The sequence below is a fragment of the Procambarus clarkii genome, chromosome 11, assembly GCF_040958095.1.
Source record: "Procambarus clarkii isolate CNS0578487 chromosome 11, FALCON_Pclarkii_2.0, whole genome shotgun sequence".
Classification (NCBI taxonomy): Eukaryota; Metazoa; Arthropoda; class Malacostraca; order Decapoda; family Cambaridae; genus Procambarus; species Procambarus clarkii.
This window is the reverse complement of record NC_091160.1, coordinates 50864547-51008725: the sequence shown is the minus strand read 5'-3', so window position 1 is coordinate 51008725 and position 144179 is coordinate 50864547. Positions and strand designations below refer to the sequence as shown.

The following is a 144179-nucleotide window of genomic DNA, read 5'->3' as shown; positions in this document are numbered from 1 at the left end:
GTGTGTGTGTGTGTGTGTGTGTACTCACCTAGTTGTACTCACCTAGTTGTGTCTGCAGGATCGAGCATTGACTCTTGGATCCCGCCTTTCGAGCATCGGTTGTTTACAGCAATGACTCTTGTCCCATTTCCCTATCATACCTGGTTTTAAAATTATGAATAGTATTTGCTTCCACAACCTGTTCCTGAAGTGCATTCCATTTCCCCACTACTCTCACGCTAAAAGATAACTTCCTAACATCTCTGTGACTCATCTGAGTTTCAAGCTTCCATCCATGTCCTCTCGTTCTGTTACTATTCCGTGTGAACATTTCGTCTATGTCCACTCTGTCAATCCCTCTGAGTATCTTATACGTTCCTATCATGTCCCCCCTCTCCCTTCTTCTTTCTAGTGTCGTAAGGCACAGTTGCCTCAGGCGCTCCTCATACCCCATCCCTCGTAGCTCTGGGACGAGTCTCGTTGCAAACCTCTGAACCTTTTCCAGTTTCATTATATGCTTCTTCAGATGGGGACTCCATGATGAGGCGGCATACTCTAAGACTGGCCTTACGTAGGCAGTGTAAAGCGCCCTAAATGACTCCTTACTTAGGTGTTCTAACTTTTGCCAGTGTAGAGTACGCTGCTGTCGTTATCCTATTAATATGTGCCTCAGGAGATAGATTAGGTGTTACGTCCACCCCCAGGTCTCTTTCACGCGTCGTTACAGGTAGGCTGTTCCCCTTCATTGTGTACTGTCCCTTTGGTCTCCTATCTCCTAGTCCCATTTCCATAACTTTACATTTGCTCGTGTTGAATTCTAGTAGCCATTTCTCTGATTATCTCTGCAATCTGTTCATGTCCTCTTGGAGGATCCTGCAATCCTCATCTGTCACAACTCTTCTCATCAACTTTGCATCATCCGCAAACATCGACATGTAGGACTCTACGCCTGTAAACATGTCGTTAACATATACAAGAAATAGAATTGGTCCCAGCACCGATCCTTGTGGTACTCAACTTGTTACTGTTCGCCAGTCCGACTTCTCGCCCCTTACTGTAACTCTTTGGCTCCTTCCTGTTAGGTAGTTCCTTATCCATGCTAGGACCTTTCCCCCCACCCCCGCCTGCCTCTCGAGCTTGAGCAGCAGTCTCATGTGCGGTACTGTATCAAAGGCTTTTTGGCAGTCCAGAAATATGCAGTCTGCCCAAACATCTCTGTCCTGTCTTATCCTCGTTGTTTTATCATAGAATTCCAGAAGGTTTGTTAGGCACGATTTCCCTGTCCAGAACCCATGTTGATGTTTGTTCACAAACCCAATGTTCTCCAGGTGTGCAACCAGTCGTAGCCTAATTATTCTTTCCAGTATTTTACAGGGGATGCTTGTCAGTGATACAGGTCTATAGTTAAGTGCCTCCTCCCTATCGCCTTTCTTGAAGATCGGCACGACATTTGCCTTCTTCCAGCAACTGGGCAATTCTCCTGACATAAGTGACTCATTAAAGATCATTGCCAGAGGCACGCTGTGTGTGTGTGTGTGTGTGTGTGTAGGACGGCTGACCCTCCGCCTGTCGTAACACCCGTTACAAGGTGCCCCGAGTTTAGCGGGGTGTAGGGTGCTGGCTCCGGCCTAACAAGACAGGGGCTCCATAGAATGCAAGGTGCAACAAGGTGAATCAAGGAATATATATATATATATATACATATATATATATATATATATATATATATATATATATATATATATATATATATATATATATATATATATATGTCGTACCTAGTAGCCAGAACGTCGTACTCGGCCTACTATGCAAGGCCCGATTTGCCTAATAAGCCAAGTTTTCCTGAATTAATATATTTTCTCTAATTTTTTTCTTATGAAATGATAAAGCTACCCATTACATTATGCATGAGGTCAATTTTTTTTTATTGGAGTTAAAATTAACGTAGATATATGGCCGAACCTAACCTAACCTAACCTATCTCTATAAGTTAGATTAGGTTAGGTAGCCGAAAAAGTTAGGTTAGGTTAGCTTAGGTAGGTTAGGTAGTCGAAAAACAATTAATTCATGAAAACTTGGCTTATTAGGCAAATCGGGCCTTGCATAGTAGGCTGAGAAGTGCATTCTGGCTACTAGGTACGATATATATCTACGATATATATATATATATATATATATATATATATATATATATATATATGATATGTACGATATATATATATAATATATATATATATATATATATATATATATATATATATATATATATATATATTGGTGTATACTGGCAGCAGGTTTTCTTTCAAACATGTTTCATTGAATATGACCGCATATTCTGTATTTATTATTTTCTGGTTTAGGGCTTCTATCCCTCTAACTATTTTCTTAGCATCAGGGCTTAATTGGAATAGGAGTTCTCCAAAACTCATTTTCGTACTTTTAAGGTGAAGAAAAGAAGTGATTTACTATAGAGTGTATTACACTTATTTGTATAATTTGCACGACGTTTCGAACCTCCATGGTTCATTCTCAAGTGAACAGATCTTACAATACTAGTTGATTTTATACCCGCATTAGGTCAGGTGATAATACAATGAAGGTGAAAACACGGGGGGATACATAAGGGATAAACATAGGGGCTGCAGAAGGCTTATTGGCCCATACGAGGCATCTCCTATCTAAACACAAAGATTAATCCAGTGTAATTGGCCTGTTATGTTGGACATTGTCTTCTGTGTTGGCATCGATATGTTCTTGTCTTGTCCTTACTCTCATGGTGGGTAGAGTAAATAGTTCCGTGATTTGGGTGTTCATGGTAGGTCGCTCTATTCTTATGTGAATTGCCTCAAGAATTTGTAATCTTCTTGAATCTTGGGTTTTGTCTATTATGCAAGTATTCTTGTTCAACATTTCTCTTGTTAGAGTAATGTCATGGGCTTGTCTCATGTGATTCCTAGGGGCACCAGATTGAAGATAGCATGTCAAACGCCTCGTCAGCTTGGTCGACGTCATACCTATGTACTTACATTGAAGGTTACATCCTTCGTGGGGGCAAGTGTACATGTATACAACGCTTGACTGCTGTAGAGGGTTCTCCGTCGGCTTCGGGCTGTTTTTGATAAGGAGTTCGGAAGTCTTCTTGGTTTTGTAGAATATTATCAGGTTTATGTTTTGGTTAGGAGTAGTGCTTTTTACTCCTTTACGGATGTTACGGCCCTCTCGGGACGCAACGGGGTTCTTACTCTGATGTAGTTAGAGGAAGATATATATCCGGCCCCAAGCCAGTAGAGGCTATCAAGGGATGCGATCCGTGACGCAAGTAACTTAAAGGGAGTAGGGAAAGAAAGGTAAGAACTTAATATAATATAATATAACCTTCACCATTTAAATATATAAAAGTAAAACGTACACAAGGGGGAAGGGTATTAACACTTTACAAAGGGGATCAACACTGTAGTCTTCTGCTGGAGACTATGGATCCTCGAAGCTAGGTGCTGAGTCCGCGGTGCTTTCTTCGTGGCCTCAAGACGTGTCCTCGGAGAACGCCGAGCCTACCCTGGCCACAGGTCAGCCACAACACAGGTCCACTGGGGGCACCGTCGTGGAGGCCGTCAACCACACGTCCAGCAGGTCTGCTGGCAGGTACTGAGCCACCAAGGCTGGTACGGCCACTCCACGAGCGATAAAAGGGGTACGCCCTAGACAGGAGTCTCGTGTGATATCACCAATCACCCTCCTGTCCTCAATACCCCAGTGGATTATCGTCTCCAACCGTCGGTCCCGGGTAAATCCTTCCACTGCCACTCCACTGGCAGGCTTAACACACCACAGTGTTCTTCCGGGGGGACGACGTCACGACAGCTGCAGCAAACTTCACTGTATGGAGACTGGCTGCCTCGGGTAGACTGACTACACCTAAATACATGTCTCCTTGTGGACTGATGAAAGGGGCTTCCTTTGTACATGCTTCGAGAAGACTTTTCAAGTGTGGCTCAGGTATGTCTAATTTGGGGGTGCTCTCGTCTCTGTATACTCTGTCCAGTATCATTCCTATGGTTGTGTCGACTGGGACGTTGGTAAAAAGGGATTCAACGTCCAGGGAAGCGATGATTCCATCGGGCTGGGTAGATTTGATCAATTCTAGGAAATCTGCTGATGATTGTAGACTAAACTTACTTGGAGTGTATGGAGTTAGGAGTTCATTGAGTTTCTTTGCCAGGTGATAAGTTGGGGTTGGTATTTGGCTGATTATAGGGCGTAGTGGGTTACCTGGTTTATGCGTCTTAACATTGCCGTAGGCATATCCTAAGCCATAGTCGCCTTGAAGTTTATTGAAATGCACACTACCTTTCTTTGCGTTGATTGCTGTAATTGTTTTGTTTACTTTCCGCTTAAGGTCTTCTACGGGGTTCCTCGTGATTCGTTGAAATTTGGAGTCGTCACTTAGGATGTCGCTAATTTTGTTCATGTATTCATGGGTAGGAATCAATACATATGCTGCTGTTTTGTCGGCTTTTCTTATTGTTACGTCTTTCAGATTTTTTAGTTGTTTCGCTGCTTCTTTGAGTCGTGGGGTTAAGATTGTAGATGAATATGTTCCTCGTTTTTTCCCTGCTTCTGCAAGTAGTTCAGCTTGAAGTGTGTCAGTGGTGATGACTTTTTTGTTGTCTTCTAGCTTATGGATATCGTCCAGAAGCATTTCGATTTCCAGGCGTTTTTGATGCATCTTTGGTTTAGATAAGAATTGACAATTTAGACCAAGATTTAAGAGGTCTCGTTGGTCCTGGGTAAGATCATAAGAAGTCAGGTTAAAGTAGCCATCTTTAGGACGAGGGATTTTTAGCTGTCCACCGTTTAGGGATGTTAACTTACGGAGTGTCTTTGTTTCTACAAGAGTTTTATGTTGTTGTTTCAGGTTAAATAGTTCACTGTTGATGGTTTGCTTGAGTTGGATAGGGATGTCGTACTGGGTCCATTTGTTTAACAGATGCTCCGCCTGCTCTATAAAGGTTTGGAGGGCTTCCTTCTTCTTGTTTAGTTGATGCCGAATGAGCTCTTGCCTATACCTATAGGTAAACTCTGTATTGCGGACTGCTGGGTCATGTGGGTTTATATTGGTGTATACTGGCAGCAGGTTTTCTTTCAAACATGTTTCATTGAATATGACCGCATATTCTGTATATATATATATATATATATATATATATATATATATATATATATATATATATATATATATATATATATATATATATATATATATATATATTGGTAGCAGTCTTTCCTGTAGACATATATTATTAAATATGACCGAAAAAGTAAGATTAATAATTCTAACACGAATTTTCTCAATATTTCTTATATTTCTTTTCACTGTTGATGGTAACTGAAAAATAAATTCTTCAAAATTCATTTTTATTTCTAGTCTGACGCAACACTTGAACGCGTTTCGTAAAACTTATTACATTTTCAAAGACTTTAGTTTACGCACACTTAACTATAACTGAACAGACTTTAAACAGCTTCGATTTTATACCTGCATTTGGGTGAGGTGATATGTTAAAACAGTTTTGGATGAGATGAAAACAAACTTTCAACACAAGACAGAACACGAAACAATGGGCATAATATTTTGTTAGTTAAAGGGAAGAATGGAAGTAACTTCAAAGGGCATATTGGCCCATATTTCTTGATGCTTCTATATTGGTGCGGAGTCTTGAAGAGGGTAGAATATAGTTGTGCATTAATTGGCTGTTGATTGCTGGTGTTGACTTCATAATGTGTAGTGCCTCACAGATATCAAGCCGCTTGCTATCGCTGTATCTATCGATGATTTCCGTGTTTTTTGTTAAGACTTCTCTGGTGATGGTCTGGTTGTGGGAAGAGATTATATGTTCCTTAATGGAGCCCTGTTGCTTATGCATCGTTAATCGCCTGGAAAGAGATGTTGTTGTCTTGCCTATATACTGAATTCTTTGAGGCTTACAGTCCCCAAGTGGGCATTTGAAGGCATAGACGACATTGGTTTCTTTTAAAGCTTTCTGCTTTGTGTCTGGAGAGTTTCTCATGAGTAGGTTGGCCGTTTTCTTGGTTTTAAAGTAAATCGTCAATTGTATCTTCTGATTTTTGTCTGTAGGAATAACGTTTCTATTAACATTATCTTTCAGGACCCTTTCCTCCGTTTTATTAGCTGTGGAAAAGAAGTTCATGTAAAATAGTCTAATACTGGGTACAGGGGTTGTGTTAGTTGTCTCTTCAGAGGTTGCATGGCGTTTCACCTTCCTTCTTATGATGTCTTCAACGAAACCATTGGAGAAGCCGTTGTTGACTAGGACCTGCCTTACCCTATAGAGTTCTTCATCGACTTGCTTCCATCCTGAGCTGTGGCTGAGAGCACAGTCGACATAAGCGTTAACGACACTCCTCTTGTTCCTGTCTGGGCAGTCACTGTTGGCACTGCGGCACATTCCTATGTTTGTTTCCTTAGTGTAGACTGCAATGTGGAAACCTCTTTCATCTCCATTTCTTTATTTTTCATCTCCACTTCTTTATCTTTTAATTCTCGTTCTAATTCTAACTTCTTCCACTCTATCTCGCGATTGATCTCTAGGGCACGCATTTTGACTGTTAGGAAGCTGATATTAAGCTCACCTGCATCACTGTCAATGTCACTGCCCTTATCTTCCTTTTCTGTGGAAGCTATTTCCTCACCTTCCCTTGTACTAGGAGTCTCGCCTTCCTGTTTCTCTTCTGCCTTCAGGTGCCGGTGAACCTTGGACAAGATCTCCACACGGGAATCACTGGCACGGATCTTGATCTCCAGGTAGGCGCTCACTAGTACAAGTTCCGGTTTGCTCAGATACTTTAATCTGGCAAGACAGTCCACTCTGTTCAGAAAAGCCTGAACATCGTCCAGATCATCGATGGTAGCTTTTTCTGCCATTGTCACAGATGGAACACTCTACTAGCACTTAACACACCGCTTACACGTTAGCACTTAACGCACTGAGCACTGTTCTACGTCAATATGGCCCTTTATCGCACCAAACACTGCACTTGCCAATATTGCACGTAATCACTTCGGGCACCGCACTACCCAATATTACACTGAGTCCAAGCGAACACTTCGCTCTACAATATTGCACTGAATCACTAAGCACCGCACTAGTCAATATTGCACTTAACCGCTTAATCACAGCGAGCACCGCACTGCACAATATCGCACTTAGTCACTCTTGAGCACCGCACAGGACGTATAACGTCACAATCGTCACACACAGGGGGAAGTATATACAGGGATTACGCCACTTCACCACCCCTGTCAAACATACTTAACAAGGGGACGGATCCCGCTGGGGATGCCAATTATGTTACGGCCCTCTCGGGACGCAACGGGGTTCTTACTCTGATGTAGTTAGAGGAAGATATATATCCGGCCCCAAGCCAGTAGAGGCTATCAAGGGATGCGATCCGTGACGCAAGTAACTTAAAGGGAGTAGGGAAAGAAAGGTAAGAACTTAATATAATATAATATAACCTTCACCATTTAAATATATAAAAGTAAAACGTACACAAGGGGGAAGGGTATTAACACTTTACAAAGGGGATCAACACTGTAGTCTTCTGCTGGAGACTATGGATCCTCGAAGCTAGGTGCTGAGTCCGCGGTGCTTTCTTCGTGGCCTCAAGACGTGTCCTCGGAGAACGCCGAGCCTACCCTGGCCACAGGTCAGCCACAACACAGGTCCACTGGGGGCACCGTCGTGGAGGCCGTCAACCACACGTCCAGCAGGTCTGCTGGCAGGTACTGAGCCACCAAGGCTGGTACGGCCACTCCACGAGCGATAAAAGGGGTACGCCCTAGACAGGAGTCTCGTGTGATATCACCAATCACCCTCCTGTCCTCAATACCCCAGTGGATTATCGTCTCCAACCGTCGGTCCCGGGTAAATCCTTCCACTGCCACTCCACTGGCAGGCTTAACACACCACAGTGTTCTTCCGGGGGGACGACGTCACGACAGCTGCAGCAAACTTCACTGTATGGAGACTGGCTGCCTCGGGTAGACTGACTACACCTAAATACATGTCTCCTTGTGGACTGATGAAAGGGGCTTCCTTTGTACATGCTTCGAGAAGACTTTTCAAGTGTGGCTCAGGTATGTCTAATTTGGGGGTGCTCTCGTCTCTGTATACTCTGTCCAGTATCATTCCTATGGTTGTGTCGACTGGGACGTTGGTAAAAAGGGATTCAACGTCCAGGGAAGCGATGATTCCATCGGGCTGGGTAGATTTGATCAATTCTAGGAAATCTGCTGATGATTGTAGACTAAACTTACTTGGAGTGTATGGAGTTAGGAGTTCATTGAGTTTCTTTGCCAGGTGATAAGTTGGGGTTGGTATTTGGCTGATTATAGGGCGTAGTGGGTTACCTGGTTTATGCGTCTTAACATTGCCGTAGGCATATCCTAAGCCATAGTCGCCTTGAAGTTTATTGAAATGCACACTACCTTTCTTTGCGTTGATTGCTGTAATTGTTTTGTTTACTTTCCGCTTAAGGTCTTCTACGGGGTTCCTCGTGATTCGTTGAAATTTGGAGTCGTCACTTAGGATGTCGCTAATTTTGTTCATGTATTCATGGGTAGGAATCAATACATATGCTGCTGTTTTGTCGGCTTTTCTTATTGTTACGTCTTTCAGATTTTTTAGTTGTTTCGCTGCTTCTTTGAGTCGTGGGGTTAAGATTGTAGATGAATATGTTCCTCGTTTTTTCCCTGCTTCTGCAAGTAGTTCAGCTTGAAGTGTGTCAGTGGTGATGACTTTTTTGTTGTCTTCTAGCTTATGGATATCGTCCAGAAGCATTTCGATTTCCAGGCGTTTTTGATGCATCTTTGGTTTAGATAAGAATTGACAATTTAGACCAAGATTTAAGAGGTCTCGTTGGTCCTGGGTAAGATCATAAGAAGTCAGGTTAAAGTAGCCATCTTTAGGACGAGGGATTTTTAGCTGTCCACCGTTTAGGGATGTTAACTTACGGAGTGTCTTTGTTTCTACAAGAGTTTTATGTTGTTGTTTCAGGTTAAATAGTTCACTGTTGATGGTTTGCTTGAGTTGGATAGGGATGTCGTACTGGGTCCATTTGTTTAACAGATGCTCCGCCTGCTCTATAAAGGTTTGGAGGGCTTCCTTCTTCTTGTTTAGTTGATGCCGAATGAGCTCTTGCCTATACCTATAGGTAAACTCTGTATTGCGGACTGCTGGGTCATGTGGGTTTATATTGGTGTATACTGGCAGCAGGTTTTCTTTCAAACATGTTTCATTGAATATGACCGCATATTCTGTATATACGCATATTCTGTATATATATATATATATATATATATATATATATATATATATATATATATATATATATATATATATATATATATATATATATATATATATATATATATTGGTAGCAGTCTTTCCTGTAGACATATATTATTAAATATGACCGAAAAAGTAAGATTAATAATTCTAACACGAATTTTCTCAATATTTCTTATATTTCTTTTCACTGTTGATGGTAACTGAAAAATAAATTCTTCAAAATTCATTTTTATTTCTAGTCTGACGCAACACTTGAACGCGTTTCGTAAAACTTATTACATTTTCAAAGACTTTAGTTTACGCACACTTAACTATAACTGAACAGACTTTAAACAGCTTCGATTTTATACCTGCATTTGGGTGAGGTGATATGTTAAAACAGTTTTGGATGAGATGAAAACAAACTTTCAACACAAGACAGAACACGAAACAATGGGCATAATATTTTGTAAGTTAAAGGGAAGAATGGAAGTAACTTCAAAGGGCATATTGGCCCATATTTCTTGATGCTTCTATATTGGTGCGGAGTCTTGAAGAGGGTAGAATATAGTTGTGCATTAATTGGCTGTTGATTGCTGGTGTTGACTTCATAATGTGTAGTGCCTCACAGATATCAAGCCGCTTGCTATCGCTGTATCTATCGATGATTTCCGTGTTTTTTGTTAAGACTTCTCTGGTGATGGTCTGGTTGTGGGAAGAGATTATATGTTCCTTAATGGAGCCCTGTTGCTTATGCATCGTTAATCGCCTGGAAAGAGATGTTGTTGTCTTGCCTATATACTGAATTCTTTGAGGCTTACAGTCCCCAAGTGGGCATTTGAAGGCATAGACGACATTGGTTTCTTTTAAAGCTTTCTGCTTTGTGTCTGGAGAGTTTCTCATGAGTAGGTTGGCCGTTTTCTTGGTTTTAAAGTAAATCGTCAATTGTATCTTCTGATTTTTGTCTGTAGGAATAACGTTTCTATTAACATTATCTTTCAGGACCCTTTCCTCCGTTTTATTAGCTGTGGAAAAGAAGTTCATGTAAAATAGTCTAATACTGGGTACAGGGGTTGTGTTAGTTGTCTCTTCAGAGGTTGCATGGCGTTTCACCTTCCTTCTTATGATGTCTTCAACGAAACCATTGGAGAAGCCGTTGTTGACTAGGACCTGCCTTACCCTATAGAGTTCTTCATCGACTTGCTTCCATCCTGAGCTGTGGCTGAGAGCACAGTCGACATAAGCGTTAACGACACTCCTCTTGTTCCTGTCTGGGCAGTCACTGTTGGCACTGCGGCACATTCCTATGTTTGTTTCCTTAGTGTAGACTGCAATGTGGAAACCTCCACTCCTTTCCATGACTGTTACATCTAGAAAGGGCAGCTTCCCATCCTTCTCCATCTCGTAAGTGAAACGCAAGACAGAATTCCGCTCAAATGCCTCCTTCAGCTCCTGCATATGTCTGACATCAGGTATCTGTGTAAAAATGTCGTCAACGTACCTGCAGTATATGGCCGGTTTTAAGTTCATGTCGACTAAGACTTTTTGTTCGATGGTACCCATGTAGAAGTTCGCAAACAGGACACCTAGGGGAGATCCCATGGCGACCCCATCTACTTGCTTATACATGTGCCCATCTGGGCTCAAGAAGGGTGCCTCTTTAGTACAAGCTTAGAGTAGTTTCCTTAGTATGTTTTCTGGTATGTCAAGAGGAGTACAGGCCGGATCACGATACACTCTGTCCACTATCATCCTATCATTTGTATTCCTGATACAAATACAACTGCGGAATACAAACCTGGATACGCGTATGGAAATGTCAAGACACACAAGCCTGGAAACCCACTTCGGCCAATCATCAGCCAGATACCCACACCCACGTACAGACTGGCGAAGCGACTCAATGGCTTGCTGACTCCTTATGTCCCTTGCGCCTTCAGCCTGAAGTTTTCAAAGGTATTTGTTGAGCTACTGCGGGGAACACGGGCAACAGGGACAAGAGCCTCGTTGGACGTAGAATCACTGTTTACCAACGTACCTGTGGATGAAACAATCGGGATGATAGCGGAAAGAGTGTATCGTGATCCGGCCTGTACTCCACTTCACGTTTGGGAAGGCATCAGATGAGGGCGTGTGGAATGGTGGGGGATGACGAGGGGATGGAAGTGAGAGATGGTAGGGAGGACAAGGGGACAAAGGAGAGGGTAATGGTGGGGAAGGACGAGGGGAAGGGGGAGTTTGTGATGGTGGGAACGAGAGGATGGGGGATTGGAGAATAGTCGGGGAGGAACAAGGGACAGTGGAGTGGGGCATGGTGGGAAGGAAGAGGGGATGGTGGAGTGAGGAATGGTGGGGAGGCAGAGGAGACGGGTGAGAGGGAAATTGTGGGGAGGATTGGAGGACAGGGAAGGTTGCTGTGGCTCAGCAACGTGTGGCTGGGTACTGCTAGTATATGTGTATATATATGTATATATATATATATATATATATATATATATATATATATATATATATATATATATATATATATATATATATATATATATATATATATATATATATTGCATGTAACCAATGTTGTAACCCATTTTGTGTAATGAAATTTTAAATAAAGTTAGATATATATACACACACACACTCTAAAAGAATAGGGGTGATAGGGGAATATATATATATATATATATATATATATATATATATATATATATATATAGATATATATATATATATATATATAAATATATATATATATATATATATATATATATATATATATATATATATATATATATATATATATATAAAAGTTTGTGAGGGTACCACCTCTGGTGCCAATGTGGGGACCCATAGCCTCGGAGAAGAAAATGAAAAGTATTCAGAGGAGACCTTGTGGTTTTCTCACTGAACACTAATATTATCTTCTCCTACCACCCCCACTATATATATATATATATATATATATATATATATATATATATATATATATATATATATATATATATGCGAACAAGCCTGAATGGTCCCCAGGACTATATGCGACTGAAAACTCACACCCCAGAAGTGACTCGAACCCATACTCCCAGGAGCAACGCAACTGGTAACTACAGGGCGCCTTAATTCGCTTGACCATCACGGCCGGACAAAAGGAAGTGGTAGCCGAAGCTATTTGAACCACTTCCCCGCCGGCAACTCGGATGGTAATCTTGGGCATAGCATTTCACCAAATCACCTCATTCTTTGGGGCACACGTGAGGAACACAAATGCGAACAAGCCTGAATGGTCCCCAGGACTATATGCGACTGAAAACTCACACCCCAGAAGTGACTCGAACCCATACTCCCAGGAGCAACGCAACTGGTAACTACAGGGCGCCTTAATTCGCTTGACCATCACGGCCGGACAAAAGGAAGTGGTAGCCGAAGCTATTTGAACCACTTCCCCGCCGGCAACTCGGATGGTAATCTTGGGCATAGCATTTCACCAAATCACCTCATTCTTTGGGGCACACGTGAGGAACACAAATGCGAACAAGCCTGAATGGTCCCCAGGACTATATGCGACTGAAAACTCACACCCCAGAAGTGACTCGAACCCATACTCCCAGGAGCAACGCAACTGGTAACTACAGGGCGCCTTAATCCGCTTGACCATCACAGCCGGTCAAAAGGAAGTGGTAGCCGAAGCTATTTGAACCACTTCCCCGCCGGCAACTTGGATGGTAATCATGGGCATAGCATTTCACCAAATCACCTCATTCTTTGGGGCACATGTGAGGAACACAAATGCGAACAAGCCTGAATGGTCCCCAGGACTATATGCGACTGAAAACTCACACCCCAGAAGTGACTCGAACCCATACTCCCAGGAGCAACGCAACTGGTAACTACAGGGCGCCTTAATCTGCTTGACCATCACGGCCGGACAAACGGAAGTGGTAGCTGAAGCTATTTGAACCCTTTCCCCGCCGGCAACTCGGATGGTAATCTTGGGCATAGCATTTCACCAAATCACCTCATTCTTTGGGGCACACGTGAGGAACACAAATGCGAACAAGCCTGAATGGTCCCCAGGACTATATGCGACTGAAAACTCACACCCCAGAAGTGACTCGAACCCATACTCCCAGGAGCAACGCAACTGGTAACTACAGGGCGCCTTAATCCGCTTGACCATCATGGCCGGACAAAAGGAAGTGGTAGCCGAAGCTATTTGAACCACTTCCCCGCCGGCAACTCGGATGGTAATCTTGGGCATAGCATTTCACCAAATCACCTCATTCTTTGGGGCGGATTAAGGCGCCCTGTAGTTACCAGTTGCGTTGCTCCTGGGAGTATGGGTTCGAGTCACTTCTGGGGTGTGAGTTTTCAGTCGCATATAGTCCTGGGGACCATTCAGGCTTGTTCGCATTTGTGTTCCTCACGTGTGCCCCAAAGAATGAGGTGATTTGGTGAAATGCTATGCCCAAGATTACCATCCGAGTTGCCGGCGGGGAAGTGGTTCAAATAGCTTCGGCTACCACTTCCTTTTGTCCGGCCGTGATGGTCAAGCGGATTAAGGCGCCCTGTAGTTACCAGTTGCGTTGCTTCTGGGAGTATGGGTTCGAGTCACTTCTTGGGTGTGAGTTTTCAGTCATATATATATATATATATATATATATATATATATATATATATATATATATATATATATATATATATATATATATATATATATATATATATATATATATATATGCCCCACGCTATTTCTTGCACGCAATTAATATCACGTGGTTACAATAATGCAAGCAACTGCGCGTAATTTTTTGCAAAGATAAATCCTTTCGTTTGGTAAACTGGTCATTTTACCATTATAACTCGTACCTGACCGAGGAGTCAATAGATTATAATTATGTATAAGTTAGATTTTGAAATACATCACTGTCAAGTTAGTGGTGTTGCCCCACTAAGCTCAAAGACCAAATAAGAGCCCCACTAAGAATACTTACCAGGATATATAGAGCACCCTCACCTTGGTTAGAGAAAGCACAGAGCATAGGCACGCTCTGAGGTACTTATGTACCTCATAACATAAGAGGTACTCAACGTACCTCTTTATTATGAGGTACGTTGAGTACCTCATAATAAAGTAGTAGATTTGTTGCAATTAAATCACAATGGTGTCGTATATCAATGAAAATTCTTTTGAGGCAAAGGCAGGTGTCAGGGAATCACCAGAACGCTGGTACAAGTCACTCCGCTGCTTCAAAATGATTTTAAAGTACACTTTGGTTAAAAGATATATTACTTACAGGGAGAAACGTCATTTACAAAATCTACTCTCGTCTACACTGTTTCTTCACATTAACACCCTTACCTAATTAAATAAAAAAAAAATTGTAAACCAAATAATGCCTGATTCGGTGCAAATTGCCTTCCAGACTATTAAATGCTACCTGTTCTGATGACTAGTATGAAATTTATAGTGGTCTCGTTCAAACGAGAGACGTGTAATATGTCTTCAGTGTGAAACAACTGATAATCCCCTTCATTTTCATGCTATTCAATTTCTTCCCGGTTTTCTGCATACCTTCATGTTTCTGTTAATGCAATAATGTCTGCTGTTTCTGAGAAAACCCAGTACACTTAATTTATCTATATTTCATCAACTCGTACTATTTATATAATATTAGTGCTGTAATGGTATGCTGCTTGTGGCCTCATTGGCTTCCACTTTAGTCTTGAGAGTTGACATTTCCTAAAGTACTCTTATTTTTACCAAAATATTAATTAAAAACAAATATCCTTATCTAGATCTTTTTTTACAACAGTCACCCTTCCGTATTAGGCTCAGATCACTATCATCTACCAGTTGAAGTCCTTAGAAATGGCTCACTGTACTGCATTAGATAAGCCTGTTAGCCTCTTGTAGATAGCACCAAGTCCCTTACATATCACATATCTGACATAAAAGTTATCCCATTGGTCATTAATAGATATCATATTGGCTTTGCAACAGAAATTCATTCTGCAGTTAATACCTATTGTCTTGGACACCCATTTATGGCCAACATAACGATTTATGGCCAACATAACGATTTATGGCCAACATAGCGATTTATAGCCAACATAACGATTTATGGCCAACATAACGATTTATAGCCAACATAACGATTTATAGGCAACATAACGATTTATAGCCAACATAACGATTTATGGCCAACATAGCGATTTATGGCCAACATAACGATTTATAGCCAACATAACGATTTATGGCCAACATAACGATTTATGGCCAACATAACGATTTATAGCCAACATAACGATTTATGGCCAACATAGCGATTTATGGCCAACATACACATTTATTACTGGGATTCCTATACGGTACGCAGTTCTTCATTCTTAAGTTCTCTTGTGTCTTGCATTTCCGCTTGCACTAAGGCAGGTAGTTGACTTGTTTATATTACCTCTCAAGGTGATGTTTATTGTCAGCTCTAACGATGCTGTTCTTCCTACTCTCAAGATGTTATCCATTTTCTTGGGGCCTGAAGGCATGGTGTCGACACTGCTTTCTGTGAGGGTATAGGCACGGTGCAAAATGAATAGGCACGGTGCAAAGGGTATGAGCACGGTGCAAAGGGTATGGGCAAGTGATTGTATGGGCCCGGGGCAAAAGGTATGGGCACGTGAGGGTATGGGCACGGTGCAAAAGGTATGAGCAAGTGAGGGTGTGGACTCAGTTCAGAGGGTATCGTTAATGCTATCGTTAATTGTGATATCTACGTGACAGAGATTCTAATGCTGAACAGGTGCAATGTCTGATGTGTCGAACCAGTAATGCGTTTTATACCTTAAAAGCTTACATTCCATTTTTATATAATTGAATGCATTTTTTATGGAAATTTCATCGGCTGTTCCATCACTGGGAATTTCGAGAGCTAAGCTTTGGGCGTCAGCGTTAATGTTGGTAACGACATGTTCTATTTGTCTAGTGAAATATATTGATAACGTAACATTAATGTGTTCCAATATATTTCCATATCTACCAGTACAATCATGACTATTTCAGCACTCGTACAGTTCCTGTAACACCATTTGCAGCAATGGATCATATTTTATTGTGGTTGTTTATTTAACCACATAGTTTGATCACTAGAGCAGTAAAGAGGATAGTAAAGAAAATTTAGTGTAATCTGACTGTCTGGCTATGTCTGAGACGCATTTACTAGGAGTTTTTTCAATCAAGTGTTGCTCAGAAATCTCTCACTGGCAAGCTTACCCGACCGTGGCCATCGTGGTGTTGTCTTGAAGATGCACTCATATAATGCTTCAGCTGGCAGCAGTATATATACATACTAATATATACACACACACACACACACACACACATATATATATATATATATATATATATATATATATATATATATATATATATATATATATATATATATATATAGGGGTACCACCTCTGGTGCAGTGTAGGGACCCATAGCCTCGGAGAAGAAAATAAAGAGTACTCAGAGAAGACCTTGTGGATTCTCACTGAACACTGATATTTTCCTCTCCTACCACCCCTATTTTTTTGGTATGTGTGTATATTTATCTAACTTTGTTTTAAAATGTCATTACACAAAAAAAGTTACAATATTGATTACATGAAGGGTAAAAGGCTGCTTGTCACAAGTTGAATAGCTTCTCCAGCTCCTCAGATGGCGGGCAGGAACCATGGATGCAGTGAGCAATTCCTCTCTGGATTGCCACACTGAGGCGCTGAAAAAGAAAACTGGCAGCTCTAGGGTATCTAGTTGTTTCGATTAGCTTAGACCCCAACTCCTTCAAAAAGCTAGTAGCACTTTTACCCCAGGCACCAAGTGTCTCTGAGGCAATCGGGACAAAATTGTAGTGGTGCTCAAGGTCTCTGTATTTACGTGACTTGGCCGCTTCCCGGTGATTGGCAGCTCCTCCTGCTTGTGTAGCACTGAAGTCAACATAGGTATTGGCTAAAGTTGAAACGCAAAGGTAGTCCCACACCAACTGTCTACCATTCATCCAGGGGTTCACCGTGATTCCGTCTGGGCGACCGACAGGCTCATCATAGTTACAGGACATTAGGTAACGGGGCTCTCTCTCTGCTGGACAACCGGCTGTGGTAAGGCTTCTCTTAATAAAGCCAATGACCTCGCCGTGTCTTGCATGCCATCCTCCTGTCCTTTGGCAGAGAAGGCCATGCCGTCCGTACCTGTCGGCCTCTGCCTCGCTGCAAATACACCTGTTATTGGTGTGGAGATATTATATATATATATATATATATATATATATATATATATATATATATTTATATATATATATATATATATATAATACCTTTCTTTTTATGACGTCTTCAACATAACCGTTAGAGAAGCCATTGTTGACTAAGACCTGCCTTACCCTACAGAGTTCTTTATCGACTTGCTTCCATCCTGAGCTGTGACTGAGAACCCGGTCGACGTAAGCGTTGACAACACTCCACTTGTACCTGTTTGGCCAGTCACAATTGGCATTGAGGCACATTCCTATGTTTGTTTCCTTAGTGTAGACTACAGTGTGGAAGTCTCCGTTCCTTTCCGTAACTGTTACATCTAGAAGGGGCAGCTTCCCATCATTCTCCATCTCGTAAGTGAAACTTAACAAAGAATTCTGCTTGAATGCTTCCTTCAGCTGCTGCAGACGTCTGACATCAGACGTCAGCAGTCGTCTGATGTCAGTCCCTATTAGACTGTTAGACAGGAACTTCTTTTCGACGGCTCAATAAACGGAAGAAAGGGTCCTGAGAGATAATATTGTAACGAACGTTATCCGTACAGACAAAATTCAGAAAATACAATTAACTATTTACTACAAAAACAAAAAAACGGCCAGGGTATGATAACTATGTAACAATGGTTGCCAGCGTATGATAACTATGTAACCATGATTGAGAGGGTATGATAACTGTAACCCATGGTTGCCAGGGTATGATAACTATGTAAGCATGATTGCCAGAGTATGATAACTATGTAACCATGATTGCCAGAGTATGATAACTATGTATGATTCCAGCAAGCATACCCCACCAGGTATGATAACAGCAAGCATACACCACGAGGTATGATTTCAGCAAGCATATCCCACGAGGTATGATACCAGCAAGCATACCCCGCCAGGTATGATATCAGTAAGCATACACCACGAGGTATGATGCCAGCAAGCATACACCACCAGGTATGATACCACCAAACATACACCACCAAGTATTTATGATACCAAGTGTGAGAGTTTTGAGTTGAGAATTTGTGGAATAAATTGAAATTGGTATAAGGAATTTTAGCTCGGAAAATTTCTAAGAATTTTCTTTATTCTTTAACCTTTATTCCTGTCGTGATATTCAACTAGGTCGCCTGAGGAAGGACTTGCTTAACTAACACACCAGTGTAGTAACCAGCTCATTCCTCACTTTGGGACCATGTATGAACAATTGACTAGGCGCGAGCAAACGCCGAGACCCCAATGAAAATTGAAATCCCCCCCACTTAGGCCGCCGACCTTCGCCAATCGCCGAAGCGAATCTAACGAGTAGGTCACGGGCTCTCACAACAATAATTTATTGTTGTGTGGTGCCGTATATTTGGTCCAAAGCTCAGAAAATTAGTCTCAATTTTATTAGTCGAGTGTGAAGAACATTTGCATAACAATAATAATGTGTGGGGGTGTAACGAAAAGACAGTGTTAACCATAACAACTTAGTTTATTCAATAAAGTACTAACTACTACAACAAAACAAAAAAAGAAATGTCAATGACGTTACTCGAAATCCTTCCTGTGACACTATCAATGACAGCTAGGCACCAGCCCCTCGGACTGCATAATGAACTAACTCGAACATAAACGTGACCACAGAGGAATCAACAAGAAACCAGAACTAACAGATCTATAATCACAATTACAACAAATGACACAGTAGGTTCTGAAATACGTCTTCAGTAACCTCCTAACTGTTGTACGCCTCAGTGCAGTCTACACCTGCAACAGCGGTTGCAATGCAATCAAATCAGTAGTCTTTCAATGACAACAATAACTAATGGGTTCACTGGCAACTCCAGCACCCTTCCTCAAATTAATCCTTACGTTAACACTCCGTCCCACGGACGATCAACAATCAATAACAATTGATTTACGGTAATAACAAGGTAACATTTTACGTTAAATTAATAACTCTTACAACTGTCACTAGTAACGCGGAAATTACACAACACTCTACCCGTCGAGCATTCAGTGAGAAAATCCCATTAATCCCTGTACTACCAGACAGCTGATTAATCTCTTTACTGGTTACGTTAATTTACGTTAATCGGTTACTAATCACTCTGCGATGGTAAACTCTGATTTACAATGTCCAAAGTGCTAAGAGAACGGTAATCACTCGTGATTACCTTTAGAGTAATTAATTACTATCCTCAAGATCAATAATTAAACAATTAAGATACGCAACCTTTCACACTGGCTCAGCAATTTACATTAAGGTATGAATTCCGTCTAAGCCTTCCATACTCAGACCAATTCAGGCGACTAATAACAGTAATTAGCCCCACGTTTACGTTATTCTAAAATGACGCTACTCCTCCCACGAGTCAATCAAGTACCGGTACTTCTGGGCAGATAACGACGTTACGTTAATGGAACAATGTAGTCTTCGTGTGAGTCGATCAAGCAAGGATCGAGATTAATTACTTTGACTTCCTGAAACACGTCAATTACCCGGCCCACTGACCGTTAATTACGACAGACAATACTCTAATTCTTATCTGGCTGATGGCTAGGCTCCTCGAGACTACCGTAGCTGCTTGCAGGAAAGTAAATTAACCCAAACGTATTCTACGTTACTCAAATTGTCAAAGAACAAATTCTCGTAAAGCAATGGGCGTTCCCTTGGTTACGTTATATTAATTGCCTCGCAATCACCTCACTGAATACTGGACTTCGATGTCCTACCAGATAACCAGGAGAATATATTTGTACCCAAGTACTCGTCTACAGCCGAGTTCACCCACGACAATGACAAATCACACTAACAAATCACAGTGATTTACGTTACAATCCGGTTGCAATGACAATACTGCAGAACCTAGTAAAACAACCTACAGGACATGAACCCTCTAGAACACTGCCCCACAATGGCTTTACTGAACTGCAATCACATACGGTGATTGCTCAACACTAGCAACAATCACCATCAAATAACAACCCCTTGCAATAACACACACGGCAAGTACTCTAATTTCCAAATATTAGAATACTGCACACACTTACTTACTTACTGTAGCAAATGACCCCAGTGCTCTCAATAACCCCCTAGAACACAGGTCAATATATTGCAATCACCACACAGTAAATAACACAATAACACTGGGCACCGTGACACTACGATTATATATATATATATATATATATATATATATATATATATATATATATATATATATATATATATATATATATATATATATATATATAATTACTGCTGACACATGTAGCCTACAGCTATCAAACGTTATTGGGAACACTAAGGAGAATCTCACACTCCTTAAATCACATGGGTGAGTGATTTATCGATCACGCATGTCGATAAACACTCGAGAGTTACGTTACTCGACAGAGCGGGGGCGGTCTCTCTAGACGGCCTCGTCACTCACCAAAACTCACCAAAATTACGTTAATTAATACTGCAACCACAATATATATTTATATAAATGACACTTGTCACGGCCCTGGGAACAATACAAGAAATTTAAGCCACACTGTGGTACACTCCACAATAATCATTGCCAGGAATCACTGGCGTTACACATACCTGAGCGCTCAGCGTTGGAATTCCACACCTGTAAGACCACACATGGAAATGATATCACTCCGTCTCACGGACGATCAAAAATGATTACCACAATGAAATAAAAGAATTATTACATGGACATCCTCTCAGTCCTTGGCTAATCTATGTATATTCTGTTCCCGCGTGTACCCACACACACACACTGTACGTCTGTGTACACCAGACTTAAGTCCCTCTGGACTGACAAGATGACAACACAGGTGACTAATCTCCTCGCCCACACTCCACTCCACCTGAACAGGTGCTGTGTGACAATGTTACGGAACACTTGACCTCGAATTCAAGCTTTAGAGACTACTAATCACCAGAAATACACACATAGGTACTTACTCATTCACACTGCCGGTTTTACACCTTCCCGTACCTCAGGCACCCCGCTTTAGGTGGCTGGCTCGCTCCAGGTGGCGTAAGCGGTAGTAGTATTTATTCGAAAAGATTGGCGTACACTCGAACCCCTCCCACTCAACACGGCTGAGTTCGCACCCTCGACTCCCCGTTGAAGTGAAGCGTTCATACCCAGGTGATGCGCACAACGATAGCGTCTCACACCAACATTTGGAAATTTGCCTTAACACTGACACGAATTTCCCCGTTCCCATCGACTGCTACAGAGCACTAGCAAGTCTAATCAACACTGGTATGGGATCTACGAGTCTGTTGCTGCTCGTATGCACATTTCCCCCGATCCCAGATCACTGTACCTCTACCCCATGCATACAATAATGTCTTAAACCCCTCCAAGCGACGACTTCGGCCGGATTCTGTGACGACCAATGTCGTAGGTGAAGCAGGAAGCATCAGCAGTTGAGTAGTCCAGCCACCACGATGCCCTATACTTCAATTTGGCCGAATTGAGTACAGAGAGCGTCTTGACAAGGTGGCGGCTGAGTTCAGAATGACGCTACACCGGCTACTCCCCTCGTCCTTCTCGAAATAACCAATGAGAGGAAGGCATACAGCGGCCTACCCCTCTCATCCAATCAGCGACGGTGTAGCATAGCCCCTAGGGCAGCTCCAAGATGGCCGACCGACATGGCGGCTCAAGATGTTTACTAAGATGGCGGCTGGTTTCCATGACAACGACTCAAGTAGCTCCACTCAAGTAGCTAGCGAGCGCGGGAGCCCACATGTCACCCACGCCTGCGGCCTAGCCGTTCGCCGGCAAAGTTGTCTGGCTCCATGCCATACAATGAGATGATGCTATCAGCTCTAGCACTGTCCACAGACATGCCACCCCGGCCAGGGTAACATTTATGGACTGCTGATGACTGGGGCTCTCACATGAGCCCAAACACTAGATGTTTCGGTTGCTGGTTACCAAACTTAAGTCCGCCCACTTAACAAGTGCACTTAACAAGTGTACTGGCTCCCACAGGCATAAGAGCACTATTGTAAGTGAGCTGGTGAACCACCTCCTCACACCAAGAGAGCTTTTCTTAACCAGAATGTTATACAACTGTGTATTAAGTGACAAAGAAAAGCTTAGAAGTCCCCCACGTCTCGGAAGAGAAGGGAAAGTCTCTGGCTTCCAATTTCTGGAACCCTTCCATTGAGGAGAAAGGCGGGTATGGAAGGGGGATTAAATACTATTATAAGGATCGGGGAGAGAGGAGAGAAGTGCTGGAGTAAATAGGAGAGGAGAAGTGTGTTGTGGTGAATTACCATGGGAGAGGAAGAGGCAAAAATTACGAAAAGGAACAGAGGCGAGCAGGAGGGAAACATTTAATGTGGGGAAAATGTATGAGAGATGGAAGAGGAGAGAGGAGAGAGAAGAGGAGAGAGGGGAGAGAGAGAGAGAGGAGAGGAGAGGAGAGGAGAGAGAGAGGCAGTCGTTGGTAAGAAAAGGGAGATGGAGAAGTTGTCAGAGTGGAGAGGGATGCTGAGAGACTATAGCAGTAAAGAGGGTATGAAGTAGGGGTGATGCAGGAGGGAGATGGAGCCTGGTTGATAATGGAGGGAAGTGGAACAAGGTGGGTGTGAGGAGGAGGAAGGGGGGGGGGGAATGACCGCCAGGAGAGGTAAGTGGAGATTGTAGGAAAGGAAGTAGGACAGAGGGGAAGAGGGAGAGCCTGAATGATGGGAGAGGGAAAGGATGGGTAATGGGGAAGGAGGGCAAGAAGGGATAAGCGAGGTAGTTGATTAGGCGATGTGATTGGGGAGGGAAGAATGAGGAAGAGAGCGAGAGAGAGAGGAAATGGGAGGGAGAAAGGGAAGGAGGGAGGGAGAGAGGGAGGGAGGCAGGGAAGGAGGGAGGGAGAGAGGGAGGGAGACAGGGAAGGAGGGAGAGAGAGAGGGAGGGAGGCAGGGAAGGAGGGAGAGAGGGAGACAGGAAGGGAGGAAGACAGGGAGGGAGACAGGAAGGGAGGGAGACAGGGAAGGAGGGAGGGAGAGAGGTAGGGAGGGAGACAGGGAGGAAGGGAGACAGGGAGCGAGGGAGAAAGGGAGGGAGACATAGAGGGAGAGAGAGAGGTAGGGAGGGAGACAGGGAGGGAGACAGGGAGAGAGAGAGGTAGGGAGGGAGACAGGGAGGGAGACAGGGAGGGAGACAGGGAGAGAGACAGGGAGGTTAAGGGAGACAGGGAGGTTAAGGGAGACAGGAAGGGAGGGAGACAGGTAGGGAGACAGGGAGAGAGACAGGGAGGTTAAGGGAGACAGGGAGGGAGGGAGAGAGGGAGGGAGACAGGGAGGGAGTTAGAGGTAAGGTTTTTGTATTTCAGAAAACTTAAGAAAATATATTTTAAGTTGTTAGGAGACAAATAGACAATGAAGGCGGAAGGTGGGAGATATGCATTGTTAAGGCCGGCCAGAACTGTCCTCAGCTGGTGGCGGGGGTGGCGGTGTGGTGGTACGGTGGCGTCCTCAGCTGGTGGCGGGGGTGGCGGTGTGGTGGTACGGTGGCGTCCTCAGCTGGTGGGGGGGTGGCGGTGTGGTGGTACGGTGGCGTCCTCAGCTGGTGGCGGGGGAGGGGGGTGGTGGTACGGTGGCGTCCTCAGCTGGTGGCGGGGGGGGGGGGGTGGTACGGTGGCGTCCTCAGCTGGTGGCGGGGGTGGCGGTGTGGTGGTACGGTGGCGTCCTCAGCTGGTGGCGGGGGGGGGGGGGTGGTGGTACGGTGGCGTCCTCAGCTGGTGGCGGTGTGGTGGTACGGTGGCGTCCTCAGCTGGTGGCGGGGGTGGCGGTGTGGTGGTACGGTGGCGTCCTCAGATGGTGGCGGGGGTGGCAGTGTGGTGGTACGGTGGCGTCCTCAGCTGGTGGCGGGGGGGGGAGGTGGTACGGTGGCGTCCTCAGCTGGTGGCGGTGTGGTGGTACGGTGGCGTCCTCAGCTGGTGGCGGGGGTGGCGGTGTGGTGGTACGGTGGCGTCCTCAGCTGGTGGCGGGGGTGGCGGTGTGGTGGTACGGTGGCGTCCTCAGCTGGTGGCGGGGGTGGCAGTGTGGTGGTACGGTGGCGTCCTCAGCTGGTGGAGGGGGTGGCGGTGTGGTGGTACGGTGGCGTCCTCAGCTGGTGGCGGGGGTGGCGGTGTGGTGGTACGGTGGCGTCCTCAGCTGGTGGCGGGGGTGGCGGTGTGGTGGTACGGTGGCGTCCTCAGCTGGTGGCGGTGTGGTGGTACGGTGGCGTCCTCAGCTGGTGGCGGGGGGGGGATGGTACGGTGGCGTCCTCAGCTGGTGGCGGGGGTGGCGGTGTGGTGGTACGGTGGCGTCCTCAGCTGGTGGCGGGGGTGGCGGTGTGGTGGTACGGTGGCGTCCTCAGCTGGTGGCGGGGGTGGCGGTGTGGTGGTATGGTGGCGTCCTCAGCTGGTGGCGGGCGTGGCGGTGTGGTGGTACGGTGGCGTCCTCAGCTGGTGGCGGGGGGGGGTGGTACGGTGGCGTCCTCAGCTGGTGGCGGGGGTGGCGGTGTGGTGGTACGGTGGCGTCCTCAGCTGGTGGCGGGGGTGGCGGTGTGGTGGTACGGTGGCGTCCTCAGCTGGTGGCGGGGGTGGCGGTGTGGTGGTACGGTGGCGTCCTCAGCTGGTGGCGGGGGGGGGGGTGGTGGTACGGTGGCGTCCTCAGCTGGTGGCGGGGGTGGCGGTGTGGTGGTACGGTGGCGTCCTCAGCTGGTGGCGGGGGTGGCGGTGTGGTGGTACGGTGGCGTCCTCAGCTGGTGGCGGGGGTGGCGGAATGGTGGTACGGTGGCGTCCTCAGCTGGTGGCGGGCGTGGCGGTGTGGTGGTACGGTGGCGTCCTCAGCTGGTGGCGGGGGGGGGGGGGTGGTACGGTGGCGTCCTCAGCTGGTGGCGGGGGTGGCGGTGTGGTGGTACGGTGGCGTCCTCAGCTGGTGGCGGGGGTGGCGGTGTGGTGGTACGGTGGCGTCCTCAGCTGGTGGCGGGGGTGGCGGTGTGGTGGTACGGTGGCGTCCTCAGCTGGTGGCGGGGGGGGGGTGGTGGTACGGTGGCGTCCTCAGCTGGTGGCGGGGGTGGCGGTGTGGTGGTACGGTGGCGTCCTCAGCTGGTGGCAGGGGTGGCGGTGTGGTGGTACGGTGGCGTCCTCAGCTGGTGGCGGGGGGGGGGGTGGTGGTACGGTGGCGTCCTCAGCTGGTGGCGGGGGTGGCGGTGTGGTGGTACCGTGGCGTCCTCAGCTGGTGGCGGGGGTGGCGGTGTGGTGGTACGGTGGCGTCCTCAGCTGGTGACGGGGGTGGCGGTGTGGTGGTACGGTGGCGTCCTCAGCTGGTGACGGGGGTGGCGGTGTGGTGGTACGGTGGCGTCCTCAGCTGGTGGCGGGGGTGGCGGTGTGGTGGTACGGTGGCGTCCTCAGCTGGTGGCGGGGGTGGGGTACGGTGGCGTCCTCAGATGGTGGGAGGGGGGTTACGGATGCATCCTCAGCTGGTGGGGGGCGGGGCTGTGGTTCAGTGGCGTCCTCAGCTGGTGGTGTGGGGGCGGAATGTGGTTGGTACGGTGACGTCCTCAGCCGATGGGGTGGGGCGGGGGTGTGGTACGGAGGCGTCCTCAGCTGGTGGGGCGGCGGGGGTGTGGTACAGAGGCGTCCTCAGCTGGTGGGGGGGGCGAGGGTGTGGTACAGAGGCGTCCTCAACTGGTGGGGGGGGCGGGAGTGTGGAACGGTGGCGTCCTCAGCTGGTGGGGGGGGGGGTGGTACGGTGGCGTCCTCAGCTGGTTGATTGGGGTGGGGTACGGTAGCTTCCTCAGCTGGTGGGAGGGGGTTGCGGATGCGTCCTCAGCTGGTGGTGGGGGGGTTGTGGTACGGTGGCGTCCTCAGCTGATGGGGGGTATGGTGGCGTCCTCAGCTGGTGGGGGGCGGGGGTGTGGTACGGTGGTGTCCTCAGCTGGTGGTGTGGGAGGCGGGGTGTGGTACGATGGCGTCCTCAGCGGGGGGGGGGGATATTGTGGCGTCCTCAGCTGGTGGAGGGCGGGGGTGTTGTACGGTGGCGTTCTCAGCGGGCGGGGGGGGGGGGGGGGAGTTATGGTGGCGTCCTCAGCGGGGGGGGATATTGTGGCGTCCTCAGCTGGTGGGGGGCGGGGGTGTGGTACGGTGGCGTCCTCAGCGGGCGGGGGGGGGGGGGTATTGTGGCGTCCTCAGCTGGTGGAGGGCGGGGGTGTGGTACGGTGGCGTCCTTCAGGAACCTGTGTAAAGAATCGTTCAGAATCTTGTACACTACATACGTAAGACCAATCCTGGAGTATGCGTAAAAGTAGTTAGTAACAGTTGATCGACAGTTAAGAGGCGGGCCGTTCAACTGTTTTCCCCTGCAATGGACAACTGGGGGGAGTTGAACTCCGGGGGAGTTCAACTCCCATAAGCACAACTAGGTGAATACAACTAAGTGAATACACACACACACACACAGAGGGTATAGACTCATTCCTCTCAAATTTGGCTGATGATGCAAAAAATATGAGAAGAATCAAGACAGTTGAGGATGAACAGAGACTACAGGACGACCTGGACAAACTGGTAGGATGGTCTGGAAAATGGCTACTAAAGTTCAACTCAGCTTACTGCAAAGTAAGGAAATTAGGCGAAGGGAGCAAAAGGCTGAATACAATGTACCATCTAGGAGGTGATATCCTGCAAGAGTCGTATAGAGAAAAAGATCTAGGGGTTGATTACAAACGAAACCTGTCCTCAGATGCCCACATCAAAAGGATATCATCAGCGGCATATGCTAGACTAGCCATCATAAGAACTGTCTTTAGAAACTTGTGTCAGGAATCGTTCAGGACCTTGTATACCACTTATATTAGACCAATCCTGGAGTATGCAGCTCCAGCCCGGATACATACCTAGTTAGACACAAGACAACGTTAGAGAAGATTCAGAGGAATGCCACCAGACAAATCCAGGAACGGCTAAGGGAGATGAACCTCACATCCCTGGAAATCCGAAGAATAAAGGGAGACTAGTTGTACTCACGTAGAGGTGCTTGTGGGGGTTGAGCTCTGGCTCTTTGGTCCCGCCTCTCAACTGTCAATCAACTGATGTATAGATTCCTGAGCCTACTGGGTTCTAACATATCAGCATTTGAAACTGTATATGGAGTTAGCTTCCACCACATCACTGCCTAGTGCATTCCATCTGTTAACTACTCTGACACTGAAAAAGTTCTTTCTGACGTCTCTGTGGCTAATTTGGGTACTCAGTCTCCACCTGTGTCCCCTTGTTCGCGTCCCACCAGTGTAAAACAGTTTATCCTTATCAACCCTGTCATTTGCTCTGCGAATTTAGTAGGTAGTGATCATGTCTTCCCTAACACTTTAGTCTTCCAGTGTCGTGAGGTGCATTTCACGCAGCCTTCCCTCGTAACTCATGCCTCTTAGTTCTGGGACTAGCCTATTGGTATTCCTCTGAACTTTTTCCAGCTTCGTCTTGTGCTTGACAAGGTACGGGCTCCATGCTGGGGCCGCATACTCCAGGATTGGTCATATATATGCGGTATACAAGGTTCTGAATGATTCCTTACACAGGTTCATGAAGGCTGTTCTGATGTTAGCCAGCCTCGCGTATGCCAAAGATGTAATTCCTTTTATAAGGGCTTCAGGAGACAGGTTTGGTGTGATATCAACTTTTAGATCTTTCTCTCTGTCCGTTTTCATGAAGTACTTCATCTCCTATTCTGTATCCTGAGTCTGGCCTCCTGTTTCCACCGCCTAGTTTCATTACCTTGCATTTTCTCGGGTTGAACTTTAGTAGCCATTTGTAGGACCATTCATTCAGTCTGTCTAGGTCATTTTATAGCCTCCTACTATCTTCATTTGTTTTAATCTTCCTCATAATTTTTGCATCATCAGCAAACAATGAGAGGAACAATTCTATACCCTCTGGGAGATCATTTACATATATCAGAAACAGTATAGGTCCAAGGACTGATCCCTGCGGGACTCCACTGGTGACTTCTCGCCATTCTGAGACCTCACCCCTCACAGTGACTTGCTGTCTTCTGTGGCCTAGGTACTCCCTTATCCAATGGAGTTCCTTCACTTTTTTTCCAGCTTCTTCACTAGCCTCTTGTATGGTACTGTATCAAAGGCTTTCTGGCAATCCAAAAATATGCAGTCTGCCCACCCCTCTCTTTCTTGCCTGATTTTTGTTGCCTGGTCGTAGAATTCAAATAACCCTGTGAGGCAGGACCTGCCATCCCTGAACCCGTGATGATGCTGTGTTACAAAGTTCCTTCGCTCCAGTTATTCCACTAGCTTTATTCGCACAATCTTCTCTATCAACTTGCATGGTACGCAGGTTAGGGACACTGGCCTGTAGTTCAGTGCCTCCTGTCTATCCCCTTTCATGTATATCGGGACTACATTAGTCGTCTTCCAAATTTATGGCAGTTCCCCTCTTACCATTGAGTTGTTATTCACAATGGAGAGTGGAAGCACAGTGGTTCTGCTCATTCCTTTAGTATCCAAGAGAAGATTCCAACTGAGCCTATAGCCTTTGTCACATCCACTTCTAGCAAAAGCTTCCTTACATCTCCACTGGTAATCTCAAACTCTTTTAGTGGTTCCTGGTTTCCTATTCCCTCTCTTATCTCTGGAACTTCTCCTTGCTATAATGTGAAGACCTCCTGTAATTTCTTATCCAGTTCCTCTCACACTTCCTTGTCGTTTGTAGTGAGTGTCTGCCCCTATCCTGAATTTCATTACCTGTTCCTTTACTGTTGTTTTTCTCCTGATGTGGCTATGCAGCAATTTAGGTTGAGTCTTTGCCTTGCTTGCGATGTCGTTTTCGTATTGTCTTTCTGCCTCTCTTCTCAACCTGACATATTCATTCCTGGCATTCTGGTATCTTTCTCTGCTCTCAAGTGTTGTTATTCCTATAGTTTCTCCATGCCCTTTTACTTTGCTGCTTAGCTAGCCTACATCTCTGATTAAACAATGGGTTTCTCATCTGCATTTCATTGTTTTCCTTTTCGACTGGGACAAACTTGTCTGCTGCCTCCTTACACTTCTGCGTGATGTAGTCCATCATATCTTGGGCCGTCTTTCCCCTGAGCTCTGATTCCCTTGTTATATCTGTTAGGAATTTGCTTATCTCCTCATTGTTTCCCTTTCGGAATGCCAGCCTTTTGTTTTCAGTTCCCCTCTTCGAGTTCCTTAACCCTTCTTCAGCCAGATACTCAAACGCCAGTGTACTGTGGTCCTTCATTCCTACTGGGACCTCAATTCCGATATGCCTTATGTCGGAGTCGTTCAGGGTGAAGTCTAGGTCAAGTCTCGCTGGTTCATCGTTTCCTCTCATTCTTGTGGGCTTCCTGACAAGCTGGCTAAAGAAGTTTCTTGTCGGCACCTCCAATAGTTTGGTTCTCCATGTATCCTCACCTCCATGTATGTGTGAGTGTGTGTGTGTGTGTGTGTGTGTGTGTGAGTGTGTGTGTGTGTGTGTGTGTGTGTATGTGTGTGTGTGTGTGTGTGTGTGTGTGTGTGTGTGTGTGTGTGTGTGTGTGTGTGTGTATGTGTGTGTGTGTGTGTGTGTGTGTGTGTGTGTGTGGAGAGGGGGGGTGAATCAGTTGATTGATTGACAGTTGAAAGTTGGGCCGAAGGAGCAGAGCTCAACCCCCGCAAGCACAACTAGTTGAATATACATCCATACAAACACACACACACACACACACACAAACACACACACACACCCACACGCACACACACACACACCCACCCACACACACACACACACACACACACACACACACACACACACACACACACACACACACACACACACACACACACACACACATGCCTAACAAACCTTTTAGAATTCTATGATAAAGTAACAAGGATAAGGCAGGACAGAGAAGGCTGGGCAGACTGCATATTTCTTGACTGCCAAAAGGCCTTTGATACGGTACCGCACATGAGACTGCTATACAAACTTGAGAGGCAGGCAGGAGTAAGCGGAAAGGCCCTAGTATGGGTGAAGAACTACCTAACAGGAAGGAGCCAGAGGGTAATGGTAAGGGGCGAAAAGTCGGACTGGCGAACAGTAACAAGTGGAGTACCTCAAGGATCGGTGCTGGGACCAATCCTCTTTCTAATTTACGTAAATGATATGTTTACAGGAGTGGAATCATACATGTCGATGTTTGCAGATGACGCAAAATTAATGAGAAGAGTTGTGACAGACGAGGATTGTAGGATCCTCCAAGAGGACTTAAACAGGCTGCAGAGATGGTCAGAGAAATGGCTACTGGAGTTTAACACCAGTAAATGTAAAGTTATGGAAATGGGATCAGGTGACAGGAGACCAAAGGGACAGTACACAATGAAGGGGAACAGCCTACCTGTAACGATTCGAGAAAGAGACCTGGGAGTGGATGTGACACCTAATCTAACTCCTGAGGCACATATAAATAGGATAACGACAGCAGCGTACTCTACACTGGCGAAAATTAGAACTTCATTCAGAAACCTAAATGAGGAAGCTTTTAGGGCGCTTTACACTGCCTACGTGAGACCCGTCTTAGAGTATGCCGCGCCATCATGGAGCCCCCACCTGAAGAAACACATAAAGAAACTGGAGAAGGTTCAGAGGTTTGCGACGAGGCTTGTCCCAGAGCTACGAGGGATGGGATATGAAGAGCGGCTGAAGGAACTGAACCTTACGACACTAGAGAAAAGAAGGGAGAGAGGAGATATGATAGGGACATATAAAATACTCAGGGGAATTGACAAAGTGGAAATAGATCAAATGTTCACACGTAATAATAACAGAACGAGGGGACATGGGTGGAAACTGGAAACTCAGATGAGTCACAGAGATGTTAGGAAGTTTTCTTTTAGCGTGAGAGTAGTAGAAAAATGGAATGCACTTGGGGAACAGGTTGTGGAAGCAAATACTATTCATACTTTTAAAACTAGGTATGATAGGGAAATGGGACAGGAGTCATTGCTGTAAACAACCGATAGCTAGAAAGGCGGGATCCAAGAGTCAATGCTCGATCCTGCAAGCACATATAGGTGAGTATAGGTGAGTACACACACACACACACACACTCCGGCCTCTCCCACTTCCCCAGTTTCCCACGCATTCCCCCCTCCCCTACAAACACACACTCACACACACACACACACGCAAGCACGCAAGCACACGCACGCACTCGCACGCACACGCACAAACACACACATTCAACAAACACACACATAGACACAAACACACGCACGAGGAAAAGCCAGGACATTTTCCCCTCAGTCAGGGAAAATGAGGGAGGGACATTACCACACACAGGGACACGGGAGAATGGTGGATAATATCTTTAAATGGCTCAACCAGACATTAGGGGAGTTCAACAGAGACCTGCAAGAAATGCAAATGGGATTCAGCAGAGACCTGCAGGACATGAAAGAGGGGTTGGCAGAGACCTGCAGGAAATGCAAGCATTAATACAGAGCCAAAGGAGTGAGTTGGAGGCAGCCAGAGAGGAGATAAAGAGACTCAGGGAAAATCAGAATTCAAACCAGCACAGGGTATGCAACCTCCTGGAAACAGGGGACGAAGCTGATGGAAGGCTCCTTCCAGGGGGACTCTCTTTTGCAGAAATACTGCAGAAGAGCCCAAGTGCCAAGGCTGCTCTAGAGGCTGAAGCTAAGAAAGCAGCTGCCTCACAGGAAACTGCAAAATGAACAGAACAAATGCTGGAGAGGAAAAAAATAGTTATAGTTGTAGGAGTACAGGAACCAGAGGGATCCAATCGGGAGGAGTGGAGAAGGAGGGACCGAGCAACTATGACAGAGATCGTGGAGGGACTGGATATGGAGGAGGCAAATGGCAACTTTTAGAGAAGGTTTTCAGGCTGGGCGTCTACAAGAAGGAAAGGAAACGATTGATAAAGGTAGTGCTCACGAACAGGGCAACAAAGGAGAAAATTTTATCCAGGAAGAGCAGACTTGTGAGGTTAGGGCGATACGAGGACGTCTTTCTGCAAAGGGACATGAAGAGGGATGAGAGAAGGAAGGCTGCAGAAGCAAGCAGGAGGCGCAAAGAAAGAGGTGGGGATATGGGAGCCACAAGGTTCAGCTCATTGTCTCCAGGAACCTGAGATGGGAGTGGGAATCCCCCCACCAGCAGGCCAGCATCCCCAGAGAGAATTGTAACAGAAGCTTTCCACCAACCAACCCCTCAGCCATCCCCCACCAATCACCTGCACCTCCCCAGACAATAAAGTCCCTCTTCAGACCATGCCACCCATGTTCCCTGACCCCAGACCCCTCATATTCCCCCTCATGCCCTTTTTCATCCCCAACCCCTACCCAAGGTTCTCACTGTTCCTGCATCCCATGTCCCTCCCTGTTTCTCCAGCCCATGCCCTTCCCAGTTCCCCCACCCCAAGCTCTCCTTCCTACCCCACCCCCCCTCCCTCCCAGCCCCACCTCCCCAGTCTCCCCTGCATACCCCAACCCGTGACATCCCACCACATGCCCCTCAAGTTCCCCCATCTCATGCCCCAACTAACCTCTAACCCTGGATCCCCCTCAGCTGCATCACGGCAGATCCCCCTAGCCCACCCTGTTTCAGATCCTTCCAGCCCACTCACACCCTAGACCCCCCTGGTCCTCCATCACAGGCTCACCCACCCCAGACATCCCTTGCCCCCCAACTCCAGTGGAATCAACTGAAACTCAGAATGGACAGAAGAGAGTCAGTTTCAAGGTCATGTATTCGAACATAGATGGGATTACAAACAAGGCTAGTGAACTTAGGGAAAGAACACTAGAAGTAAACCCAGATGTAATTGGACTCACAGAAACAAAACTCTCAGAAATCATAACGAATGCGGTGTTACCCCAGTACTACACTGTAATGAGGATAGAGAGGGAAGAAAGGGGAGGAGGCAGAGTGGCTCTACTGATGAGAAAGGAATGGAGTTTCAAGGAGATGGTTATTCCGAGCTGCAAAGGGTTCAGAGACTTCATAACAGGCACCATGACGATGGGAGGACCAAGAGTAGTAGTAGCAGTGATATATAAGCCACCACCAAATGAAAGAAGACCCAGGCAAGAGTATGACAGAACAACATGGCAGTTAACACAATCATTGAGAGAGCAGCCGCTGCTGCCTGTAGAAATCGATCCCATCTGCTCATCATGGGGGACTTTAATCACGAAGGATAGACTGGGAAAACAAGGAACCACATCGAGGTGAGGAAACATGGAGAGCGAAACTGCTGGAGGTGACGACTAGAAACTTTTTAAGTCAGCATGTCAAGGGTCTCACGAGAATGAGAAGCAGTGATGAACCAGCGAGACTCGACCTTGTATTCACTCTGAACGATTCAGACATAAGGGAAATCGGTCTTGCAGCCCCCGTGGGTATGAGTGATCTGCAAATGAGATCTGCAAATAATGAGTGTACTGTTGTTGGAGTGTCTGGTGGAAGAGGGGTTAATGTAATGAAGAAAGGGACCAGAAAGTAACAGGCCAACATTCCGGAAGGGAAACTATCAGGAGATGAGAAAATTCCAAACTGAAATGGCTTGGGAAACAGCTCAGAGGAAAGACGGTTCAAGACACGATATAGTACATCACACAGAAGTGTAAGGAGGCAGCAGACAAGTTCGTCCCAGTCCAAAAGGAAAAAAATTAAATGGAGATAAGAAACCCATGGTTTAGTCAGAGTTGTAAGCTAGCAAAGCAACATTTAAAAGGGCGTGAAGACACTATAGAAACAACAGAACACTAGAGAACAGAGAAAGATACCAGAGCGCCAGGAATGAATTCGTCGGGGTGAGACGAGAGGTAGAGAGGCAATATGAAAATGACATAGCGAACATGGCAAAGACTCAACCCCAAACTGCTGCATAGCCACATCAAGAGGAAAACAACAGTGAAGGAACAGGTAATGAAACTGAGGATAGGATAGATTAACTACAAACGACAAGGCAGTGTGTGAGGAACTCAATAAGAAATTCCAGGAGGTCTTCACCTCAGAGCCAGGAGAAGTACCAGAGATAAGAGAGGGAACATCAAACCAGACACCACTAGAGATTGTGATTACCAGTGGGGAGGTGAGGAAGCATCTGCTAGATTTGGACGTAACAAAGGCTATAGGCCCGGATGGAATCTCACCATGGATTCTAAAGGAAGGAGAAGAAGCTCTGTGCCTGCCACTCTCCATGGTGTACAACAAATCACTGGTAACAGGTGAACTGCCAAAAATTTGGTAGACGGCCAATGTAGTCCTAATATACAAGAGGGTGATAGGCAGGAGGCACTGAACTACAGGCCAGTGTCCCTAACTTGCATTCCATGCAAGATGATGGAGAAGATTGTGCGAAAAAAACAAGTGGAACATCTGGAGCGGAAGAACTTTGTAACACAACATCAGCATGGATTCAGGGATGGTAAATCATGCCTAACAGGTTTAATTGAAATCTATGACCAGGCAACAAAAATCAGGCAAGAGAGCGAGGGCTGGGCAGACAGCATATTTCTGGACTGCCAGAAAGCTTTTGACACAGTACCACATAAGAGACTAGTGCACAAACTGGAGATGCAGGCAGGAGTGAAAGGGAAAGTACTCCACTGGATAAGAGAGTACCTAAGCAACAGGACACAGTGAGCACCGTGAGGGGTGAGGTCTCGGAGTAGTGGGGAGTCACCAGTGGAGTCCCACAGGGATCAGTCTTTGGACTTATACTGTTTCTAATATACACAAATGATCTCCCAGAAGTTATTGACTCGTTCCTCTCTATGTTTGCTGATGATACAAAAATTATGAGGAGGATCAAGACAGAGGAGGATAGCATGAGACTACAAGATGACCTAGACGAACTGAAGGAATGGTCCGACAAATGGCTACTAAAGTTCAACCCAAGTAAATGTAAGGTAATGAAACTAGGAGGACAGTCACTGGATACCGAATGGGAGATGAAGTCCTTCACGGAACAGAGAGAAAGATCTAGTAGTTGATAACTTGCCAAACCTGTCCCCTGAAGCCCACATCAAAAGAATAACATCAGCGGCCTATGCGAGGCTGGCTAACATCAGAACTGCTTTCAGAAACCTGTGTAAGGAATCCTTCAGAACCTTGTATACCACATATGTAAGGCCAATCCTGGAGTATGCAGCCCCAGCATGGAGCACGTTTCTAGTCAAGCACAAAAAGAAGCTGGAAATAGTTCAGAGGTTTGCCACTAGGCTAGTCCCAGAACTAAGAGGCATGAGTTATGAGGACAGACTACAGGAACTGCACCTCACGTCGCTGGAAGACAGAAGAGCTAGGGGAGACATGATCGCCACATACAAAATTCTCGGGAATTGACAGGGTGGACAAGGATGGGTTATTTAACACGGGTGGTACACGCATAAGGGGAGACAGGTGGAAGCTGAGTACCCAAATGAGCCACAGACATTAGAAAGAACTTTTTTTAGTGTCAGAGTGGTTACCAGGTGGAATACATTAGGCAGTGATGTGGTGGAGGCTGATTCCATACACAGTTTCAAATGTAGATATGATAGAGCCCAGTAGGCTCTGGAATCTGTTCACCAGTTGATTGACGGTTGAGAGGCCGGATTAAAGAGCCAGAGCTCAACACCCGCAAACACAAATAGGTGAGTAAAACTAGGGGAGTACACACACACACACACACACACACACACACACACACACACACACACACACACACACACACACACACACACACATACTCCCACACACACACCTCCACAACTCAGCTCTCATTTGCCGGAAATGCTTAAAAAGAGCCCTGAAGGTCTGTAGTTAGGGAAGTTGCCATGGAAGTGGCTTCCTCATCAGGAAGCAGCTAGATGTACTAGGCAGCTGATAGAGAGAAAAAGAGCAATAGTAGTAGCAGGCATTAAAGAGCAAACAGGGACCAGACCAAAGGAGCGGAGAGACAAGGACAAAAACATAGTTACCGAGATCATTAAAGAGGTAAGGATGGAGGGAACTGACCAAAATGCTGATAAGGTTTTCAGGCTTGGAAAGTACAACAAGATCAGAGACCGAATGATAAAGGTGGTATTCATGAGCAAAATCACGAAAGAGGAACTGTTAGCAAGGAAGAGCCGTCTAGCAAATGTACAGAAGTTCAAAAACGTACTCCTGCAGAGGGATATGACAAGGGAAGAGAGAAAGCAGGCAGCAGATGCGAGGAAGGAGCACAGAGAGAGAGAAAGGAATCAGAGATCCACAACCCCGAATCCTACAATCCAAGAGGGGAGTGGGGAACCCTCTTCAAACAGTGCAACAGCCACACGGAGTGGGGCACTACCCCCACATTTTTCCCAACAGACACCCTACCTGCCCCATCCCCTGTCAGCCCTCAACTAAGTAACCACCTAGGGCATCCTCCCTGCACCCACCCCCCTCCTCCTATTCACCCCCTCCTCCCACTCAACCCTCTCCCTAGGACCTCCCTTCTCCCCCATCCCCCAAGCCCTCCCTTCTCCCACATGCCCTCTCGTCTCTCCTACCCCCAAGCCCTCCGTTCTCCCCTGCCCCCCTAAGCCCCAAACCCTACCTAAGTCTTCCCCTCTCCACCACTGCCCTAAACCCTCCCCTCTTCCTCACCCACCTCAGCCTTCCTTCCCCCCCCCCCCGCTCTCAAGCCCTACCCCTTTCTGCCCCCCCCCATCTCCCTCATACCTCAAAGCCCCTCCTCCCCCATGCTCCCCCCTCTCACCCCAACCCCAGCCCTCCCCCTCTCACTCTCCCCCCCAACTCTCTCCATCTCACTCTCTCCCCCTACCCTCCCCCTCTCACCCACCCACCCTACCCTCCCCCTCTCACCCACCCTGCCTACCTCTCTCACCCTCTCCCCCACCCCCCAAGCCCTCCCTCCTCCACCAGTCTCCCATACCAGATCCTCCCAGCTCTCACTCACCCCAGATCCCACAGGTCCCCCCCAGAGGAGAAGCAGAAGAGAGTCAGTTTCAGGGTGATGTACTTGAACATAGATGTGATCACAAGCAACACAAGTGAACTAAGCAAAAGAGCACAAGAAGTGAACCCAGATGTAATCGGACTCACTGAAACAAAACTCTCTGGAATCATAACGAATGCCGTGTTTCCAACGGAGTACACAGTAATAAGGAAAGAGAGGGAAGGCGAAGAGGAGGCGGAGTGGCCCTACTCATGAGAAAGGAATGTAGTTTTAAGGAGATGGCTATCCCGGGCTGTGAGAGGTTCAGAGACTACATAGCAGGCACCATGACAATGGGAGGACCAAGAATAGTAGTAGCAGTAATATACAACCCTCCACCAAATGACAGAAGACCCAGTCAAGAGTTCGAAAACAATAACATGGCAGTTAACACTATAATTGAGAGGGCAGCCTCTGCTGCCTGTAGAAATAAATACCACCTGCTCATCATGGGGGACTTCAATCATGGAAAGATTGACTGGGAGAACAAGGAACCGCATGGACTCCACTGGTGACTTCACACCAATCCGAGGTCTCCCCCCTTGCCGTAACTCTCTGCTTCCCATTGCTTAGGTACTCCCTTTTCCACTGGGGCACCTTACCAACTACACCTGCCTCTCTCTCCAGCTTATGTACCAGCCTCTTATGCAGTTTTGTGTCAAAGGCTTTCCGACAATCCAAGAAAATGCAGTCCGCCCAGCTTTCTCTTTCTTGCTTAATCTTTGTCACCTGGTCGTAGAATTCTATTAAGACAGTCAGGCAAGATTTACCCTCCCTGAACCCATGTTGGTGATTTGTCACGAAGTCTCTTCTCTCCAGATGTGATACCAGGTTTTTTCTCACGATCTTCTCCATCAGCTTGCATGATATACAAGTCAAGGACACTGGCCTGTAGTTCAGTGCCTCTTGCCTGTCGCCCTTTTTGTATATTGGGACCACATTCGCCATCTTCCATATTTCTGGTAGGTCTCCCGTCTCCAGTGACCTACTATACACTATGGAGAGTGGCAAGCAAAGTGCCTCTGCACACTCTTTCAGTACCCATGGCGAGATCCCGTCTAGACCAACAGCCTTTCTAACATCCAGATCCAGCAGGTGTCTCTTGACCTCCTCTCTGGTAATTTCGAACTCTTCCAAGGCCACCTGGTTTACTTCCCTTTCTACTAGCACAGTGACCTCACTTTGTTCTGTTGTGAAGTGACTCACCTATTTTTGCTTGCGGGGGTTGAGCTTTGGCTCTGTGGTCCCGTATCTCAACTGTCAATCATCTGAACACCAGTTGATTGACAGTTGAGAGGCGGGACCAAAGAGCCAAAGCTCAACCCCCGCAAGCACAAATAGTTGAGTACACACATACACACACACACACACACACACACACACAACACAACACAGTACCGTGTACGGCCGCAGCTTTAAGAACTGGTCTCAAGAGTTTATCGCTTAATAAAACTGCCGTAGCGCGAGTATTACCAAACATTAGCCACACTATCGCGCGATTTAAGGTTTAATATCGGGATTACCCGAACGCTTAGAATATGAGGCCAGACGCTCTGTTTGCTGAGGACATTTTCTCCTACGTAACTTAGCAAATGACTTTAATATTGCTCCCAGCCTAACCCAGGCAGTCAGCGTGAAGCCTAATCCAGGCAGTCTGCGGGTGGCCTAACCCAGGCAGTCTGCGTGAAGCCTAACCCAGGCAGTCTGCGGGTAGCCTAACCCAGCCTGTTCGGGTAGGTGTTGACGTAGTCAACATTTATCTTCACCGAGGCCCTCCAGCGGGACGGTCCGTATGTTTCCGGGTAGGTAAAACAGTGGCACTCTGAGCGGAGTGACACGTCGCAAGAACGGGCGGACTTCTTGAGGTTATCTTGAGATTATCTTGAGATGATTTCGGGGCTTTTTTAGTGTCCCCGCGGCCCGGTCCTCGACCAGGCCTCCACCCCCAGGAAGCAGCCCGTGACAGCTGACTAACAACCAGGTACCTAATTTACTGCTAGGTAACAGGGGCATAGGGTAAAAGAAACTCAGCTCATTGTTTCTCGCCGGCGCCTGGGATCGAACCCAGGACCACAGGATCACAAGTCCCGCGTGCAGTCCGCTCGGCAGACCGGCTCCCCGGACTTGTCTTGTGTGCTTTACGATCTGTCTCTACGACGTCATTACTAATGTGTTTCTAAGAGGCACTTACTTCGACCAGCTTCTACGACGTCCTGAGCGATGAGTTCCCTAAGAGAGCGTTTACGATCTACTTCTAGAAGGCGTATATAACGATGTCTTCTCTAAGACTATAGCTGCTTCTGGAGCGTCCTAAGGTGATGTACTGTCTAAAAAAAGAGCTTTACAATCAGGGACTAGGAAACCTGATCGAGTGCCCAAGTGAGCCATAGAGACATTAGAAAAAAACCAAGTGTTCGAAAATTAACACTAATGGAAGGCATTAGGCAGTGATGTGGTGGAGGCAGACTCCATATACAATTTTAAGTGTAGATATGAGCCCATTAGGCTCAGGAACCTGTACACCAGTTGGCTGACAGTTCAGAGGCAGGACCAAAGAGCCAGAGCTCAACCTCCGCAAGCACAACTAGGTGAGTACACACACACGACCACCAGTACACACACACGACCGCCAGTACACACACACGACCGCCAGTACACACACACGACCACCAGTACACACACACGACCACCAGTACACACACACGACCACCAGTACACACACACGACCACCAGTACACACACACGACCACCAGTACACACACACGACCACCAGTACACACACACGACCACCAGTACACACACACGACCACCAGTACACACACACGACCACCAGTACACACACACGACCACCAGTACACACACACGACCACCAGTACACACACACGACCACCAGTACACACACACGACCACCAGTACACACACACGACCACCAGTACACACACACGACCACCAGTACACACACACGATCACCAGTACACACACACGATCACCAGTACACACACACGACCACCAGTACACACACACGACCACCAGTACACACACACGACCACCAGTACACACACACGACCACCAGTACACACACACGACCACCAGTACACACACACGACCACCAGTACACACACACGACCACCAGTACACACACACGACCACCAGTACACACACACGACCGCCAGTACACACACACGACCGCCAGTACACACACACGACCACCAGTACACACACACGACCACCAGTACACACACACGACCACCAGTACACACACACGACCACCAGTACACACACACGACCACCAGTACACACACACGACCACTAGTACACACACACGACCACCAGTACACACACACGACCACCAGTACACACACACGACCACCAGTACACACACACGACCACCAGTACACACACACGACCACCAGTACACACACACGACCACCAGTACCCACACACGACCACCAGTACACACACACGACCACCAGTACACACACACGACCACCAGTACACACAAACATGACCACCAGTACACATGAAGGAAAGGTTGTGTGAATGGAACCTCAAGTCGCAGGGTTAGGAGGGGACATGATTACCGCATACGAAATTCTCAGGAAAATCGATAAGGTAGATAAATTCAGATTTCTTAACACAGGTGGTACACTCACAAGGGTTCACAGGTGGTACACTCAAAAGGGTTCACAGGTGGTACACTCACAAGGGCTCACAGGTGGTACACTCACAAGGGTTCACAGGTGGTACACTCACAAGGGTTCACAGGTGGTACACTCACAAGGGTTCACAGGTGGTACACTCACAAGGGTTCACAGGTGGTACACTCACGAGGGTTCACAGATGGTACACTCACGAGGGTTCACAGATGGTACACTCACAAGGGTTCACAGGTGGTACACTCACAAGGGTTCACAGGTGGTACACTCACAAGGGTTCACAGATGGTACACTCACGAGGGTTCACAGGTGGTACACTCACGAGGGTTCACAGGTGGTACACTCACAAGGGTTCACAGGTGGTATACTCACAAGGGTTCACAGGTGGTACACTCACAAGGGTTCACAGGTGGTACACTCACAAGGGTTCACAGGTGGTACACTCACAAGGGTTCACAGGTGGAGACTGAGTTCCCAAATGAGCCACAGGGACGTTAGAAAGAAACTTGTCGGTGTCAGAGTAGTTAACGGATGGAATGCATTAGGCAGTGATGCGGTAGAGGCTGACTCCATACACAGTTTCAAATGTAGATATGATAGAGCCCAGTAGGCTCGAGGAACTTGTACACCAGTTGACTGACGGTTGAGAGCCGGGAGTAAGGAACCGAAGCTCAACCCCCCCACCCCCCTCTGCAATCACAATTAGATTGCTAGAATTAAGCAAGTTCCACAGTTGAAAGTAAACACGACGCTTACTTCCACTCAGTAAACTTTCACAACATGAAAGTAGAGAGAAAGTCTCTGGCCACAAAAGGAGATAAACGCCTTATGAGCCATTAAGCTTTCATCTATTTGTGAATCTTCTGTAATAGTAAGAGTTCCTCGCTTGTTTATGTCCGCATCAAGAGCGGCGCTGAAGAGTCGGTTGTGTTGCCTCTGCCTCTGACTCTTACTCTCTTCACTCTGGCTCTTACTCTCTTCACTCTGGCTCTTACTCTCCCCACTCTGGCTCTTATTCTCTCCACTACACTCTCCACTCTGGCTCTTACTCTCTTCACTCTGGCTCTTACTCTCTCCACTCTAGCTCTTACTCTCTCCACTCTGGTTCTTACTCTCTCTTCACTCTGGCTCTTACTCTCTCCACTCTGGCTCTTACTCTCTCCACTCTGGCTCTTACTCTCTTCCCTCTGTCTCTTACTCACCCCACTCTGGCTCTTACTCTTTTCACTCTGGATCTTATTCTTTCCACTACTCTCGCTACTCTGGTTCTTACACTCTTCTCTCTGACTCTTACTCTCTTCCCACTCTGGCTCTTACTTTCTTCACTCTGTCTCTTACCCTTTTCACTCTGGCTCTTACTCTCTTCACTCTGGCTTTTACTCTCTTCACTCTGACTCTTACTCTCTTCACTCTGGCTTTTACTCTCTTCACTCTGGCTTTCACTCTCTTCACTCTGGCTCTTACTTTCTTCACTCTGGCTCTTACCCTCTACACTCTGGCTCTTACTCTCTTCACTCTGGCTTTTACTCTCTTCACTCTGACTCTTACTCTCTTCACTCTGGCTTTTACTCTCTTCACTCTGGCTTTCACTCTCTTCACTCTGGCTCTTACTCTCTTCACTCTGACTCTTACTCTCTTCAGTCTGGCTCCTACTCTCTTCACTCTGACTCTTACTGTCTCAACTCTGGCTCTTGCTCTCTCCACTCTGGATCTTATTCTCTCCACTACTCACTTCCCACTCTGGCTCTTACTCTCTTCACACTGACTCTTACTCTCTCCACTCTGGCTCTTACTCTCTTCACTCTGGCTCTTACTTTCTTCACTCTGGCTCTTACTCTCTTCACTCTGGCTCTTACTTTCTTCACTCTGGCTCTTACTCTCTTCACTCTGGCTCTTACTCTCTTCACTCTGACTCTTACTCTCTCCACTCTGGCTCTTACTCTCTTCACTCTGGCTTTTACTCTCTTCACTCTGACTCTTACTCTCTTCACTCTGACTCTTACTCTCTTTACTCTGGCTCTTACTCTCTTCACTCTGGCTCTTACTCTCTCCACTCTGGCTCTTACTCTCTTCACTCTGGCTCTTACTTTCTTCACTCTGGCTCTTACTCTCTTCACTCTGGCTCTTACTTTCTTCACTCTGGCTCTTACCCTCTACACTCTGGCTCTTACTCTCTTCACTCTGGCTTTTACTCTCTTCACTCTGACTCTTACTCTCTTCACTCTGGCTTTTACTCTCTTCACTCTGGCTTTCACTCTCTTCACTCTGGCTCTTACTCTCTTCACTCTGACTCTTACTCTCTTCAGTCTGGCTCCTACTCTCTTCACTCTGACTCTTACTGTCTCAACTCTGGCTCTTGCTCTCTCCACTCTGGATCTTATTCTCTCCACTACTCACTTCCCACTCTGGCTCTTACTCTCTTCACACTGACTCTTACTCTCTCCACTCTGGCTCTTACTCTCTTCACTCTGGCTCTTACTTTCTTCACTCTGGCTCTTACTCTCTTCACTCTGGCTCTTACTTTCTTCACTCTGGCTCTTACTCTCTTCACTCTGGCTCTTACTCTCTTCACTCTGACTCTTACTCTCTCCACTCTGGCTCTTACTCTCTTCACTCTGGCTTTTACTCTCTTCACTCTGACTCTTACTCTCTTCACTCTGACTCTTACTCTCTTTACTCTGGCTCTTACTCTCTTCACTCTGGCTCTTACTCTCTCCACTCTGGCTCTTACTCTCTTCACTCTGGCTCTTACTTTCTTCACTCTGGCTCTTACCCTCTACACTCTGGCTCTTACTCTCTTCACTCTGGCTCTTACTCTCTTCACTCTGGCTTTTACTCTCTTCACTCTGACTTTTACTCTCTTCACTCTGGCTTTTACTCTCTTCACTCTTGCTCTTACTCTCTTCACTCTGGCTCTTAATCTCTTCACTCTGGCTTTTACTCTCTTCACTCTGGCTTTTACTCTCTTCACTCTGGCTCTTACTCTCTTCACTCTGGCTCTTACTCTCTTCACTCTGGCTCTTACTCACTCCACTCTGGATCTTATTCTCTCCACTACTCTCTTCCCACTCTGGCTCTTACTCTCTTTACTCTGACTCTTACTCTCTCCATTCTGGCTCTTACTCTCTTCACTCTGGCTTTTACTCTCTTCACTCTGGCTCTTACTCTCTTCACTCTGGCTCTTACTCTCTTCACTCTGGCTCCTACTCTCTCCACTCTGGCTCTTACTCTCTCCACTCTGGCTCTTACTCTCTCCACTCTGGATCTTATTCTCTCCACTACTCTCTTCCCACTCTGGCCCTTACTCTCTTCACTCTGACTCTTACTCTCTCCACTCTGGCTCTTACTTTCTTCACTCTGGCTCTTACCCTCTTCACTCTGGCTCTTACTCTCTTCGCTCTGGCTCTTACTCTCTCCCTTCCTGGCTCTTACTCTCTTTACTCTAGGTCTTACTCTCTCCCTTCCTGGCTCTTCAGTTAAACAGTTGGCAGAGTGACTGTTCACCGGGCATCACTAGCACGAGAGAGAGTCTGGTGGTGAACAAGATGCATGAACCCGTCCCCCGCTTGAACAATGTTCAGAGAAGCTGTACCAGTGTTGGCAATGGTCAGGTGTGGTGTTCACAGGAGGAACAGTAACCTGATCTCTTGTTCCAGTGTCAACACTGGCCATAATGGTTATTAATGTTTATATATATATATATATATATATATATATATATATATATATATATATATATATATATATATATATATATATATATATATATATATAACTGAAAACTCACACCATAGAAGTGACTCGAACCCATACTCCCAGGAGCAACGCAACTGGTATGTACAAGACGCCTTAATCCACTTGACCATCACGACCGGACATAATGAGGAGATAGCCGAGGCTATTTGAACCACCCCCACCGCCGGCACTCGGATAGTAATCTTGGGCATAGCATTTTACCAAATCACCTCATTCTTTGGGGCACACGTGAGGAACACAAATGCGAACAAGCCTGAATGGTCCCCAGGACAATATGCAACTGAAAACTCACACCCCAGAAGTGACTCGAACCCATACTCCCAGGAGCAACGCAACTGGTATGTACAAGACGCCTTAATCCACTTGACCATCACGACCGGACATAATGAGGTGATAGCCGAGGCTATTTGAACCACCCCACCGCCGGCACTCGGATAGTAATCTTGGGCATAGCATTTTACCAAATCACCTCATTCTTTGGGACACACGTGAGGAACACAAATGCGAACAAGCCTGAATGGTCCCCAGGACAATATGCAACTGAAAACTCACACCCCAGAAGTGACTCGAACCCATACTCCCAGGAGCAACGCAACTGGTATGTACAAGACGCCTTAATCCACTTGACCATCACGACCGGACATAATGAGGTGATAGCCGAGGCTATTTGAACCACCCCACCGCCGGCACTCGGATAGTAATCTTGGGCATAGCATTTTACCAAATCACCTCATTCTTTGGGGCACACGTGAGGAACACAAATGCGAACAAGCCTGAATGGTCCCCAGGACAATTTGCAACTGAAAACTCACACCCCAGAAGTGACTCGAACCCATACTCCCAGGAGCAACGCAACTGGTATGTACAAGACGCCTTAATCCACTTGACCATCACGACTGGACATAATGAGGTGATAGCCGAGGCTATTTGAACCACCCCACCGCCGGCACTCGGATAGTAATCTTGGGCATAGCATTTTACCAAATCACCTCATTCTTTGGGGCACACGTGAGGAACACAAATGCGAACAAGCCTGAATGGTCCCCAGGACAATATGCAACTGAAAACTCACACCCCAGAAGTGACTCGAACCCATACTCCCAGGAGCAACGCAACTGGTATGTACAAGACGCCTTAATCCACTTGACCATCACAACCGGACATAATGAGGTGATAGCCGAGGCTATTTGAACCACCCCACCGCCGGCACTCGGATAGTAATCTTGGGCATAGCATTTTACCAAATCACCTCATTCTTTGGGGCACACGTGAGGAACACAAATGCGAACAAGCCTGAATGGTCCCCAGGACAATATGCAACTGAAAACTCACACCCCAGAAGTGACTCGAACCCATACTCCCAGGAGCAACGCAACTGGTATGTACAAGACGCCTTACTTCACTTGACCATCACGACCGGACATAATGAGGTGATAGCCGAGGCTATTTGAACCACCCCACCGCCGGCACTCGGATAGTAATCTTGGGCATAGCATTTTACCAAATCACCTCATAAATTGGGGCACACGTGAGGAACACAAATGCAAACAAGCCTGAATGGTCCCCAGGACTATATGCGACTGAAAACTCACACCCCAGAAGTGATTCGAACCCATACTCCCAGGAGCAACGCAACTGGTAACTACAGGGCGCCTTAATCCGCTTGACCATCACGGCCGGACAAAAGGAAGTGGTAGCCGAAGCTATTTGAACCACTTCCCCGCCGGCAACTCGGATGGTAATCTTGGGCATAGCATTTCACCAAATCACCTCATTCTTTGGGGCACACATGAGGAACACAAATGCAAACAAGCCTGAATGGTCCCCAGGACTATATGCGACTGAAAACTCACACCCTAGAAGTGACTCGAACCCATACTCCCAGGAGCAACGCAACTGTTAACTACAGGGCGCCTTAATCCACTTGACCATCACGGCCGGACAAAAGGAAGTGGTAGCCGAAGCTATTTGTACCACTTCCCCGCCGGCAACTCGGATGGTAATCTTGGGCATAGCATTTCACCAAATCACCTCATTCTTTGGGGCACACGTGAGGAACACAAATGCAAACAAGCCTGAATGATCCCCAGGACTATATGCGACTGAAAACTCACACCCTAGAAGTGACTCGAACCCATACTCCCAGGAGCAACGCAACTGTTAACTACAGGGCGCCTTAATCCGCTTGACCATCACGGCCGGACAAAAGGAAGTGGTAGCCGAAGCTATTTGAACCACTTCCCCGCTGGCAACTCGGATGGTAATCTTGGGCATAGCATTTCACCAAATCTCCTCATTCTTTGGGGCACATGTGTGGAACACAAATGCAAACAAGCCTGAATGGTCCCCAGGACTATATGCGACTGAAAACTCACACCCCAGAAGTGACTCGAACCCATACTCCCAGGAGCAACGCAACTGGTAACTACAGGGCGCCTTTGAAGGCATAGACGACATTGGTGTCTTTTAGAGCGTTCTGCTTTGTGTCTGGTGAGTTTCTCATGAGTAGGTTGGCCGTTTTCTTGGTTTTATAGTAGATCGTCAATTGTATCTTCTGATTTTTGTCTGTAGGGTTAACGTGTCTATTAACAATATCTTTCTGGACCCTTTACTGAAAGGTTTCCTTTTGTGGAAACCTTTCTAGATGTAACAGTCATGGAAAGGAGCTAAGATTTCCACACTACAGTCTACACCAAGGAAACAAACATAGGAATGTGCCTCAATGCCAACAGTGACTGCCCAGACTGGTACAAGAGGAGTGTCGTTAACGCTTATGTCGACCGTGCTCTCAGCCACAGCTCAGGATGGAAGCAAGTCGACGAAGAACTCTGTAGGGTAAGGCAGGTCCTAGTCAACAACGGCTTCTCCAATGGTTTCGTCGAAGACATCATAAGAAGGAAAGTGAAACGCCATGCAACCTCTGAAGAGACAAATAACACAACACCTATACCCCCTATTAGACTATTTTGCAGGAACTTCTTTCCACAGCTCATAAAACGGAGGAAAGGGTCCTGAAAGATATTGTTAATAGAAATGTTATCCCTACAGACAAAAATCAGAGGATACAACTGACGATTTACTATAAAACCAGAAAAACGGCCAGCCTACTCATGAGAAACTCTCCAGACACAAAACAGAACGCTTTAAAAGAGACTAACGTCGTCTATGCCTTCAAATGCCCTCTTGGGGACTGTAAGCTCCAAAAAACCCAGTATATAGGCAAGACAACAACATCTCTTTCTAGGCGTTTAACGATGCATAAGCAACAGGGCTCCATTAAGGAACATATAATCTCTTCCCACAACCAAACCATCGCCAGAGAAATCCTAGTAAACAACACAGAAATCATCGATAGATACAGCGATAGCAGGCGGCTTGACGTTTGCGAGGCACTACACATCAAGAAGTCAACACCAGCAATCAACAGCCAATTAATGCACAACTATATTCTACCCACCTCAAAACTCCGCTCCAATATAGAAGCATCAAGAAATATGGACCAATAGGCTTTCTACAAACACTTCTATTCAATACCCATTGTTTCGTGTTCTGTCTTGTGTTGATGAAATTAATACCCTATTAATGCCACCTCTTGTTCTGTCTTATGTTGATGAAATTAATACCCTATTAATGCCACCTCACCCCATCCACCTCACTCAAATGTAGATATAAAATCGGAGATGCGTAAGTTCTATTCAGTTGTGTATTTGTAAACTAAAAGTCTTTGAAAATGTAATAAGTTTTACGAAACGCGCTCGTGTCGCGTGAGACTAGAAATAAAAATGAATTTTGGAGAATTGATTTTTGATTTACCTCCAACAGTGAAAAGAAATGTACGAAAGATTGAGAAAATTCGTGTTAGAATTATAAATCTTACTTTTTCGGTCATATTTAATAATATATGTCTACAGGAAAGACTGCTACCAAAATATACTAATATATATATATATATATATATATATATATATATATATATATATATATATATATATATATATATATATATATATATATATATATATATATATACACATTGGTAGCAATCTCTTGTAAGCATATGTTGTTGAATATGACCGAAGGGGTAAAATTAATAATTCTAAAACGAATCTTCTCAATATTTCTTACGTTCTTCTTCACTGTCGAGGATAATTGAAAAATTAACTCTAAAATTCATTCTTTTTTATTTTTGGTCGCACGCCTGAAAGCGTTTCGTAAGCTTCTTACATTTTCAAAGATTAGTTTACACATAACATACATACTTGATTATACATGCCCTGTTGTTTATGCATTGTTAATCGCCTGGAAAGAGACTTTGTTACCTTGTCTATATACTGAGTTCTTTGGGGCTTACAGTCCTCAAGTGGGCATTTGAAGGCATAGACAACGTTGGTTTATTTCAAGGCGTTCTGTTTGGTGTCTGGGAAGTTTTACTTTAGTAGGGTGACTGTTTTTTTTTTTTTTTGGGGGGGGGGGGTTATAGTAAATTGTCAATTGTATTTTCTGATTTTTGTCTGCGGGGGATAACGTTCCTATTAAGGAGCCAAGAGATTAGTTTACTTAAAGTTGTTCAATGTCAACCAATATTTAGTGACTAGTTGAATAGGAAAAGGGCTGCAATTGTTCCAAGTTTCAGTACTGCAGCCTAAATAGAAAGGAAGATTTTTTTTTTTCAATCAATATTACACATTTTCAAGTTTGTATATACAACCACACGTTTCAGATATAAACATTCTATGACACTTTTCTGACACATTAGCATACAATAAAGGATCTGTAGTCGGGGATTTTCCAAAACAAGATTAGTCTTCCTAATACAAGTAGTGTAAGTCCCCCCCCCCAAAAAAAAAAATGCAAATGTTACATGTTTATTGCTATTATAAAATCAATAATTGAATTTAGGAAAAAACAATGACTACAGATTTTAGAAACATACTTTCTTCATATAAGGTGTAAGTTTCATGTAAATTGAATAACAAATGAAAGAGTTATATGAATGTTTATGATGCTTGAAATAAATAAGTAAAAAATAAAGTCTAAGGTGCTACCATCTGTGGCTGAGGTTGACATCGACCAATTTCCTGGCCTCCTTGGCACCCTTACAGATAGAGGGACGTGCCGTCAAGTGTATAAGTTTCATGCAAATCGTCCAAACAACAAATAAGAAAAATAAAATTAAAAAAGAAAAACAAAAAAAATCCCAATTCTTTTTTAACTTAATTTTTTTTAATAAAACTAATTTTTTTTAATATATGATATTGTGACAGTTGCGAGTCATAGACATGATTTCAGTTGACTTGTGTTTGGTAATCATTTTTTACCATTTTTGAAAAATTTTGACACCTATTTCAATATTTTTTTCAACCTTCCTATTTATGCTACGATGCTGAGACTTGAACCAGAAGAAACCCTTTTCATATACAACTCATGAAAAAAGTTTGATTGAAATCGAACCAGTTTTCATTTTTGGCATATATGATTCTCTTGGCCCCTTAACAATAACTTTCAGGTCCCACCAGATTCAGGAATCAGCCAGATACCTACACCCACATACAGATTGGCTAAGTGACTCAATGGGTTGCTGAAACCTTATGTACCGTGTGCTTTCAGCCTGAGGTCTCCCAAGGAATATGTTGACTTACTGTTGGGAGCAGGTCACGGGGATAAGAGCCTCGTTGGATGTAGAGTCACTATTTACCAACGTACCTGTGGATGAAACAATCGGGATGATAGCGGACAGAGTGTATCGTGACCCGACTTGCACTTCTCTTGACATACTAGAAAACATACTGAGGAAACTACTCCAAGCCTGCCCTAAAGAGGCACCCTTTTTGAGCCCAGATGGGCCTGGATAAGCAAGTAGATGGGGTCACCATGGGTTCTCCCCTAGGTGTCCTGTTTGAGAACTTCTACTTGGGTCCCATTGAGCAGAGGGTCTTAGTTGACATGGACTTGAAACCGGCCATATACTGCAGGTATGTTGACGACATTTTTATGCAGGTACCTGATGCCAGATGTCTGCAGCAGGTGAAGGAGGCCTTTGAGTGGAATTCTGTGTTGCGTTTCACTTACGAGATGGAGAATAATGGGAAGCTGCCCTTATTGGATGTAGCAGTCACGGAAAGGAGCGGAGGCTTCTACACTGCAGTCTACACTAAGGAAACAAACATAGGAATGTGTCTCAATGCCTATAGTGAATTCCCAGACAAGTACATGAGGAGTGTTGTCAATACTTACGTCGACCGTGCTCTCAGCCACAGCTCAGGATGGAAGCAAGTCGATGAAGAAATCTGTAGAGTAAGGCAGGTCCCAGTCAACAACGGCTTCTCTAACGGTTTTGTTGAAGATATAATAAAAAGAAAGGTGAAACGCCATGCAACCTCTGAAGAGTCAACCAACACAACACTTGTAGCCCCCCCCCCTAATAGTTTATTTTACTGGAACTTCTTTTCGATGGCTCATAAAACGGAGGAAAGGGTCCTGAAAGATATTGTTGATAAGAACGTTATCCCTACAGACAAAAATCTGAAAATACAATTGACAGTTTACTATAAAACAAAAAAACGGCCAATCTACTCATGAAAAACTCCCCAGACACCAAGCAGAACGCCTTGAAGGAAACCAATGTCGTCTATGCCTTTAAATGTACATTTGGGGACTATAAGCCCCAAAGAACTCAGTATATAGGCAAGACAACATTGTCTCTTTCCAGGCGATTAACAATGCATAAACAACAGGGCTCCATAAAAGAACACATAATCTCTTCTCACAACCAGAGAAATCTTAATAAACAACACAGAAATCATCGATAGGTACAGCGATAGCAGGCGGCCCGACATCAGCGAGGCACTACACATCAAAAAGTCAACACCAGCAATCAACAGCCAATTAATGCACAACTATATTCTATCCACTTCAAGTCCCCGAACAAATATAGAAGCAGTAAGAGGAGTTATGGGCCAATAGGCCTTCTGCTGCTACTTTCATTGTTCTCATACCAAACTTATACCCATTGTTTCGTGTTCTGTCTTGTGTTTGTCACAAGTTGGTTCACCTCACCCAAAATCTTTTTACCATATCTCCTCACCCAAAACCTTTTTACCATATCACCTCACCCAAAACTTTTGTACCATATCACCTCACCCAAAGCGATTATAAGTACCACGAAATTGTGTGAAAGTCTTTGAAAATGTAATAAGCCATTATAAAACGCGTTCAGGCGTCAGACCGTAAATAAAAATGAATTTTAGAGAATTGATATTTCCATTACCACCGACAGTGAAGAAAAACATAAGAAATATTGAGAAACTTCGTGTTGGAATTATTAATCTTACGTTTTCGGTCATATTCAATACATACAATTCATATTCATATCATACATATTCAATACTCACACATACAAAATGTTGTTTTTCACTGTCATCAGAAATATTGCCACTCAATATTTCTTCTGTTTTTTTCACAGTCGAGAGGTAGTTGAAAAGTTAAAATTAACTCACCAAAGTTCATTTTCATACTTTATTTATGGTCTGACGCCTTGAAGCGTTTCACATTACACTTCTTGCATTTCAAAGAGAATTTTACATACTCTGTTAATCCTAATATTCGTTTTTGTGGTGAAGTGATACTTACCTAATTGTACTTACCTAATTGTGCTTGCGGGGGTTGAGCTTTGGCTCTTTGGTCCCGCCTCTCAACTGTCAATCACCTGGTGTACAGATTCCTGAGCCTACTGGGCTCTATCATATCTACATTTGAAACTGTGTATGGAGTCAGCCTCCACCACATCACTGCCTAAAGCATTCCATTTATTAACTACTCTGACACTGAAAAAATCTTTCTAACGTCTCTGTGGCTCATCTGGGTACTAAATTTTCACCTGTGTCCCCTAGTTCGTGTTCCACCCGTGCTGAAGAGTTTGTGTTTGTCCACCCTATTAATTCCCTTGAGAATTTTGTAGTTGGTTATCATGTCTCCCCTTACACTTCTGTTTTCCAGGGATGTGAGGTTCAGCTCTTTTAGCCTTTCCTCGTAGCTCATTCCTCTCAGTTCCGGGACGAGCCTGGTGGCATACCGCTGAATCTTCTCTAGCTTTGTCTTGTGTTTAACTAGGTATGGACTCCAGGCTGGAGCTGCATACTCCAGGATTGGTCTTACATAAGTGGTATACAGGGTTCTGAAAGATTCCTTACACAAGTTTCAAAAGGCAGTTCTTATGTTGGCCAGTCTAACATATGCTGCTGATGATATTGTTTTGATGTGGGCCTCTGGGGACAGGTTCGGTGTGATATCAACCCCCAAATCTTTCTCTCTATTTGACTCTTGCAGGATTTCACCTCCCAGATGATACCTTGTGTTCAGCCCTTCCCCTAAATTCATCACCTTACACTTTCCTGAGTTGAACTTTAGCAGCCATTTTCTAGACCATTCCTCCAGTTTATCCAGGTCATCCTGTAGTCTCTGTCTATCTTCATCCGTCTTGATTCTTCTCATAATTTTTGCATCATTAGCAAACATTTAGAGGAATGAGTCTAGAATGAGTCTATTTTCCCTCCGGAAGATCGTTTACATATATTAGAAACAGGATGGGTCCAAGTACTGAGCCCTGTGGGACTCCGCTTGTGACATCTCGCCACTCTGATGTCTTCCCCCTCACCGTTACTCGCTGTTTCCTGTTGCTTAAGTATTCCCTTATCCAATGGAGCACCTTCCCTTTTACTCCTGCCTGTTGCTCCAACTTTTTTAACAGCCTTTTACGGGGTACTGTGTCAAAGGCTTTTTGACAGTCCAGGAAAATGCAGTCGGCCCACCCTTCTCTTTCCTGCCTAATTTTTGTTGCCTGGTCATAAAATTCTATTAAACCTGTGAGGCACGATTTACCATCCCTGAACCCATGTTGGTGGTGCGTTACAAAGTTATTTCCCTCCAGATGCTTTACGAGCCTTTTCCTCACGATCTTCTCCATCACCTTGCATGGTATACAAGTTAAGGAATCTGGCCTGTAGTTCAGTGCCTCTTGCCTGTCACCCTTCTTGTATATTGGGACCACGTTAGCTGTCTTCCAACTTTCTGGTAAGTCTCCTGTTTCCAGTGACCTGTTATGCACCATAGAGAGTGGCACACTTAGTGCTTCTGCACCTTCCTTTAGTATCCATGGTAAGATTCTGTCAGGCCCAACAGCCTTTGTCACATCCAGCTCCAGCAGACACCTGTTGACCTCATCACTGGTGAGGTCAAATTCCTCCAAGGTTGCTTGGTTTGCCACCTCCTCACTTAGTGCAGGGGCTTCGCCTTGTTCTATTGTGAAGACCTCCTGGAATCTCTTGTTGAGTTCTTCACACACTTCCTTGTCATTCTCTGTGTATTTGTTCTCCCCTTTTCACAGCTTCATCACTTGTTCCTTCACTGCTGTTTTCCTCATGATGTGGCTGTGGAGCAGCTTTGGTTGGGTCTTGGCTTTACTCGATAGGACATGTTTGTCCTTTACTGATAGGACATGAATCGATGGGTTCATTGCGTGTTTTATATTCTTGCTTCGGTGTTGGTTCTGGGTCCAACGCTGCTTCTTTTGTCATCATTATTATTAAGATCTTATGTTCATATAGATGAAAACGAGTTAGTAGAAGCGTCCAGGAACTGAAGCACTTGTGGAAAATCTCGTCTGATTCTTCATGATATTTCAGTGAATTATTCTCGAAAATGTCCTTATAGTTTGGTAAATATTCTGTCTGATTTGTAAAAATATCACAGAGTTACTTCCGTGCGGATGTCTAAGTTCTCAGTCTACGCTACGTCTTATCATATTTCTATTGTCGATTCGGCAGATATCAAGATATCGAAAGATTTAACATAATGGTTGACTTGGGCTTCATGGAATTCTTTAAATGGGACAGTTGATACGGCTTTCCTCCAATACGTTTCCTTTTCCATGAAGACCAGACTAGATTATTCTAAGACTCGGGCTGAATTATCTTCCTAAGGGATTAGCTGAAAGTATTCGGGGCGCTTCGAGCAACTTTCGATCCCTCCCCCGAGGATCAGACAAGAGCCTCACATCGACTCAAGCTTAATCAAAGTCCGTCAGCTTTTCCTGGAACTCCTTTCACCCCTCATAGGCATCATCCCTCGCAGCTGAGAAACTTTTTGTAAGCCTCATTACCTAACTTAAGAAGAACAAGCGAGTTGAAGGATTTTCATATTAAAATGAGTCTGGATACGAAATGTCGCCTCTATGGTCTGTTCCTTCAGGTCCGATTCGTTCAACTAATGCGTCTCATTTTGCACGTTATGGTCCCCCTAACATACACGTTACAGCGAACGTTGAAAAGTATCGGCTTATAAATATAAAAAAGTCGGCTATGCATCAGTTAGTAAGGTTAAGGGGGGTAGTTTGGGTTCGTCCTATTTGGGTTAGGTTAGTACGATGTATATTGTACGCTGTGGCACATCAAGAGAACGGGTTGGTTTATTAGTTGGGGTTTTAGGAGACGAGGATGTTATGTACATTATTAAAATTGTTGTTGACAAAATATTTAGTTTTGCGTAATCGGAGTAATTCAGTTAGGTCCTTTTACAGTGAGGTGCTGCTCATATTCACTGCCACACAGGTCAGTGAGGTGCTGCTCATATTCACTGCCACACAGGACAGTGAGGTGCTGCTCATATTCACTGCCACACAGGTCAGTGAGGTGCTGCTCATATTCACTGCCACACAGGACAGTGAGGTGCTGCTCATATTCACTGCCACACAGGACAGTGAGGTGCTGCTCATATTCACTGCCACACAAGACAGTGAGGTGCTGCTCATATTCACTGCCACACAGGACAGTGAGGTGCTGCTCATATTCACTGCCACACAAGACAGTGAGGTGCTGCTCATATTCACTGCCACACAGGACAGTGAGGTGCTGTTCATATTCACTGCCACACAAGACAGTGAGGTGCTGCTCATATTCACTGCCACACAGGACAGAGCATCACACACACCAGACAATAGGTCATAACTATATATCGAGCCATATACATATATATATATATATATATATATATATATATATATATATATATATATATATATATATATATATATATATATATATATATATATATAATATATAATATATTATTGGTGTATACTGGCAACAGGTTTTCTTTTATGTATGTCTCATTGAATATGACAGCATATTCCGTATTTACTATTTTCTGATTTAGGGCTTATATCCGTCTAACTAATGCTATTGCATCAGGGTTCAGCAGGAAGAGGAGTTCACCGAAATTCATGTTTTTTTAGGTGAAGAAAAGAATTGAATAATTGAAGAATATATTACAGTAATTACAAAATCGTACAACGTTTCGAACCTCCATGGTTCATTCTCAAGTGAGAAGAAATTACTGAACTTGTTAATTTATACCAGTACGGGGTCAGGTGATGAACAAGTACAATAAAGGAAAAGACAAGTTGGATACATAGGGGGATAAATAAGAAAATAAGAAACAATAAGAAAATATAACAATAACAAAAGCCGACAAGACAGCAGCATATGTATTGATTCCTACCCAAGAATACATGAACAAAATTAGCGACATCCTTAGTGATGACACCAAATTTCAACGTATTACGAGGAACCCTGTGGGAGACCTTAAACGCCAAGTGAACAAAACAATTACAGCAATCAACGCAAAGAAAGGTAGTGTGCTTTTCACTAAACTCCAGAGCGACTATGGCTTAAGATATGCCTATGGCACTGTTAAGACACACAAACCAGGTAACCCACTACGCCCAATAATCAGCCAAATATCAACTCCAACCTATCACCTGGCAAAAAGACTTACCGAACTCCTAACTCCATACACTTCAAACAACTATAGTCTACAATCATCAGCAGATTTCCCTAGAATTAATCAAAACTACTCAGCCCGATGGAATCATTACTTCCCTGGACATCGAATCCCTATTTACCAACGTCCCAGTCGATACAACCATAGGAATGATACTGGACAGAGTATACAGAGACGAGAGCACCCTCAAATTAGACATACCTGAGCCACACTTGAAGAGTCTTCTCGAGACGTGTACAAAGGAAGCCCCTTTCATCAGTCCACAAGGAGACATGTATCTATAAATAGACGGAGTAGCAATGGAATTTCCCTTAGGAGTGTTATTTGCTAATTTTTATATGGGAATCATCGAAGACAGAGTCTTCAGTAGCAGACAAAAACCAACTGTATACTGCCGTTATGTAGATGACATATTCGTAATAGTAAAAGACTCAGACGAACTAATTGATCTAAAAAGCCATCTAGAGAGAGACTCAGTACTCCGATTTACACATGAAAATAGTGAGAATAATAGTCTGCCATTCTTGGATGTACTAATAACAAAAACAGGAACCTCTTTAAGCACCAACGTGTATACCAAGCCCACCAACATAGGATTATGCCTGAACGGTAGAAGTGAGTGCCCCCAAAGATACAAAGCCAGTGTTCTCAATACTTATATTCGTCGAGCGCTTACCCACTGCTCTGAATGGAGCAACGTGAGTAGAGAGTTTGAAAGAGTAACTCAGGTATTGGTGAACAACGGATATAGCAACATGGAAATAAACGCTGCTATAAGATGACACTTGGACCGTTGGTATAATCCTGAACCTAGAACAGAAACCACAATACCTCCAATAAAATTATATTACAAATCAACCATGCACAGTGAACATAAAAGAGAGGAAAGCGTAATGAAAGAAATAATCCGTAAAGGAGTAAAAAGCATTACACCTAACCAAAACATAGACCTGATCATATTCTACAAAACCAAGAAGACTTTCGAACTCTTTATCAAAAACAGTCCGAAGCCGACGGAGAACCCTCTACAGCAGTCAAGCGTTGTATACATGTACACTTGCCCCCACGAAGGATGTAACCTTCAATCTAAGTACATAGGTATGACGTCGACTAAGCTGACGAGGCGTTCATGTCATCTTCAATCCGGTGCCCCTAGGAATCACATGAGACTAGCCCATGACATCACCCTAACAAGAGAAATGTTGAACAAAAATACCTGTATTTTTGTTCAAAAACAAATTTGTATTTTTGTTTTTTGAACAAAAATACATCTTGACAAAACCCAAGATGCAAGAAGATTGCAAATTCTTGAAGCAATTCACATAAGAATAGAACAACCTACCATGAACACCCAAATCATGGAACTATTTACTCTACCCACCATGAGAGTAAGGACAAGACCAGAACATAACGATGCCAACACAGAAGACACTGCTCAACATAACAGGCCAGTTACACCTGATTAATCTTTGTATGTGCTTCGTCTCCCCATTTATCCCCTATGTATCCCCCTTGTCTCTTCCTTTATTGTACTTGTTTATCACCTGACCCCGTACAGGTATAAATAAACGAGTTCTGTAATTTCTTTCCATTTGAGAATGAACAATGGAGGTTCGAAACGTTTGTAATTAGTGTAATATATTCTTCATTTATTAAATTCTTTTGTTCACCTAAAAAAAAACATAACTTTTGATGAACTCCTCTTCCAGCTGAACCCTGATGCAAGAGTATTAGTAAGAGGGATAGAAGCCCTTAATCAGAAAATAGTAAATACGGAATATGATGTCATATTCAATGAGACATGCATATATATATATATATATATATATATATATATATATATATATATATATATATATATATATATATATATATATATATATATATATATGTACTCACCTAGTTGTACTCACCTAGTTGTGTTTGCGGGGGTTGAGCTCTGGCTCTTTGGTCCCGCCTCTCAACCGTCAATCAACAGGTGTACAGATTCCTGAGCCTATTGTGCTCTATCATATCTACACTTGAAACTGTGTATGGAGTCAGCCTCCACCACATCTCTTCCTAATGCATTCCATTTGTCCACCACTCTGACACTAAAAAAGTTCTTTCTAATATCTGTGTGTGTGTGTGTGTGTGTGTGTGTGTGTGTGTGTGTGTGTGTGTGTGTGTGTGTGTGTGTTTACTAGTTGTGTTTTTGCGGGGGTTGAGCTTTGCTCTTTCGGCCCGCCTCTCAACTGCCAATCAACTGTTTACTAACTACTTTATTTTTTTTCCCCACACCACACACACACACCCCAGGAAGCAGCCCGTGACAGCTGACTAACTCCCAGGTACCTATTTACTGTTAGGTAACAGGGGCACTTAGGGTGAAAGAAACTTTGCCCATTTGTTTCTGCCTCGTGCGGGAATCGAACCCGCGCCACAGAATTACGAGTCCTGCGCGCTATCCACCAGGCTACGAGGCCCCTCTTGTGTGTGTGTGTGTGTGTGTGTGTGTGTGTTTGTCGGGCCTAGTAGCCAGAACACACTTCTCGGCCTACTATGCAAGTCACGATTTGCCTAATAGGCCGAGTAATTTTCTTTATTTTCAATATATTGTTTCCAACTAGTTCATTGGAATTATTATTATTATATTATATTAAGAAAATATTTTATTGACTAAGTTGTGTTAGTTTAGGTTAGGTTAAGATAGGTTAGGTTAGGTAGGGTTGGTTAGGTTCGGTCATATATCTACGTTAATTTTAACTCCAATAAAAAAAAATTGATCTCATACATAATGAAATGGGTAGCTTTATCATTTCATAAGAAAAAAATAGAGAAAATATATTAATTCAGGAAAAGTTGGCTTATTAGGCAAATCGGGTCTTGCATAGTAGGCTGAGAAGTGCGTTCTGGCTACTAGGTACGACATATATATATATATATATATATATATATATATATATATATATATATATATATATATATATATATATATATATATATATATAAATATATTCACCTGATGCTAACAAAGGACCCACCTGGTGTTAGTGGAGATTAATGGGCATAGAGATGAGTTAAGGGTTTCAGTGCTATATATACCCATCCTTGCTAACCTAAACAATTATCAGTAGATGGTCGGAGGTCGGATATAAATGGGTGGTAATGGAGATGGTGACATTGGTGGTTGTTAACGGGTCTTGGGCGTTAGTTGGCGATAAGGGATTTGGTCTGCATTAAAAAAGGGGTTCCTATTACCAAGTACAAAATGGTTACAACTCAGTCGACTGCTCCGTTAAAATTGTGGAGAGTTTTGTAACAATTTAAAGGGACGAAATGCGGACGTTTCCTGAGGATTTGGTCTTCGTTGTCATGCAGGTCAGTTAGATTCGAACAGTTCTGACTCGGTAAAAGAGTTGCAGTTTTTATACGGAGTGTCAAATCAGGAAAATAGGCCCCCGAGTTATAAGATTTTTTGTTCACTAATACCTGGATATTTATTGCCCACATTCGGACATCGTTATTGAATGTTGGTGCGACATTCTCACATTTGTATTCACTTGGGTTCTATTATTTATAGATTATTAAATATTACTCTTTGAGGGGAAAGCAATTTGTCACCATTTTTTTTATTTTAATTCAAACTGGTTGTTCATCTAGTACTTTATCATCTTACACACGCACACACACACACACACACACACACACACACACACACACACACACACACACACACACACACACACACACAGGCGAATAATTTAGGCGAAGGGAGCAGGAGGCTGAACACAAGGTACCATCTGGGAGGGGAAATCCTGCAAGAGTCAAATAGAGAGAAGGATCTGGGGGTTGATATCCACCGAACCTGTCCCCAGAGGCCAACATCAAAAGAATATCATCAGCGACATATGCTAGACTGGCCAACATAAGAACTGCCTTCAGAAATTTGTGTAAGGAATCTTTCAGAACCCTGTATACAGCTTATGTCAGACCAATCCTGGAGTATGCAGCTCCAGCCTGGAGTCCATACCTAGTTAAACACAAGACAAAGTTAGAGAAGATTCAGCGGTATGCCACCATGCTCGTCCCGGAACTGAGAGGATTGAGCCACGAGGAAAGGCTAAAGGAGCTGAACCTCACATCCCTGGAAAACAGAATAGTAAGGGGAGACATGATAACCACCTACAAAATTCTCAGGGGAATTGACAGGGTGGACAAAGACAAACTCTTCAGCACGGGTGGGACACGAACAAGGGGACACAGGTGGAAACTTAGTACCCAGATGAGCCACAGAGACGTTAGAAAGAATTTTTTCAGTGTCAGAGTAGTTAATAAATGGAATGCACTAGGAAGTGATGTGGTGGAGGCTGACTCCATACACAGTTTCAAATGTAGATATGATAGAGCCCAGTAGGCTCAGGAATCTGTACAACAGTTGATTGACAGTTGAGAGGCGGGACCAAAGAGCCAGAGCTCAACCCCACCCCCCTCAAGCACAAATAGGTGAGTACACAGATTTATCACGGAGAGATAAATTGGGAAAAATGAATCCCAATGGCCTGGAGGAAACGTGGGGAGCGAAGTTAGTAGACGTTATTGACAGGAATTTCCTAGCACAACATGTGAGGGAAGACACCAGGGAAAGACGAGGGGATACGCCCAGCCTATTAGACCTGCTTTTCACCCAGAATGTAGAACACATCGAGAATTTGGAACATGAAATACCACTATGAGCCAGTGACTATTGTGTCCTAGTCTTTGACTACATGATGGAACTCAAAGTTGTGACCAAAGGACAAGAGGTCTGGGAAAGGAGAGTTGATAACAGGAAAGGGGATTACTGGATGATAAGGGACTATGTGGGAGAAATGCAGTGGTAGGAAGAAATTAGAGGAAAAATAGTGCAAGATATGATGAACCAAGTCATATGGAAATGCAAGGAGGCTAAAGAGAGATTTATTCCAACAGTAAAGAGAAAAAGCAGGAGGGAATATAATAACCTATGATTTAATAGACAGCGTCAGGAAGCAACAATAAGAAGCAGGCGGGAGTGGAGGAAGTACAGAAGACAAAGGACAGAGGACAACAGGATTAGATGTAACAGAGCTAGGAACGATTACATTACCATAAGACGAACATCGGAAAGAAAATTTGAGAATGATATTGCATTCAAAGCTAAAAAAAAAAAAAACTAAATTACTACATAGCCATATAAGAAGGAAGATGTAGGTAAATGACCAAATGACAAGACTAAAGAAAACAGAAGAGGCACATACAGAGAGTGAAAAGGAAATCTTCGAGGTACTGAATGCAAGTTTCCATAGAGTGTTCACAACCGAGCCTGAGCAGCTCCCATTGCTAGATATTACCCTAGACGGACGACTATCAGATATAGAGGTGACAGCAGAGGAGGTAATGAAACAGTTGACAACACTGGATGCAACTAAAGCAGTTGGACCCGACAAAGTATCACCGTGGATACTAAAAGAGGCAGCGCGGGCTCTCAGCGTGCCTCTGGCAATGATCTTTAATGAGTCACTTATGTCGGGAGAATTGCCCAGTTGCTGGAAGAAGGCAAATGTCGCACCGATTTTCAAGAAAGGAAATAGGGAAAAGGCACCTTATCAAACACAAGGCGAAGCTTGAAAAAGGCAGAGGTATGCTACTAGGCTAGTCCTAGAACTAAGAGGCATAAGTTACGAGGACAGGCTGCGACCTATGAACCTCACGAGACTGGAAGACAGAGGAGTAAGGGGAGACATGATCACTACCTTCAAAATTCTCAGAGGAATTTACAGGGTAGTTAAAGATAAACTATTTGACACGGGTGGTAACCGACTAAGGGGACACAGGTGGAAAGTGAGTACCCAAATGAGCTACAGGGACGTTAGAAAGAACTTTTTCAGGGTCAGAGAAGTTAACAGGTGGAATGCATTAGGCAGCGATGTGGTGGAGACTGACTCCATACACAGTTTCAAATGTAGATATAATAGAGCCCAGTAAGCTCAGGAATCTGTATACCAGTTGATTGACAGTTGAGAGGCGGGCCCAAACAGCCAGAGCTCAACCCCCGCAAGCACAACTAGGTCAATACACAAACAGACACAGACACAGACACACACACACAGACACACACACACACACACACACACACACACACACACACACACACACACACACACACACACACACACACACACACACAAGGGGGCCTCGTAGCCTGGTGGATAGCGCGCAGGACTCTGTGTAATTCTGTGGCGCGGGTTCGATTCCCGCACGAGGCAGAAACAAATGGGCAAAGTTTCTTTCACCCTAAGTGCCCCTGTTACCTAGCAGTAAATAGGTACCTGGGAGTTAGTCAGCTGTTACGGGCTGCTTCCTGGGGTGTGTGTGTGTGGTGTGGGGAAAAAAAAAAGTAGTTAGTAAACAGTTGATTGACAGTTGAGAGGCGGGCCGAAAGAGCAAAGCTCAACCCCCGCAAAAACACAACTAATAAACACACCTAGTAAACACACACACACATATATATATATATATATATATATATATATAATGTGTGTGTGTGTATATCACGAAAATAAACACGTGATTAAGAATGTGACAATGTCAGACCACGGAGGAAAATGAAACAGGAATTTCCTTAAGTACTTTCGTATATTAAATACATCTTCAGAAGGAATGAATCATTCCTTCTGAAGATGTATTTAATATACGAAAGTACTTAAGGAAATTCCTGTTTCATTTTCCTCCGTGGTCTGACATTGTCATATATATATATATATATATATATATATATATATATATATATATATATATATATATATATATATATATATATATATATATATATATATATAAATATATATATATATATGTATATATGTATATATATATATATATATATATATATATATATATATATATATATATATATATATATATATATATATATTCACATATATCCCAGAAGTGTAAGCAGGGCACGATACAACAACGGGGATTCAGGAAACACCACCACTAGAAACCAATATTTTTACCCAATCTTTAAATGACAGCCGAACGAGGGGCAGCAATCCAATCAGGATCCTGAGAGTCACTACTGATGGGAACTGGGAGCTGCTGGGAGCTGCTGGGAGCTGCTGGGAGTGCTAGGGTGAGTCCTAATGAACTGGGATGAGTGTTTCAAGGGGGGGATGGGATTCATGGACAAAGAGTAAGCACCTCCACCACTGGTGTCTTGAGTATATGGCTCCGCAGGTGGAACAACATGTCCCCTGAATACCAGCATGGTGTGTGGGCGTGGTAGTGTGTGGGCGTGGTAGTGTGTGGGCGTGGTAGTGTGTGGGCGTGGTAGTGTGTGGTCGTGGTAGTGTGTGGGCGTGGTAGTGTGTGGTCGTGGTAGTGTGTGGTCGTGGTAGTGTGTGGTCGTGGTAGTGTGTGGGCGTGGTAGTGTGTGGGCGTGGTAGTGTGTGGTCGTGGTAGTGTGTGGGCGTGGTAGTGTGTGGTCGTGGTAGTGTGTGGTCGTGGTAGTGTGTGGTCGTGGTAGTGTGTGGGCGTGGTAGTGTGTGGGCGTGGTAGTGTGTGGGCGTGGTAGTGTGTGGGCGTGGTAGTGTGTGGGCGTGGTAGTGTGTGGGCGTGGTAGTGTGTGGGCGTGGTAGTGTGTGGGCGTGGTAGTGTGTGGGCGTGGTAGTGTGTGGTCGTGGTAGTGTGTGGGCGTGGTAGTGTGTGGTCGTGGTAGTATGTGGGCGTGGTAGTGTGTGGGCGTGGTAGTGTGTGGGCGTGGTAGTGTGTGGGCGTGGTAGTGTGTGGGCGTGGTAGTGTGTGGGCGTGGTAGTGTGTGGGCGTGGTAGTGTGTGGGCGTGGTAGTGTGTGGGCGTGGTAGTGTGTGGTCGTGGTAGTGTGTGGGCGTGGTAGTGTGTGGGCGTGGTAGCGTGTGGGCGTGGTAGTGTGTGGTCGTGCTAGTGTGTGGTCGTGCTAGTGTGTGGGCGTGGTAGTGTGTGGGCGTGGTAGCGTGTGGGCGTGGTAGTGTGTGGGCGTGGTAGTGTGTGGTCGTGGTAGTGTGTGGTCGTGGTAGTGTGTGGGCGTGGTAGTGTGTGGTCGTGGTAGTGTGTGGGCGTGGTAGTGTGTGGGCGTGGTAGTGTGTGGGCGTGGTAGTGTGTGGGCGTGGTAGTGTGTGGGCGTAGTAGTGTGTGGTCGTGGTAGTGTGTGGGCGTGGTAGTGTGTGGGCGTGGTAGTGTGTGGGCGTAGTAGTGTATGGGCGTGGTAGTGTGTGGTCGTGGTAGTGTGTGGTCGTGGTAGTGTGTGGGCGTGGTAGTGTGTGGGCGTGGTAGTGTGTGGGCGTAGTAGTGTGTGGGCGTGGTAGTGTGTGGTCGTGGTAGTGTGTGGTCGTGGTAGTGTGTGGTCGTGGTAGTGTGTGGGCGTGGTAGTGTGTGGGCGTGGTAGTGTGTGGTCGTGGTAGTGTGTGGGCGTAGTAGTGTGTGAGCGTGGTAGTGTGTGGTCGTGGTAGTGTGTGGGCGTGGTAGTGTGTGGGTGTGGTAGTGTGTGGGCGTGGTAGTGTGTGGTCGTGGTAGTGTGTGGTCGTGGTAGTGTGTGGTCGTGGTAGTGTGTGGGCGTGGTAGTGTGTGGTCGTGGTAGTGTGTGGTCGTGGTAGTGTGTGGGCGTGGTAGTGTGTGGGCGTGGTAGTGTGTGGTCGTGGTAGTGTGTGGTCGTGGTAGTGTGTGGTCGTGGTAGTGTGTGGGCGTGGTAGTGTGTGGTCGTGGTAGTATGTGGGCGTGGTAGTGTGTGGGCGTGGTAGTGTTATTATATTGACTGTGGGTTGGTTGGTGTTGTCGTCGTTGATCCTTCTCTATGGACAACCCAACCCACAACTCGGCAGAGTGCTTATACTAGGAGATCACCCTTGGCGCTTCTGGCTCTTGGAGAGGGGCTCAACGTCACACGTTCAGGGGATGCGGCTCCAACACTTAGCCTCGTTGTCACGTGCACACACCCACTCGAGCCGCTGTGACTCCCCACTCTCTCCTTATGAGATATGATCTCCTCAATCCCCCTATGACTTACCAGTATTACCTCCTACCCTGTCCACAGCAGTGGTTCATGGTTCTTCCTCTCTCTCTCTCCTTCTTTACTACCTCCTGGGAAGCCTCACTAGGACAAGGGCAAACACCAGCAAATTGTGACACATTTACTGAACAGAGCACATACACGATACATACACACATATAATAATAATGAATCCTATACTCTATAATATCCAAATCAGGTTGCACTCCAATACCATCAGAACTCTATTATCAGCTTATCAAGTGGTATCCCAACTCCTGGTTCACCACCTGGTACTATTAACCTCCTCAAGTTGGTCAAGCCCACACACTGTTGCACCATCAGCAAGATAACATATATATATAGAAAACCAGCATTTGAATGCAATAACATATACCAGTATAAATGTTCATTGATACTTCAATATAAGAAACTCCTTGACATAAGGATGCCAACAGTCACTCACCTCTCACTGCGTCTTGCACGCTACTGACAACCAAACACTATCAACTCCCTATAAGTAATCCACCAGAACTTCCCCTTCCACCTCTGGAAGTTCACAACCCTAATATCCTTAGGTTCTGCCGGGCTTCACTACCAGGATCCTCTGCAGCTCCTCCAGGCTGCTATCATGAAGTTTCCTTGTGCAACTACGGTGCTTCACCCTTCTGTTAGGTTCTTCCACAGCTCTCTTGGCTGCTACACCACCTCTACAGAAGCACGTGACACTCCTCTTCACTGCTGCTTCTCCTCACAGCTCGAGGTCCTCTGCTCCACTACCTTGGAGTCTCATCAGCTACATCATCTGCTGGCTTCGAAGTTCTCAGCAACTTCTTCCCCAAAGAACAAACCTGCAACCCATCGACACTCCAATAAAATGTTCCCCTTTAACACATAAACAAAAATAACCACACACTATGCTTGCCTCAAACCTCTATCTGTTCTCTACATACAGTGAGAGTGGACTCCCCCGTTTTGGGCGGGTCCATACTCCACCTCGCCTGGTGTCGGTCCTCACTCACTGGGAGGGTCTTCCTCCGTCAAGAGCCCGGCTCCCTCAGTCTTCCGCCAGCGCTCAGAGGGGGCGGACGTCGCTCCGTGTTCCTCCCTCTTCACTCTCCTATTTCAGGCTTTCTGCCTTATTAAAACATGTCTAACTTATACATAAACATTGCTACTGTCGCTGGGCACACGACCAAACTACAAGTAATCACTATGAACTGGCGTTTATCGTGCTTACCACAGATTAATTGGTCGAGGGCGCTTTCCCTCTGACGGCGTCTGGTCAGGGCGCTCCACACAGCCCACAATAATGCTTCTGGGCGATTTAATATCTGCTCGTCGACCAGGACTTGAGACCACAACGTTCCCAGCTCGATTCCACAGCTGGTACGTCCGCACACTTCTCTTCTCTGCGAGATATATCACTAGGGGTTCCCTTCTGGCGGGAGCTCAAACGGAGCGCGGCTTCCCCCTGCGATGTCTGGCACTCAAGTGAGGTCAAGGTCCTCCGGAAGCGAGCCTCACGCCTCCAGCAAAGTGTCCACATCTCCTAGCCAGTCATTTATCTATTTCCTTACTTACTGCCCATAATCTTAAATTGTTTTACATATCCAACCAGCCATTTTTCATATGGGTTATCACCTCAATATTTGCTAGACCTTCTAGTTAGGTCAGGCTTGCTGAATAACTCTCAAGAAGGGAGACTCGTTTCTCCTGCAGGCTGAGATCATAACACTCCCCTCCCCTTATTTTTGAGAGTTATTCCAGTGGCAAAGCTCGGGATAATACATCCGCCACCACACTGTCTCGTTCTTCACCCGATATACTCTCTTAGGAGTCTACAATTAGTTCGTTGCTCCTTGCAACATCTGGCTCACCTCTCTCCAGAACCATGATCTTCTCATAAACGATTTGACTTCTCTGGCACCTCTTGGCTAGGCTGTCCTCCTTGGACGCCTGCAATCCATTGGTCCACTCTACTTACTGTCTCCACCCTCCGTTTCCTCGTCTTCTCTTCACGTCCAGAGTCAGACATCTGCTGTCCGTACCTCCTCTGTCGTCTTCACACTTCCATCTACTGCCATTATACTTTCGTCTCCTGCCATCATACTTCACTCCCTGGTCTTCACCGACGATCCTCCCTTTCGTCTCCTCATTTATCTGAGACCTTATCCTGTTCGACTCCCATCGAGTCCTCGGCTTTCTTCTATTCCTCCATGCTTGCATCATCATCCTCTTCCCACACTTCTCACCTCTATACCCCTCCATTTCTTCTCCTTCAACTCTTCTTCGTTCCCTAAAAGTTTCTTCGGGCACCATACTACAACCAATAGCACTCGACTGTGCATGTCGCTCTACCTCTCCTAGAGTGCTCGTAAGCATCTCTCCACACATACTGTCTCTTCTCCTTTCATTTTCCCGGCTATTACTCTTCTTCACTATCTCTCCTCCACGTCTTCTGTGAAACATGTCGACTCCTGACATCTCAAACAACTTAACTCCACTATCCATATGCCTCTGTGCTCGTGGACCACTTGACGCTCTATTCCCGTCCTCAGTCTGTCCACATCTTTCCTCATTCCTACTCAGCACAGTTGCATTCGCCTTCCGACTCTCAATTTCAGCAGTCTGGGCTCTCTTCCGGTCAACTCCCTTCACAGTATTCTTCTTCGGCTGGGCCATCTTCACTTTCGACCTCACCGAGACTCCATTTGCCTGGGCTGGACCTTCATCAAACAGCCATGCTATATCTACATCGATATCTTCCACTGGTTGAATCGACACTGTATCATCTTCTCCAGCGTCTTCCTTGTCGGCCACCTCTGCCTTCCTCACTACCAAGACAGGGCACTCAATGGCTTGGCGGTCTCCTGACTCATCCCCTCGGATGTCAGTCAGGTTCACACTCTCAGGTGTCCCACACGTGCAGTGGCCTTCTGGGCACTCCTCTGGCACAGTCTCCGCTACGACTCTCGGCAACACCTTTGTCCCGCACAAGTCATTCCCCAGGATCACTTGGACTCCTGGAATAGGTATGTCGGGGCACACTCCCAACATCACCTCCGCCGACACATATTCCGACCTTAGCTGGACAGTACAAACGGGCATGTCACTCTCCGACAATAACCCATATACTTTCATCTTCCCACTGCCAGCTAACCGTCGATCATTCCCAATCAGGCTTCTCGCAATCAAGCTCTGATTAGCTCCGGTATCTCTTAAGATACCAACTTCTACCTCAGGTTGGCCTCCTACACTGATCCAACCTTTGCTCATGAACGGTCTATACCTCTCGTTCACTAAGTTCATCTTCTGTGGTTTGTCTCGGAACACATTAGTATATTTACCTCGGGGGTCACACATGGCCAGGGTCACAACTCTCTTGCCCTGCCGACAATCTCGCATCACGTGACCCAATCCGTTACAATTGTAACATCTCATCTGGGAAAAGTCTCTTCTATATGTACCAGAGTAGCTCTGACTCTGCCCACTCGTATTGGAGTTCCTCGGGCCAGACGTACTACTCGTACTCTGTGGAGCTTTACTGGATTCTTGATTTCCTGGATACCGATCAGTTTCTCGTTTTGCTCCTCCATCTTCACTTTCAGACGAAGTGCGCGACCTACTCTTCTGAGTTTTTGGGTACTTACTTTTATCTGCCCATTTATCAAAATTTTTCTCACCCCAAACTCTTCTGGGTCTTTCATAATTTCTTCCTCCCCAGACTCCATTGGATCTGCTATTGCTGCATCTCGCCTCGCTTCTCACTCTGTTCTCCCTTAAGCTCTTGTACGCTTCAGTAATCATATCCGCCCTATCTGCGGCATCTTTCACCTCCTTTATCCCTGCTTCTTGGATCTTGAACTTTGTTTCGGGATGCATCATCTCCAAGAACTTCTCCATGACCATCAGTTGCTTCAGGTCAGCATAAGATCCAACTCCAGCAGCCTCAATCCACTTCTGGAATCGTCTTTCCAGATCCCTTGCTGTCTCAGCAAACGTACATGCTCCAACTTTCACCATCTCTCTGAAGCGCTTCCTATAAGCTTCTGGGGTTAACTGAAACGAGCGCAATATGCTGCTCTTTACTGTGGCATAATCCTGGCACTCTTCCAGTGACAATTGGGTGTATGCCTCCCTGGCTGCACCGGTCAATCTTAACTGGACCAGCTGGGCCCATTCCTCCTGTGGCCACTCCTTGATACTGGCTACTTTCTCAAAATGCTCGAAGAAGCTCTCTGCCTCTTCGGGAACAAACAAGGGAATGTCCTTCTCCCTAACCCTAACCTCTGGTGGGTGTGATACCTGGGTGGTGCTCTCTGGCAACCCATGTTCAATCCTCTGCTCAGCCAAGGTTCTATTCGCTTCTATCTGCATTTGTTTTGTTCTCTCTTTTTCTTTTTCGACCTGGGCTTTTTCTTTTTCGACCTGGGCTTTTTCTTTTTCGACCTCTAGTCTTGCTTTCTCTTTTTCTATTTCCAGTCTGGTTTTTTCTTTTTCCTTCTCTGCTTCATTTTTCATCTGGAGTTCTAATTTCATCTTTTCCAGCTGGAACTGTCTCTCCTTGTCCTCTCGTTGTTGCTGCATCTGGAGCTCTAACTGGAATCTCTCCAAGCTCCTATTTCGGCTACTCCTGCTACTGCGGCTACTCTTGCTGCTCCTACTCGATCCCTGGGATCTCACTTCATCCTGCCCATCATCCTCCTTTCTACTTTCAGCTCCTTCCTGGGCTCCTTGTTCTGCCGCTTCACTTCTGGCTCTCAACTGCCTCAGGATCTCATCCTTCATCCCAGCTACTTTAGATGCTTTCAACCTGATGCCACATTTTTCTGCTATTTGTTTCAATTGATCCCTCGTGCAACCTTCCAAGTCCTCGGGCTTGCCTGACTCCACAAACGTTTGCACCTTATCCATCTTTGTCCTGTGAGTCTTCCCAAGAGAGAGAATATACACCTGCGGTCACACAGTTTATTTCAGCAAGGGTGTACAAATCCACTCTTGGACAGGGTGTGGGTGTGTCAGTTCACTCTCCCGGACACAGGCCCCCAATTTATTATTATAGACTGTGGGTTGGTTGGTGTTGTCGTCGTCGATCCTTCTCTATGGACAACCCAACCCACAACTCGGCAGAGTGCTTATACTAGGAGATCACCCTTGGCGCTTCTGGCTCTTGGAGAGGGGCTCAACGTCACACGTTCAGGGGATGCGGCTCCAACACTTAGCCTCGTTGTCACGTGCACACACCCACTCGAGCCGCTGTGACTCCCCACTCTCTCCTTATGAGATATGATCTCCTCAATCCCCCTATGACTTACCAGTATTACCTCCTACCCTGTCCACAGCAGTGGTTCATGGTTCTTCCTCTCTCTCTCTCCTTCTTTACTACCTCCTGGGAAGCCTCACTAGGACAAGGGCAAACACCAGCAAATTGTGACACATTTACTGAACAGAGCACATACACGATACATACACACATATAATAATAATGAATCCTATACTCTATAATATCCAAATCAGGTTGCACTCCAATACCATCAGAACTCTATTATCAGCTTATCAAGTGGTATCCCAACTCCTGGTTCACCACCTGGTACTATTAACCTCCTCAAGTTGGTCAAGCCCACACACTGTTGCACCATCAGCAAGATAACATATATATATAGAAAACCAGCATTTGAATGCAATAACATATACCAGTATAAATGTTCATTGATACTTCAATATAAGAAACTCCTTGACATAAGGATGCCAACAGTCACTCACCTCTCACTGCGTCTTGCACGCTACTGACAACCAAACACTATCAACTCCCTATAAGTAATCCACCAGAACTTCCCCTTCCACCTCTGGAAGTTCACAACCCTAATATCCTTAGGTTCTGCCGGGCTTCACTACCAGGATCCTCTGCAGCTCCTCCAGGCTGCTATCATGAAGTTTCCTTGTGCAACTACGGTGCTTCACCCTTCTGTTAGGTTCTTCCACAGCTCTCTTGGCTGCTACACCACCTCTACAGAAGCACGTGACACTCCTCTTCACTGCTGCTTCTCCTCACAGCTCGAGGTCCTCTGCTCCACTACCTTGGAGTCTCATCAGCTACATCATCTGCTGGCTTCGAAGTTCTCAGCAACTTCTTCCCCAAAGAACAAACCTGCAACCCATCGACACTCCAATAAAATGTTCCCCTTTAACACATAAACAAAAATAACCACACACTATGCTTGCCTCAAACCTCTATCTGTTCTCTACATACAGTGAGAGTGGACTCCCCCGTTTTGGGCGGGTCCATACTCCACCTCGCCTGGTGTCGGTCCTCACTCACTGGGAGGGTCTTCCTCCGTCAAGAGCCCGGCTCCCTCAGTCTTCCGCCAGCGCTCAGAGGGGGCGGACGTCGCTCCGTGTTCCTCCCTCTTCACTCTCCTATTTCAGGCTTTCTGCCTTATTAAAACATGTCTAACTTATACATAAACATTGCTACTGTCGCTGGGCACACGACCAAACTACAAGTAATCACTATGAACTGGCGTTTATCGTGCTTACCACAGATTAATTGGTCGAGGGCGCTTTCCCTCTGACGGCGTCTGGTCAGGGCGCTCCACACAGCCCACAATAATGCTTCTGGGCGATTTAATATCTGCTCGTCGACCAGGACTTGAGACCACAACGTTCCCAGCTCGATTCCACAGCTGGTACGTCCGCACACTTCTCTTCTCTGCGAGATATATCACTAGGGGTTCCCTTCTGGCGGGAGCTCAAACGGAGCGCGGCTTCCCCCTGCGATGTCTGGCACTCAAGTGAGGTCAAGGTCCTCCGGAAGCGAGCCTCACGCCTCCAGCAAAGTGTCCACATCTCCTAGCCAGTCATTTATCTATTTCCTTACTTACTGCCCATAATCTTAAATTGTTTTACATATCCAACCAGCCATTTTTCATATGGGTTATCACCTCAATATTTGCTAGACCTTCTAGTTAGGTCAGGCTTGCTGAATAACTCTCAAGAAGGGAGACTCGTTTCTCCTGCAGGCTGAGATCATAACAGTGTGTGGGCGTGGTAGTGTGTGGGCGTGGTAGTGTGTGGGCGTGGTAGTGTGTGGGCGTGGTAGTGTGTGGGCGTGGTAGTGTGTGGGCGTGGTAGTGTATGGGCGTGGTAGTGTGTGGGCGTGGTAGTATGTGGGCGTGGTAGTATGTGGGCGTGATAGTGTGTGGGCGTGGTAGTGTGTGGGCGTGGTAGTGTGTGGGCGTGGTAGTGTGTGGGCGTGGTAGTGTGTGGGCGTGGTAGTGTGTGGGCGTGGTAGTGTGTGGGCGTGGTAGTGTGTGGGCGTGGTAGTGTATGGGCGTGGTAGTGTGTGGGCGTGGTAGTATGTGGGCGTGGTAGTATGTGGGCGTGATAGTGTGTGGGCGTGGTAGTGTGTGGGCGTGGTAGTATGTGGGCGTGGTAGTGTGTGGGCGTGGTAGTGTGGGCGTGGTAGTATGTGGGCGTGGTAGTATGTGTGCGTGGTAGTGTGTGGGCGTGGTAGTGTGTGGGCGTGGTAGTGTGTGGGCGTGGTAGTGTGTGGGCGTGGTAGTGTGTGGTCGTGGTAGTGTGTGGGCGTGGTAGTATGTGTGCGTGGTAGTGTGTGGGCGTGGTAGTGTATGGGCGTGGTAGTGTGTGGGCGTGGTAGTATGTGGGCGTGGTAGTATGTGGGCGTGGTAGTGTGTGGGCGTGGTAGTGTGTGGGCCTGGTAGTGTGTGGGCGTGGTAGTGTGGGCGTGGTAGTGTGTGGGCGTGGTAGTGTGTGGGCGTGGTAGTATGTGGGCGTGGTAGTGTGTGGGCGTGGTAGTATGTGGGCGTGGTAGTGTGTGGGCGTGGTAGTGTGTGGGCGTGGTAGTATGTGGGCGTGGTAGTGTGTGGGCGTGGTAGTATGTGGGCGTGGTAGTATGTGGGCGTGGTAGTGTGGGCGTGGTAGTATGTGGGCGTGGTAGTGTGTGGGCGTGGTAGTATGTGGGCGTGGTAGTGTGTGGGCGTGGTAGTATGTGGGCGTGGTAGTGTGTGGGCGTGGTAGTGTGTGGGCGTGGTAGTATGTGGGCGTGGTAGTGTGTGGGCGTGGTAGTGTGTGGGCGTGGTAGTGTGTGGGCGTGGTAGTGTGGGCGTGGTAGTATGTGGGCGTGGTAGTATGTGGGCGTGGTAGTGTGTGGGCGTGGTAGTGTGTGGGCGTGGTAGTGTGTGGGCGTGGTAGTGTGTGGGCGTGGTAGTATGTGGGCGTGGTAGTGTGTGGGCGTGGTAGTGTATGGGCGTGGTAGTGTGTGGGCGTGGTAGTGTGTGGTCGTGGTAGTGTGCGGGCGTGGTAGTATGTGTGCGTGGTAGTGTGTGGGCGTGGTAGTGTATGGGCGTGGTAGTGTGTGGGCGTGGTAGTATGTGGGCGTGGTAGTGTGTGGGCGTGATAGTGTGTGGGCGTGGTAGTGTGTGGGCGTGATAGTGTGTGGGCGTGGTAGTGTGTGGGCGTGGTAGTGTGGGCGTGGTAGTATGTGGGCGTGGTAGTGTGTGGGCGTGGTAGTATGTGGGCGTGGTAGTGTGTGGACGTGGTAGTATGTGGGCGTGGTAGTGTGTGGGCGTGGTAGTATGTGGGCGTGGTAGTATGTGGGCGTGGTAGTGTGTGGGCGTGGTAGTATGTGGGCGTGGTAGTGTGTGGGCTTGGTAATGTGTGGGCGTGGTAGTGTGTGGGCGTGGTAATATGTGGGCGTGGTAGTGTGTGGGCGTGGTAGTATGTGGGCGTGGTAGTGTGTGGGCGTGGTAGTATGTGGGCGTGGTAGTGTGTGGGCGTGGTAGTGTGTGGGCGTGGTAGTATGTGGGCGTGGTAGTGTGTGGGCGTGGTAGTGTGTGGGCGTGGTAGTGTGTAGGCGTGGTAGTGTGGGCGTGGTAGTATGTGGGCGTGGTAGTATGTGGGCGTGGTAGTGTGTGGGCGTGGTAGTGTGTGGGCGTGGTAGTGTGTGGGCGTGGTAGTATGTGGGCGTGGTAGTGTGTGGGCGTGGTAGTGTATGGGCGTGGTAGTGTGTGGGCGTGGTAGTGTGTGGTCGTGGTAGTATGTGGGCGTGGTAGTGTGTGGGCGTGGTAGTATGTGGTAGTGTATGGGCGTGGTAGTTTGTGGGCGTGGTAGTGTGTGGGCGTGGTAGTATGTGGGCGTGGTAGTATGTGGTAGTGTATGGGCGTGGTAGTATGTGGGCGTGGTAGTATGTGGTAATGTATGGGCGTGGTAGTATGTGGTCGTGGTAGTATGTGGTCGTGGTAGTATGTGGGCGTGGTAGTATGTGGGCGTGGTAGTATGTGGGCGTGGTAGTGTGTGGGCGTGGTAGTGTGTGGGCGTGGTAGTGTGTGGGCGTGGTAGTGTGTGGGCGTGGTAGTGTGTGGGCGTGGTAGTGTGTGGTCGTGGTAGTATGTGGGCGTGGTAGTGTGTGGGCGTGGTAGTGTGTGGGCGTGGTAGTGTGTGGGCGTGGTAGTGTGTGGGCGTGGTAGTGTGTGGGCGTGGTAGTATGTGGGCGTGGTAGTATGTGGGCGTGGTAGTGTGTGGGCGTGGTAGTGTATGGGCGTGGTAGTGTGTGGGCGTGGTAGTATGTGGGCGTGGTAGTATGTGGGCGTGGTAGTGTGTGGGCGTGGTAGTGTGTGGGCGTGGTAGTATGTGGGCGTGGTAGTGTGTGGGCGTGGTAGTGTGGGCGTGGTAGTATGTGGGCGTGGTAGTATGTGTGCGTGGTAGTATGTGGGCGTGGTAGTGTGTGGGCGTGGTAGTGTGTGGGCGTGGTAGTGTGTGGTCGTGGTAGTGTGTGGGCGTGGTAGTATGTGTGCGTGGTAGTGTGTGGGCGTGGTAGTGTATGGGCGTGGTAGTGTGTGGGCGTGGTAGTATGTGGGCGTGGTAGTGTGTGGGCGTGATAGTGTGTGGGCGTGGTAGTCTGTGGGCGTGGTAGTGTGGGCGTGGTAGTATGTGGGCGTGGTAGTGTGTGGGCGTGGTAGTATGTGGGCGTGGTAGTGTGTGGGCGTGGTAGTATGTGGGCGTGGTAGTGTGTGGGCGTGGTAGTATGTGGGCGTGGTAGTATGTGGGCGTGGTAGTGTGTGGGCGTGGTAGTATGTGGGCGTGGTAGTGTGTGGGCTTGGTAATGTGTGGGCGTGGTAGTGTGTGGGCGTGGTAGTGTGGGCGTGGTAGTATGTGGGCGTGGTAGTATGTGGGCGTGGTAGTGTGTGGGCGTGGTAGTGTGTGGGCGTGGTAGTGTGTGGGCGTGTTAGTATGTGGGCGTGGTAGTATGTGGTAGTGTGTGGGCGTGGTAGTGTATGGGCGTGGTAGTGTGTGGGCGTGGTAGTGTGTGGTCGTGGTAGAATGTGGGCGTGGTAGTGTGTGGGCGTGGTAGTATGTGGTAGTGTATGGGCGTGGTAGTTTGTGGGCGTGGTAGTGTGTGGGCGTGGTAGTATGTGGGCGTGGTAGTATGTGGTAGTGTATGGGCGTGGTAGTATGTGGGCGTGGTAGTATGTGGTAGTGTATGGGCGTGGTAGTTTGTGGGCGTGGTAGTATGTGGTCGCGGTAGTATGTGGTCGTGGTAGTATGTGGGCGTGGTAATATGTGGGCGTGGTAGTATGTGGGCGTGGTAGTGTGTGGGCGTGGTAGTGTGTGGGCGTGGTAGTGTGTGGGCGTGGTAGTGTGTGGGCGTGGTAGTGTGTGGTCGTGGTAGTATGTGGGCGTGGTAGCGTGTGGGCGTGGTAGTGTGTGGGCGTGGGAGTGTGTGGTCGTGGTAGTATGTGGGCGTGGTAGTGTGTGGGCGTGGTAGTGTGTGGGCGTGGTAGTATGTGGGCGTGGTAGTGTGTGGGCGTGGTAGTGTGTGGGTGTGGTAGTGTGTGGGCGTGGTAGTGTGTGGGCGTGGTAGTATGTGGGCGTGGTAGTATGTGGGCGTGGTAGTGTGTGGGCGTGGTAGTGTGTGGTCGTGGTAGTGTGTGGGCGTGGTAGTGTGTGGTCGTGGTAGTATGTATGCGTGGTAGCGTGTGGGCGTGGTAGTGTGTGGGCGTGGTAGTGTGTGGGCGTGGTAATGTGTGGTCGTGGTAGTATGTGGTAGTGGTAGTATGTGGGCGTGATAGTGTGTGGTCGTGGTAGTGTGTGGTCGTGGTAGTATGTGGGCGTGGTAGTGTGTGGGCGTGGTAGTATGTGGGCGTGATAGTGTGTGGTCGTGGTAGTATGTGGGCGTGGTAGTGTGTGGGCGTGGTAGTATGTGGGCGTGGTTGTGTGTGGGCGTGGTAGTGTGTGGGCGTGGTAGTGTGTGGGCGTGGTAGTGTGTGGGCGTGGTAGTATGTGGTCGTGGTAGTATGTGGGCGTGGTAGTGTGTGGGCGTGGTAGTATGTGGGCGTGGTAGTATGTGTGCGTGGGAATATGTGGGCGTGGTAGTATGTGGGCGTGGTAGTGTGTGGGCGTGGTAGCGTGTGGGCGTGGTAGTGTGTGGGCGTGGTAGTGTGTGGGCGTGGTAGTGTGTGGGCGTGGTAGTGTGTGGGCGTGGTAGCGTGCGGGCGTGGTAGTGTGTGGGCGTGGTAGTGTGTGGGCGTGGTAGTGTGTGTGGGCGTGGTAGTGTATGGGCGTGGTAGTGTGTGGGCGTGGTAGTGTGTGGGCGTGGTAGTGTGTGGGCGTGGTAGTGTGTGGGCGTGGTAGTGTGTGGGCGTGGTAGTGTGTGGACGTGTTAGTATGTGGGCGTGGTAGTGTGTGGGCGTGGTTGTGTGTGGGCGTGGTAGTGTGTGGACGTGTTAGTATGTGGGCGTGGTAGTGTGTGGGCGTGGTAGTGTGTGGACGTGTTAGTGTGTGGGCGTGGTAGTATGTGGGCGTGTTAGTATGTGGGCGTGGTAGTGTGTGGGCGTGGTAGTGTGTGGACGTGTTAGTATGTGGGCGTGGTAGTGTGTGGGCGTGGTAGTGTGTGGGCGTGGTAGTGTGTGGGCGTTGTAGTGTGTGGACGTGTTAGTATGTGGGCGTGGTAGTGTGTGGGCGTGGTAGTATGTGAGCGTGGTAGTGTGTGGGCGTGGTAGTATGTGGTCGTGGTAGTGTGTGGGCGTGGTAGTTTGTGGGCGTGGTAGTGTGTGGGCGTGGTAGTATGTGGGCGTGGTAGTATGTGGGCGTGGTAGTGTGTGGGCGTGGTAGTGTGTGGGCGTGGTAGTATGTGGTCGTGGTAGTGTGTGGGCGTGGTAGTTTGTGGGCGTGGTAGTATGTGGGCGTGGTAGTATGTGGGCGTGGTAGTGTGTGGGCGTGGTAGTGTGTGGTCGTGGTAGTATGTGGGCGTGGTAGTATGTGAGCGTGGTAGTGTGTGGGCGTGGTAGTATGTGGTCGTGGTAGTGTGTGGGCGTGGTAGTTTGTGGGCGTGGTAGTGTGTGGGCGTGGTAGTATGTGGGCGTGGTAGTATGTGGGCGTGGTAGTGTGTGGGCGTGGTAGTGTGTGGGCGTGGTAGTATGTGGTCGTGGTAGTGTGTGGGCGTGGTAGTTTGTGGGCGTGGTAGTATGTGGGCGTGGTAGTATGTGGGCGTGGTAGTGTGTGGGCGTGGTAGTGTGTGGTCGTGGTAGTATGTGGGCGTGGTAGTATGTGGGCGTGGTAGTGTGTGGGCGTGGTAGTGTGTGGGCGTGGTAGTGTGTGGGCGTGGTAGTGTGTGGGCGTGGTAGTATGTGGGCGTGGTAGTATGTGGGCGTGGTAGTATGTGGGCGTGGTAGTATGTGGGCGTGGTAGTATGTGGGCGTGGTAGTATGCGGGGGTGGTAGTATGTGGGCGTGGTAGTATGTGGGCGTGGTAGTATGTGGGCGTGGTAGTATGTGGGCGTGGTAGTGTGTGGGCGTGGTAGTGTGTGGGCGTGGTAGTATGTGGGCGTGGTAGTATGTGGGCGTGGTAGTATGTGGGCGTGGTAGTATGTGGGCGTGGTAGTGTGTGGGCGTGGTAGTGTGTGGTCGTGGTAGTATGTGGGCGTGGTAGTATGTGGGCGTGGTAGTGTGTGGGCGTGGTAGTGTGTGGGCGTGGTAGTGTGTGGGCGTGGTAGTGTGTGGGCGTGGTAGTGTGTGGGCGTGGTAGTTTGTGGGCGTGGTAGTGTGTGGGCGTGGTAGTATGTGGGCGTGGTAGTATGTGGGCGTGGTAGTGTGTGGGCGTGGTAGTATGTGGGCGTGGTAGTGTGTGGGCGTGGTAGTGTGTGGGCGTGGTAGTATGCGGGCGTGGTAGTATGTGGGCGTGGTAGTATGCGGGCGTGGTAGTGTGTGAGAAAAATCGAACAATGACGGTCACCCTATATCTGACCAAGACACATATAAGATCACCCTATATCTGACCAAGACACATATAAGATCACCCTAAATCTGACCAAGACACATATAAGATCACCCTATATCTGACCAAGACACATATAAGATCACCCTAAATCTTACGAAGACACAAGCGATCGAGTCCTATAGAAAGCAACCTACCAAACCCGCTCTGAGGCCGATTCATCCCGGTCGTTTAATTTAATATTTCGGTGCCTTTAATTTCAGTATAACGTCGAAAATTGGATGTATTGTTGATAGCTTGTTATGTACACACAGTGCATTGAGTACGATGACAGTTTGGACGGTAATTGTTGTTTCGGACCAGACGGAAGGTTGACATGCATTGGCCCTGGATACAGACAGGAAGACGCCATAGAGGCTAAACAGACGGTAGATTGCCACGTGAGTGATAAAAGTGATGACAGGAGATGCTCCTTTGTGTGGACAGAAATCATTGAGGAAATGTATAAGTGTTACTAAGAAGTAGACGGTAGATAGCCATAAACACTGGTAGATAACAGAGGAGAGATAGCTATAAACACTGGCAGATAACAGAGGGGAGATAGCCATAAACACGACCAAACAACAGAGGGGAGATAGCCATAAACACGACCAAACAACAGAGGGGAGTGAAGCGTGGTGTTAAGAGAGAACAAGACCCATCAGAGCAGCTCTAGAGCGATAAGAGAGGAAAGTAAGCAACAACAGACACTAAAACATTTTCCCGTCTGAAGACTTCACCTTTAATCAGGGTTCCCCTGAGGGAAGGGGTGAGGGGACAGAAGAGGAACAGGGGAGGGGTAGACAAGAGGGGAGAGTGGAGAAGAGGGGAGAGTACGAGAAGTATCAGGAGGATGAGGAGGAAGAGCGAAGTGGCTTACAATAAAGATTGGGATGAAGGGAATGATAAGGGGAGGGGGAAAGGAATATAAGTACCCGAGGGAGGGCTGGTTGTTAAGGCAGTGGAGAGGGTTCCTGGCCCAGCTCGGCCTCCTAATAGCACGTCGTATTTTGGCGTACGTTCTACCTAAGGCCAAAAACAGACGTACTAGAAAATAGAAGCGGCTCGTGAAGGTGACACACACACACTGTCCTGTTTTCTATTTTGGGTCCACTGGCAGGTTAGGATTAGGGTCACGTTAGCACGACAGTTTCTTGACGTTGGGAAACATTAGGAGGACGCGGGCTGACTGACCAACCCCCAACTCTACGATAATTTTGCACATTATCCAGCACGAAGGTAAACTCTGTGTATACTCAGCGAGAAAAGAAGTGGTTTACTTCTCTGCTGTGTATATACGCAGAAAATACATCTTCAGAAGGATTAATCCTTCTGAAGATATATTATTAAATACGAAAGTACTTAAGGAAATTGCTGTTTCAATCCTTCCTTCGTGGTCTGACACTGTCACATTTATCTTCACATTAATTTTCCTGATTTATACACACATACACACACACACATACACACACACACACACACATACACACACACACATACACACACACACACACACACACACACACACACACACACACACACACACACACACACACACACACACACACACACACACACAATTTTCCCATATATGTGGGAAAATTAAAAAATATATTCCTCCAGAGAGACAGGACAAGGGAGGAGAGAGCCGTGGCGGCAGAAGCAAGGAAGAGGCGCAGGGCGAGAGGGGAAAACCAGGAAGTCACAGCTCCCAACACAACACACCCAGAGGCGAGGGGGGAACCCACAACCAGCTACCCAGTAACACCAGTGGTCTGACACTGTCACATTTATCTTCACATTAATTTTCCTGATTTATACACACACACACACACACACACACACACACACACACACACACACACACACACACACACACACACACACACACACACACAGACACACTCACACACACACACACACACACACACACACACACACACACACACACACACACACACACCTGTGCAGGTGTATAAATGCAGGTATATAAAATGAAAAGCCGTTTGAATTATAGCATAGTAAGAAACCTGCACCTGTTGATTGACGGTTGAGAGGCGGGACCAAAGAGCCAGAGCTCAACCCCCGCAAACACAACTAGGTGAGTTCAACTAGGTGAGTACACACACACACACACACATATATATATATATATATATATATATATATATATATATATATATATATATATATATATATATATATATATATATATATATATATATATATATATTTTCTGGTTTAGGGCTTCTATCCCTCTAACTATTTTCTTAGCATCAGGGCTTAATTGAAATAGGAGTTCTCCAAAACTCATTTTCGTACTTTTAAGGTGAAGAAAAAAAGTGATTTACTATAGAGTGTATTACACTTATTTGTATAATTTGCACGACGTTTCGAACCTCCATGGTTCATTCTCAAGTGAACAGATCTTACAATACTAGTTGATTTTATACCCGCATTAGGTCAGGTGATAATACAATGAAGGTGAAAACATGGGGGGATACATAAGGGATAAACATAGGGGCTGCAGAAGGCTTATTGGCCCATACGAGGCATCTCCTATCCAAACACAAAGATTAATCCAGTGTAATTGGCCTGTTATGTTGGACATTGTCTTCTGTGTTGGCATCGATATGTTCTTGTCTTGTCCTTACTCTCATGGTGGGTAGAGTAAATAGTTCCGTGATTTGGGTGTTCATGGTAGGTCGCTCTATTCTTATGTGAATTGCCTCAAGAATTTGTAATCTTCTTGAATCTTGGGTTTTGTCTATTATGCAAGTATTCTTGTTCAACATTTCTCTTGTTAGAGTAATGTCATGGGCTTGTCTCATGTGATTCCTAGGGTCACCAGATTGAAGATGGCATGTCAAACGCCTCGTCAGCTTGGTCGACGTCATACCTATGTACTTACATTGAAGGTTACATCCTTCGTGGGGGCAAGTGTACATGTATACAACGCTTGACTGCTGTAGAGGGTTCTCCGTCGGCTTCGGGCTGTTTTTGATAAGGAGTTCGGAAGTCTTCTTGGTTTTGTAGAATATTATCAGGTTTATGTTTTGGTTAGGAGTAGTGCTTTTTACTCCTTTACGGATTATTTCTTTCATTATTCTTTCCTCTTTTATATGTTCACTGTGCATGGTTGATTTGTAATATAATTTTATTGGGGGTGTTGTGGTTTCTGTTCTAGGTTCTGAATTATACCAACGGTCCAAGTGTCTTCTTATAGCAGCGTTTATTTCCGCGTTGCTATATCCGTTGTTCACCAATACCTGAGTTACTCTTTCAAACTCTCTACTCACGTTGCTCCATTCAGAGCAGTGGGTAAGCGCTCGACGAATATAAGCATTGAGAACTCTGGCTTTGTATCTTTGGGGGCACTCACTTCTAGCCAAATACCAACCCCAACTTATCACCTGGCAAAGAAACTCAATGAACTCCTAACTCCATACACTCCTAGTAAGTTTAGTCTTCAATCATCAGCAGATTTCCTAGAATTGATCAAATCTACCCAGCCCGATGGAATCATCGCTTCCCTGGACGTTGAATCCCTTTTTACCAACGTCCCAGTCGACACAACCATAGGAATGATAATGGACAGAGTATACAGAGACGAGAGCACCCCCAAATTAGACATACCTGAGCCACACTTGATAAGTCTTCTCGAAGCATGTACAAAGGAAGCCCCTTTCATCAGTCCACAAGGAGACATGTATTTACAAATAGACGGAGTAGCAATGGGCTCCCCCTTAGGAGTTTTATTTGCTAATTTTTATATGGGAACCATCGAAGATAGGGTCTTCAGTAGCAGACAAAAACCAACTGTATACTGCCGTTATGTAGATGACATATTCGTAATAGTAAAAGACTCAGATGAACTAATTGACCTAAAAAGACACCTAGAGAGAGAGTCAGTACTCCGATTTACACATGAAAATAGTGAAAATAACAGTCTGCCATTCTTGGATGTACTAATAACAAAAACAGGAACCTCTTTAAGCACCAACGTATATACCAAGCCCACCAACATAGGATTATGCCTGAACGGTAGAAGTGAGTGCCCCCAAAGATACAAAGCCAGAGTTCTCAATGCTTATATTCGTCGAGCGCTTACCCACTGCTCTGAATGGAGCAACGTGAGTAGAGAGTTTGAAAGAGTAACTCAGGTATTGGTGAACAACGGATATAGCAACGCGGAAATAAACGCTGCTATAAGAAGACACTTGGACCGTTGGTATAATTCAGAACCTAGAACAGAAACCACAACACCCCCAATAAAATTATATTACAAATCAACCATGCACTGTGAACATATAAAAGAGGAAAGAATAATGAAAGAAATAATCCGTAAAGGAGTAAAAAGCACTACTCCTAACCAAAACATAAACCTGATAATTTTCTACAAAACCAAGAAGACTTCCGAACTCCTTATCAAAAACAGCCCGAAGCCGACGGAGAACCCTCTACAGCAGTCAAGCGTTGTATACATGAACACTTGCCCCCACGAAGGATGTAACCTTCAATATAAGTACATAGGTATGACGTCGACCAAGCTGACGAGGCGTTTGACATGCCATCTTCAATCTGGTGCCCCTAGGAATCACATGAGACAAGCCCATGACATTACACTAACAAGAGAAATGTTGAACAAGAATACTTGCATAATAGACAAAACCCAAGATTCAAGAAGATTACAAATTCTTGAGGCAATTCACATAAGAATAGAGCGACCTACCATGAACACCCAAATCACGGAACTATTTACTCTACCCACCATGAGAGTAAGGACAAGACAAGAACATATCGATGCCAACACAGAAGACAATGTCCAACATAACAGGCCAATTACACTGGATTAATCTTTGTGTTTGGATAGGAGATGCCTCGTATGGGCCAATAAGCCTTCTGCAGCCCCTATGTTTATCCCTTATGTATCCCCCCATGTTTTCACCTTCATTGTATTATCACCTGACCTAATGCGGGTATAAAATCAACTAGTATTGTAAGATCTGTTCACTTGAGAATGAACCATGGAGGTTCGAAACGTCGTGCAAATTTTACAAATAAGTGTAATACACTCTATAGTAAATCACTTTTTTTTCTTCACCTTAAAAGTACGAAAATGAGTTTTGGAGAACTCCTATTTCAATTAAGCCCTGATGCTAAGAAAATAGTTAGAGGGATAGAAGCCCTAAACCAGAAAATAATAAATACAGAATATGCGGTCATATTCAATGAAACATGTTTGAAAGAAAACCTGCTGCCAGTATACACCAATATATATATATATATATATATATATATATATATATATATATATATATATATATATATATATATATATTAGTATATTTTGGTAGCAGTCTTTCCTGTAGACATATATTATTAAATATGACCGAAAAAGTAACATTAATAATTCTAACACGAATTTTCTCAATCTTTCTTATGTTTCTTTTCACTGTTGATGGTAATTGAAAAATCAATTCTCCAAAATTCATTTTTATTTCTAGTCTGACGCGACACTTGAACGCGTTTCGTAATAACTTATTACATTTTCAAAGACTTTTAGTTTACACACACACAACTATTACCTGCAAACACTAAACAGAGCTCTTACTTATGCTATGATTTAAACAGCTTTCATTTTTCATTTTATACCCGCATTTTGGGTGAGGTGATATGTTACAACAGTTTTGAATGAGGTGAACAAAACATTCAACACATGATAGAACACGAAACAATGGGTATTGAAGGTAAGAATGGAATTAATTGCAGAGGGCCTATTGGCCCATATTTCTTCATGCTTCTATATACTAGTCAACAGGTACTAGTCAACAACGGCTTCTCCAATGGTTTCGTTGAAGACATCATAAAAAGGAAGGTGAAACGCCATGCAACCTCTGAAGAGACAACTAACACAACACCTATACCCCCTAATAGACTATTTTACAGGAACTTCTTTTCTACAGCTCATAAAACGGAGGAAAGGGTCCTAAAGATATTGTTAATAGAAACGTTATCCCTACAGACAAAAATCAGAAGATACAATTGACGATTTACTATAAAACCAAGAAAACTGCCAACCTACTCATGAGAAACTCTCCAGACACAAAGCAGAACGCTTTGAAAGAGACCAATGTCGTCTATGCCTTCAAATGCCCACTTGGGGGACTGTAAGCCTCAAAGAACTCAGTATATAGGCAAGACAACAACATCTATTTCCAGGCGATTAACGGTGCATAAGCAACAGGGCTCCATTAAGGAACATATAATCTCTTCCCACAACCAGACAATCACCAGAGAAGTCTAATCAAAAAACACGGAAATCATCGATAGATACAGCGATAGCAGGCGGCTTGATATCTGGGAGGCACTACACATCAAGAAGTCAACACCAGCAATCAACAGCCAATTAATGCCCAACTATATTCTACCCACTTCAAGATTACGCACCTATATAGAAGCATCAAGAAATACGGGCCAATAAGCCCTTTGCAGTTACTTCCATTCTTATCTTTAACTTACCCAATATTATACCCATTGTTTCGTGTTCTGTCTTGTGTTGAGAGTTTGTTTTCACCTCATCCAAAACTGTTATAACATATCACCTCACCCAAATGCAGGTATATAAAATGAAAAGCCGTTTGAATTATAGCATAGTAAGAAATCTGTTTAGTGTTTGCAGGTTATAGTTGTCTTTGTGTAAACTAGTCTTTGAAAATGTAATAAGTTATTACGAAATGCGTCCAAGTGTCGCGTCTGACTAGAAATAATAATGAATTTTGGAAAACTGATTTTTCAATTACCATCGACAGTGAAAAGAAACACAAGAAATATTGAGAAATCTCGTGTTAGAATTATTAATCTTACTTTTTCGGTCATATTCAATAATATATGTCTACAGGAAAGACTGCTACCAAAATATACTTTATATATATATATATATATATATATATATATATATATATATATATATATATATATATATATATATATTGTGACGGTGTTCCCCCCTTTTTATTTCTCCCACGCCTGCTGTAAGAGTCATGTCCACTTTACCCGAGCGTTTTCTACGTCGCAGGCATCAGTTTGATATATGTGGGAGAGTGTAGTGTTCTCGAGGTGGCGAGAAATTCGTGAAAGGAAAGTATTTTGGCCTGTGGTATAGGCCCTTTAGGAAGCCAATATCGCGCGGGCTCCTCCGTTTTGCCGCCAAAACTCTGTGACGTCAGTGGCACCAGATTGGTCACCGACAGCGATGTGGCACAGGGAGCCAATGAAAACCTCCCTTGGCAAGTATGACCGCCACTGCGGCGCCATCAGTCTGACACGACACGTCAAGGTGAACGGATGTGCGAAGGTTGATCCTGTCAATCTGACAGTAATACGCCACTCCTGTGGATCTTATGGGTCACCCGTAGTCTGCCAGTACGCCGGGAGGTCTTCCTTCATTCCATGTGTGGACCGAAGAGGGAATTGACGGAATATTGAGCATCAAGTGCTCCAGGGTCGGGTGCTGTGCAGGTGAAGTCTAGGCAGTATCGTCTGGGACGTCTGATAGCTTCACAGTGACGACGTAGTGGCTGGGCCAATCCACTGGGAAGCAGTGAAAGAAGACACTAATTGGGAATCCGTACGACTGCAGCCGAGACGTAGGTAGGCAGCCGTAGTTGGGAGGAGAAGTTGACGGCCGGGAGACCGACTCCAACCCTACAAGATGTGGAAGAGGAGCACGAACCCGCGGAGGACAGAACACGGAGACGACGCATTTATTTTGCGACGTTGATTGAGTTCCTGGAGGACACGACAGGGTGTGTGTGGGGCGTTCCCTACACGAGGCAGGAGCCTGGACCAGGAGCTACAACTCAACTCTCACCGGAGGATAGGTGGAAGTAGGTGATTCTAGTTTCCCTCCCAATTCCCCTTTAGTCAGCTATATTATTTAGCCAGAGTATTTTGTATGTCGTGAGCAAGGCTCACCTATGTCACAGTAAGGCACAAGTGTGCAGTGGGGCCACATAGAGCACTCACGGTATTTATTATTATTATTGGTGTGTGCAGGCACCCGGAGTAATTGATGAATTTACTGTGTTGATAATGTCTTTCACGAGACTTTAATATGATCATTTAGTGAGAGAATATATATATAAAAGTACCAGTATTTGGTGCTAGGCTATGTGCCCAGTAACTATATAATTACTATTATTGATATTTATGATTTATCTATATATATATATGTCTATGCTTGTATATTGAATAACCATTCATGTGTGCAGTGATCAATTGAATATTCGCCCACGAAAGGAATTACTGAGAACTCCAGTAATATATACTTGCATGCATATCATTAAATGAAGTGCAGTGTGTTATACCATGATAGTGAATTATGGCGTTCATTAATATAGAAATGTTTGAGTTCAAGATTAGTGCAGCGAAGTATTTACGTTCTATTGCTATTGCCGCAGATATTGTGTTGTTTGAACATTTAGTGATCCTTGATAATTTAAAGAAATGGACATATTTTGCCAACAAACAAGTGCAGTAAGGGATCACGCAGTGAGGGGGGAATCGCCCAACTGATTTTGACATTGACTTGAGGGGGAGCATTGCCAGCTTGGCGAGTTCATGATTATATGTGGGAACGAGCGACTTCCGCATGAAATAGCTGTTTGCTTATTGATATAATTATGTGATGTCTTGAGTTTTAAGTAAAACACAAAATACCTTGGCGTTTCGTATCATCCCCTCCATATTTCTTGTGGCTATATAATACATGAAAGGAAATAGAGTGATAGAAATAAATACCTGCCTGATGTCAGACTAATTGAGTGTGCTCTTGCCACTGTTATCACAATTCAACGAAACCACTGACATGTTACTGGACACAGCAAACACCATTTGGCGACCTTGTGGTTAATAGTAGAGCCCTTGCCGGGGCGGGCACACAGCTGTAAAGAGAACAAGCTTTGTTCTCACTCATTCTCGATCAGAGGCCGGTTGGGATTGACTGGGATACTCTCCTGGCGTTCAGTGGCACTGCGAGGATAGAGTGAAGACCCGCAGGGCTACGGTGAGTGACCTTGGGTATACTGTTACTCTCCCCTCTTATGGTGAACCCCGACTATATATATATATATATATATATATATATATATATATATATATATATATATATATATATATATATATATATATATATTTATATATATATATATATATATATATATATATATATATATATATATATATATATATATATATATATATATATATATATATATATATATGCAATTGACGATCACAAAACACTGATCATTTTATGCGGAAAATCCACAGAGAAATATGAAATGAGGTGAACGTTTCGGCTTGTTAAAGCCTTTGTCAACACCAGACTGACTAAGGAGAAGGGAGAAGGGGGGGTTTATATAGGCCGACACCTGACCAACCCATCCCTAGGGAAAGAATTAACCAAAAACAGGTATAGCTTAGCTTAGAATGGTCAAAGAGGATTAAGCGGTCAGAGAAAAAGGATGAAAGATTAAAGAAAAGCCTCATGAATACACAATATATGAATATACAATTATAATGAGACATTGTAAGCCTCTCTATCAGAGTTGTTTCTTAAACTGTTGTGCAATATTATAACTTAAAAATGGATCAAGTTTGTACATACCAGTACTAACATTAAGAAGATTTGGACACTGACTGATTAGAGCAGACTCAATCAAATTCCGTTCCACGAAATCCCCACAATTGGTAATGCTTTTTGCCCCATTCCAGTTAATATTGTGATCGCATAAACTCGTATGTAGATACAATGCATTAGACGTTTGGGCAGTTCTAATACTATAAGCATGTTGTGACAACCGCAATTGTAAGGACTTTCCTGTTTATCCAAGGTACACAGAATCACAATCATTGCAGGGAATCGAATACACACAACCTGCTGTATCAGGGGAGTTTTTTATTAAATTGGATTTGATCGTACTATTAGTGAACACCAAATTTATATTAAGTTTCTTAATAATCAGAGACAATTTTTCAAGTCCACTCGCATAAGGTACCACCAATGAGTTAATAATTTTTGGTTTCGCCTTAGGGACGTGATTATAAAACGTACGCTTGGCTTGTACAAACGAGAAATCCAAAAACCTCTTAGGTATTGTAAACTCTTCCCAATTTCATATATTTTAGCAATCTCTTCATCAAAAAACTCAGGGCTGCAAACCCTCAAAGCTCGTAGAAACATTCCTGAAAATACTGCCTGTTTAACTTTACTATGATGATTCGAATAAAAATGAACATACGACCCCAAGTTGGTAGGTTTCCTATACACATTAAATTTGAACTTTCTAGTGACTCTATGAATCATAATGTCCTAAAACGGAAGAGTACCATTCTCCTCAGTCTCACAAGTGAATTTTATTGAAGGTACCAAAGAATTGAGTTCATTAAGAAAAACTATCTGGTCTTTGTTGCACGGCCATAAGCACAAAATATCATCAACATACCTAAACCAAACTACATTAGCCGGGATAATCCTGGATAAGATTTTTGTTTCAAAGAATTCCATATACAAATTGCTTAAAACTGGGGACAGGGGATTGCCCATCGCCATACCAAATGTTTGTTTGAAAATTTTTCCATTAAAACTAAAATAATTGTCTTTTATACACAATTTGATAAGTTCCTATACTTTATTGGTCTGCAAGCTGAAATTATATTTAGGCAGTTCCTCACGTAGAAATTCTAACAGATCATCAACAGGAACTTTAGTGAATAAAGAGGTCACAAGAAGAGGTCACCAACGTCGTCTATGCCTTCAAATGCCCTCTTGGGGACTGTAAGCCTCAAAAAACTCAGTATATAGGCAAGACAACAACATCTCTTTCCAGGCGTTTAACGATGCATAAGCAACAGGGCTCCAATAAGGAACATATAGTCTCTTCCCACAACCAAACCATCATCAGAGAAATCTTAGCAAACAACACAGAAATCATCGATAGATACAGCGATAGCAGGCGGCTTGACGTATGCGAGGCACTACACATCAAGAAGTCAACACCAGCAATCAACAGCCAATTAATGCACAACTATATTCTACCCACTTCAAGACTCCACTCCAATATAGAAGCTTCAAGAAATATGGACCAATAGGCTTTGTACAATTACTTACATTCAATATCCATTGTTTCGTGTTCTGTCTTGTGTTTGAATTTAATACCCATTCAATACCCATTGTTTCGTGTTCTGTCTTGTGTTTGAATTTAATACCCATTCAATACCCATTGTTGAAAGTTTGTTTTCACCTCATCCACCTCACCCAAATGTAGATATAAACTCGAAGATGTGCAAGCTCTATTCAGTTTCAGTTGAGTGTTTGTAAACTAAAGTCTTTGAAAATGTAATAAGTTTTACGAAACGCGCTCAAGTGTCGCGTCAGACTAGAAATAAAAATGAATTTTGGAGAATTGATCTTTGAATTACCATCAACAGTGAAAAGAAACGTAAGAAAGATAGAGAAAATTCGTGTTAGAATTATTAATCTTACTTTTTTCGGTCATATTTAATAATATATGTCTATAGGAAAGACTGCTTCCAAAATATACTAATATATATATATATATATATATATATATATATATATATATATATATATATATATATATATATATATATATATATATATATATATATATATATATATAGTATTAAACAGCACGCCATTTACCTGTATCGTTTTAAATAACAAAATTCGCCAAAGTCTATATCAGTGAATATAGTGTGTGTGTGTATGAGAAGCGTTATGATGACAGTTTATATGCATTAGCCTCACATTTTTTATGGTTTCGGGAATAAGAGCAACATTCAACTTTATTCATTCGTATTCTTGGGGCGCGGTCCCAACGCTTAAACATATCCAGAGAGAAAAATGGTTGTGAACAGTGTGTTGCAAACTGAATGTTAATCACGTCGTGTGTGTGGGATGGTTGGCCTACGTGGTTCTGACACGGGACCTCTTAGTCACAGGACCTCTTAGTCACAGGACCTCTTAGTCACAGGACCTCTAAGTCATAGGACCTCTTAGTCATAGGACCTCTTAGTCACAGGACCTCTTAGTCACAGGACCTCTTAGTCACAGAACCTCTTAGTCACAGGACCTCTTAGTCACAGGACCTCTTAGTCACAGGACCTCTTAGTCACAAGACCTCTTAGTCACAGAACCTCTTAGTCACAGGACCTCTTAGTCACAGGACCTCTTAGTCACAGGACCTCTTAGTCACAGGACCTCTTAGTCACAGGACCTCTTAGTCATAGGACCTCATAGTCACAGGACCTCATAGTCACAGGACCTCTTAGTCACAGGACCTCTTAGTCATAGGACCTCTTAGTCACAGGACCTCATAGTCACAGGACCTCTTAGTCACAGGACCTCTTAGTCATAGGACCTCTTTGTCACAGGACCTCTTAGTCACAGGACCTCTTAGTCATAGGACCTCTTAGTCACAGGACCTCTTAATCACAGGACCTCTTAGTCACAGAACCTCTTAGTCACAGGACCTCTTAGTCACAGGACCTCTTAGTCACAGGACCTCTTAGTCACAGGACCTCTTAGTCATAGGACCTCATAGTCACAGGACCTCTTAGTCACAGGACCTCTTAGTCATAGGACCTCTTAGTCACAGGACCTCTTAGTCACAGGACCTCTTAGTCATAGGACCTCTTAGTCACAGGACCTCTTAGTCACAGGACCTCTTAGTCACAGAACCTCTTAGTCACAGGACCTTTTAGTCACAGGACCTCTTAGTCACAGGACCTCTTAGTCATAGGACCTCATAGTCACAGGACCTCTTAGTCACAGGACCTCTTAGTCACAGGACCTCTTAGTCACAGGACCTCTTAGTCACAGGACCTCTTAGTCACAGGACCTCTCAGTCACAGGACCTCATAGTCACAGGACCTCTTAGTCACAGGACCTCTTAGTCATAGGACCTCTTAGTCACAGGACCTCTTAGTCACAGAACCTCTTAGTCACAGGACCACTTAGTCACAGGACCTCTTAATCATAGGACCTCTTAGTCACAGGACCTCTTAGTCACAGGACCTCTTAGTCACAGGACCTCTTAGTCATAATACCTCTTAGTCATAGGGTCTCTTAGTCACAGAATCTTTTAGTCACAGGACCACTTAGTCACATGACCTCTTAGTCACAGGACCTCTTAGTCACAGGACCTCTTACCCACAGGACCTCTTAGCCACAGGACCTCTTTGTCATAGGACCTCTTTTTCATAGGACCTCTTAGTCACAGGACCTCTTAGTCATAAGACCTCCTAGTCACAGGACCTCTTAGTCATAAGACCTCCTAGTCACAGGACCTCTTAGTCATAGGACCTCTTAGTCATAGGACCTCTTAGTCACAGAACCTTTTAGTCACAGGACCTCTTAGTCACATGACCTCTTAATCACAGGACCTCTTAGTCACAGGACCTCTTACCCACAGGACCTCTTACCCACAGGACCTCTTAGCCACAGGACCTCTTTGTCATAGGACCTCTTAGTCATAGGACCTCTTAGTCACAGGACCTTTTAGTCATAAGACCTCCTAGTCACAGGACCTCTTAGTCACAGGACCTCTTAGTCACAGGACCTCTTAGTCACAAGACCTCTTAGTCATAGGACCTCTTAGTCACAGGACCTCTTAGTCACAGAACATACTTGACACAGGATCATATTGGCGCAGAATCGTAATGACACTGGACCTTATTGACGTAGAACCTCATTGAATTTATTTTTTATATACAGGGTCTCTTAATCACAGGACCTCGCTTTTGCTACAGGACCTCAATGACACAGGACTTCATTGATACACGATCTCATTGATACAGGACCTTAGTGACACAGGACCTTATTGATACATGCCCGCAATGACACAGGACCTGAATGATACAGGACCCCACTGCAGAACAAGAAATCTCTGCCTTGGCCATTGCACCAACCTCAGGCTAACTGCCCCATCAGGCCGTCTCGGCATCCATACTGGTTCCCCCAAACGACAGGAAGAAGAAACATATATACAGTAATCTAACGATGGAACTCGTCCTCTTGCCAGGATTTTCAAGTAAGGAACAAGGAAAAATTCGAGGAAGAAGAGCACACGTCCCGGCTGCCACATCATCACTGAGCCCGGAACATCAACACGCCCACAAGCGAGGCTCAGGAGAGTACTTCCCCGGGAGACTTGTTCCTCACTAACCCAGACGACAAATCACAAACAAAGCCCGTGTCACCCGGGACTCCCCACGCGAGGTTCGTCATTCTTCAGGAAAACTTTCCCTGTGAATATCGTGAGAATTTATGATGTGGCTCTTGGCTGAGGCTATATACGAGCCTGACTAGTCTCAGTATAGGCTCTCGGCTTTAGGGGAAAACAAAAACCTGATGAGAGGAAAATGGTGTGGTATTTGCGCTTCGTATTTCTTATTTTTCGGAAAGAATATACACTGTTGATTATGCCTCCTTCGCTGGTGACTCTCACTGACGTCCGGGGTCTAGGTACGCGGCTAGCAAGTGAGCCTCTCTAGCCTTCTTGGCTTGGATGATGGAATTACGGTCAGCGTGAAGAAAATCCTGAACGATCATTTGCGCCCCCTGGCACCCCAGAACGATGGCTCACAACTTGATGGAAGTCGGCGAGAATACCGACAAGTACGTCGACAAACACAAAGAAAATGTAGATATCATCTTACATGATGATGTTCCGCATAGTCGAGAGATTTGACACAAGGCAAATGACTTGACAGAAAATTTCAAACCTAATATTTTGGTGTTTGGATAAATGTATATACACAGGGAGGTGTAGCCTACTTCCAAGTGTATATATAATGTATAGACAGCTATATACATAGAAAGAGTGTACCTCCACTTCTCTGTGTGTACAATGAATACATATAAGGAGAAGGCTACACGAACGGCAAGGCAGTGTGCGCAGAACACACATAACATTATCCAGGAAGTTGGTAAGAGAGAACCAGAGCTGACCCCAGATGTACGACGACTATTGCAACAAGCGCGACCAGAAGAAACACCGATCGAGAAGTGATACGAGAGGAAGCAAAGAAGCGATTAGAGGAGCTGGATGTGATGATAGCCACACTAGGCCCTGACGCGATCTCACCTTGGATCCTTAAAGATGTAACTGCAGTACTGCGTGTACTCCTTGCTGCAGTCTTTAACTCTTCTCTGCAACACCCAGTCACTTGGGATAGACGGTAGAGTGAAGGTCTCACATCATGCAGGTCGCCGTTAAATCCCCGACCGTCTAAGTGGTTGGGCACCATTCCTTCCCCCCATCACATCCTAAATCCTTATCCTGATCCCATCCAAGTGCATATAGTCGTAATGGTTTGGTGCTTTTCCTGGTAGTTCCCTTCCTCTCTACAAATGGAGGAACTGCCTGACATTTGTTAATGGGAAAATGTGGTACCTATATACAAGGAGGAAAACATGAACCACTGAGTTACGGACCAGTATCGCTAACAGGTATTTAGAACAAATCTATTTTGTTTCCAAGCATTGATATGGACTCGGGAAAGGAAAATCTTGCTTGATCAACTTATTAGAGTTCTATCATAAGATGACTACAGTCAAACAGGAGAGAGAGAGAGAGAGAGAGAGAGAGAGAGAGAGAGAGAGAGAGAGAGAGGGGAGAGAGAGAGAGAGAGGGAGGGGGGAGAGAGAGAGAGAGAGGGAGAGAGAGAGAGAGAGAGAGAGAGAGGGGGAGAGAGAGAGAGAGGGGGGGGAGAGAGAGAGGGAGAGAGAGAGAGAGAGAGAGAGAGAGAGAGAGAGAGAGAGAGAGAGGTACAAGGAAAGAGAGAGAGAGAGAGAGGGGGCCAGGCAGACTGCATTTTCCTGGTTTCCAGAAGCCTGTTGACACTGTTCCTCACAAGCGACTCCTATACAATTTAGAAAAATAGGCTGGTGTATCGAGAAGAGTACTGAAGTGGATGAAGAAGTACCATTAAGGAAGAGGGGAAAGAGTCACAGTAAGAGGAAAGCTATCAGACTAGAGAGGGGTAATGAGTGGAGTACCTTGTTACGATCCTTACCTCCTGTGGAGGTTGGGTTCTGTTATAAAGTAATAGTTAGCGCAGGGGGGGGGGGGTCGATTAGATAATTGTTTTCTTGAAAGAAATCTGCAGCTGGCAACTGCGAGGCGGTAAGTGACTATTATTGCTCCGCCAGTAAACTAGTTCCCTTCAGCTGGAGATTGGTTAGGAATAACGTGTACTGATATAGCAAAACTATGTGAAGGAAAAATGGACTCAATCAAAAACCCTGCGTGGGGAATATGGTAAATGAAGTCTATAAAGGGTTTGATTGGAAATGTTAAAGAATAGAGTATTAAGGGGCGATGACTCAACAGTGGGGGGGGGGGAGAGACGCCATCTTGCCCTGACGAGAGGAGGACCGTTGAGGACCGGTCCTCCCGAGGGATCTCTCCTGCAGTATCATGAGCTGAGCCACTAAACTGTAGTAACAGGGTTGCAAGAAAGGGTAGAGTACTTTGGTTTGGTTGGTTAGTTTCATGTCTAATCATTTTCATGTCCTCTCTTACGGGCATGAATAGCCCGTAAGAGAGTCCGGGTTCCCTTGGGATTTATATATGTGTCACGTGTAGGCGATGAGTCACAATAACGTGGCTAAAGTATGTTGACCAGACCACACACTAGAAGGTGAAGGGACGACGACGTTTCGGTCCGTCATGGACCATTCTCAAGTCGATATGTGTCACCGGCTGACAGGTGTGGTGGCTGTGCCCTGTTCCAGTGTTGGACTACGAGCCACTGGGAGACCAGAGCCTGTTTGAGTGATTATTATTCAATGTTATTATCTTCAGAATGTCCTTGAGTTGTAAGGAGAGAATTTATCTCATACAATATATCGTGTGTTTTATGCATATAAATCCTTGTCATATATATCTACTCGGCTGTTTTCCCTATTCCTTGTATTTCCCTTGGCTCAAGTAAAAGCCTTATTCCCCCTAGACAACATTAAAATACATGACACCCCCACCCCTACCGTGACATACCACCAGGGTCGGTACTACACCCCAACCGTGACATACCACGAGGGTCGGTACTACACCCCAACCGTGACATACCACGAGGGTCGGTACTACACCCCAACCGTGACATACCACGAGGGTCGGTACTACACCCCAACTGTGACATACCACCAGGGTCGGTACTACACCCCAACTGTGACATACCACGAGGGTCGGTACTACACCCCAACCGTGACATACCACCAGGGTCGGTACTACACCCCAACCGTGACATACCACGAGGGTCGGTACAACACCCCAACCGTGACATACCACCAGGGTCGGTACTACACCCCAACCGTGACATACCACGAGGGTCGGTACAACACCCCAACCGTGACATACCACCAGGGTCGGTACTACACCCCAACCGTGACATACCACGAGGGTCGGTACTACGTACAATCCTGTTCCTAATATATGCAGACGATCTAACAGAGGAAGTCAGCTCCTTCGTATCCATGTTTGCTGACGATGATTCGCAAATGAGGTGAATCAGAACTGAGGAGAACTGCAGAACATTAAGAAGATGGACTGGACAATATTAAGACAACGTCGGAGAAATGACTACTAGATTTTAACCCTGACAAATGCAAGGCTGTGAGATTAGGAAATAAAGCAAGAAGACCTTAAATGCAGTACAGTATGAAGTACGAGATATAACACGAGATCTAAGAGATGCACACATCAGCAGCATAGCGACGGCTGTATGTGTCATAATAGCAACTATCCGTTACAAATTAAAACTTGAAAAGATCCAAAAATATGCAACAAGGCTTGTTTTTGAGCTAAGAGAACTGAGCTATGAAGAAAAACTGAGAAAACTGGATCTCACTACACAGGAGGGAAGGAGAAGACGGGCAGACATGATAACGACATAAAAAATTCTAAAATTCTAAGGAGAATTCACAAAGTAGATATAGAAACAGTGTTCAGATTAAGGAACAGTGGAAAGAGAGGACGCAGTTGGCAACAGGAAGCACAGATGAGTGACCAAGACGTGAGAGAGAACTTCTTCAGTCTCTAAGTCATAAACAAGAGACACAGACGTGATGCTCAAGTTGTCGAAGCCAATTCGATACATAGTTTCATGTGTAAATATGAAAAGAAAAGCGAAGTAAAGCTGTGACTTTATTGAAGTATATGATGGTTGGAAGGAGGGGCTTAAGAGCAGATGTACGACCCTGCAAGCACCACTAGGTAAGTATAAAGAGGTGTAACCAACTTCTCAGTGGATATACAATGAGAATTTTCTTTAACCTTGAAGTTTGTACAAAAAGTACCGAATTCTTGCTGGTTGTAAGTAGACCTACGCTACTAACTCTCCTCCAGTTGATAGACCATAAGCTCAACACCGGAGCAAAAATTGTTCAAGCGACTTGATAGAATTTATTATAAACTTTCAAATAAATCTCGATATATTGGACAAAAATTTACACATTATATCCGGATTTATATTTCCTTCTTTGCAATCACCTTTTTTTTTCTTGCGAGAGTTTCAGCTCTTGGGGCCCCGTCTTTCAGTCAAATGGCATATGGACCTTTTACCTATTGGGCTCAGTGATATTTTCGTTTAAAGTTGAGCATGCAGACGAGAAGTCCCTATAACGGGGCTGAATATATGATGATCACAACCACACATCAGAAGATGGAGACACGACGACGTTTGAGTCCGTCCAGGACCATTATCACGTCCAGTGTGTGATAGGACTTGGTAATGGCTCAGGACGGACTTGATAATGGCCCAGGCCGGACTTGATAATGGTCCAGGACGGACTTGATAATGGCCCAGGACGGACTTGATAATGGTCCAGGACGGACTTGATAATGGCCCAGGACGGACTTGATGATGGCCCAGGACGGACTTGATAATGGTCCAGGACGGACTTGATAATGGTCCAGGACGGACTTGATAATGGTCCAGGACGGACTTGATAATGGCCCAGGACGGACTTGATAATGGCCCAGGACGGACTTGATAATGGCCCAGGACGGACTTGATAATGGTCCAGGACGGACCGAAACGTCGTTTTCTCGCCATCTTGAGCATGAAGTTTGCCTTTATGAATTAATTCCATAGCCGTTCACGGACTTGAGACTGAAACAATGATTTCTAAAGTTTCTGTGGCTAACTTTGGGAACTTAATTCCGTATTGTGTCCTTTGATTGTGTTTCTACCATTTCAAATAATCTGATCTTGTCTGCCCTATCAATTCACTGGTTAATTTTATATGTGGTAATCGTCTCTCAATACTATTCTATCTTTCTGTGATTGGGGGGGGGGTCGATTTCACTAGTCTTTCCAAGTACCTCATGCCTTTCAATTCTGGGACTGCTCTGTTGTCACACCTCTGACCTTTCTCCAGCAGATTTGTTTTCGTGATTAATACTGCGAATACCTCCAAACAAGCTCCTCATGTTCCTAGATTGGAATCTCATATATTTTATGCACAATCGTGAAGGATAATTTTGTCAGACATCAAATGTCACATCTCTCCCTGGCCAGCCTGAAATACGCACCGGATAATATTTGATTTTATATTCGGATGTGATACTAAGCCCAGATCTTCTCTTTGTGCTTTATTCTTGATGGTTTCGTCTCCTATTTGGCAACATGTGACCGATCTTATGTTCCAACCTCATTCGTTTACACATACTGAGTTAAACTTTAATAACCACTTGTTGGACTCTTCGTTCTGTTTGCCCCGGTCATCTTTTAGGTTCTTGCTATCCTCATCCGCGTTTATCCAACTCAGAATTTTTCCTCATCCACAAATATTGAAAGGAACAAGGCTGACCCATCTTGAAGACATTTACATGTGTCTGGACCAGGATTGGCCCTAAATGCAACCCTTGTGAGACATTTCACAGCTTTGAAATACCTTCTTTCACAAATATCAAACCACCACGCGGATGTTGCCAAGCCTTTGTTTTTCAATCTCTCTCTCTCTCTCTCTCTCTCTCTCTCTCTCTCTCTCTCTCTCTCTCTCTCTCTCTCTCTCTCTCTCTCTCTCTCTCTCTCTCTCTCTCTCTCTCTTTCTCTCTCTCTCTCTCTCTCTCTCTCTCTCTCTCTCTCTCTCTCTCTCTCTCTCTCTCTCTCTCTCTCTCTCTCTCTCCCTCTATATATAAATATATATATATATATATATATATATATATATATATATATATATATATATATATATATATATATATATATATATATATATATATATATATATATATATTATTGTGGTTGGGTGTGTGTCGTTGATCCTTCTTTATGGACAACCCAACCCAAAACTCGGTAGAGTGCTAACACTTTACCAGGAGATCTCCCTGGGTGCTTCTGGCTCTTGGAGAGGGGCTCAACGTCACACGTTTAGGGGATGCGGCTCCAATACTTAGCCTCGTTGTCACGTGCACACACACCCACTCGAGCCACTGTGACTCCCCACTCTCTCCTTATGTGATATGATCTCCTCAATCCCCTTTGTTTTATTGATTATTCCGTTCTACCTGTCCACAGCTGTGGTTCTTGGTTCTTTCTCTCTCTCTCTCCTTCTTTCCTACTTCCTGAGAAGCCTCACTAGGACAAGGGCAAACACCAGCAAATTTGAATACATTTACTGGACAAAGCACATACACGATACGTACACACATATAATAATAATAATAATGAATCCTACACTCTATACTATTTCAGTCAGGTTGCACTCCAACACCATCAGAACTCTATCATCTGCTTATCAAGTGGTATCCTATCTCCTGATTCACCCATTAATACTACCAACCTCCTCAAGTAGGTCAAGTCTTATAACACAATGTTTACTATCAGCAAGAGAATATATATATATAAACACATACAAGGAAAACCAGCGTATGGCTACAATAACATAAATGTTCCTTGATATACAACAATGATCAATCGATCACCCTATCAGTCCTAGAACACATATGTATGTCTCTGCAGGTAATCCAGCCCACGACTGTAACCTTATACTTCAGGATAAGTACTCCTTGGCACAAAAATGGCAAACAATCACTCACCTTTCACTGCGTCTTGCACGCTAATGACAACCAAACACTCTACCAACTCCCTAGAAGTAATCAACCAGAACTTCCCGTCTACATCTGGAAGTTCACTACCCTGATATCTTCAGGTTCTTCCGGGTTTAACTACCAGGGTCCTCCACAGCGCTCCTGGTTGCTACACCATGACGTCTTCCTTTAGCAACAATGGTGCTTCACCATTGGTATCACAGAAGCATGTGAAACTTCATTCCACTACTCCTCTTCTCACAGCTTGAGATTCTCTTCCTCACTGTATGGCTGCTCTCCCACAGAGCTCAGTACTTTCCACTACCTTGGAGTCTCATCAACTACTCCCTCTGTGCTGGCTTCGAAGTTCTCAGCAACTTCTTCCAAAGACAAACCTGCAACCCATTGACACGCCAATAAAAACGTTCCCCTTAAACTCATAAACGAAATAATCCACACAATATGTTTGCACCTAACATATCTCTGATCTCTTCATACTTTGAGAGTGGACTCCCCCGTTTGGGCTGGTCCATGCTCCGCCTTGCCAGGCGGTCCTCACTCTAGGAGGGTCCTCCGCCGCCGGTCAGTTGGCTTCAGGCGGTTGACGGGAGAGTGTTACGGCCCTATTGGGTCGCAACGGGGTTCTTTCTCTGATCTTAGTAGAGTTTGGGTATCCGGCCCCAAGCTAGTAGTGGCTTTCAAGGGGTGTGTTCCGTAACGCAAGTAAATAAAAGGGGAAGGGATACAAATTAACTAAACTTAATATATAATTACCACCACCAATAAATAAATATATAAATTATCACACGGGGGGTATAAACACTAGAATATACAATATGGTCTTCCTCTGAAGACGCTGAGTGTCCACGGTGCTCAATGATGCTTAGCCCTTGGTCCTCTTCTTGTGGCCTCTCGACGAATCCTTAGATTCTCGTAGCGAGTCTACCCCGGCCACAGGCCAGCCAAATCACAATCCCACTGGGTGCACCGTCGTGGAGGCCGTCAACCACAAATCCAGCCTGTAGCTGGCAGGTTCCAATCAGCAACACTGCGTAGGCCACTCCACGACCGATACTAGGGTTGCGAGCCCTAGGCAGGAGCCTCGTGTGATTCCACAGATCACTCTCCTCACCACAACACCCTAGTGGCTAGTCTTCTCCACCAGTCAGCCCCGGGTACGACAATCCCTGGTTCTGCCACCTCACAGGCAGGCTAACACAACAGTGTTCATCCGGGGGGTGACTCACAGCTTCAGCAGCAAATGCGTGGAGGTTCTACGGCTGCCTTGGGTAGACTGATCCAACGTCCATTACAGCAGTCCCAGGTCAACTCTGTAATCAGACACGTCATCAGTACTAGTTACACTCTAGAGCACCTCACTTACAGGCTTAGACACAAACGCCCACCTATCCACTTCATAGATGGCGTTGCTGTCTAAGCGCCACCTCACCAGAGGTCAGCAGCGGCTACGTCACGAGCTGATTAGGACGGGAAACTAGCCCTTGTGGCCGGTATATCTCGTCCTCACTAGATGGCGTCGTCCATTTGGAGGGGGTTTCAGGAGCTGACCCACAGATGGCGTGGTCGTCACTGCTCCATGCTCGGACGCTGCACTCGGGTCCGTAACAGAGAGGACGTGCTGCTCGTCCCTCCAGCTGTCTCTCTCTCTTCTCCATCCTCTTATTTAAGCTTCCTGCCTTACCAAAACATGTCTAACGTATCAATAAACATTTGCTATGATCGCTGGGCACACGATCAATTACCGGCAACCACTGTAAACTGGCTAAATTTGGGCTTACCACAAAAAGTCTCCTGCAGGGCGCTCTCCCTCTGATCGAGTCTGACCAGGGCGCTCCCACGGCCCACGAAAATGTCTCTGGGCGGCTTAACAAACTCTCCTTGCCGTCTAGGACTTGAGACCAAACGTTCCCAGCTCGATTCCACAGCTGGAACGTCTGCACACTTCCTTTCCCTTGAAGGTATATCCAACAGGGGATCCTCTCCAACGGGAGCTCAAATGGAGTGCAGCTTCCCCTCACGATGTCTGGTACTCAAGTGGGGTCAGAGCCCTTCCGAAGCAAGCCTCACGCCTCCAGTAAATTATCCACATCTCATAACCAGTCATTTATCTATTTTCTTATTCACTGCCCATATTCTTAAACTCTCTGTAAAATTTATCCAATTATTTTTACATATGAATCTTCATGTCTGTATATCTCTGACCTCCTAGTCAGGTCAGACTTGATAGAATAATTCTCAAAGGGGAGCCTCGTTTTTAGGCTGCCTGAGATCATAACAATATGTAACCACATGTGAAAAACAGAGAATGATTAACACGTTTTCGGCTAATTCACCTTCATCAGAGCAAAGTAGAATGAATGAGTAGAATGATTCATTCTACTTTGCTCTGATGAAGGCGAATTAGCCGAAAACGCATTAAGCATTCTCTATTTTTCACATGTGGTTTTGTACGTATGTGAATACAAAATATATATATGTTCACATATAAAATCGAGTATATGTATTGTCACGGTAAAATCTCTAGTAAGCGATTCGGCCTGCTCCCTTATCGCTTATTCTACTCATTCATGTCTATTTAATCAAGAACTGCAGCCAAGAACAACAACAACTACTACTACTTCCAGACGTCTAGACCAGTCTCCACCTGCACCCCTGCCTGTCACCCCACCTGCACCCCTGCCTGTCACCCCACCTGCACCCCTGCCTGTCGCCCCACCTGCACCCCTGCCTGTCGCCCCACCTGCACCACTGCCTGTCGCCCCACCTGCACCCCTGCCTGTCGCCCCCCCCGCACCCCTGCCTGTCGCCCCACCTGCACCCCTGCCTGTCGCCCCACCTGCACCACTGCCTGTCGCCCCACCTGCACCACTGCCTGTCGCCCCACCTGCACCCCTGCCTGTCGCCCCCCCCGCACCCCTGCCTGTCGCCCCACCTGCACCCCTGCCTGTCGCCCCACCTGCACCACTGCCTGTCGCCCCACCTGCACCACTGCCTGTCGCCCCACCTGCACCACTGCCTGTCGCCCCACCTGCACCACTGCCTGTCGCCCCCCCCGCACCCCTGCCTGTCGCCCCACCTGCACCCCTGCCTGTCGCCCCACCTGCACCACTGCCTGTCGCCCCACCTGCACCACTGCCTGTCGCCCCACCTGCACCCCTGCCTGTCGCCCCCCCCGCACCCCTGCCTGTCGCCCCACCTGCACCCCTGCCTGTCGCCCCACCTGCACCCCTGCCTGTCGCCCCACCTGCACCACTGCCTGTCGCCCCACCTGCACCACTGCCTGTCGCCCCACCTGCACCACTGCCTGTCGCCCCACCTGCACCACTGCCTGTCGCCCCACCTGCACCCCTGCCTGTCGCCCCACCTGCACCACTGCCTGTCGCCCCACCTGCACCACTGCCTGTCGCCCCACCTGCACCACTGCCTGTCGCCCCACCTGCACCACTGCCTGTCGCCCCACCTGCACCACTGCCTGTCGCCCCACCCGCACCCCTGCCTGTCGCCCCACCTGCACCACTGCCTGTCGCCCCACCTGCACCCCTGCCTGTCGCCCCACCCGCACCACTGCCTGTCGCCCCACCTGCACCACTGCCTGTCGCCCCACCTGCACCACTGCCTGTCGCCCCACCTGCACCCCTGCCTGTCGCCCCACCTGCACCACTGCCTGTCGCCCCACCTGCACCACTGCCTGTCGCCCCACCTGCACCACTGCCTGTCGCCCCACCTGCACCACTGTCTGTCGCCCCACCTGCACCACTGCCTGTCGCCCCACCTGCACCCCTGCCTGTCGCCCCACCTGCACCACTGCCTGTCGCCCCACCTGCACCACTGCCTGTCGCCCCACCTGCACCCCTGCCTGTCGCCCCACCTGCACCACTGCCTGTCGCCCCACCTGCACCACTGCCTGTCGCCCCACCTGCACCACTGCCTGTCGCCCCACCTGCACCACTGCCTGTCGCCCCACCTGCACCACTGCCTGTCGCCCCACCTGCACCACTGCCTGTCGCCCCACCTGCACCACTGCCTGTCGCCCCACCTGCACCACTGCCTGTCGCCCCACCTGCACCACTGCCTGTCGCCCCACCTGCACCACTGCCTGTCGCCCCACCTGCACCACTGCCTGTCGCCCCACCTGCACCACTGCCTGTCGCCCCACCTGCACCCCTGCCTGTCGCCCCACCTCGCACCACTGCCTGTCGCCCCACCTGCACCACTGCCTGTCGCCCCACCTGCACCACTGCCTGTCGCCCCACCTGCACCACTGCCTGTCGCCCCACCTGCACCACTGCCCGTCGCCCCACCTCGCACCTGGGTCGCCGGGAGACCACGCCCTCCGAAACAAGCAGTTTAACAGCTGGTTAATAGTTAAAGAAGTCACCAGCGCCATCTACCCGGCCGACATTCTGTATATATAAGGCTACCTAGCCCACTACAAGTTCAGATTTCTCCTGCGTGCTCAACTGAGTAGACCCGTTAACACATCTCGGGGTTGTACCGGATTTAGTCAGACTAGGTCACAGTATTCTGCATCATATTTTATTTTGCACCTTAACGTAACAAAAATTTGATTATTCGTCTTGTTTGTTTTGCACACTTTGTATTACAGGTAAGCTGGTATATTTTTGTACTTTGTTTAATTTATTTTTTTGATCAAAGTAAAGTATTTTTAAATGTTTTTTCTCTGCTTTATCCTACAGTTTATCTCACGGTGAACACGACTTGCAGTTTAACTTTTTTACTGCACGAACACCAACTTTTCCCGTCACAGATTATTAACCTTACCCTTTCGGTCATATTCAACAACATTATATATATATATATATATATATATATATATATATATATATATATATATATATATATATATATATATATATATATATATATATATAAGGGTGAGGGCAGCCGTAGCAGTCGGTCGTGCAGGGGGTTGGGTCCCACATTTGTGCCCATTCAACAAGGATAACAGTGCCTGAGGAAGTCAAGAATCGACTCATGTCGGTGTTAATACCTGCTGAAGACTCTTAGTGGGTCGAGGAAGCCTACCTCTCCAGCACTGCAACAGAATCAACTGTAAAAGGTGTGTTGTCCTGGCGGGAGGCGTGCTAGGGAGGGGAAGGACACAGTCCTGGGTGAGGGTTATCCCAGTGCCTCCATAAACAACAGCCTCCAGGAGGGAAGGAGGCCTCATGTGGAGGGGGGGGGGAGTGAAGGGGAGGCTCACAAACCTGCTTGTATTCCAGCAGACTTATAAGTGAATGTGTGCGTCTTTTCAGATGAATGGTGAGTTTGTAGTGATAAACATAACGCACCTGTGAAACTTTGTGTTAATTGTGTGTGACCGGGACACCTCCCCCCCTCTCCCTAGCCTCCCACAGGCCTCGCCAGCCCACCCAGCTACCCTCTCCCGGCGGCTGACCCGACGACCATCGTCCACCCCACGCCGACTGTCGACCAACGCCCACCATCATCTCCCACGCATCGTCACCCAACGCCCACCGTTACCCCACTCCGACCGGCACCCCACGCCCACCGTCACCCCACGCAACCCTACGCCCACCGGAACCCCACGCCCACCGTCACCCCACGCAACCCTACGCCCACCGGCACCCCACGTCCACCGTCACCCCACGCAACCCTACGCCCACCGCCACCCCACGCCCACCGTCACCCCACGCAACCCTACGCCCACCGCCACCCCACGCCCATCGTCACCCCACGCCCTACGGCTCCCTTACCAGGAAAGGGTGGAAGGACACAGGTGGTGGGGTCAAGAGACTGGGTCACCAGTGTGCCAATAAGTGCTTGAAAAAGGTAAGTTGAGTCCAGTTCTGTGGTGACTGGACCATTGTGAGTATCGTTCTGAGAGCACCACACCCAGTGAGCCACGACACATTCACCAGTGTTTAGTGACAAAAGGAAATTATCCAAGTGTTACGTGTCACATCAACCCTCCCCCCACCCCCCCCTGAGTGTAGTGCCTCCCCCCCCCCACCCCCTGAGTGTAGTGCCTCCCCCCCCAACCCCTGAGTGTAGTGCCTCCCCCCCACCCCCTGAGTGTAGTGCCTCCCCCCACCCCCTGAGTGTAGTGCCTCCCCCCCCCACCCCCTGAGTGTAGTGCTTCCCCCCACCCCCTGAGTGTAGTGCCTCCCCCCACCCCCTGAGTGTAGTGCCTCCCCCCCCCAACCCCTGAGTGTAGTGCCTCCCCCCCCCACCCCCTGAGTGTAGTGCCTCCCCCCCCCAACCCCTGAGTGTAGTGCCTCCCCCCCCCAACCCCTGAGTGTAGTGCCTCCCCCCACCCCCTGAGTGTAGTGCCTCCCCCCCCACCCCCTGAGTGTAGTGCCTCCCCCCACCCCCTGAGTGTAGTGCCTCCCTCCACCCCCTGAGTGTAGTGCCTCCCCCCCAGTGAGTGTAGTGTCTCCCGCTCGCCCACTCCACTTGTGTAGTGTCTCCCCCCCCCCCCCCCCCGTGAGGTGCAGTGTCTTCCACTCCCCCGCCCCCACCTCCCACGATCAGGTGGTCGCGCCTTCCCTCCCCGGCCCCCCTCCCAGACCGGGCCAGCGCAGCCTCCCAACCCCCACCCACCACCTCCACGAGCCCACCCACCCCAGACATCTGCCCAGACATGACACATAGTATAGGGGACAACCTCGTCCCCCCCAGCCAGGAGGGAGAGACAAATACTCCAGCGCAAGGTAACATTCACTTTACCTAAGGGGATGGCAGAAGAAGCCGCTACCAGCCAGCTCACCCCTCCCGAACCCAATCAAAGGAGAAGCACATGCAGTGTTTGTGGGAGCAACATCAGCATCAACTCTGTCTCCAGAGTCATACGCCAGCATGGCGACTGTCCTGGGTCAGGGAGGCCTCCCGTGGGAGAAGGCAGCACTCAGGTGCCTGTTGCACCAGTACAAATCGCAACAGATTACATTGCAACAGACGACCTGCTAGAGGCAATTAAAGCAACGTCAACCAGGACACTCACCCACATCCCAAAGGCCTCTCGCCCATTTGCTGCCGGGAAATACACGGACCTCATCGCAAAAGTCAACAGAGGGTCAAATAACCTTGATGCACCTGATACCATCAAAGCCTGGCACAATCTGTTACTTTTTGGCAATGCATGCTAAGGTGTACCAGACAGAGGAGGCAAGACACTGGCCTCATCCGTCAATAAAGCAATTAGGGATTTTCCTAGGGCTGACAACCTAGTCCGCCTCCCCAAACCCACCAAACACCGCCGAGGCAGACCAAGTACGACAATCAGCGACAACAGAAAATTAGGTATCCAAGTCAGCAAGAAAATTGAAGAGGGCAATACAGTCGGGGCACTCAGGTTGATCACAAGTGAGGACAAAATTTTGCCCAGGGATGAAACCACAGCCCAAGCACTGAGAGAAAAACACCCCCCTCAGGGCCGTAGGTGGACCTCCCCCACAGGTCAGGCTCGCCCCTAACCAGGAACCTCTCGTCCTCCGGGAGTCAGAGGTTTATAAAGCTATCGTTTCATTTCCCCCGGGCTCCTCAGGAGGCTACACAGGGGTAAGACCTCAACATGTGAAGGAAATGGTGAACCCTGTTCCTGGCCCAGCTGCAGAAGCGCTCCTGACAGAAATCACAACGTTTGTCAACAACTGCCTCGCCGGGTTAATCCCGGATGAAATCAAACCATTCTTCTTTGGTGCATCCCTATGTGCCCTGAAAAAAAAGGGGGGAGGGATCAGACCCATTGCCGTTGGTAATACCCTTCGCCGCCTAGTTGCAAGGGCTGCTGTCAGAAGTATCCGAATGGAAGCAGCCACCATGCTGCAACCCAACCAGCTGGGGTTTGGAGTCCCCCAAGGCTGTGAAGCAGCGGCTCATGCTGCACGAGCCTACATTAGCTCTCTTACTGAAGACCAGGCAGTAGTAAAATTAGATTTTAAAAACGCTTTCAACTCGGTCAAAAGGGAAGCAATCCTCACTGCAGTCCAGGAACATTGCCCAAGCATTCTCCCGTTTGTGTCAGCAGGCTACAGCAAAGACTCAACCCTCCCGTTTGGCAAACATGAAGTCACCTCAGCAGAGGGAATTCAACAGGGAGACCCACTTGCACCATTCCTCTTTTGCATAGCGGTTCGAGAAATAACAACCCGACTGTCCAGTGAGCTCAACATCTGGTTCCTGGATGATGGCACTATGGCAGGCACACAAGATTCCCTGCTAGAAGACCTACAGCTGGTGAAGACACGGGGGGAGTCCATGGGTCTCGTTCTTAACCCCTCCAAGTGCGAAATTATTGCATCCAGTGAAGTAATCATTAGAACAGTGAAATCAGTTTTACCAGAAGCCTCAGTCGTTAAATCTACCGACAGCACACTACTCGGAGCACCTCTGGGCCACAATGCCATTGCTGCAGTCGTTGACGAAAAGTTTAGAGACCTAAAGAGGATGGAAGAGAGAATTGGGGACTTGGACTCCCACGATGCCCTCTACCTTCTCACAAAGTGCTTTACCTTGCCCAGGCTAACATACTTCTTAAGGTGTGCACCAACTTTTGGCAACCCACTTCTACATCAATATGATGAGCTCCTCAGGTCAATATTCAGGAAGGCGCTCAACCTAGATTTAGATGACAGTCAGTGGGACCAAGCAACACTCCCAGTGAGATTTGGAGGGATTGGCATACGAAAGGCAACTGAGGTAGCACTTCCAGCATTCTTATCCTCATGTACAGCAGCCAACAAATTGGTAGGGCAGATCCTACCAGAGCGTATGAGAGAGACAGCGGGAACTCATGATCAAACGTTCATCGAAGCAGCCAGACAATGGGACACCATTGCACACCCTCAACCCCGACCACAAGTCCCAAAAGACCACAAGCAGGCCCACTGGGATAGCCCCATAATGGAAAAGACTGTCACAGCAATGATTGACAACGCTGATGCTGAAAACAAAGCCCGCCTCCTAGCGGTAACAGCACCCCACGCCGGGAATTTTTTATTTGCTGTGCCCAATGCAGCCCTGGGAACTCGCCTCAGTCATGACGCTCTCCGCATTGGAGTTGCCCTTCGCCTTGCCGCCCCTATCCTCACCGAACATAGGTGCATCTGCGGAACTGCGATGGCAGACCAATATGGTCGTCATGGTCTGGTATGTCGTAAATCACAGGGTAAAATTGCAAGACATGAAGAAGTCAAAGACATCATCAAGAGGAGCCTCGCCACAGCCCGCTGCCCGGCACAAAGAGAACCACACTTATCCAGACCTAGCGACCCTCAGAAGCGCCCTGATGGGGTCACCTTGCTACCTTGGAAGGATGGTAAGCAAGTGGTATGGGACTACACGTGCGCTGCCACACTGGCCAGTACCTACCTCCACTACAGCACACGTGAAAGCGGTGGTGCTGCTTCTTTCAGGGAATCGCAAAAAATTATTAAATGCAAAGGTCTAGCACACTGCTACAGCTTTGTTCCGATCGGCTCGGAGACCCTCGGTTCGTGGGGAAAATGTGCATTGAAGTTCCTGAAGGAATTGGGGGACAAATTGATCAGCGCTACAAAAGACCAGAGAGCAAAATGTTTCTTGTTCCAGCACCTCAGTGTTGCGATTCAGAGGGGAAATGCCAGTTGCGTCTTAGGCACTAGTCCAACTTCAGAGGAATTCGAAGAAGTGTTTGACTTGCAACAATGATCGAACCCGTCTGTGACATTCATCAATGTTTCCCATTGTTGTGTTTTTCAAGAGATCCATAACCTTTAAGCACCTTTTTGCATTATTATTTTTGTATCAACCCATGTATATCTTGTAACCATCAAATGCATAATAAAGCACAAAAAATAAAAAAGGAAGGGGGTGGTAGGAGAAAAGCACATAGAAACTGTATTGGAGGGGATCTAAACATTCCCTCTAATGCGTTATGCATGGGTTCCTCCGAGGCTATGGGTCCCCCTTCTTCCAGCTAGAGGTGGTACTCCCCTCCTATATATATATATATATATATATATATATATATATATATATATATATATATATATATATATATATATATATATATATATATATTAGTATATTTTGGTAGCAGTCTTTCCTGTAAACATATATTATTAAATATGACCGAAAAAGTAAGATTAATAATTCTAACACGAATTTTCTCGATCTTTCGTATATTTCTTTTCACTGTTGGTGGTAATTCAAAAATCAATTCTCCAAAATTCATTTTTATTTCTAGTCTATTTCTAGACTTGAAATAAAAATGAATTTTGGAGAATTGATTTTTGAATTACCACCAACAGTGAAAAGAAATGTACGAAAGATCGAGAAAATTCGTGTTAGAATTATTAATCTTACTTTTTCGGTCATATTTAATAATATATGTCTACAGGAAAGACTGCTACCAAAATATACTAATATATATATATATATATATATATATATATATATATATATATATATATATATATATATATATATATATATATATATATATATATATATATATATATATGTATGTATGTATCTTACACATTGGTCACTCACATTCCCGGGACCTCTATCGGCCGCCATGAGAAGTCCAATATCGAATTCCTGTATTTTCCAGCTGAGTGTCTGGCGGTGTCCGCCGCCCTGGAAAATCCGCATCGGCAAGTTTCATAAATTTTATAGAATTTATACCTTGTCAATTTAACTGCAATTTAATGGGCGACCGCCGTTAGGACATCAATAGGAAGAATAATTAATCCATATTAATCTATTTATATCCCGATACCAATCCCTTCTAACCGCATCATGTTTGACATGGCATGGTAAATTAGGAATAGCTGTTCATTTCTTTTTTATACTTCGTTGCCCAATTTTGTTTCGTCTATAAATGTTGAGAAGTGATGACTATCGGTCGGTCCCGAGGAACTGGGGGCAGTTAAAAATGGATTCACAAGGAGTTAGAACTATAGAAGATCATTTACAACGCTAACCAACAAATGTAAATTTTCTTCTGTCCACCATGGACAGGGTTAGGGATCTGAGAAACATAAAATTCTGTGATTTATTGAACAATACACCACTGAGGGTGGTTGTAGGGCTTTTAAAATGCTAATCTAAGCTACAAACATAAATGCACAGATTTCTGTCTGTCCAACAGACGTAAACCTGTAAGACGAATTTGTACCTATACTTAATGATCAAGTCACTTCTATAAAATTTACTATAGAGACTGAAAATGATAAATGTTTCCCATTCACACACATATATATATATATATATATATATATATATATATATATATATATATATATATATATATATATATAAATATATATATATATATATATATATATATATATATATATATATATATATATATATATATATATATATATATATATATATATATATATATATAGGGGGGGTATATATATATACCCCCCCTATATAATAGGGGGGGTATATATATATAGGGGGGGAATATATATAGGGGGGTACCACCACTGGTGCATTTATAGGGACCCACAGCCTCAGAGAAGGGAACACAGAGCACTCAGGGAAAAACTTGACATTTAACTCTGAATACGAAAGAGTGTTCACTTCTCCTACCACCCCCTTTTTTTTTTTTTTTTATTTATTATGATGTACACTTTATTATGCAAGGTTATACAGTTACATATCTGATTTTATACAAAAAATAAACATTAAGAGGACACAAGAAAAAGTTCGCTTCCTAGAGGCTGTAGATTTCCTCGAACTCCTCCGACGCCGGGCAGGAACCGAGGATGCAGCGGGCATTTCCCCTCTGGATCGCGACACTGAGGCGCTGAAAGAGAAAACTTGCTGCTCTAGGGTCTCTTGTGGTGTCAATGAGCTTGGAACCAAGATCCTTAAGAAACCTTCTTGCACTCTCACCCCATGGGCCTAGGGTCTCAGACCCTATTGGAACGAAATTGTACCTTTGATCTAATTGCCTGTACTTGACTGACTTGTTTTTCTCTGTGTGTCGCTGCGGCTCCCGCCGTGCCGGCAGAGAGGGTGATGTATGTCGTTGCCAGGGTGGATACGCAAGTATAGTCCCATGCTAACTGCCTGCCACCCTTCCACGGACGCAGTGTGATTCCGTCTGGTCGGCCGGCAAAGCTAACAGAGTCACGGTTCAGTAGGTTGTGGGGCTCTCTCTCCACTGGACACTGAGCAGAGGCAAGGCTTCTTTTAATGATGTCGTTGACTTCGTCGTGTCTAGTGTGCCAACCACCCGATTTTCCACAGTGCAGGCCATGCAATCCATATTCGTCAGCATCTGCCTCGCCGCAAATACACCTGTGAACAGTGTGGATAGGGGCAGCTAGGCGGAGAGCGACTGCAATACGGAGCTCCTGCGGATCAAGACGTGTGCCTGTCGCAGACATAGGGACTGCCAGAAGGAAGTCCCCTGCATGGGGAGCCTGCACAGCTGTGAGGCGTGCACGATCACTGGGGGTTGTTGCTGCCTCCAGCAAAGCTGTGGCTTCTTTGTCTACAATGGGGCTGTCCCAACTGGATTGTTTCTTGGCTTTCGGCATGGCTGGTCTGAGTGCTGGGTCTGTCATGGCACCCCATTTCGTGTCGCATTCCGTGTAGTGGGGGTCCTGTATCCCCGCTACATCACTCAGGGTGTCAGGTAGAATTTCCTTAACCAGGTCATCTGATGCTGAGGAGGAAGACAGGAAGGCTGGGACAGCAATTTGGGTGGCGGTGCGGACACCCAAGCCACCGAGCCTGACAGGAAGAGTGGCTTGTTTCCACTGGCATTCGTTGAGGGAGAGGTTAACAACTTTTTCCAGCATGGTCTTCAGTAGGAGGTCATACTCGTCAAGCTTTGGGTTGTTGTAAGATGGGGCGCACCTCAGAAAGTAGGTTAGCCTCGGAAGGGAAAGGCATTTGGTGAGGAGATAAAAAGCATCGTGGGCATCGATGTCACCTATTCTGTCTTCCATCCTCCTAAGGTCTGCGATTTTCTTGTCGAGGATCTCCTCAATGGCGTTAGACCCGAGGGGAGCTCCAAGGAGGGTGCTGTTCTCGGCCCTAATGACATGGGCTCCAGGCAAGGCAGACCTTATTCTAGCTACGATGTCTGGGTTGGAGGAGACTACTTCACACTTGGAAGGGTTCAGGACGAGACCCAGGCTTACTTCTTACTCCCTTATTTTCCTGATATCTGACAAGAGGTGGTCTACGGTGCCAGCTATAGTGCCATCATCCAAAAACCAGATGTTGAACTCGCTGGACAAGCTTTCGGTGATTTCTTTTAAGACTAAGCAGAAAAGAAGGGGAGCAAGAGGATCACCTTGCTGAACACCTTCACATGATCTGATTTCATGTTCACCAAAGAGCAGTTTTGACTCGCCACTGTAGCACGATAGTATGAACGGGTAGAGGGGCCGGAAATGGCGATGTACGGCACAAAGTACTGCATCTCTTCTTACCATGTTGAAGGCATTCTTAAAGTCCAGTTTGAGCAGGGCCTTTTCATCAGAAATGTTTGTGATGTATGCTCGTGCTGCATGGGCAGCCGCTTCACAGCCTTGGGGGATTCCAAATCCTAGCTGGATTGGTTTCAGCAATTCAGCCGCTTGCTGGCTGACAACCCTCGTAGCAGCCTTGGCAATCAGGCGTCGGAGAGTGTTGCCAACAGCGATTGGCCTGATTCCTTCGTCCTTCTTTTTGAGAGCACAGAGGGAGGCACCAAAAAAGAGAGGCCTGATGACCTCAGGTATCTCACCAGCCAGACACATGTTGACGAACCTTGTGAGTTCCATAAGAAGATCTTGTGCAGCATCACCAACCGCAGGATTTAACATTTGCTTGATATGTTGAGGTTTTAACCCTGTAAAGCCGCCTGCTGACCCAGGTGGAAAAGAAAGGGCTGCTTTGTAGACCTCAGATTCACCAACGGTTAATGGGTCTGAAATGGTGTCTGCTGATGGCGGAACGATGTTGTCGCCTTGAGGGGCTCTGGGTGGGTGCTTGCTTTGCAGGGCCCGTGCTGTGGCTGAGTTTCGAGGAGCAATTTTCTCGTCACTGGTGAGGACTCTAATAGCACTTGCGGTATTTCCCTCTTCAATTTTCTTGGTGATTTGTGCTCTGATTTTGTACGTTTCCGGTATGTTGCTGTTACCATTTCTGCGGTGGGTGTGTTTTGCTCGGAGAGGCAGGCGAACTAGGTTGTCCCCTCTTGGGTATTCATTTATCGCCCTCAGGACCGAGGAAGCAAGTGATTTGTCCCTCCTTGGAGGGACGTTGAGGCATACATTGCCAAACAGAAGGACATTATGCCACGCTTGAATGTTTTCCGGTGCATCATTGACCCTTTTCAGAAGATTACAAAGTTTGGCTGCTGCATTTGGGCGGGCTGCTTTTGGGATGTGTGGTAATGTTCTAGCAGACGTCGCTATGATCGCTTGGGTGAGGTTCTCAGATGAGATTAGGTTAATGGGAGTCTCTTCTCTAACTGTTAATGGCAGCTGGCCATTGCTTCCCTTCGGAAGCTGGTGGGAACCACTGCATCTTTCGTCGTTGAAGGTGTGAAAGCGGATAACACCACCGGTGGAGTTTATGGCGGTGTTTTTGTTGCATACTCGGCAGAAACCTCTTTTAGGAGCAGTTGTTGGCACCTCAAGGCTTGTGGAGTCCTGCCCGACCGCTGGGACCCCTTCCATTTCAACTCGGTTGGCAGAGTTAAACTGTGCATTATTCTATAGAGGGGAGCAAACACACTGGGTCATGGCCAAGCAACTGGGTGTGGAGCCAGCAACTGGGTGTGGAGGCATCAACTGGGTGTGGAGCCAGCAACTGGGTGTGGAGGCATCAACTAGGTGTGGAGGCATCAGCTGGGTGTGGCGGCATCAGCTGGGTGTGGAGGCCGCGGCCGGGTGTGGAGGCCGCGGCTGGGTGTGGAGGCCGGTGGGGCGAGGGTCAGCTCAGGTAGTGAGGTGCGGGGGGGGGGATGGGGTCGGTTTGGGGGGGGGAGGCGTGGTATCGAGTGGGCTATACACATGACACACAATATACATTCATATATATGTACACCAGGGTATGTATGACACTGAGAATATGGGGTTGGCACTTTGTTATATGTATGACACTTTGTGGTGTGTATGGCACTGAGTATCGGAGTTGGCACTTTGAGATGTATATTTCACTATGGCACTATATATATACATGGTATTCACTTTGTATGTCGGGGCCGCAAAGTATACACCAAACAGACAGAAATTGTTCACTATCATTCACTGAGCCCACGAGGGAGGTGGTGGGGTGGTGTGGTGGTGAGGGCAGTTTGAAATGCGGCCACTACCAGCCTCCTCCGCCTGACCGGTGAGCGGGTGTTCCTAGTGACGCCTTACTCTAAGGTTCACTTTCCCTCACGCGCCTCCCTCCGCCCCCGCCCTTCCCCATCCCGCCCCGGCCGTTAAGGTGGTAGGCCTCCCTCACTGGCACTGTTGCTGGTGTGTTCAAGCTTGACAAACAGGAGAAAATTGTAAAATACCGTTGACTGGGACGATGGAGGGACTTCAAACGCTGAAGATGTCTTGTAATGATGTTCACATATGTCCTGACCAACGCCCCACCTGCTTGACCTCACTGTTTTGTGATAAAGTATGAAGGTAGCCCGGAGCTCCACGGTGCGTCCGGTCTCCACGATACCCCGAGGAGGTATATATATATATATATATATATATATATATATTAGTATATTTTGGTAGCAGTCTTTCCTGTAGACATATATTATTAAATATGACCGAAAAAGTAAGATTAATAATTCTAACACGAATTTTCTCAATCTTTCATACATTACGCTTCACTGTTGGAGGTAAATCAAAAATCACTTCTCCAAAATTCATTTTTATTTCTAGTCTGACGCGACACGGGCGCGTTTCGTTTAACTTATTACATTTTCAAAGACTTCACAAATACACAACTGATTAGAACTTACGTCTCTCTGATATTATATCTACATTTGAGTGAGGTGGGAAGGATGATGTGGCATTAACACAAGACAGAACAGGGGATATTAATAGGGTATTAAAAGTATCAACACAAGACAGAACAGAAAACAATGGGTATTGAATAGAAGTGTTTGTAGAAAGCCTATTGGTCCATATTTCTTGATGCTTCTATATTGGAGCGGAGTCTTGAGGTGGGTAGAGTATAGTTGTGCAATAATTGGCTGTTGATTGCTGGTGTTGACTTCTTGATGTGTAGTGCCTCGCAAACGTCAAGCCGCCTGCTATCGCTGTATCTATCGATGATTTCTGTGTTGTTTACTAGGATTTCTCTGGCGATGGTTTGGTTATGGGAAGAGATTATATGTTCCTTAATGGAGCCCTGTTGCTTATGCATCGTTAAACGCCTAGAAAGAGATGTTGTTGTCTTGCCTATATACTGGGTTTTTTGGAGCTTACAGTCCCCAAGTGGGCATTTGAAGGCATAGACGACGTTAGTCTCTTTTAAAGCGTACTGTTTTGTGTCTGGAGAGTTTCTCATGAGTAGTCTGGCCGTTTTTCTGGTTTTATAGTAAATCGTCAGTTCTATCCTCTGATTTTTGTCTGTAGGGATAACGTTTCTATTAACAATATCTTTCAGGACCCTTTCCTCCGTTTTATGAGCTGTGGAAAAGAAGTTCCTGTAAAATAGTCTAATAGGGGGTATAGGTGTTGTGTTAGTTGTTTCTTCAGAGGTTGCATGGCTTTTCACTTTCCTTCTTATGATGTCTTCGATGAAACCATTGGAGAAGCCGTTATTGACTAGAACCTGCCTTACCCTACAGAGTTCTTCGTCGACTTGCTTCCATTCTGAGCTGTGGCTGAGAGCACGGTCGACGTATGCGTTAACAACACTCCTCTTGTACCTGTCGGGGCAGTCGCTGTTGGCATTTAGGCACATTCCTATGTTTGTTTCCTTAGTGTAGACTGCAGTGTGGAAACCTCCGCCCTTTTCCATGACTGTTACATCTAGAAAAGGCAGCTTTCCATCCTTTTCCGTCTCGTAAGTGAAACGCAGCACGGAACTCTGCTCAAATGACTCCTTCAGCTCCTGCAGATGTCTGACATCAGGTACCTGTGTAAAAATGTCGTCAACATACCTGCAGTATATGGCCGGTTTCAAGTTCATGTCGACTAAGACTTTTTGCTCGATGGTACCCATGTAGAAGTTTGCAAACAGGACACCTAGGGGAGAACCCATGGCGACCCCATCTACTTGCTTATACATGTGCCCATCCGGGCTCAAGAAGGGTGCCTCTTTAGTACAAGCTTGGAGTAGTTTCCTCAGAATACTTTCTGGCATGTCAAGAGGAGTACAGGCTGGATCACGATACACTCTGTCGGCTATCATTCCGATTGTCTCGTCCACAGGTACGTTGGTAAACAGCGATTCTACGTCCAACGAGGCTCTTATCCCTGTGGCCCGTGTGCCCCGCAGTAAGTCCACAAATTCCTTTGGAGTCTTCAGGCTGAAGGCGCAAGGAACATAAGGAGTCAGCAGGCCGTTGAGTCGCTTCGCCAGTCTGTACGTGGGTGTGGGTATCTGGCTAATGATTGGCCGAAGTGGGTTTCCAGGCTTGTGCGTCTTGACATTTCCATACGCATATCCAGGTTTATATTCCCCAATGATCTTTGGCAGGTGGAGTCCGGATTTCTTGGCGTTCACAGTTTCGATCAGTTTGTTGACCTTTGCTTTTAATTCGGCTGTAGTGTCCTTCGTTACCCTTTGGAACTTAGTTTGGTCAGAGAGTATGATGTTCATTTTCGCCAGATATTCGTCTTTTTTAAGAATGACATATATTGGCGACTTGTCACCTCTCCTGACAACTATCTCCTTGTTCTCACGAAGGCTTTTAGCTGCCGCTTTAAGCTCGGGGGACAGTATGGTGCTTCTGTAGTTGCCTCGATTCTTTCCTCCTTCTGCAATAAGTTCTGCTTGTAAGGTATCTTTGGTAGTGACCTTCTTTTGTGTCTCGAGGTCGAATATGTCGTCCAACAGAATTTCCAACTCTACTTTCCGGGCCATTTCACTCGGTCTGGACATAACATGACAGTTTATGCCCAGATTTAGGAGAGTGACTTGGTCCTCAGTGAGGTTAATTCCTGCAAGGTTCAGGAAGCCATCTCTTGGTCGTGGAATTGCCATAGGTCCTCCATATAATGTTGTTAGTTTCTTGATAATCCTTGTTTCAGTGCTGAGGTGATGTTGGTCTGTGAGGATGTCGAGGTGTTGTTCAATGCGGGTACGGATACTATGGTCGATGTTGCTATTTCTCCACTCGTTTGTAGCATGAAGTAGTTGCGTTTTATTGTCTTTGATTTCATTCTCTGCCTTGTATATCTGATCACGAATCAGATCCTGGCGATATTTTATCGTGAAGGCTTGATTCCTTGCTGCTGGGTCGTGCACTTTAATATTAGTATATTTTGGTAGCAGTCTGTACGAAAGATTGAGAAAATTCGTGTTAGAATTATTAATCTTACTTTTTCGGTCATATTTAATAATATATGTCTACAGGAAAGACTGCTACCAAAATATACTAATATTAAAGTGCACGACCCAGCAGCAAGGAATCAAGCCTTCACGATAAAATATCGCCAGGATCTGATTCGTGATCAGATATACAAGGCAGAGAATGAAATCAAAGACAATAAAACGCAACTACTTCATGCTACAAACGAGTGGAGAAATAGCAACATCGACCATAGTATCCGTACCCGCATTGAACAACACCTCGACATCCTCACAGACCAACATCACCTCAGCACTGAAACAAGGATTATCAAGAAACTAACAACATTATATGGAGGACCTATGGCAATTCCGCGACCAAGAGATGGCTTCCTGAACCTTGCAGGAATTAACCTCACTGAGGACCAAGTCACTCTCCTAAATCTGGGCATAAACTGTCATGTTATGTCCAGACCGAGTGAAATGGCCCGGAAAGTAGAGTTGGAAATTCTGTTGGACGACATATTCGACCTCGAGACACAAAAGAAGGTCACTACCAAAGATACCTTACAAGCAGAACTTATTGCAGAAGGAGGAAAGAATCGAGGCAACTACAGAAGCACCATACTGTCCCCCGAGCTTAAAGCGGCAGCTAAAAGCCTTCGTGAGAACAAGGAGATAGTTGTCAGGAGAGGTGACAAGTCGCCAATATATGTCATTCTTAAAAAAGACGAATATCTGGCGAAAATGAACATCATACTCTCTGACCAAACTAAGTTCCAAAGGGTAACGAAGGACACTACAGCCGAATTAAAAGCAAAGGTCAACAAACTGATCGAAACTGTGAACGCCAAGAAATCCGGACTCCACCTGCCAAAGATCATTGGGGAATATAAACCTGGATATGCGTATGGAAATGTCAAGATGCACAAGCCTGGAAACCCACTTCGGCCAATCATTAGCCAGATACCCACACCCACGTACAGACTGGCGAAGCGACTCAACGGCCTGCTGACTCCTTATGTTCCTTGCGCCTTCAGCCTGAAGTCTCCAAAGGAATTTGTGGACTTACTGCGGGGCACACGGGCCACAGGGATAAGAGCCTCGTTGGACGTAGAATCGCTGTTTACCAACGTACCTGTGGACGAGACAATCGGAATGATAGCCGACAGAGTGTATCGTGATCCAGCCTGTACTCCTCTTGACATGCCAGAAAGTATTCTGAGGAAACTACTCCAAGCTTGTACTAAAGAGGCACCCTTCTTGAGCCCGGATGGGCACATGTATAAGCAAGTAGATGGGGTCGCCATGGGTTCTCCCCTAGGTGTCCTGTTTGCAAACTTCTACATGGGTACCATCGAGCAAAAAGTCTTAGTCGACATGAACTTGAAACCGGCCATATACTGCAGGTATGTTGACGACATTTTTACACAGGTACCTGATGTCAGACATCTGCAGGAGCTGAAGGAGGCATTTGAGCAGAGTTCCGTGCTGCGTTTCACTTACGAGACGGAAAAGGATGGGAAGCTGCCTTTTCTAGATGTAACAGTCATGGAAAAGGGCGGAGGTTTCCACACTGCAGTCTACACTAAGGAAACAAACATAGGAATGTGCCTAAATGCCAACAGCGACTGCCCCGACAGGTACAAGAGGAGTGTTGTTAACGCATACGTCGACCGTGCTCTCAGCCACAGCTCAGAATGGAAGCAAGTCGACGAAGAACTCTGTAGGGTAAGGCAGGTTCTAGTCAATAACGGCTTCTCCAATGGTTTCATCGAAGACATCATAAGAAGGAAAGTGAAAAGCCATGCAACCTCTGAAGAGACAACTAACACAACACCTATACCCCCTATTAGACTATTTTACAGGAACTTCTTTTCCACAGCTCATAAAACGGAGGAAAGGGTCCTGAAAGATATTGTTAATAGAAACGTTATCCCTACAGACAAAAATCAGAGGATACAACTGACGATTTACTATAAAACCAGAAAAACGGCCAGCCTACTCATGAGAAACTCTCCAGACACAAAACAGAACGCTTTAAAAGAGACTAACGTCGTCTATGCCTTCAAATGCCCACTTGGGGACTGTAAGCTCCAAAAAACCCAGTATATAGGCAAGACAACAACATCTCTTTCTAGGCGTTTAACGATGCATAAGCAACAGGGCTCCATTAAGGAACATATAATCTCTTCCCATAACCAAACCATCGCCAGAGAAATCCTAGTAAACAACACAGAAATCATCGATAGATACAGCGATAGCAGGCGGCTTGACGTTTGCGAGGCACTACACATCAAGAAGTCAACACCAGCAATCAACAGCCAATTATTGCACAACTATATTCTACCCACCTCAAGACTCCGCTCCAATATAGAAGCATCAAGAAATATGGACCAATAGGCTTTCTACAAACTCTTCTATTCAATACCCATTGTTTTCTGTTCTGTCTTGTGTTGATACTTTTAATACCCTATTAATATCCCCTGTTCTGTCTTGTGTTAATGCCACATCATCCTTCCCACCTCACTCAAATGTAGATATAATATCAGAGAGACGTAAGTTCTAATCAGTTGTGTATTTGTGAAGTCTTTGAAAATGTAATAAGTTTTACGAAACGCGCCCGTGTCGCGTCAGACTAGAAATAAAAATGAATTTTGGAGAAGTGATTTTTGATTTACCTCCAACAGTGAAGCGTAATGTACGAAAGATTGAGAAAATTCGTGTTAGAATTATTAATCTTACTTTTTCGGTCATATTTAATAATATATATATATATATATATATATATATATATATATATATATATATATATATATATATATATATATATATATATATACTTATTCATAGGGAAGATTTTTCACTAAAGTTTAGTGTCTACAGAAAGCCTACGAATAATTTATCTTATGTTCATTATTTCTCAAGGCATAGATACAATGTGAAAAAATTATTTTTTTCCTCTATGTACCTAAGAGCTCTTTGGGTTGTTAGTCCAGAATTCATAGATGAAGAGTTTAAGAATATTGAATCTATTGGTCTCAAGCTTTGTTATCCACTGAGTTTTTTGGAAGTTTGCCGTAGAAAAGCACGTCGTACATATTATATTAATATATGCAGTGAGAAAATTCGGCCAAAGAATGTGTTATGTTTACCATATTTTTCTGGATTTGAAAATGTGGTCAATGCCTTGAAACTTTTTTATATACATGTATTGTTTAACTACGAAAATACTGTTGGTAAACTATTAGTTAGAAACAGCTCTCATAGTGATAATTGTTATTTATAAAATACCTTGTAAAAACTGTAATAGTTCTATGTTGAGCAAACATCTAAAGATTTGAAATGTAGAATTTCGCAACATAAATACTCTGTTAGACATGGCCAACTGTATAATGCTTTGTTCATTCCTCAGAAAATTCTCACCTTATTGATTGGGAGATGGCTTCTTCAATAACGAATTGTAAAACACTTTCAATATGAAAATAATTGAATCTGCTTTAATACAGATTACAAAATCCTTTATTATCAACATTAGCAATGGTATGCATAATTTAGATTCATTTTAGATTTATCAGTTAAAGGGCAATTTGAGTAGGATCTTTGATGCACATTTATCTCACAAATTCATTGTTAATATCTACTATCTTATGCTATTATTATCCATGTATGGGCCTATTGATGCAGCTCTTATTTTACAGCCCCATATGATGCAGCTCTTATTTTATGGGCCCATAAGATGATGTTATTTAAGATTCGGTACTTGGAACAAAAAGTTCAAAGTCGCATGGACTATGGTGATCCCATAGTGGAATTACTTGGCACAGGAGAGGGGCTATAACTTCCCCATATGATGCAGCTCTTATTTTACATTTACCTAATCCCATTCATATATTTGTCATTGTACCTCACTTCACTTCACCTCTCTCTCCTGCCTATTATTGTCCAAACATATTGACTTGTAAATCATTCCTTCTGAAGATGAATTAATATACGAAAGTTCTTAAGGAAATTCCAGTTTCTACAAAAAGAGGTGTTATAGGTGCTTTTGTAAAAGCCCCTATAACAGACACATAATTGAATCTGCTTTGATACAGATTACAAAAGACAGTAATTTGAACATTAGCAGTGGCTTATATAACTTAGATCCATTTTTAATAGATCAATTAAAGGGCGATTTAAGTAGGATCATAGGAACACATTTGTCTCACTAATTCATTGTAAATATTTACTATTTTATGCTATAATTATCCATGTGTGGGCCTGTGTGTGGTTGCTGCATCGGATGGGCCAATAGGGCCTCTGCAGTGTCCACGTATTGTACCTCACCTCACTCTACCATTCTCTCCTGCCTATTTATGTCCAGTACTCCACCTGTAAAACCACTCCTTCTGAAGATGTATTAATATACGAAAGTACTTAAGGAAATTCCTGTTTCAATTTTCCTCTGTGATCTGACACTGTCATATATATATATATATATATATATATATATATATATATATATATATATATATATATATATATATATATATATATATATATAAATAAATAAATAAATATATATATATATATATATATATATATATATATATATATATATATATATATATATATATATATATGTATATATATATATATATATATATATATATATATATATATATATATATATATATATATCGTACCAAGTAGCCAGAACGCACTTCTCGGCCTACTATGCAAGGCCCGATTTGCCTAATAGGCCGAGTGATTTTTCATTATTTCAATAAATTGTTTCCAATTAGTTTATTTTAATTATTATTATTATATAATATTAGAAACAAATTATTGACAAAATTGTGTTAGTTTAGGTAATGTTTAGATAGGTTAAGTTAGGTAGGGTTGGTTAGGTTCGGTCATATATTTACGTTAGTTTTAACTCATATTTAAACAAATTACCTTATACATTATGAAATAGCCAGATTTATCCTTTCATAAGAGAAAAAATAGAAAAATAAATAATATCAGGAAAACTTGGCTTATTAGGCAAATCGGGCCTTGCATAGCAGCCGAGTACGACGTTCTGGCTACTAGGTACAACATATATATATATATATATATATATATATATATATATATATATATATATATATATATATATATATATATATATATATATATATATATATATATATATATTATTAAATATGACCGAAAAAGTAAGATTAATAATTCTAACACGAATTTTCTCTATCTTTCTTACGTTTCTTTTCACTGTTCATTCATGTAATTCAAAGATCAATTCTCCAAAATTCATTTTTATTTCTAGTCTGACGCGACACTTGAGCACGTTTCGTAAAACTTATTACATTTTCAAAGACTTTAGTTTACAAACACACAACTGAAACTGAATAGAGCTTTACACATCTTCGAGGTTTATATCTACATTTGGGTGAGGTGGATGAGGTGAAAAACGAACTTTCAACAATGGGTATTAAATTCAAACACAAGACAGAACACGAAACAATGGGTATTGAATGGAAGTAATTGTAGAAAGCTATTGGTCCATATTTCTTGATGCTTCTATATTGGAGCGGAGTCTTGAAGTGGGTAGAATATAGTTGTGCATTAATTGGCTGTTGATTGCTGTTGTTGACTTCTTGATATGTAGTGCCTCGCAGACGTCAAGCCGCCTGCTATCGCTGTATCTATCGATGATTTCTGTGTTGTTTGCTAAGATTTCTCTGGTGATGGTTTGTTTGTGGGAAGAGATTATATGTTCCTTAATGGAGCCCTGTTGCTTATGCATTGTTAAACGCCTGGAAAGAGATGTTGTTGTCTTGCCTATATACTGGTTTTTTTGAGGCTTACAGTCCCCAAGAGAGCATTTGAAGGCATAGACGACGTTGGTCTCTTTTAAAGCGTTCTGCTTTGTGTCTGGAGAGTTTCTCATGAGTAGGCTGGCCGTTTTTCTGGTTTTATAGTAAATCGTCAGTTGTATCTTCTGATTTTTGTCTGTAGGGATAACGTTTCTACTGACAATATCTTTAAGGACCCTTTCCTCCGTTTTATGAGCTGTGGAAAAGAAGTTCCTGTAAAATAGTCTAATAGGGGGTATAGGTGTTGTGTTAGTTGTCTCTTCAGAGGTTGCATGGCGTTTCTCTTTCCTTCTTATGATGTCTTCCACGAAACCATTGGAGAAGCCGTTGTTGACTAGGACATGCCTTACCCTACAGAGTTCTTCGTCGACTTGCTTCCATTCTGAGCTGTGGCTGAGGGCACGGTCGACATAAGCGTTAACAACACTCCTCTTGTACCTGTCCGGGCAGTCGCTGTTGGCATTCAGGCACATTCCTATGTTCGTTTCCTTAGTGTAGACTGCAGTGTGGAAAACTCCGCTCCTTTCCATGACTGTTACATTTAGAAAGGGCAGCTTCCCATCCTTCTCCATCTCGTAGGTGAAACGCAACACAGAATTCTGCTCAAATGCCTCCTTCAGCTCCTGCAGATGTCTGACATCAGGTACCTGTGTAAAAATGTCGTCAACATACCTGCAGTATATGGCCGGTTTCAAGTTCATGTCGACTAAGACTTTTTGCTCGATGGTACCCATGTAGAAGTTCGCAAGAAGAGGTTAGGTTTGGTAGCCGAAAAAGTTTGGTTAGGTTACGTTAGGTAGGTTAGGTAGTCAAAAAACAGTTAATTCATGAAAACTTTGCTTATTAGGCAAATCGGGCATTGCATAGTAGGCTGAGAAGTGCGTTCTGGCTACTAGGTACGATATATATATATATATATATATATATATATATATATATATATATATATATATATATATATATATATATATATATATATATATATATATATATATGTCGTACCTAGTAGCCAGAACGCACTTGTCAGCCTACTATGCAAGGCCAAATTTGCCTAATAAGCCAAGTTTTCCTGAATTAATATATTTTCTCAATTTTTTTTCTTATGAAAAGATAAAGCTACCCATTTCATTATGTATGAGGTCAATTTTTTTTATTGTAGTTAAAATTAACGTAGATATATGACCGAACCTAACCAACCCTACCTAACCTAACCTAACCTATCTTTATAGGTTAGGTTAGGTTAGGTAGCCAAAAAAGTTAGGTTAGGTTAGGTTAGGTAGGTTAGGTCGTCGAAAAACAATTAATTCAAGAAAACTTGGCTTATTAGGCAAATCGGGCCTTGCATAGTAGGCTGAGAAGTACGTTCTGGCTACTAGGTACGACATATATATATATATATATATATATATATATATATATATACATATGTGTGTATATCACGAAAATAAACACGTGATTAAGAATGTGACAATGTCAGACCACGGAGGAAAAATGAAACAGGAAATTTCCTTAAGTACTTTCGTATATTAAATACATCACCTTCTGAAGATGTATTTAATATACGAAAGTACTTAAGGAAATTTCCTGTTTCATTTTTCCTCCGTGGTCTGACATTGTCATATATATACATATATATATTATATGTATAAATTTGTGAGGGTACCACCTCTGGTGCCAATGTGGGGACCCATAGCCTCGGAGAAGAAAATAAAAAGTATTCAGAGGAGACCTTGTGGTTTCTCACTGAACACTAATATTATCTTCTCCTACCACCCCCATTCTTTTGTATGTACACATATATATTTACTTTATTTGAACTTTGTTATAAAAAAGGAGTTACATATGGGTTACAAAGATGGTTATCATAGGTTGTCGAGTTCCTCCAGCTCCTCAGATGGCGGGCAGGAACCCTGGATGCAGTGCGCATTTGCCCTCTGTATCGCCACACTGAGGCGCTGGAAAAGAAAGCTTGCAGCTCTTGGGTCCCTTGTTGTTTCAATGAGCCTAGAACCCAGTTCCTTCAAAAAACTGGTAGCACTTCTACCCCAGGCGCCGAGTGTCTCAGAAGTCTATTGTGTGTCTATTTTCTATTGTGTGTTCTATTTTCTTACTTTTCGAAGTGTATATTTATATATATATATATATATATATATATATATATATATATATATATATATATATATATATATATATATATATATATATATATATATATGTCGTACCTAGTAGCCAGAACGCACTTCTCGGCCTACTATGCAAGGCCCGATTTGCCTAATAAGCCAATTTTTCATGAATAAATATATATTCTCTAATTTTTTTCTTATGAAATGATAAAGCTACCCATTTCATTATGTATGAGGTCAATTTTTCTTTATTGGAGTTAAAATTAACGTAGATATGTGACCGAACCTAACCAACCCTACCTAACCTAACCTATCTTTATAGGTTAGGTTAGGTTAGGTAGCCGGAAAAGTTAGATTAGGTAGGTTAGGTAGTCGAAAAACAATTAATTCATGAAAACTTGGCTTATTAGGCAAATCGGGCCTTGCATAGTAGGCTGAGAAGTGCGTTCTGGCTACTAGGTACGACATATATATATATATATATATATATATATATATATATATATATATATATATATATATATATATATATATATATATATATATATATATATATCATCTCCGGGCTCTGCCCGGAGCAGCCGTAGCAGTCGGTCGTGCAGGGGGTTGGGTCCCACATTTTTGCCCATTCAACAGTGCCTGAAGAAGCCAAGAATCGACTCATGTCTGTGTTCTTAGTGGGTCGAGGAGGCCTACCTCTCCAGCAGTGCAACAGAATCAACTGTAAAAGGTGTGTTGTTTTGGCGGGAGGCGCGCTAGGGAGGGGAAGGACACAGGCCTGGGTGAGGGTTATCTCAGTGCCTCCATAAACAACAGCCTCCAGGCGGGGAGGAGGCCTCAAGTGGAGGGGGGGGAGTGAAGGGGAGGCTCACAAACCTTCTGGTATTACAGCAGACTTATAGGTGAATATGTACGTCATTTCAGATGTCCGGTGGGTGTCTAGTGATAAACATAATGCACCAGTGAAACTTTGTGTTAATTGTGTGTGACCGCTGCCTGTGGCGGAACCCCTCCCCACCCCCCTTTCACTTGCCTCCCGCTTATCCCATGCCCACCGCACCCCACGCCCACCGCACCCTACGCCCACCGTTACCCCACGCCCACCGCACCCCACGCCCACCGCACCCCACGCCCACCGTTACCCCATGCCCACCTGTTATGGACCCGAGTTCAGCGTCGGAGCACGGAGCAGTGACGACAACGCCATCTGTGAGTCCGCTCCCGAAACCCACTCCAAATGGACGACGCCATCTTGTGGTGACAGGATAGGCCAGCAATAAGTGCTGGATTCCTGTCCTAGTCGACTCGCGACGTAGCCGCTGCTGACCTCTGGTGAGGTAGTGCTTAGACAGTGAACGCCATCTATGGAGTGAAGAGGTGGACGTTTCTGTCTAAGCTTGTGAGTGAAGCGTCCCAGTATTAATGACGTGTCTGATTGCAGAGTCGACCTGGGACTGCTGTCTTGGACGATGGATCAGTCTACCCAAGGCAGCGAAGGTCTATTCACCAGTCTGCTGAAGAAGCTGTGAGCCATCCCTGGACGAACTCTGTCGAGAGTAATAGCCTGCCTGAGGAGTGGCAGTGTTGGGAATCACCTTATCCGGGGTTGGCTGGTGGAGGAGACCACCCACTGGGGTGCTGTATGAGGAGAGTGACCAGCGAGTCACACGAGGCTCCTGGATAGGGCACGCAACCCTAAGTATCGGTCGTGGAGTGGCCTACACAGCGGAGCTGATCGGTACCTGCCAGCTGCAGGCTGGATTGTGGTTGAAGGCCTCCACGACGAAGCACCCAGTGGGACTGTGATTTGGCTGGCCTGTGGCCAGGGTTGATTCGTCGTAGAGTTATCATGGATGCAACGTGAACCACAGAAGCAGAGACCAGGGCTACCTAGAAGAAGCATCGCAGAGTGTTGAGCGTCTTCAGAGAGGGAGACCTCATTGTACATTGTGTACTTATAATTCCCTTTTATGACTTTAAATTACGGTGGTGGAAATATATATCGGAAAATTGAAATATTTGTATCCCTCCCCCTTTAGTTTTACTTGCGTTACGGAACACACCCCGTGAAAGCCTCTACTAACTTGGAGCCGGATTCCCAAACTCTACTACCATTAGAGAAGAACCGGTTGCGTCCCAGTAGGGCCGTAACACCACCGCACCCCCACGCCCACCGCACCCCACGCCCACCACACTCCATGCCCACCGCACCCCAGGCCCACCGCACCCCACACCCACCGCACTCCATGCCCACCACACCCCACGCCCACTGCACCCCACACCCACCGCACCCCACGCCCACCGCACTCCATGCCCACCGCACCCCATGGCCACCGCCACCCCACGCCCACCGTCACCCCAAAACCACAGTCACATGCCCTGCGCCTTCCTCACCAGGAAACGGTGGACGGATACATGTGATGTGGTCAAGAGAGGGGGTCACCAGTGTGCCAATAAGTGTTTGAAAAAGAAAAGTTGAGTCCAGCCCGGGTGGTGAACATTGGAAGTATTGTGTTGAGTGCACCACACCCAGTGAGCCAGAACACATTCACCAGTGTTTAGTGACAAAAGGAAATTATCCAAGTGATAAGTGCCACAACCACCCCCTGAGTGTAGTGTTTCCCGCTCCCCCACTCCCCTTGTGTAGTGTCTCCCTACCCCCGCAGTGAGGCGCAGTGTCTTCTGCTCCTCCGCCCCCACCTCCCACGATCAGGTGGTTGCTCTTTCCCTTCCCTGCCCCCCTACCAGACCGGGCCAGCGCAGCCTCCCAACCCCCACCTACCACCTCCACGAGCCCTCCCACCCCAGGCATCTGCCTTGACATGACGCATGGCATAGGGGATAACCTGGTCCCCCCCCAGCCAGGAGGGAGAGACAAGTACTCCAGTGCAAGGTGACAGTCATTTCATCTAAGGAGATGGCAGAAGAAGCCGCGACCAGCCAGCTCACACCTCCCGAAGCCAATCAAAGGAGAGGCACCTGCAGTGTTTGTGGGAGCAACATCAGGGGAAACAGGAGAAGCAAAAAATGACATCATAGATCAGTCTGCTACCTAGAAGAACTTCACCTGCTTGAGCAAGCCCGTGAGCACATGCCTGTAGAGAGGTTACCTCCCTGGGAGGATGACTCATGCAAGATTATCATCAATGAAATGCCAACGAAAAAATCCAACATGTTACCTCAAGAAATGAGGCACAAGTATCTCGAGGAAATTTATAAAGAAGCCGGAGATGAACTAGATCAAGTCTACACTGACGGGTCATCTAATCCTGTCAATGGCAGGGCTGGTGCAGCATACACGGTAATCAAGGATAATAATCTCCAACGCAGAAATGAAGAAAAAGCGCGTATTGAGAACTATGCCTCTTTATCGAAAGCAGAGCTAACTGCCATTGTTATGGCATTAAGGTTTCTTGAACGGAACACTAATGGTGCAATGATTCAAAAGCAGCACTGCAAAGCCTAAGTAAAAATCGGACAGAAAATCTTGCAATAGTGGCTGAAATAAAGAGAGCTGTGAGAGTACTTACCAATCAGGAAAGAGTCGTCAAGTTTCTGTGGATCCCCTCCCATGTTGGAATATGTGGGAATGAACGAGCAGCAGATGTGCTGGCTGCTGAAGGCGCTGAAGGAGATCACATTGAATACTTCATACCCAAGACTCTACTACAAATTAGAGGTATTGTCAGGCAACATCACGATGACAAGGTAACTGAAGAAAGGAGGATAGAAGCAAAAACCAGTGACTCTGTACGCTGGTACAATATGGTTGCAGCTGGCAATCCCAATCATTATGGACGAATAGGAGGAGGACGTGGGAGAGAATCAGTAATAGCGAGAATCCGTCTTGGATACAAATATCCATGGAGATACGGAATGGAAACGACTGTTGATCAGCGAAATTGCAGAATTTGTGATGAGAGTGACGGACACCACCTTGACCACTATCTACGTAAATGTGAACATCTGAGAGACATTAGAAATATGTGTAGAATAATGAACGCACATTGTTTGAGTTAGGAAAACCCTATTTGTCAAATTTTGATACTGTTCTTAAAAGATTCCCCCATTTTGCACCCGCAAGGTAACGTAAGCTTTTAAGGGTTGACAGATGTTAATCTTCTTGTTTGAGGACTTGTTCACTTGAGACAGTTAAGCAAGTCCCAGCTGTGTCTGGATACAAGTGACAGGATGAACAACCCAGCGGGTTTTCTTCCTTTTGGGGAGTGTTGTACATGCTGCTATGGCGGTATGTCCACTCACAGGATGAGTGGCGCTGCCCAATAAACTCACCCCTCAGGGCAAAATTTAAAATTTAATCTGGATCAACACGGTTTCCTGAGTCATACGCCAGCATGGTGATTGTGCTAGGTCAGGGAGGCCTGACGTTGGTGGACGCAGCACTCAGGAGCATGTTGCACCAGTGCAAATCGCAACAGATTACATTGCAACAGATGACCTGCTACAGGAAATTAAAGCAACGTCAACCTCACCCTCACCCACTCACCCACATCCCAAAGGCCTCTCGCCCATTTGATGCCGGGAAATACACGGACCTCATCGGAAAAGTCAACAGAGGGTCAAATAACCTTGATGAACCAGATACCATCAAAGCCTGGTACAATCTGTTACTTTTTGGCAACGCATGCTTAGGCGTACCAGACAGAGGAGGCAACACTGGCCTCATCCATCAATAAAGCAATTAGAGATTTTCCTAGGGCTGACAACCTAGTCCGCCTCCCCAAACACACCAAACTCCGCCGAGGCAGACCAAGTACGACAATCAGCGACAACAAAAAATTAGGTACCCAAGTCAGCAAGAAAATTGAAGAGGGCAATACAGTCGGGGCACTCAGATTGATCACAAGTGAGCACAAAATTTTGCCCTGGGATGACACCACCGCCCAAGCACTGAGAGAAAAACACCCCCTCAGGGCCGTAGGTGGACCTCCCCCACAGGTCAGGGTCCCCCCCTAACCAGGAACCTCTCGTCCTCCGGGAGTCAGAGGTTTATAAAGATATCATTTCATTTCCCCCGGGCTCCTCAGGAGGCTACACAGGGGTAAGACCTCAACATGTGAAGGAAATGGTGAACCCTGTTCTTGGCCCAGCTGCAGATGCTGGGCCAAGTATCCGAATGGAATGCAGTATCCGAATGGAAGCAGCCACCATGCTGCAACCCAACCAGCTGGGGTTTGGAGTCCCCTAAGGCTGTGAAGCAGCGGCCCATGCTGCACGAGCCTACATTAGCTCTCTTACTGAAGACCAGACAGTAGTAAAATTAGATTTTAAAAACGCTTTCAACTCGGTTAAAATGGAAGTAGTCCTCACCGCAGTCCAGGAACATTGCCCAAGCATTCTCCCGTTTGTATCAGCAGGCTACAGCAAAGATTTAACCCTCCTGTTTGGCAAACACGAAGTCACCTCAGCAGAGGGAATTCAACAGGGAGACCCACTTGCACCGTTCCTCTTTTGCATAGCGGTTCGAGAAATTTCAACCAGACTGTCCAGTGAGCTCAACATCTGGTTCCTGGATGATGGAACTCTGGCAGGCACACAAGACTCCCTGCTTGGAAGACCTGCAGCTGGTGAAGACTCGGAGAGAGACCATGGGTCTCGTTTTTAACCCTTCCAAGTGCGAAATTATTGCATCCAGTGAGGTAATCATTAAAGCAGTGAAATCAATTTAACCAGAAGCCTCAGTGATTAAACCCACCGACAGCACACTACTTGGAGCACCGCTGGGCCACAATGTCATTGCTGCAGTCCTTGACGAAAAGTTTAACGATCTAAAGAGGATGGAAGCGAGAATAAGGGACTTGGACTCCCATGATGCCCTCTACCTTCTCACAAAGTGCCTTACCTTGCCCAGGCTAACATACTTCTTAATGTGTGCACCCACGTTTGGCAACCCACTTTTAAATCAATATGATGAGCTCCTCAGGTCAATATTCAGGAAGGCGCTCAACCTAGATTTAGATGTCAGTCAGTGGGACCAAGCAACACTACCAGTGAGATTTGGGGAGATAGGCATACAAAAGGCAACTGAGGTAGCACTTCCAGCATTCTTATCCTCATGTACAGCAGCCAACAAATTGGTAGGGCAGATCCTACCAGAGCGTATGAGAGAGACAGTGGGAACTCATGACCTAACGTTCATCGAAGCAGCCAGACCATTGCCAATGCCAATGGACACCATTACACACTCTCAACCACGACCAAAAGCCCCAAAAGACCACAAGCAGGCCCACTGGGATAGCACCATGATGGAAAAAACTGTCACAGCAATGACTGACAATGCTGATGCTGAAAACAAAGCCCGCCTCCTAGTGGTAACAGCACCCTACGCCTGGGATTTTTTATTTGCTGTGCCCAATGCAGCCCTGGGAACTTGCCTCAATCTTGACACTCTCCGCATTGGAGTTGCCCTTCGCCTTGCTGTCCCCATCCTCACCAAACATAGGTGCATCTGCAGTACTGTGATGGCAGACCAATATGGTCGTCATGGTCTGGTATGTCGTAAATCACAGGGTAAGATTGCAAGACATGAAGAAGTCAACGACATCATCAAGAGGAGCCTCGCCACAGCCCGCTGCCCGGCACAAAGAGAACCACACTTATCCAGACCTAACGACCCTCAGAAGCGCCCTGATGGGGTCACCTTGCTACCTTGGAAGGATGGTAAGCAAGTGGTATGGGACTACACGTGCGCTGCCACACTGGCCAGTACCTACTTCCACTACAGCACACGTGAAAGCAGTGGTGCTGCTTCTTTCAGGGAATCGCAGAAAATTATTAAATACAGAGGTCTGGCACACTGCTACAGCTTTGTTCCGATCGGCTCGGAGACCCTCGGTTCGTGGGGAGAATGTGCATTAAAGTTCTTGAAGGAATTGGGGGACGAATTGATCAGCACTAGAAAAGATCATAGAGCAAAAAGTTTCTTGTTCCAGCGCCTCAGTGTTGCGATTCAGAGAGGGAATGCCTGTTGCGTCTTGGGCACTAGTCCAACTTCAGACGAATTCGAAGAAGTGTTTGACTTGCAACAATGATCGAACCCGTCTGTGACATTCATCAATGTTTCCCATTGTCGTGTTTTACAAGAGATCCATAACCTTTAAGCACCTTTTTGTATTATTTTTGTATCAACCCATGTATATCTTGTAACCATCAGATACATAATAAAGCACAAAAACGGAAGGGGGTGGTAGGAGAAAAGCACACAGAAACTGTATTGGAGGGGACCTATATTCCCTCTAATGCGTTATGCATAGTTTCCTCCGAGACTAAGGTCCCAATTCGTCCAGCCAGAGGTGGTACTCCCACACACACACACACACACACACACACACACACACACACACACACACACACACACACACACACACACACACATCAGAATTAAGACAGAAGAGGACTGTTTGAGGCTTCAAGAAGACCTAGACAAGCTGAAGGAATGGTCGAACAAATGGTTGTTAGAGTTTAACCCAACCAAATGTAATGTAATGAAGATAGGGGTAGGGACCAGGAGACCAGATACAAGGTATCATCTGGGAGAGGAAATTCTTCAGGAGTCAGAGAAAGAAAAAGACTTGGGGGTTAATATCACGCCAGACCTGTCTTCTGCAGCACATATCAAGAAGATAACATCAGCGGCATATGCCAGGCTGGCCAACATATGAACGGCATTCAGAAACTTGTGTAAAGAATCATTCAGAACTTTGTATACCACATATGTCAGGCCACTCCTGGAGTATGCAGCCCCAGCATGGAGTCCATATCTAGTCAAGGATAAGACTAAACTGGAAAAGGTTCAAAGGTTTGCCACCAGACTAGTACCCGAGCTGAAAGGTATGAGCTACGAGGAGAGACTACGAGAATTAAACCTCACTTCGCAAGAAAGCAGAAGAGTTAGGGGGGACATGATCACCACATTCAAGATTCTCAAGGGAATTGATAGGGTAGATAAAGACAGGTTATTTAACACAAGGGAAACACGCAGAAGGGGACACAGGTGGAAACTGAGTGCCCAAATGAGCCACAGAGATATTAGAAAGAACTTTTTTAGTGTCAGAGTGGTTGACAAATGGAATGCATTAGGGGGTGATGTGGTGGAGGCTGACTCCATACACAGTTTCAAGTGTAGATATGACAGAGCCCGATAGGCTCAGGAATCTGTACACCTGTTGATTGACGGTTGAGAGGCAGGACCAAAGAGCCAGAGCTCAACCCCCGCAAGCACAACTAGGTGAGTACACACACACACACACATTGATGTATACTGGCAGCTGGTTATCATTTAGACATGTTTAAATGAATATGACTGTATGTTCCGTATTGGTTGTTTTCTTGTTTAGGGAATACTTTGAAACCGTTCATATTCCCACTATTGATATTCGTCCCTCTTTCTGGCTTCGTTATGTTGATGGCATTTTTGCTTTATCGCCTCATGACCTTAGTCTTTTCCGTTCATGATCAGAGCTCTGTGTCCGGGTTCTCTTTCTCTATCTACCGCAAACCCATGCATAGTGCATGTTCAGTCACTTCTTTTCCTACCATCCTCCTTCTGTTAAGAAAAGTGTCCTCGTCTCTCTTCCTCCGTACTCTACTCATCAGCATCATCTGTCTCTCTCCTTGGTTACCCCCTTACATTTGATCAACTGTGCCTATTCTCCAACCTTTAAACCTGCTTCCACCACTATTATAATGCGTTGTCATCTGCCTTCCCTTCATATCTGAACTCAAAACTCTTACTAATACTCTTCGTCCTCTTGACATAAAGCACATAACGTGTATGTCTCTGGAAATGTTTAGTGGCCAGTGTATATCTCTGGAAATGTTTAGTGGCCAGTGTATGTCTCTGGAAATGTTTAGTGGCCAGTGTATATCTCTGGAAATGTTTAGTGGCCAGTGTATATCTCTGGAAATGTTTAGTGGCCAGTGTATGTCTCTGGAAATGTTTAGTGGCCAGTGTATGTCTCTGGAAATGTTTAGTGGCCAGTGTATGTCTCTGGAAATGTTTAGTGGCCAGTGTATATCTCTGGAAATGTTTAGTGGCCAGTGTATGTCTCTGGAAATGTTTAGTGGCCAGTGTATGTCTCTGGAAATGTTTAGTGGCCAGTGTATATCTCTGGAAATGTTTAGTGGCCAGTGTATGTCTCTGGAAATGTTTAGTGGCCAGTGTATGTCTCTGGAAACGTTTAGTGGCCAGTGTATGTCTCTGGAAACGTTTAGTGGCCAGTGTATGTCTCTGGAAACGTTTAGTGGCCAGTGTATATCTCTGGAAATGTTTAGTGGCCAGTGTATATCTCTGGAAATGTTTAGTGGCCAGTGTATGTCTCTGGAAATGTTTAGTGGCCAGTGTATGTCTCTGGAAATGTTTAGTGGCCAGTGTATGTCTCTGGAAACGTTTAGTGGCCAGTGTATATCTCTGGAAACGTTTAGTGGCCAGTGTATGTCTCTGGAAACATGACATAAAATAATTACTTAGAAAAATTAAAATACGAATGTGAATTTAAAAATAAATTCTGTCAATCTAATTAAATCTAGTTAAAAACATAAAAAAATAAAATGATGATAAATAGCAGAAACTAAACGAGATAGATAACACAGGATTGGACACTCCACCACCGGACTGGCCATCACCGGACTGGCCACCACCGGACTGTTCTTCACCGGACTGGCCACCACCGGACTGTCCACCACCGGACTGGCCACCACCGGACTGGCCACCACCGGACTGGCCACCACCGGACTGGCCACCACCGGACTTGTTCCGCTCAAAACATTTTCTTGAAGAATTTTTGAGCAAGGTCTTTAACGTTAATCCTAACCTCTTCCTCCGACTCGCTGCCGTCACTGTGCGGTGGCCAGAAGTCTTCTTCTTCATCCTCTAAGAAAGTGCCATGATGGCCATTGTCGGAGAACTGAAGTGGAGGGGTAGGCGCCTTTAGGACCAATGCTTGAGGTGGAGGGGTAGGAACTTTTGCTGTCTGTGCTGGGTGTGGGGGTGGAGGTGGAGGGGTAGGAATTTTTGGTGTCTGTGCTAGGCGTGGGCTTGGAGGTGGAGGGGTAGGAAATTTTGGTGTCTGTGCCGGGCGTGGGCGTGGGCGTGGAGGTGGAGGGGTAGGAAATTTATATGTTTGTGGTATGGGTGGGGATGGAAGCGGAAGAGGAGGGGCAGGACTATTTGATACCGAGGGAATGGGTGGGGATGGAGGAATAGGAATTCCTGGTACCCTGGGTGGTACCACAGGATTTCCTATTACATAGGAATTGTAGGGTGGGATACACTTGAAATAGAACACAGCCACAGCGCCAATCACAGCTACTATGGATATCCATAGAAACTTTTTCCACTTCCTCTCTTTGCCTCGGCAATGAGAGCCACGTTCAGTAACCTGTGAACGACGCTCAGAAAATAGCGAACGTTGCTCACAGAACTGTTCTTTATTATCCTGGTCGTCAGTGAAATTGTCATAGAACTCCGTTCCCTGAGCATAGAAGTCTTCACCGCGATCAGTAAACTCATCACCGGGATATTCGGTGACAGTGTTGAAGAACGAAGAGCCTCTCTCCAAGAACTTGGCGCCGCTGTCAGACAGCTTACGGCTTCTGTAATGGGACGGAACTCTTTGGCTCTGAGTGCCTCTATTACAACACTGAGCGCAGGCATTAAAGTATACCGCGCCTCGGTGGAAGAACTCGGCCAGAGTGACGGAAGCCGTGTCGGCGGGAGAGAAGGAGGCCAATGTTAAGTAGAGGTTCATGAACCAAAGTTGAGCACACTGCTCTGAGGTCGAGCAGAAGACCCACACGGATGACCACAGTGAGGAGAGCAAGGTACTCCACACGGTTCTCCATATGGTGGACACGGTGGACCACATGGTACTCCACGCGGTGGACACGGTGGGCCACACGGTACTTCGTGCGGTGGACAACACGGTGGACCACATGGTACTCCACGCGGTGGACACGGTACTTCGTGCGGTGGACAACACGGTGGACCACATGGTACTCCACGCGGTGGACACGGTGGGCCACACGGTACTCCGTGCGGTGGGCCACACGGTACTCCGTGCGGTGGACAACACGGTACTCCACGCGGTGGACACGGTGGGCCACACGGTACTCAGTGCGGTGGACAACACGGTGGACCACATGGTACTCCACGCGGTGGACACGGTGGGCCACACGGTACTCCACGCGGTGGACACGGTGGGCCACATGGTACTCAGTGCGGTGGACACGGTGGGCCACATGGTACTCCACGCGGTGGACACGGTGGGCCACACGGTGGAAAACCTGGTACCCAAGACACTAGACATCACGGTAACCCACACTGCTAACCCAGCGCCAAGAGCTCCGGCGCCCGGTGCCCCGGTGTCCAGAACCTCGGGGCCCAGAACCTCGGACGCCGGAGTTCCGGCGCCCGGAGTTCCGGCGCCCGGAGTTCCGGCGCCCGGAGTTCCGGCGCCCGGAGTTCCGGCGCCCGGAGACCCGGCGCCCGGAGCCCCGGCGCCCGGAGCCCCGGCGCCCGGAGCCCCGGCGCCCGGAGCCCCGGCGCCCGGAGCCCCGGCGCCCGGAGCCCCGGCGCCCGGAGCCCCGGCGCCCGGAGCCCCGGCGCCCGGAGCCCCGGCGCCCGGAGCCCCGGCGCCCGGAGCAGGAGACTGGTGGAGGTGGTGCTCCAATTCTGATCCCTTCATCTCCTCAGCCGTCATCTGTGTTGCCATCTGCAAACTAAATCAACTATGGCTGTTTTGTTAAATAATTTTACTTTACAATAAAAAAACAAAAAACTGGTTTACGGTAGTTAAAGGAGATGTGAGGATAAGAACATGCTTAGTGCCGTCCAGGGCTCGTGTGCTCCTGCTACTCTACTTCTTAGTGTTGCTGCAGCTGGCTTATTGTGTTGCTGCAGCTGGCTTATTGTGTTGCTGGAGCTGGCTTATTATGTTGCTGGAGCTGGCTTATTGTGTTGCTGCAGCTGGTTTATTGTGTTGCTGGAGCTGGCTTATTGTGTTGCTGCAGCTGGCTTAATGTGTTGCTGCAGCTGGCTTATTGTGTTGCTGTAGGTGTCTTAGTGTGTTGCTGGAGCTGGCTTATTGTGTTGCTGCAGCTGGCTTATTGTGTTGCTGCAGCTGGCTTATTGTGTTGCTGGAGCTGGCTTATTATGTTGCTGGAGCTGGCTTATTGTGTTGCTGGAGCTGGCTTATTATGTTGCTGGAGCTGGCTTATTGTGTTGCTGGAGCTGGCTTATTATGTTGCTGGAGCTGGCTTATTGTGTTGCTGGAGCTGGCTTATTGTGTTGCTGCAGCTGGCTTATTGTGTTGCTGGAGCTGGCTTATTGTGTTGCTGGAGCTGGCTTATTGTGTTGCTGGAGCTGGCTTATTGTGTTGCTGGAGCTGGCTTAATGTGTTGCTGCAGCTGGCTTATTGTGTTGCTGTAGGTGTCTTAGTGTGTTGCTGCAGCTGGCTTATTGTGGTGCTGCAAGTGTCGTAGTGTGTTGCTGCAGGTGTCTTAGTGTGTTGCTGCAGCTGGCTTATTGTGGTGCTGCAGCTGGCTTATTGTGGTGCTGCAAGTGTCTTAGTGTGTTGCTGCAGGTGTCTTAGTGCGTTGCAGCAGGTGTCTTAGTGTGTTGGTGCAGGTGTCTTATTGTGTTGCTGCAGCTGGAATATTGTGTTGCTGCAGCTGGAATATTGTTTTGCTGCAGCTGGCGTATTGTGTTGCTGCAGGTGTCTTATTGTGTTGCTGCAGCTCGCTTATTGTGTTGATGCAAGCGGCTTATTGTGTTGCTGCAGGTGGCTTATTTGGTTGATGTAGGTGGCTTATTGTGATGCTGCAGCTGGCTTATTGCATTGATGCAGGCGGCGTATTGAATTGATGTAAATGGCTTATTGTGTTGCTGCAGCTAGTTTATTGTGTTGCTGCAGGAGGCTTATTGTGTTGCTGCAGGTGGCCTATTGGGTGTATGTAGGTGGCTTATTGTGTTGCTGCAGCTGGCTTATAGTGTTGATGTAGGCGGCTCATTGTCTTGCTGCAGCTGGATTATTGTGTAGCTGCAAGTGGCTTATTTTGATGCTGAAGGTGGCTTATTGTGTTGCTGCAGCTGGTATATTGTATTTCTGCAGCTGGCCTATTATATTGCTGGAGGTGGCTTATTGTGATGCTGCAGCTGGACTATTATATTGCTGCAAATGGCTTATTGTGTTGCTGTAGCTGACCTATCGTGTTGCTGCTGGTGGCTTATTGTATTGTTGCAGCTAGCTTATTGTGTTTAAGCAGGTGGCTCATTGTGTTGCTGCAGGTGGCTCATTGTGTTGCTGAAGCTGGCTTAATGTGTTGCTGCAGGTGGCGTAGTGTGTGTTGATGCTGCTCGCCTATTGTGTTGCTGCAACTGGCTTATTGTGTTGCTACAATTGGCTTTGTGTATTGCTGTAGCTGGGTTTTTGTGTATTGCTGTAGCTGGGTTTTTGTGTTGCTGAATCTTGCTTATTGTGTTGCTGCAAAGTGGCGTATTGTGTTGCTGCAGGTTGCTTAGTGTGTTGCTGTAGCTGGCTTAGTGTGTTGCTGCAGCTGGTTGGTTTGTTGCTGTAGCTAGCTTAGTGTGCTGCTACAGCTGGCTTAGTGCGTTGCTGCAGGTGTCTTATTGAGTTGCTGCTGGAGGCTATTTGTGTTCCTGCAGCTGGTTTATTGTGTTGCTGCAGCTGGCTTATTGTGTTGATGCAGGCTGCTCATTGTGTTGCTGCAGGTAGATTATTGCGTTGCTGCAACTGACTTGTTGTGTTGCTGCAGGATGCATATTGTGTTGCTGCAGGATGCTTATTGTGTTGCTGCAGGATGCTTATTGTGTTGCTGCAGGATGCTTATTGTGTTGCTGCAGGATGCTTATTGTGTTGCTGCAGGATGCTTATTGTGTTGCTGCAGGATGCTTATTGTGTTGCTGCAGGATGCTTATTGTGTTGCTGCAGGATGCTTATTGTGTTGCTGCAGGAGGCTTATTGTGTTGCTGCAGGATGCTTATTGTGTTGCTGCAGGAGGCTTATTGTGTTGCTGCAGGAGGCTTATTGTGGTGCTGCTGGTGGCCTATTGGGTGTATGTAGGTGGCTTATTGTGTTGCTGAAGCTGGTATATTGTGTTGCGGCAGCTGGTATATTGTGTTGCTGCAGTTGGTATATTGTGTTGCTGTAGCTGGCCTATTATATAACTGGAGGTGGCTTATTGTGATGCTGCAGCTGGACTATTATATTGCTGCAAATGGCTTATTGTGTTGCTGTAGCTGGCCTATTGTGTTGCTACAGGTGGCTTATTATGTTACTGCTGGTGGCTTATTGTGTTGTTTCAGCTAGTTTATTGTTTTTAAGGAGGTGGCTTATTGTGTTGCTGTAGCTTGCTTAGTGTGCTGCTACAGCTGGCTTAGTAGTTTGCTGCAGGAGGCTTTTATGTTGCTGCAGCTGGTTTACTGTGTTGCTGAAGCTGGTTCATTGTGTTGCTGCAGCTAAATTATTGTGTTGCTGCAATTGACTTATTTTGTTGCTGCAGCTTTTTTATTGTGTTTCTGCAGGAGACTTATTGTGTTACTGCAGCTGGCTAATTGTGTTGATGCAGGCTGCTCATTGTGTTGCTGCTGCTGGCTAATTGTGTTGAGGCAGGCAGCTCATTGTGTTGCTGCTGCTGGATTATTGTGTTTTTGCAAGTGGCTTATTATGTTGCTGCTGGTGGCTTATTGTGTTGTTGCAATTGTCTTTGTATATTGCTGTAGTTGGTTTTTTGTGTTGCTCAATCTGGCTTATTGTGTTGCTGCAAGGTGGCTTATTGTGTTGCTGCTTAGTGTGTTGCTGTAGCATGCTTAGTGTGTTGATGTAGCTTGCTTAGTGTGTTGCTGCACCTGGTTTAGGGTGTTGCTGTAGCATGCTTAGTGTGTTGATGTAGCTTGCTTAGTGTGTTGCTGCACCTGGTTTAGGGTGTTGCTGCAAGGTGGCTTAGTGTGCTGCTGTAGCTTTTATTTTTTTTTTCTACCACAGACGTGGCCACACATTTACAATGCTAACCAGCATATATACATTTTCTTCTGTCCTCCATGGACAGGGTTAGAGATGTGTTAAACATATAGTTCAAGGGTTTATTGAACAATCAACCACAGAAGGTGATTCGGTGCTTTTAAAATGCTAAGCTAACCTACATACGTAAATACATAGATACACATATTTACGTATGCCCTACATAAAGTGTTTGATGTGTCTTTTACATAGCGTCATTAATGTACATTCACAAAGGTGAAATGTAATTCAGATCAGCTCCCATATATACTTTATACCCATACATATACATACACACACACATATATACATACATATATACACACACACATGCATTCACATACATTTGTCTCCTTTACTCTGACAGGGTGAGATAGCTGATAAAGAAACTAGTGTGCAATTAAGCACTTAATCACTGAAGGTGATGAAGGTGCTTTTACAAGCTCAGGTTATATATGCTGTAGCTTGCTTACTGTTTTGCTGTAGGTGGCTTAGTATGTTGCTGCAGGTGGCTTAGTGTGTTGTTGCAGGTGGCTTAGTGTGTTGCTGAAGGTGGCTTAGTGTGTTGTTGAAGCTTGCTTAGTGTGTTGCTGCAGCTGGCTTAGTGTGTTGCTGCAGGTGGCATAGTGTGTTGCTGCAGGTGGCATAGTGTGTTGCTGCAGGTGGCATAGTGTGTTGCTGCAGGGGGCTTAGTGTGTTGCTGCAAGTGGCTTAGTGTGTTGCTACAGGTGGCTTAGTGTGTTGCTACAGGTGGCTTAGTGTGTTGCTACAGGTGGCTTAGTGTGTTGCTACAGGTGGCTTAGCGTGTTGCTACAGGTGGCTTAGCGTGTTGCTGCAGCTGGCTTAGCGTGTTGCTGCAGCTGGCTTAGCGTGTTGCTGCAGCTGGCTTCAGGAAGAACTGTGGTGGGTAGTAAAGGTACAAGGGGCCTGAGACGTCACAATCGTGACGTTACTTATTCCTAATATTTCATTATTTTATTATTCCAAATAAATTCCTAAGATTCCTCATTGTTACAGTGATGAAGACACTGTAGTGAAGATGGTTACTGTGATGAAGACACTGTAGTGAAGATGGTTACTGTGATGAAGACACTGTAGTGAAGATGGTTACTGTGATGAAGACACTGTAGTGAAGATGGTTACAGTGATGAAGACACTGTAGTGAAGATGGTTACAGTGATGAAGACACTGTAGTGAAGATGGTTACTGTGATGAAAACACTGTAGTGAAGATGGTTACGGTGATGAAGACACTGTAGTGAAGATGGTTACAGTGATGAAGACACTGTAGTGAAGATGGTTACTGTGATGAAGACACTGTAGTGAAGATGGTTACTGTGATGAAGACACTGTAGTGAAGATGGTTACTGTGATGAGGACACTGTAGTGAAGATGGTTACAGTGATGAAGACACTGTAGTGAAGATGGTTACTGTGATGAAGACACTGTAGTGAAGATGGTTACTGTGATGAGGACACTGTAGTGAAGATGGTTACAGTGATGAAGACACTGTAGTGAAGATGGTTACTGTGATGAAGACACTGTAGTGAAGATGGTTACAGTGATGAAGACACTGTAGTGAAGATGGTTACAGTGATGAAGACACTGTAGTGAAGATGGTTACTGTGATGAAGACACTGTAGTGAAGATGGTTACAGTGATGAAGACACTGTAGTGAAGATGGTTACTGTGATGAAGACACTGTAGTGAAGATGGTTACAGTGATGAAGACACTGTAGTGAAGATGGTTACTGTGATGAAGACACTGTAGTGAAGATGGTTACAGTGATGAAGACACTGTAGTGAAGATGGTTACTGTGATGAAGACACTGTAGTGAAGATGGTTACTGTGATGAAGACACTGTAGTGAAGATGGTTACTGTGATGAAGACACTGTAGTGAATATGGTTACAGTGATGAAGACACTGTAGTGAAGATGGTTACTGTGATGAAGACACTGTAGTGAAGATGGTTACAGTGATGAAGACACTGTAGTGAAGATGGTTACTGTGATGAAGACACTGTAGTGAAGATGGTTACTGTGATGAAGACACTGTAGTGAAGATGGTTACTGTGATGAAGACACTGTAGTGAAGATGGTTACTGTGATGAAGACACTGTAGTGAAGATGGTTACTGTGATGAAGACACTGTAGTGAAGATGGTTACAGTGATGAAGACACTGTAGTGAAGATGGTTACTGTGATGAAGACACTGTAGTGAAGACGGTTACAGTGATGAAGACACTGTAGTGAAGATGGTTACTGTGATGAAGACACTGTAGTGAAGATGGTTACAGTGATGAAGACACTGTAGTGAAGATGGTTACTGTGATGAAGACACTGTAGTGAAGACGGTTACAGTGATGAAGACACTGTAGTGAAGATGGTTACTGTGATGAAGACACTGTAGTGAAGATGGTTACAGTGATGAAGACACTGT

General features: G+C 45.9%; 3 protein-coding genes across 3 annotated transcripts; 2 read left to right on the top strand and 1 right to left on the bottom strand.

Annotated features, from left to right (window-relative positions):
- Positions 1-42974: 42974 nt before the first annotated feature.
- Positions 42975-50775, bottom strand: LOC138363739 (dentin sialophosphoprotein-like). Its single transcript, XM_069323132.1, has 3 exons — positions 50706-50775; positions 43644-44316; positions 42975-43560 (listed from the first exon to the last, which is right to left on the bottom strand). The coding sequence occupies exons 1-3, from the start codon at positions 50773-50775 to the stop codon at positions 42975-42977; spliced, it is 1329 nt and encodes a 442-aa protein (XP_069179233.1).
- A 65-nt stretch (positions 50776-50840) lies between these two features.
- Positions 50841-56306, top strand: LOC138363738 (uncharacterized). The gene is made up of 2 exons (XM_069323131.1): positions 50841-51208; positions 56246-56306. The coding sequence occupies exons 1-2, from the start codon at positions 50841-50843 to the stop codon at positions 56304-56306; spliced, it is 429 nt and encodes a 142-aa protein (XP_069179232.1).
- A 30082-nt stretch (positions 56307-86388) lies between these two features.
- Positions 86389-106085, top strand: LOC138363737 (uncharacterized). The gene is made up of 2 exons (XM_069323130.1): positions 86389-86511; positions 105645-106085. Exons 1-2 carry the CDS (start codon positions 86389-86391, stop codon positions 106083-106085), a joined length of 564 nt encoding a protein of 187 aa, XP_069179231.1.
- Positions 106086-144179: the final 38094 nt, after the last annotated feature.

What these genes read in the sequence shown, in the direction of transcription:
- LOC138363738 (XM_069323131.1), top strand. Translation starts at nt 50,841, where the DNA reads ATGGGCCTGGATAAGCAAGTAGATGGGGTCACCATGGGTTCTCCCCTA. An exon ending in TATAGTGAATTCCCAGACAA is followed by an intron (nt 51,209 to 56,245) that starts GTACATGAGGAG and finishes CTATTGCATCAG; the next exon opens with GGTTCAGCAGGAAGAGGAGT.
- LOC138363737 (XM_069323130.1), top strand. Translation starts at nt 86,389, where the DNA reads ATGTGGCACAGGGAGCCAATGAAAACCTCCCTTGGCAAGTATGACCGC. An exon ending in TTGATCCTGTCAATCTGACA is followed by an intron (nt 86,512 to 105,644) that starts GTAATACGCCAC and finishes CCCTCTCCCTAG; the next exon opens with CCTCCCACAGGCCTCGCCAG.
- LOC138363739 (XM_069323132.1), bottom strand. Translation starts at nt 50,775, where the DNA reads ATGTCAAGAGAAGTGCAAGTCGGGTCACGATACACTCTGTCCGCTATC. An exon ending in CCCGATTGTTTCATCCACAG is followed by an intron (nt 44,317 to 50,705) that starts GTACGTTGGTAA and finishes AGTAAGAGCCAG; the next exon opens with AGTGGGAAGAGAGTAGTGGA. An exon ending in AGTAAGAGCCAGAGTGGGAA is followed by an intron (nt 43,561 to 43,643) that starts GTGAGTAGTGGA and finishes TGAAGAGAGTAG; the next exon opens with GAGCCAGACTGAAGAGAGTA.